Source organism: Petromyzon marinus, chromosome 64 (genome assembly GCF_048934315.1).
Source record: "Petromyzon marinus isolate PM22_M1 ecotype Great Lakes invasive population chromosome 64, UKy_Petmar_22M1.pri1.0, whole genome shotgun sequence".
NCBI lineage: Eukaryota > Metazoa > Chordata > Hyperoartia > Petromyzontiformes > Petromyzontidae > Petromyzon > Petromyzon marinus.
The window spans coordinates 5,393,531-5,518,462 of NC_133730.1; the positions used below are offsets into that span (position 1 = coordinate 5,393,531).

Genomic DNA, 124,932 nt, shown 5'->3' on the forward strand with positions numbered 1-124,932 from the left:
GGGGGGTGGGGGAGAGTGGGGGTGGGGGAGAGTGGGGGGGAGAGTGGGGGGGGAGAGTGGGGGGGGAGTGGGGTGGGGGGAGTGGGGTGGGGGAGAGTGGGGTGGGGGAGAGTGGGGTGGGGGAGAGTGGGGTGGGGGAGAGTGGGGTGGGGGAGAGTGGGGGGGGGAGAGTGGGGGTGGGGGAGAGTGGGGGTGGGGGAGAGTGGGGGTGGGGGAGAGTGGGGGGGGGGAGAGTGGGGGAGGGTGGGGGAGAGTGGGGGAGAGTGGGGGGGTGGGGGAGAGTGGGGGGGTGGGGGAGAGTGGGGGGGGTGGGGAGAGTGGGGGGGGTGGGGGAGAGTGGGGGGGTGGGAGAGAGTGGGGGGGGAGAGTGGGGGGTGGGGGAGAGTGGGGGTGGGGGGAGAGTGGGGGTGGGGGAGAGTGGGGGGGGGGAGAGTGGGGGGGTTAACAGAAACTCCGCGAGAATTCGAATTCGGCGTGACGGGAATCGTAACCAGCCAAGTGGGGGTGGGGGGTGAAGACTTATATATGGGGGGGGAGGTGGCAGAGAAGGGGTATTAACGTGGCTAGGAGATGTTAACTACCTCGCCTGGTATACAGGAGGTCGTGGGGTTGATCCCGACCCTGACGATGCCTGCTGTGTATGTGGCGTGTGTGTGTCCTCTTTCCCCGTGGTCGCGTGGATTTGTCTGCCAGAGGTCCTCCCTCCCTCCCTCCCCTCCCCACCTAAAATCCGACTTCATTCTGCCCCCAGGAGCGCGTTCTGAGGACCCAGCTCCCCATGGACATGGAGGCTCTGCCGCAGCACCCCGTGTCGCCGCCCGGATGGTCGCGGACATGCGCGCCATCACCACCAGCTCCGACCCCTTCCTCAGCAGGCATGAGGCTCATCCCTGCTCTCTCGAGTCGCTGCATCGGTTGAACACGTCGACTTTGAAACCTGCGCGGTCTCTGTGCGTCTCTGTGCGTCTCTGTGCGTCTCTGTGCGTCTCTCTCTCTCTGTGTGTGTGTGTGTGTCTCTTGTGGAGAGAGATGGTGCAGCGGTTAGCGCTACGCTGCGCTACGAACCCGGGTTCGATTCCCACTCACGGCCAACACCCGGTGATGATTATCTGAACCGGTTCTGGGCCTCCCCTAGGTCGACTCGTCCTCAAATGAGTGCCTGGTTGCGGTGTGCAGTAAACATCGCCACTGGGGAGACAAAGGCGGCCGGGTGTGGTGCTGGCCACCCACCCCCCTCGTGTGGCGTTCCGGCCTTCTTTAGTGCTCGCTAACAGCACTTGCCCTGCAGTGCATTGAGGCTATCCGGGGGATCTTTGTCTTTTTGTGTCTCGACGGGTCTCTATGTCTCTGGATCTGTCTCTCTGTGTGTGTCTTAACGGATCTCTCTCGCTGTGTCTCTATGGCTATCTCTATGCGTCTTCCTGTGTCTCGATTGATCTCTATGTATCTCTGTATCTCTATATATCTCCCTGTCTATCTCATTGTCCGTGGATCTCTAACCCAAATGAGACTTCCCCCATCTGTTGAGTTGTGGGTTTACGCCAAAAAAAATCTACGTTCGAAACTCACGTCCGCCCGTCGTGTGTGCGCGTGCGTGTGTGCGTGTTGCGTGTGTGCGTGTGTGCGTGTGCGCGCGTGTACGTGCGTGCGTGTGCGTGCGTGCATTTGTCTATCCGCTGGGCGGACGGGCAGCGGCGGGACGTTCCACTCGCGAGATGAGAGCACGGACAGTGGCCTGGGCCTGAGCAACTACAGCCTGCCCCGCACGCCGGAGGACTTCCTGGGCAACGTCGAGGAGATGGACACGGGTAGCGTTGCCGTACCCTCCCCACACACCACCCCCCCCTATCCGCCACCCCGCGGCAAACCTCCGGTTGGCACGGTAGCTACATGCCGTGCGAAAGCTCAGCATTCGCACGCACAACATACGCTCGCACAATATACGTACGTACGTACGTACGCACGTACAACATACACACACGTACAACATACGCACGCGCATTCACAAACACGCACGTACAACACAGGCACATACGCATATACGCAGGCACAACATGCTCCACGTACAAACATGCACACGTGCAACATACGCGCACATACACACGTACGCACAACACTCGCGCGTACACGCACAACCCGCCGCCGACCCTTAACCCCCCTCTCCGCCCCCCTCCCCCTCCCCCTCCCCGCCCCGTCGGTCGTCCACGCAGGCGAGAGCCTGGGGCCCCAACGGGGCCATCCCCCCGAGCGTCGCGGGGCCCCAGACCACGACGCGCTTCCCCGACTTCCTAGAGGCCGTGCAGGGCACCGCCGGGGAGCTGGGCGCGTTGGAGGGCGCCGATGGCATGGGCGTCGACGGGGAGGACTCCCTCATGCCCTCGCTGCAGGAGGCGCTGAGCTCCGACCTGCTGAGCGACGTCGAGTCGGTGCTGAACCCCTCGAAGCTGGAGCAGGAGAACCTCCTGACGTGGCTCTGAGTCCGGTCGCTTCCCGTCGCTTCTGGCCAAAGGGCGCGCTCTCGTGCTCGCGAGGTCGCGGGTGGGCGGGCGGTGGGTGGGTTTCTTCCAGTTCGGTGTGGTTCAGGTGTGGTTCAGGTGTGGTTCAGGTGTGGTTCAGGTGTGGCGGACGGACGGGGAGGGGGGAGGAGGAGGCTGCAAGGATGTGTCGAAGGTCAGGAAGGGTCGGGGGGGGGGGGTCGCTAAGTCGTTCAGTAAGGAAGGGTGCTTAAAAAAAAATTTGTTAACACTTACATGGGGACTCTCGTTTTTAACGTAAAACGAACGGATACTAATACACTGCGACATGATAACAAATGTGATGTTAATAGCTTCAAAGAGCCCCCCTCCACTTTGTTCGTCATCGTTGCCAACGAGCACTCCTGGAATCTGCTCCAGGTGGCCTCCGGAGGCCCGGTGGAACATTTCTCGTGGTTATTGTTGCACGTGAAAGTGTTTACACACTTTTGTGTTTTTTGAGGCACCCTGCAATTGTTTTCTTTTGGGGCGTCTCTGTTTGGAGGCCGCCCCGACCCGCGTCACCTCGCAGTCACAGCTCGGCGGTGGAGAAACGGAGGTTTGGCCGCAACCATCGGCGTCCGAAGCCATCGACGAGCCCTTTGATCCATATTCTTGGTTCTTTCGGTAAAGTCACGTTGAAGGGAAACAATAAAATAATAAACAATATATAAAACAATAAAATTCTCACGGCGTTTCGACCGTAACACAAACAGTCATCATCAGGTGTGAAGAAAAAAAACCGTGACTTTACCGAAAGAACCAAGAATATGAATCACTGCAGTCACGAAAGCTTTAAATCAAAAATTGAGCCCTTTGGTCCGTGCGCCGATTCAACCTAGATGGAAACGATCGCGCGTCGCCCACGTAGACATTCGCGCTGAACGGCGCCCCAATCCGGCGTGGGAAATTCCGCGATTCCCGTGGCAGGAGCGCACGGCGAAAGCGGCGGCCGCTTAAACGGCAACCGCCGTTGCAACCCCTCGCCGTGGGCCACAGCTGCTTCTAGTCACGTGCTTACCTGCGTTGCATCCTACCAGGTGATGGGGGTAGGGGCCGGGGGGGGGGGGGGGGGGGACGTTCCCGGAGAAAACTTAAGCCCGGAGCTGAACGATCAGCGAAACATCGAGAGGGTGGGGGGGCGGAGCGGGGCTGGGGCCTTCCAAATGCACGTTTATTTTTTTGCTGCCAGTGGCCGGTGTAGCGAGCGAGCCCAGGAGCAATCAGGATATCAGCCCAGTTTTAGAAGCATCGCAATGAAATAAAAGAAAAATATATATTTTAAAATATACATGTTAAAAAAATAACCCAACTGCCGGCTTAAGGAAGACAACCGGAGTGGAGCCACTCAGGCCTCCGAGAGTTGGGAGGGCCGCGAGAGTGACAATGATGGCAACAGGGGTGGGTGGGTGTGGGTGTGTGTGTGTGGGTAGGTGTGTGTGGGTGTGGGTAGGTGTGGGTAGGTGTGTGTAGGTGTGTGTGTGGGTGTGTGTGTAGGTGTGGGTAGATGTGTGTAGGTGTGGGTAGGTGTGTCTGGGTGTGTGTGGGTAGGTGTGTGTGGGTGTGGGTAGGTAGGTGTGTGTGGGTGTGGGTAGGTGTGTGTGGGTGTGTGTGGGTAGGTGTGTGTGGGTGTGTGGGTGGGTGTGTGGGTGTGTGTGTGGGTGTGTATGTGTGTGGGTAGGTGTGTGTGGGTGTATGTAGGTGTGTGTGGGTGGGTGTGTGGGTGTGTGTGGGTGTGTGGGTGAGTGGGTGTGTGTGTGTGGGTGTGTGTGTGGGTAGGGTGTGTGTGTGAGTGGGTGTGTGTGGGTGTGTGTGTGATAGTGTAGCGGTTAGCGCGCTGCGCTATGAACCTGGCGACCCGGGTTCGATTCCCGCTCACGGCCAACACCAGTGACGATTATCTGAACCGGTACCGGGCCTCCCCTAGGTCGACTCAGCCTCAAATGAGTACCTGGTGCGGTGTGTAAACATTGCCACTAGGGAGACAAAGGCGGTCGGGCGTGGTGCTGGCCACCCACCCCCTCGTGTACCGTTCCGGCCTTCATAGGTGCTCGCTAACAGCACTTGCCCCTACAGTCTGTTAAGGCTATATGGGGGATCTTTGTCTTTGTTATCTTTGTGTGAGTGGGTGTGTGTGGGTGTGTGTGGGTGTGTGTAGGTGTGTGTGTGTAGGTGTGTGTGTAGGTGTGTGTGTAGGTGTGTGTAGGTGGGTGTGTGTGGGTGGGTGTGTATGTGTGTGTGTAGGTGTGTGTGTGGGTGTGTGTAGGTGTGTGTGAGTGGGGGTGTGTGTGTAGGTGTGGGCAAGGGACGGGCAAGGGACGTTTGACCGCGCAGGTATGGGATTGTTAAGAGAGGCAGGGCCAGGCCCCGCAGTATTGTGCCGTAGCTATTTTTTGGCATTCGTTAATTTGTATTATTTCTAAACTACTCTTGTCACTCGTCGCCCGATTTCTCTACCTATCTATTCTGATTGTCCCGTCGGAGTCGAGCCCGCGACACGGAGACGCTGCCACGCGGCAGTGAGCGACGCTGCCTCGTGATGGGGAGGGGCCCGCCGAAATATCTTCAGTAGGGTTTTCATGCCTTCGAAGAGCTCGCACGCACGCACGCCCCAGCTGCTTTAAGTCCCGCAAGTAATGTTTCGTCGCATTTGGCGGTCCCCTGGGCCCGAAATAATAACCATAATTTTAATTGACAGAGCACCACTTAAACAATCGTTCTCAGGGCACTGCGAACGATTGTTCAATCGCATTTTGTTTTTTTTGTTGTTGTTCCACTCTTTTGCAATTGTATATCCCGGTCGCGCATGTTGGGCGGCGGTGGCGGCGGCGTCTTCTTCTTAGCGTGCGTTGATGAAAATCCATTCGGAGCTGTCGCGGGGCAGCGCAATCTCTACTCACAGTCCCCGCGGAAGCAGAAGCCGCGGAATTATTTTTTTTCCGGTGAACTGTCGTCCTTACGCAACGGTAGGGGGCACCACTTTACCACCCGATCTCTCCTCCTCTCGCGCCGCGACAAACGAGTATTTTATCGTTCTAAGGGGGTGGAATTTAGGCAATTTTCGAAGGCGGGGTGAGCCGCCACATTCAATGCGACTTTTGCGTTGTTTGGTATTGCAGTCGTTGTGGTGATGGGGGCTGAAGGCCTTCAATTTTGCACAAACGTGAGAACCCCTTTAACATAAAACCCCGTTAAAGTGTCAAGGGGTTTCAATCGGAGGCCTCTGCACGAAAGCGGTTAGCGTCGAGGCTCTGCGAGCCTCCAAACGGCAGCCCTTAGCCAGTGCTGGAAATTCCACATTCCTATGCCGGGCGTTAGGTTTTTTTTTTTAAATACAACAAACCCACTTTTTTGTGGGACTTCCCACAAACTGGTACTCATTTAAGCGACACCGGATCGATGATGGGCTGCGGATTCTACGTATGCTGATGACAACGACGACGACGATGATGATGATGGGTGTGGAATGACAAAGGGCTGTACTTGTAAATTTGCGTGTGCCGTATTTCAACAGCGAACGGGGGCCGGGTCCCCGCGTAGCGGCGTGACCTTACGCACTCTGACCTTTCGCCCCTCTTCCATCGACTTCACGTGAGTTATCGTGGCCCCCCACGTCACGGACGGACGGACACACGTACTCATTGACGGACACACGTCATGATTAACGGACACGCGGATGGACACACACTGATGGACGGACACGCGGATGGACACACGTACTCATTGACGGACACACGTCATGATTAACGGACACGCGGATGGACACACTGATGGACGGACACGCGGATGGACACACGTACTGATTGACGGACGCACGTACTGATTAACGGACACGCGGATGGACACACACTGATGGACGGACACGCGGATGGACACACGTACTGATTGACGGACACACGTACTGATTGACGGACACACGTACTGATTGACGGACACACGTACTGATTGACGGACACGCGGATGGACACACACTGATGGACGGACACGCAGATGGACACACATACTGTAGGACACACGGATGGACACACGTACTGATTGAAGGACACGCGGATGGACATACGAACGGACAGACGCATGGACAGACAGACGGACGGACGGACATGTGGACGGAGGGGGTCGGCAGACACTGTTGTGTGACAACCGTGCGTTCCGCCGGTGCCAATCTAAGAAGGAAGATGATCCAGAACGTTGTTACCACGTGGTACACGTGGGCGGCGTTTTTTGTTTGTTTAATTCTGAGCAGTTTCTCAAGAATGTAAATGTTGACTGGGGGTGGGGGCGAGTTGAAAGATTGGCGGCACCGCAGTTGATAGATGCAGGAAGAGAGAGAGGTCATCTGGAGGTCACCCCTCGAGGCTAAGGGGATGGCGTCAGAAAAATATGTCAGTCTTTGCGCACGTGTGTGTGTGTGTTGAACAAAATTGTGGGGAGCGGTGGTGCAGCGGGTTTAACACGTAGGCTTTCGCGACCAATATCAAAAATACATGTTTTTTGTGGTTAAATCGCGCAAATATGTAAATGTGTCGTTAAACCCGCCACCGCCCGACACAATCTGTACTCGTAACGAATTGGCATGTTCTGTTTACGTGACAAACCTTACTAATTGGCTGTGTCGAGTGGTAGCCGGTTTAACGACACATTTATATATTTATACGATCTAACCCAACAAAACCTCTATTATGGGTAGTGTAGCGGTTAGCGCTACGAACCCGGCCACCCGAGTTCCATTCCCGCTCACATTAACCGGTCCTGGGCCTCCCCCCCTAGGTCGACTCAGCCTAAAATGAGTACCTGGGTACGGTGCCGCCTTTCGTAGGTGACACTCGCTAACAGCACTCGCCCCGACAGTCCGCTAAGGCATCACGGGGGATCTTCGTCTTTGTGTGCTCATCAGGAGGTGCGGGGTTCGGGGGAAGCGACGGCAAACTAACGCGCGGAAACAATCGGGAGACGCTCGCCCTGGGCGGGCGTCGCACACAGCGCGTCGTCTCTCTAACGGGGCGGGCTAACTGACACGACAGCCACGGTGAAGCTTTTCCCCAGGGTTTAGCCGGGTCGCGGTAGTTTACATCTCGCCGCCGCGATTCCCCCGGATTCGAACTCGGCAGCGTCGCCGGCTCGGCATCTCGCCGACCTCTGACCTGTGAGCGACCCCCCCCGACCACCCAAGGCCCGCAAAAAAAACAGATCTTGCGTTGATCTTTGTTCGATGTACCGGCCGCACGCGGTAGTGTGTGTGTGAGCGCTTCCTCCTTGGAGACGCAAATTTTGGCTAAACAGTTCCTTGGCGATCGGGATTTGCTTAACCCCTAGCGACCGGGGATAATGCGTTGGGCGCTAAAACGCGCACACACATCGAGTATTTGCAAAAGCGCGTAAATAGGAATGTGCGGGGGCCAAGAGGCGCAAACACCACAGAGACGCCGACTACAAGGCATCAGGTGTGCAGTAGACTCGCGCAGAAAGCCGTAGACACACACAGAGGCCTGTAGACTCACACAGAGACCTGTAGACACACACAGAGACCTGTAGACTCGCACAGAGACCTGTAGACTCACACAGAGACCCGTAGACTCGCACAGAGGCCTGTAGACTCACACAGAGACATGTAGACTCGCACAGAGACCTGTAGACTCGCACAGAGACCTGTAGACTCACACAGAGACCCGTAGACTCACACAGAGGCCTGTAGACTCACACAGAGACCTGTAGACTCATGCACAGAGACCCATAGACTCACACAGAGACCTGTAGACTCACGCACAGAGACCCGTAGGCTCGCACAGAGACCCGTAGACTTGCACAGAGACCCATAGATTCGCGTACAGAGACCCGTAGACTCACGCACAGAGACCCGTAGACTCGCACAGAGACCCGTAGACTCGCACAGAGACCCATAGACTCACGCTCAGAGACCCGTAGACTCACGCTCAGAGACCCATAGACTCACGCACAGAGACCCGTAGACTCACGCTCAGAGACCCGTAGACTCGCACAGAGAGCCATAGACTCACGCACAGAGACCTGTAGACTCACACAGAGAGCCATAGACTCGCATAGAGACCTGTAGACTCATGCTCAGAGACCCGTAGACTCGCGCTCAGAGACCCGTAGACTCGCACAGAGAGCCATAGACTCACGCACAGAGACCTGTAGACTCACCCAGAGAGCCATAGACTCACGCTCAGAGACCCGTAGACTCACGCTCAGAGACCTGTAGACTCACGCTCAGAGACCCGTAGACTCACGGATCTCACATCTGTCCTGGAGAACAGAACCCTGCGTGTGTAGCCCTGCAGGGTTCTATTTCTCGTTGTCGCTAAAACATTTTTTAATATCCGACGTGGACTTGCACCGTTGGCTTTAAATCTCCCCATCTCAAAAAAAATGTAAGCCGAAGCCGTAGAAGAATATTTTTTTCCATCGCGGTATTTTGAAAACCAAAGGCTTAGGGCTTTCGAATAGGCGAGAAGAAAACCCCCCAAACAAACCTCGTAAACATTCTCCCTGGCGCTGCTTTGTGCGTTGCCGCATGCCTTCACCTGGGGAATCTTGCGGAGGCGGCGTTGTAGTTGTCATCGCCGCCCATCAACCGCCCTCAACCACCGCCCTCATCAATCGCCGCCATCGTTTTGAAATCTGTCAAACGGTTGCACGGAATTCCGGCCGGCGTTCGCTCAACTGGGCGATCGCGAGTGGTCGTTGTGGTGGTGGTGGTGGTGGTTGCGGCGGCGGTGGTGACGGTGACGGTGGCAGTAGCGGTGTTGCCGCTGCGTTAATCTCTTAAGCAGTGACCGCCATTCATGCCAGAGGTTTTAGTGTTGTTTTACTTACACACACACACATGCCTCTCTCGCCGTTGTGTGACAGATCTGCTAGCCACCGCCGCCACCAGGAGTTAATTTTGAAACTTAACCCATCGTCATCGTAATCATCATAATCATCATCATCATCGCTCCCCGGTCTATTATATGCGCAACCACATCGTCGTCGTGAGTCGAGAGTTGGTGTTTTATCCAGGCGCTGCCCCACCACCCTCCCCTCCCCCGTCTCCCGCCAGAGGAATGTGGAATTTCCAATGCTAGCACAGAGTCGCCCCAGTGGAGTTGAGTTTACTCTTGCTGCCCCCCACCTGCTGCCCCCCCCTCTTGAGCCCGCACGCCCCCCCCCCCCTGCTAAGGTGCCGCCACTTTCTGGCAAGTCAACAGCGAAATGTTCTTTGGGCAGGCCGCCCAACGCCACAGGAATGTGGAATTTCCATCGACGAAGGACGCGCGCGTGCGCGTCAACGACAGCCGTTTCGATTCCTGGGTTGTTTTTACATGTACAAACGACACAGTTGACTTGTGCGAGTCTTATGTAGAAGTGATGATGAAGATGATGATCGTGATAATCGTGTACAGCCCTCTTGTCAATCTGCCGCTGGTTTGAGGTCCTTCGCAAACCGCGCCGATCGCCGGAAGGGTCGCTTGGCCATACGCCGGTCAGTGTGGGTTGGTGAACGGATCGGCAGCGGAGGAAAACCGAGGACCGGTTCGAATATCACTCCCCTGCCACCACCCCCCCCCCCACCCCACGCATGATCTATCCACTGCTAGATGAAGGCCTCCCCTCCCGCAGTGCCACACGTGAGTATATATATTTTTTCCTTCCCCCCACGAACTTAGTACCGTATTTTATCTGTCCCTGAGGAATGATGGGCCCGAGGTTGTTTGGCGACAACTTCGTAGCCGCAGCACCCACGACACCTGACCGTGTAAGATGCAATGGGCACAAATAACAAAAAAACTCCTCCTCCTTCCAAAGCCTCCACCCGGCGAAAAATAAACCAAATGCAAACTGACATTTATATCCAGGGAATATGGTTTGTTTGTTATTTTAGTTTTTCAACCGTACCTCCGCGCGGTTACATTTCCCCTTGGCGCCCGCTTGTCTTTTCAATTTGCCGGTGGACCATGGCGACGATACGGTACGGTCCTTCCCAACGCAAAGATAAAATTAAAAGGTTGAAGCGTGAAACATAAATAAAACATGAAAAGTGAAGCATCACCAGCGGGAAAATGAAAGAAAAAACTGAATTTTAACGGTCGGGAGAAGGCGGTAATTGAATTAAATATGGCCGATCCGCGGAATAAACAATTCGAACGGTACTCGAATGAAAATTCCGCTTTCTAAAAATCATTGAATATCGCCTCGTTTACCGCGTACCGTTTTATAGACGTGCTACTTTTGATACCCCCTTGTTTTTTTTTAGATGTAGGAATGACGCTAAATATTCTAGTTATTTCTTCTATAACCGCGCGTGTGTGTATATATAAAGTGTTCGTCTGAAATGCATTCACGACTGTGCCTCAATGTTTAAGCATGACGTAGATTAGCCGTGTATTTTTTTACATTAAATTCTTTTTTTAAAAAGTAAGAAAAACCGTTTTAACAAAAATATGTTAAATATTATTACATTACAAGCTAGTCTTAATTTGTCGGGAGTTTTTTTTTTTTTACGGAAATGTATCCGAACGTTTTCTGTTGTTGCCGCATTTTGTGTCGGCGAATTCCAGGAAACGTAGTTTGTGTATCAGAGAGAGAAATGTTTAGGCGTTTTAAAAGTACATTTTTTTAAACAAACTTTTGCCTCGTTTGTTCTCTTTATAGTTGCGGTTTTTTTAGAGGGTAAAAAGAGTATACACCGAATCTGTATTTATTGTGTCAATCACGAGTCGAGGGTTTAGCTGTAGCCCCCCCCAGTTAAAGGTACCCTCCCACAGACAAAGCTGCTGTACATTTGACATTTTTACCGCGCAAACGAGAGCGTCGTCGTTTTCCCGATTGTACGTGTCCAGCGTAAGCGCATTCGCGTCACGAAGGTGTAACCACGCACGGGTCGTTTGGCGTCGGAGCGAGTGAGCGTTGGTCGTTTTTTTGTTACTATCGCAAGACGTTTTTTGAACCCCCCCCCTTTTCCCGCCAAAAGTGAGCGAGCGAGCAAGCGGTCGTTTGTTAAACCAATCGCAGCCAAGCCTGGGAGCGACGTCACAGTGCTCGCATGAGCGGTCGCATCGATTGGCCGAGGCACGGATCCACTTGTAAGAACTCGCACGCGATTGGATATCCTCTCGCTGTCTCCCCGTCGGATATGTCTGCGACGCCAGACGTGCTCTGAAGGGACAGCGAAAACGTATTTTTACCGTGAATTTTTTGTTTTGTTGTTTAAGTGTTATTTTCTATAAGAGGAATGCACACCCGCGTTCCGGGGATTATGTTTTAGCGACGGAATTAATTCCAGAATTCTCTCGGCGTTGCTCGTTGTTGCGCGTCACGTCCTCTCCTGTTGCGAGAGACTCCGCACGTGGCAACTTTGTGTTGTCAGCGTTCTTTTGGGTTTTTTTTTTTACACTACAGGCCGACACAAAGCAATATCCATTCAAATCAACCAGTTTTGCCTGCCTCTCAAGACTGCCTGCCGACTCGCGTTCGAGGTACAAACGTTTGTCTAATTGCATAACTTGTATTTCAAATGAAGTGAGATTTTTTTTAATTGTTATTGCTGTATTATTATTGTTGTTGTTATTTGGCTGAGACCAAACCCGTTGTTATAAAGTGACTTCAGTTGCGACCTCTTGCCCGAATGTAATGAGGTCACCGTTGTCCGTTTTAGACATCGGCGTGAATTCCAGTAATTTACGGGGACGTTTAGTCCAATTAGGTTCCTCGCTTCATCGGTGGCGAAAGAGATAATTATGGGTGGTACGATCCGGCCCACCTTCACCTCCCCACCCTCACCACCCCACCCTCACCACCCCTTTCCCCCACCGCCCCCCACTCCAACCCACCCCGTTCCCCAGCAAGGACTGGTGGCGTTCTGAGGGTCGTGGTTTCGATTAAAACTAACAGGAAGACACGTGGTGAGAATGACAGCGCCTCCAGTGGCTGCGGGGGCGGGGCGGGCTCGACGATGTACAACATATCCTGAATTGAACAAGCGTCCCGTTTGAATGGTGCGTGTTGCGAGCTTTAAAGGAATCGATGACATTGGTCAGTTTCAAATGGATGGATTGTTCGCCCAATGCGTACAATAGCCCGCACGGTTGCCGTCGACGATGCAGCCCGAATCAATGGCCGTGCGTTGAGACTTTGCTTTTGTATTTTTCACCACAAACCTGCCTCATTGAATGACGCCAATGGGGAGTTTTCATTCATATATTTACACGTTTATACTTAGTTACTTTTTGTTGTTGCTACGTTACACGGCAAGTCGCGCGTTAGGAAGCGCGCAACTTGATGCCAAAACGTCGCGACGGCCGACCGGAAATTCGGTGTACGGCGGCGGTTTTAAAACGGACGCGTTTATAATGTTGAGTTTGAGCCTTTGGGTGGGGGGGGGGGTGGGGGGGGAGTAGAGTCTAAATCAAATGACAGGGACTCCTCTACTTACAAACGAGTTAGGTTCCAGAGGTGTCTGTTGGTAAGTCCAACTTTACTGCTGTCGATTCCCAACATGTTCTACGGCATGTACACTAAACACAGGGAATTACTTTAAAAGTTGTATAATCTGCAGATGTAGATGCCAACCCTTCTTCACGTTCTGCAGATGTAGATGCCGATGGTTATTGATGTTCTGCAGATGTAGATGCCGCTGGTTCTTCACGTTCTGCGGATGTAGATGCCACTCGTTCTTCACGTTCTACAGATGTAGACGCCACTGGTTCTGCAGATGTAGATGCCACTGGTTCTTCACATTCTGCAGATGTAGATGCCACTGGTTCTTCACGTTCTGCAGATGTAGATGCCACTGGTTCTTCACGTTCTGCAGATGTAGATGCCACTGGTTCTTCACGTTCTGCAGATGTAGATGCCACTGGTTCTTCACGTTCTGCAGATGTAGATACCACTGGTTCTTCACGTTCTGTAGATGTAGATGCCACTAGTTCTTCACGTTCTGTAGATGTAGATGCCACTGGTTCTTCACGTTCTATAGATGTAGATGCCACTGGTTCTTCACGTTCTGTAGATGTAGATGCCACTGGTTCTTCACGTTCTATAGATGTAGATGCCACTGGTTCTTCACGTTCTGCAGATGTAGATGCCACTAGTTCTTCACGTTCTGTAGATGTAGATGGCACTGGTTCTTCACGTTCTGCAGATGTAGATGCCACTGGCTCTTCACGTTCTGCAGATGTAGATGCCACTGGCTCTTCACGTTCTGCAGATGTAGATGCCACCACCGCCATCTATTGTGCGGCGGTTGAACTTACAGCTCTCGATCCGAACAGGCAACTGGACGTATGGACAGGTTTGTTCGTATCTCGGAAAGTTCGTAAGTCGCATGTTCGCAAGCAGAGGAGTCCCTATATTTTCCGCTGCTGCTGTTGCTGCTGCCGCGTTGACAGCGGTGAACAAGCAAAATCAACGACAACAATACACCCCAACGCATTGGTCAAATAACCAACCGCTCGTCGCCTTCGAAAGAACGAAGTGCAGGTTCCTCTCGCTCTGTGCGGCGGCGGTGGTAGTAGCAGTTAGTAGTAGCAATTAGTGGTAGTTAGAAGTAGTCAGTAGTAGTTATTAGTAACAGATGCATTCCAAAAAAGAAAGGGGCGCGCAAAAACACTACACCGCACGAGGAGACTGCTGCCTGTTTTGTTTCTTTTCGTCGTCATCGTTGTCCCCACGTGGCCACACCGCATGAAGAAACGTGAGCGGGGGCAGTGGCACGCGCATCGCGACGTAAGCCCCGTCCCCGACCCGCGTCCTTCTCAAAGCCGTCTTTTTTTGGGGGGGGGGGGTCCAGCAGTCTTTTATTTTTTTTGGCGGCTTCGCCTCCGCTGCGTCTCATCGGCAGTGGCGGTGGCCGAGATGGCACCGCCTCCCATAAAAAATAAGCTGCGGGCGTCGAAAGCAAATTTACAATCGGGTCCTCTTGACGATGCCCACCGTTCGTCTCTCGACTCGCTGCTCAATCTCACGGACTTCATTATCGGCGTGCTCGATTTAAAATGAACAACCTTGCCACGCCCAGCCACCCACCAAACAGCGGTACGAATCGGGAATGGGCGGCATTGACATGTCCGAACGCCACGCAGATGCCTATTGCAAGTCTGCGTCGACCGCACGTGCTTGCGGTGAGACACGGGTTGGCTACGTACGGCGCGACGGACGTTCAACGTACGTACGTACGAAACACGCAAAAACGTGCTTCGCATTGTCCTTGAAACTGATTGGCCGACACCAGAGACGGCCTCCTTTTTTTGTGGCTTTGCCTCGCCGGCGCGCTGGTGGAGGACCCAAAGAACGCCAAAAAGGCGAGCGGTACAAGGACCATGCAAACACGCCCCGAAGCATTCAATGGCTCTGTTGTTAAAATCGATTACCACCAAACCACCGTGCGGAAATAGAAAGTTTAATAGTACACGTTTAACCGGACCGTAGAATATGGGTTTTTTTTTTTGGGGGGCCAAAGTTTTCCTCCAAGTAAAAAAAAAATAATTCGCAGAGCTCCCCCCTTTGTTGTTGTTGTTGCAAGCGTGGGTGTGCTTTGACGCGGCCCCAATTTTTAAGCGCTCGGCGCGCGCCTTGCGAACAAAAATTCGATCGCGCGCGACACCGGTCTCGTGGCGGGCGGCTCCCGTCGGCGATTTTAAACGGTGACGTGACGGTGACGACGACGATGACGATGAGGGCGTGCGTCGCCCTGTGTCGTGCGTCGCCCTGTGTCACACGACGAAGAACGCTGAAGTCGCGGACTTTGCCCCGTGTGCGTGCGTCTGCGTCGAGGTGATACGGTCTTCGTGCAACGCGCCTCCCACCGTGTTTGCAAACGGCTCCTGCTCTCCGTGTTTTTAGCCTTGCGTCGCATTCGTCGGCATCGCATTCTCTGTAAATAAAATATATTTTTTGTGTCGCCTGCAGCAGCAGCAGCAGCAACAGCAACGTCGTCGTCTTCGTCATGACGATTATTATTTTTGTATTAACTTTTTATGTACTTGACGATGAAACTATGTAACTTTGAACAATAAAAGGTACTACGTTAGTTAGCATTTCCCGTCTGCGCGTCGTCGATTTGCCGATTTGAAATCGCGATGCCAACGCCACCACGCCAACACCACATGGTGGTGGCGGTGGCTGAGGTGGTGGCGGCTGAGGTGGTGGCTAAGGTGGTGGTGGTGGCTGAGGTGGTGGTGGTGGCTGAGGTGGTGGTGGTGGCTGAGGTGGTGGCTGAGGTGGTGGTGGCTGAGGTGGTGGCGGCTGAGGTGGTGGCGGCTGAGGTGGTGGCGGCTGAGGTGGTGGTGGTGGCTGAGGTGGTGGTGGTGGTGGTTGAGGTGGTGGTGGTGGCTGAGGTGGCGGTGGTGGCTGAGGTGGTGGTGGTGGCTGAGGTGGTGGCGGCTGAGGTGGTGGCGGCTGAGGTGGTGGTGGCGGCTGAGGTGGTGGCGGCTGAGGTGGTGGCGGCTGAGGTGGTGGCGGCGGCTAAGGTGGTGGTGGTGGCTGTGGTGGCTGAGGTGGCGGTGGTGGCTGAGGTGGCGGTGGTGGCTGAGGTGGCGGTGGTGGCTGAGGTGGTGGTGGCTGAGGTGGTGGTGGTGGTGGTGGCTGAGGTGGTGGTGGTCATGCCCCGCTTTCCTTTTCAGGTGACATTTTAAAATGGGAAGAAAATTAACCGAATTGAGACCAACATTGTAATTGATGAATGCTTTTAGATTACACTTGCTAATCTTACACACACAAAATAAACGTCTAAAATTAATTTCAAAGAGACGATTCGTGCAACGTGCGTTTGCGTGTTAATAAGCGAAAGCCGGCTTTGAACGTTTTGTTAAAATAACTTAAATAACCCTTTGCGATTTGAACCTTATGGCGTGATGCAGTCATTTTTAGTCTGTCGATGGTCGGCGATGCGGCAATCGACTCGTCTCGACGAGCTGTACACGATGCACTCTTCAAAGTTGAATGTTTCGATGACGGATTTTGTTATGCCAATGATTGGCGTTTTGACATCGCAGAGTAGCACCGAATTCGGATTGATCGGTACCCAAGTCGCGAAGTTGAAGTAACACCCCTGAAATAAAAAAAGTGGCCCGAAAATAAAATATTGAATTGCCTCGGCCCATTTTGTATTATTTGGTTACCCCGGGGTCCAGCCATAAGGATAACTTATTGAGACGACATTAATGAATAAATAACCCTCCGTGCCCTGACTTTTGGACCCCCCTGTATCCTCAACACAACGAGCTCGTTCGTGAACTGTTGGTTAAAGGGGCAAGCAGCCAGATGATGGTGCGGTGGGGACACTTTGTGCCCAACAGCAAGAAGGGACCTGGGTTCGACTCCCAAGTGGGTCGCCTGTTTGTGTGGAGGTGTGTTGGCTGGCCACTTCGGGCGTGGTGCTGGGCCACCCACCCCCTCGTGTACCGTTCCGGCCTTCATAGGTGCTGCTCGCTAACAGCACTTTGCCCCTACAGTCTGTTACAGGCTACACGGGAGATGTTTGAGCTTTGTGTTTTTCTCTGCCTGCCCTGCGTGGTTATCCTCTTCCCATAGCTAACTCCCACTAACCCCCCCCCCCCCACACAAATGTTTGACCATACTTCACCAACATTCTCAGCGGGGGTTGGCGAAGGAAGGGGAGAAGAGACAGCTGAATTCGTAGCACATTGCGATGGACGCATTTCTGTGGTGCATTCCTCCAAACGCTTAGCGCAACTTGAACCAACTTAACTATTTCACTACGTAAGGCCCACTTAGGGGCCGTTCATGAATGACGTCACGCGATTTTGGGCGATTTTTTACCACGCCCCCCCCTCGTCACACCGCGTCACAAAAAGTCAGACCCCCCCCCCTCAAATATGACGTCACAAAGCACTGCACCCCCCCCCCCCCAAAAAAAAGTAAAACATGCTTCAAATCGATTTAAAGCTTTCGTGACTGCAGTAATTCATATTCTTAGTTCTTTCGGTAAAGTCACGTTGAAGGGAAACAACAAAATAATAAAATATATATAAAACAATAAAAATTCTCACGACGTTTCGACCATAACACAAACGGTCGTCTTCATGTGTGTTGGTTTGCATAAATGTATTTTTAAATGGTGCATTTATTTTTTTATTTATAAAAACGTTAGCGCCACGCGCAGCGATTTGGCAGTTTATTTAGGACTAGTCCATCTATATTCTGAAAAGAGGAGGGGGGAGACGAATTTTTTTTTTATGTATGCTGTCTGAAAGCCACTGTAAGCGTGAACAATCAATTAAGACCTGAAATGGTTTATCAAATCTTTTCCAATGATTGCTAAGATAGAATCCATCTTCTCGGTTGAAATTGTCTCTGTGCTTGTATATGTGGATAGCCTCATGAACGAATCTCTCATGGTAGCCAGATGGCTTACAAAGAACCTCTGTCTTGGAAAAGTCAATGGCATGTGAGCCTACTGAATTATAACAATGATCTGCCACGGCCGAGGTGTTGGTCCTACCGTGTTTTAGGTCTGCTTTGTGTTCACGAATGCGGTCCGAGACATGGCGTTTGGTTTCTCCAATGTAACTACTACCACAGAGGCAACTTAGTTTGTAGACACCAGGGTATTGTATGTCCAGAATCACATCTTTTACAGACGGAACCAGATAACGGATTTTATGTAATGTGTTAAAACGTACCTGGATCTTGTGTTTATTCAAGATTTTGGAGATCTTTTTTGTGATCCCCGCAATGTAGGGTAAAGTGATGGTTTTGAAAGGCTCCTCAAGAGGGTCCTTCTTCATAGTTTGAGTGATAGCTTTGCGGATTGTATAGTCGGAGTAACCATTAGCCTTAAGAGCTTGGTGTACGTGCTTGAGTTCACTGCCTATGTGTTCCTGGTCGGATATGCATTGGGCTCTATGATACAGAGTCTTGATGAGAGAATTCTTTTGTGATGGATGGTGGTGGGAATCCGGTTTCAGATAAGCATCCGTATGGGTAGCTTTCCTGTAGACAGAGTGGATCATTGAACCATCAGGTCTCTTTTTAATTAGGACATCCAAAAAAGGTAGCTTGCCATCTATTTCGACTTCCATGGTAAATCTGATGGCTGGGTGTATGGAATTGATGTGGTCGAAGAATTGGTCTAGAGCAGGCCGGCCATGTGGCCAGATGACAAAAGTGTCATCCACGTACCTCTTCCATAAGGTTGGACGCAGAGTGGCAGTCTGGATGGCGTCAGTCTCAAATTTCTCCATGAAAATGTTAGCTATAACCGGAGAAAGGGGGGAGCCCATTGGGGTGCCCTCAGTTTGTTTGTAGAAAGTTCCATTCCAAGTGAAGTATGTATTGGTTAAACAGTGTCTCACCAGGCGGGGTACCTCAGTGTTTAGTCCTTGATGAACCAAGTCTTCAATGATTGCAATGGTGTCAGGTACAGGAACCTTGGTGAATAAGGAAACTACATCAAAACTGACAAGCAGGTCGTCTGGGGACAGGGAAATACCCTTGATTGTCGATACCAGGTGAGTAGAATTTTGTACCGCAGAGGTGGTTTTTCCAGTGAAAGGACGCAGGATTTCAGACAAAAAACGAGCTAGTTTGTAGGTGGGGGAGTTGATAGTAGAGACGATGGGACGAAGGGGTGTATCTACTTTATGTATTTTTGGTAAGCCGTATAATCTTGGTGGCCTGGCAGCAGAAGGTTTCAACGAAAACTGTTTAGATTGATCAATTAATGTGGTTGAATCAGAAATTATTTTGTTGGTTTGTGTGACGAGGCTGTTGGTGGGATCTCTTTTTATTTTTGTATAACTACCATCGTCGAGTAATTCTTTAATTTTGTTGTTGTATTCTATTTTATCCATGATGACAGTAGCATTGCCTTTGTCAGCTGAGAGGACTACAATATCATCCCTCTTTTTAAATTTATATAATTCAAAACGCTCATCTTTGCTGAGGTTGCTAGCTGGCATCTTAGCGTTTTTGAGGGTTGCAGCGATTTCAGATCTTGCTACGTCTGCAGCAATGTGACCAAGGCCCCTGAGAGCAACGTCTACTTGGGCAATTATATCATTAACTGGTATGTGTTTAGGTGTGACTGCAAAGTTTAGACCTTTAGCTAAAACGGATTTCAGACCATCGGAAATAGAACTGTTACTGCGATTAATTACGACTTTGTTAACGTCTAACTTTTTGGTGTGTGGGTCCGGTCTTTTGTTGAAGAGGAGGTTAAATTTGGAAATCAGGTTTTCCTTACATTTGGTCGACATAGTAGCAGCTGAAGAGGCAGTCATATTGTCTACATGTTCCCAATCCGATGTGGACATTGTTGCCGTCAATGATAAGTGTGGTTTGTAGAGTGTCTTGTCTAACTGATCTAGTTCGGTGCGTATAAGTCTGATTTTTTCTGAGATAAGAGCTAAGCTAGTTTTGAAAAGAATTCGTTTCGCATTAGAAGAAGATGGCAAGCTACCTTTTTTAGATGTCCTAATTAAAAAGAGACCTGATGGTTCAATGAGCCACTCTGTCTACAGGAAAGCTACCCATACGGATGCTTATCTGAAACCGGATTCCCACCACCATCCATCACAGAAGAATTATCTCATCAAGACTCTGTATCATAGAGCCCAATGCATATCCGACCAGGAACACATAGGCAGTGAACTCAAGCACGTACACCAAGCTCTTAAGGCTAATGGTTACTCCGACTATACAATCCGCAAAGCTATCACTCAAACCATGAAGAAGGACCCTCTTGAGGAGCCTTTCAAAACCATCACTTTACCCTACATTGCGGGGATCACAAAAAAGATCTCCAAAATCTTGAATAAACACAAGATCCAGGTACGTTTTAACACATTACATAAAATCCGTTATCTGGTTCCGTCTGTAAAAGATGTGATTCTGGACATACAATACCCTGGTGTCTACAAACTAAGTTGCCTCTGTGGTAGTAGTTACATTGGAGAAACCAAACGCCATGTCTCGGACCGTATTCGTGAACACAAAGCAGACCTTAAACACGGTAGGACCAACACCTCGGCCGTGGCAGATCATTGTTATAATTCAGTAGGCTCACATGCCATTGACTTTTCCAAGACAGAGGTTCTTTGTAAGCCATCTTGGCTACCATGAGAGATTCGTTCATGAGGCTATCCACATATACAAGCACAGAGACAATTTCAACCGAGAAGATGGATTCTATCTTAGCAATCATTGGAAAGATTTGATAAACCATTTCAGGTCTTAATTGATTGTTCACGCTTACAGTGGCTTTCAGACAGCATACATAAAAAAAAAAAATCGTCTCCCCCCTCCTCTTTTCAGAATATAGATGGACTAGTCCTAAATAAACTGCCAAATCGCTGCACGTGGCGCTAACGTTTTTTATAAATAAATAAATGCACCTTTAAAAATAAATGTATGCAAACCAACACACCTGAAGACGACCGTTTGTGTTATGGTCGAAACGTCGTGAGAATTTTTATTGTTTTATATATATATTATTATTTTGTTGTTTCCCTTCAACGTGACTTTACCGAAAGAACTAAGTTTATGCTTCAAATCGCTTTAAACTATTGTCATTGTAGTGCGTATTTAATGTGGCGCTGCACTCTGATGTTGTAGGAGAAAACATTTATTAAAAAGTCTATTTAATTAAGTAGAACGTGTTGTCTATATTTATTTAAAGTTGCGCATTTTGATGTGACGTCACATTTCTCAACTCCCCCCCCCCCACCTCGTCATAGTTCATAGTTAATTTATTTTGGTATAGCCCTGTGAGCCATTCGGCTCTTGAATCGGGTGCAACCGCAACAAACAAAAAACAAAAACATGAACAAGAAAACACATCTTAAAGTGACTGTGACTGTGCAAACAGAAAATCCAGGAAAAAAAACATCAAAATATTCCTGAAATAGCACCGTACACCAACGCTGTGTGCAAAAATCCCAGTGGGATGCAAGTCAAACAACAACAACCACAAGACAACTTTAGATTAAGGCCACATCGTCACAAATGTCTGACCCCCCTCCCCCCGCCCCAGGTGTGTGACGTCATTTATGGACGGCCCAATGAGCTATGTAGCTGTTTACATTATGATACCTCCTTTGCCAGTAACAAGATATAGTAATAGGTTTTTACCCTTTTATCTGGCACAAAAACTGACACCTTTATACAAGGCATCATGTTTGCAATAACCACAACACAAGCAGTCAAAATGCAAACAAAAAAAGACAACTGATAATAATATGCACTGTCCATGAATTTGATTGGTCCACACCTGAGACGGCTTTTCTTAGAGCCTAGTCTCCACTGGTGTTGGACCAGAAGACTCTAAGAAAAGCCGTCTCGGGTGTGGACCAATAAAATTCAAGGACAGTGGCAATATCATTATCAGAGTTGTCTTTTTTTGTTTGCATTTTGACTGCTTGTGTTGTGGTCATTGCAAACATGATCCCTTGTATAAAGGTGTCAGTTTATGTGCCAGATAATAGGGTAAAAACCTATTACTATATGTAGCTGTTTATTGTTTTTCCACAAGCGACCAGGCTATCACAAATCATAGCTCAACGAAGTGGATTACCATCATGTGCAACTTATAGCAGCAGCTACACACTCTAAACTCAGCGATGTTGATTCTAAATGAATGTGGAGGGAAAAACCGGAGGACCCGGAGAAAAATCCACGCGACCACGGGGAAAGAGAGAGACACGCAAACTCCAAATATACATCAGCAGGCATTGTCAGGGTCGGGATCGAACCCACGACCTCCTGCACACCAGGCGAGGTAGTTAACATCTCATAGCCACCGTGATGATGATGAGAGAGAGAGAGACACGCAAACTCAAAATATACAGCAGGCATCGTCAGGGTCGGGATGGAACCCACGAACCTCCTGCATACCAGGAGAGAGAGTTAACATCTAGCCACCGCAGCAGCAGCCGCACAAACCATGATGAGCTTCTGATGAGCGTGGTCATTGATTGTAATGCAGTGCCGGGTTATTTTAGAAGCAACAGTAGCTACAAATGCTACTGGCCCCTCACTTTCACGGGCCCCCCACTAAGGAGCCGTCCATAAAAGACGTCACGCACTTAGGGGGGAGGGGGGGGGGTCAGACATTTGTTACGATGTGTGACGAGGGGGGAGGGGGTTTGAGAAATGTGACGTCACATCAAAATGCGCAACTTTAAATAAATATAGACAACACGTTCTGCTTAATTAAATAGATTTTTTAAATAAATGTTTTCTCCTACATCAGAGTGCAGCGCCACATTAAATACGCACTACAATGACAATAGTTTAAAGCGATTTGAAGCATGTTTTATTTTCAAAATGGAAATATGGTTTCTGGGGGGGGGGGGCAGAGCTTTGTGACGTCATTTGAGGGGGGTCTGACTTTTTGTGACGCCGTGTGACGAGTGGGGGGGGGGAATCAAAAATCGTCCAAAATCGCGTGACGTCATTTATGGACAGCCCCTAAATGCTTTCAAGATATCAATTCCGGTTCAGTGATTCTGCACTTGCTCTATTACTAAAGTACTATACCGCCTTCAACTTTGACGAACGACCGGGTGTTTAAGGTTAGCGATTTGTCGTATTATCTGGGCTGTATAGCAAATGAAAAATACAATTACTTTACTGTGCAAGCTAAAAATTGCGTTTTAATATTTGCGTTTTTTTTAACTTAGGGCCTCTTTTTAATATCATGCCTACAGGCCCCGCACTAGCTTAATCCGGCACTGCTTTCACGTGGTAATTTAAGCCGGTAAGACGTTAACTGGGTTTTAAATCATTGATCGTGACTGCTCTTCAGCACTAAGCCACGTGCCTGTGATGCGAGCAAAACCACGTGTGTGTTGGCCGGGTGACGTCACGCTGCATTCTGGGACACTCAAAAGCCATGCATACACAGCTGATGGGATGTGTAAAAAAAACATACTTAAGATGTTTGGTGGGGGAGGGGGGCAAATGTCTGTTTAGTTATAGAGAAACACACAGAATCGCACTGAGACCCATTGACTCACACAGACCCATGACAGACCCATAGACTCATAAACTCAAAGGCCCGTAGACTCAGACAGAGAGACCCCTAAACTTACACAGACCCCATAGACTCAGAGGCCCATAGACTCAGACAGAGACCCATATACTCACACAGAGACCCATAGACTCGCATAGAGACCTACAGACTCACTCACTCGTACAGAGAGACGCATGGACTCACACAGGCACAGATTCACACAGCGATGAATTCACACAGACCCACAGACTCGCACAGAGAAATCCCACAGAGCCACACGAGCTCACATCGAGACGCAGATTCACACGGAATAACAGAGACCCACAGACTCCAAGTCAAGTTAAATGTGGGCAATTTGCTGCGTTTTGGGAAACACGCAGCACACACAAAATAACCAAACCGGTTACTCGTGTTAATTGCTTGACCAACCTGCCCGCCTCCTTCATTAAACAAAAACAATAATAATTATTTATAATGAAGGGGAGTCGTACAATCACAAATGCGCTTAGCGTTCATATCGCAACTGGAGTTATCTGCCGAGCGCGCCAGGTCAACGCCCATATCCGGCACGGTACTCTCTTCCAGAGTGCCCCCAAGGAATTGGAATTTTATATTAATAGGTTTTGCCCTTTTTAACTGGCAATAACCACAACACAAGCAGTCAAAATGCAAACAAGCAGTCAAAATGCAAACAAAAGAGACAACTCTGATAGTAATATGCACTGTCCTTGAATTTGATTGGTCCACACCCGAGACGGCTTTTCTTAGAGCCTAGTCTCCACTGGTGTTGGACCAGATTATTATCAGAGTTGTCTCTTTTGTTTGCATTTTGATTGCTTGTGTTGTGGTTATTGCAAACATGATGCCTTGAATAAAGGTGTCAGTTTTTGTGCCAATTAAAAGGGTAAAACCTATTACTATATCGTGTTACTGGCAAAGGAGGTCTCAATGTAAATTGGCATTTTGTTGTTGGAATTGGTCTTTGTACACGCTTTTGTTTAACACACTCTGTATGTTGGAATAGGTTTTACACTTTTAACTGGCACAAAAACTGACACCTTTATTCAAGGCATCATGTTTGCAATAACCACAACACAAGCAGTCAAAATGCAAACAAAAAAGACAACTCTGATAATAATATGCACTGTCCTTGAATTTGATTGGTCCACACCCGAGACGGCTTTTCTTAGAGCTGTAACTCAATTTTAACCCACTTCCCAATGTGGTATCGACTGCAAACTTGGTTATACTTATGTCATACTGATGACAATACTATATTCTATCATAAAGAAAATTAAAAAGATATATTTTAAAACAATCTTTTTGAGATGTTATGTTTCGGCTTGGGTCTAATTGTCCACGCTCAACTGACGTTGGCTGTAATTGGCCAAAGTCCCCCTTACGTTGTGGCAACTTCCTGGAGTTCTTCCATTCCTAGTACATTTAATAAAAGCGTGTTTATTTTTTTCAAAATATTACTTATTCTGTTGAAATTGGTATTTTTTTTATTGGAATTGGCATTTTTTTGTTGGAAATGGCATTTTTTGTTGTTGTAATGGGCATTTGTTGCTATGTTGTTCCCTTTTCTCACGCTCTTTAAACTCGTCCAGCTCAATGGAGTCATCCACACCTGTCAACCCGTTATCTGTGCCCTAGCTTATTACAGACCAATTCAGACCTTATTGGTCCGCCCTGTACCCTTACAAATCTCAACGTTCATCCTACAAAGTCCCATCACAAGGGAGAAACAAAAAAACAAATATACAATCACCACGACTACACTCACCACTAGTTTTCTCACCACTGGTTTTATCACCACTACACTCACCACGAGTACACTCACCATGACACTCACCACTTGTACACAATTTGGCTGTTGTTGGGTAGTGGCGGGTTTAACGACACATTTATATAATTTACGCAACCTAACCCAAAGCATCTCTATTCTGGATGATGTTGGTGGCAAAAGGCTCCCACGTGTTAAAATAAAACTACATTTTCTTAGTTTTTTCGGTAAAGTCACGTTGAAGAGAAACAACAAAATAATAAAATATATATCAAACAATAAAAAATTCTCACGACGTTTCGACCATAACTCAAACGGTCATCTTCAGGTGAGTTATGGTCGAAACGTCGTGAGAATTTTTTTATTGTTTTATATATATTTTATTATTTTGTTGTTTCTCTTCAACGTGACTTTACCGAAAAAACTAAGAATATGAATTACTGCAGTCACGAAAGCTTTAAATCAAAATTTAAAACTACATTGTCAGATCGGGGGGGGGGGGGGGGGGGGGGTGGGTGCGGCGATCGGTCAGGTGAGACCCCAATATTTCAGAATCAGAATATTTATACTGGAAGAATCCGATGAGCTATGAGGCTCTCTTTTTTTTTCCTCTTCTCACAACTTGTCCAGTAGGGGCATGGGGGTAAGAACGTTACAACAACAAACAATGCGGTCGCACCTAGAGGCTATTGCATAGCGCGGCTCCTCTCTGCTCTAATCGCATCATCATTACGCTCACGGCCTCGAACATTTAACGCTGCAATGGGGAGTGCTCTGCCTTCGCAAAATGCAGCCACTACAGCTCCCTAGTAAATTTTGATTTAAAGCTTTCGTGACTGCAGTGATTCATATTCTTGGTTCTTTCGGTAAAGTCACGTTGAAGGGAATTTTTTTGTTTTATATATATTTTATTATTTTATTGTTTCCCTTCAACGTGACTTTACCGCAAGAACCAAGAATATAGCTACCTTGTAGTTAACCTCTTTGCGATAAAATTGACGCTTTTCTAATGAAATAACTATCCCGGAAACGGAGTTCTGAGTCCAGTGTTCTTTGAATCAAGTTGCATGGGGGTTGTCAAGGGGGGGCCCAACTTGTAGCTTTGGCCATGAGGGGGGCGGCGGGGGGGGGGGGTTCCTTGACAGCTCGCTACGCTCCCGCAAAGAAAAGTTTCCCGCTCCGACAAATATAACTAATATTTTTTTAACTTATTTTAAAAAACACGCTTTTGTTAAATGTACTAGTAATGGAAGAACTCCACGAACTCCAGGAAGTGGCCCCGAAGCGTGCCACGACGTAAGGGGGAACGTGGCCAATTACAGCCAACGTCAGTTGAGCGTGGACAATTAGAGCCAAGCCGAAACATAACATAAAAAAAGATTGTAAACATTTATTTATTTTATTATTTTTTATGATGGAATATAGTATTGTCATCAGTATGACATAAGTATACCAAGTATCGATTTAAAGCTTTCGTGACTGCAAGGATTCATCTTCTTTGGTTCTTTATGTAAAGTCACGTAGAATGAGAATACAATAAAAATTCTCACGACGTTTTGGCCACAACACAAGTGGCCTTCATCAGGTGAAGGGACGAGACTGTCTGACAGTCTCTGTCTGACAGTCTCTGTCTGACAGTCTCGTCCCTTCACCTGATGAAGGCCACTTGTGTTGTGGCCGAAACGTCGTGAGAATTTTATTGTGTTATTTTATTTTATTAATTTATTATTTTATTCTCATTCTACGTGACTTTACCGAAACAACCAAAGAAGATATACCACGTTTGCAGTCGATACCACATTGGGAAGTGGGTTAAAATTGAGTTACAAGATTTGAGGATACAATAACGACAACGACAACAACAACAACAGACAGAGTGAGTTAAATGAAAGCGTGTAATAAAATAGACAACCGATTCAGGCGTGGTGGCATTTGCCAGGGCCGATTTGTGTCCAGGGTCACCCGGAATGTGCCCGATCGCGTGAGATCTTCGAAACTCGTTCGACGAGTGGACGTTGCTTCTGTTTTCACCAGAGGTGGGGGACACTTGAAGGGACCGAGTGACCCTGGGTTCAGCATCATGACGAAAAGTAAAACTAATACAAATCGGCACACCAACGAAAACTAGTTTCTTTCGGGAGTTTATATATGTAAAAAATAAATATTGCTAAAGATGATTCGGGCTTGATTTGAAGCTTTTGTGACTGCAGGAATCCATACTCTTTGGTTCTTTCGGTAAAGTCACGTAGGTATAAAATAAAATAAATGTTATTTTATACCAACGTGTATAAAATAAATAAAATATTTATTTTTTAAAAAACTTTATTTTATACCTACGTGTATAAAATAAATAAAATATTTATGTATAAAATAAATAAAATATGTATTTTATACATAAATAAAATATTTATTTTATACACGTAGGTACTTTACCGAAAGAACCAACGAGTATAATTCAGCCTGTAGCACAAATCTACTCGGGAAGATCACCTCCAAATTCAGCACAGCACGCATTACAAAATAATGAACCTACGGCAAGGTTAATTATTGATCAGAAAGACGGTGACTGTGGTATAACGTGTAAATAAAACAAGGATGCGGTATCCATAACAGAGGGGTTTATTTTGTTTGGGTTAGATTATATAAATCTAAATGTTGTGTCGTTAAACCCACCACCACCTGACACAGCCAATTAGTAAGGTTTGTCACGTAAACAAACGTGCCATCTCGTTACGAGTTCAGCGCACCGGTGTGTTGGATAGTAAACCCACAACATTTACCCTTTTAATCACCAACCAGCGTCATCAGGCGACAAGCCGATCCCAGCTCATGGCCAACATCGGTGACGAATATCTGAACCGCGACTGGGGAATCCCCTAAGTAGACCCAGCCTCGCGTATGATAGTTACCTCGTGCGGTGTATACACGGAGTTGTGGGAGGAATCCTGCTGCTGTTTTGGTCCTAAATATACGGGGGATCACTGTGATGCCGTCACTTGTGAGCCAATCAGGTGCGGTGTATATCAAATTCTAAGAAGAGAATTCGAATAGGCGGAACATGGACATGGAGTAGGGAGAGAGGGGATAGAGAGAAAGAGGCGGGGTAGAAAGAGGGGGTAGAGAGAGAGAGGGGGGTAGAGAGAGGGGGTATAGAGAGAGAGGGGGGGTAGAGAGAGGGGGTAGAGAGAGGGGGTAGAGAGAGGGGGTAGAGAGCGGGGGTAGAGAGAGGGGGTAGAGAGAGGGGGTAGAGAGAGGGGGTAGAGAGAGGGGGTAGAGAGAGAGGGGGGTAGAGAGAGAGGGGGGGGTAGAGAGAGGAGGGGGTAGAGAGAGGGGTAGAGAGAGAGAGGGGGGGTAGAGAGAGGGGGTAGAGAGAGGGGGTAAAGAGAGAGAGGGGGGGTAGAGAGAGGAGGGGTAGAGAGAGGGGGTAGAGAGAGAGGGGGGGTAGAGAGAGAGGGGGTAGAGAGAGGGGGGGTAGAGAGGGGGTAGAGAGAGAGAGGGGGGGTAGAGCGAGGAGGGGGTAGAGAGAGGGGGTAGAGAGAGGGGCTAGAGAGAGGGGGGGTAGAGAGAGGGGGTAGAGAGAGGGGGTAGAGAGAGAAGGGGGTTATAGAGAGGGGGTAGAGAGAGAGGGGGGGTAGAGAGAGGGGGTAGAGAGAGAGGGGGGTAGAGAGAGGGGGTAGAGAGAGGGGGGTAGAGAGAGGGGGTAGAGAGAGGGGGTAGAGAGAGAGGCGGGGGGTAGAGAGAGCGGGGGGGTAGAGAGAGGGGGGTAGAGAGAGGGGGTAGAGAGAGAGAGGGGGTAGAGAGAGGGGGTAGAGAGAGGGGGTAGAGAGAGAGGGGGGTAGAGAGAGGGGGTAGAGAGAGAGGGGGTAGAGAGAGGGGTAGAGAGAGGAGGGGGTAGAGAGAGGGGGTAGAGAGAGAGGGGTAGAGAGAGAGGGGGGGGGGTAGAGAGAGGGGGTAGAGAGAGAGAGGGGTAGAGAGAGAGAGGGGGGGTAGAGAGAGGAGGGGGTAGAGAGAGAGGGGGTAGAGATAGAGAGGGGAGGTAGAGAGAGGGGGTAGAGAGAGGGGGTAGAGAGAGAGAGGGGGGTAGAGAGAGGGGGTAGAGAGGGGGTAGAGAGGGGGGTAGAGAGAGGGGGTAGAGAGAGAGAGGGGGGGTAGAGCGAGGAGGGGGTAGAGAGAGGGGGTAGAGAGAGGGGGTAGAGAGAGAGAGGGGGTAGAGAGAGGGAGTAGAGAGAAAGAGGGGGGGGGGGTAGAGAGAGGGGGTGGAGAGAGGGGGGTAGAGAGAGGGGGGGGTAGAGAGAGGGGGTAGAGAGAGGGGGTAGAGAGAGAGAGGGGGGGTAGAGAGAGGGGGTAGAGAGAGGGGTAGAGAGAGAGGGGGGTAGAGAGAGGGGGTAGAGAGAGGGGGGTAGAGAGAGGGGGTAGAGAGAGGGGGTAGAGAGAGGGGGTAGAGAGAGAGGCGGGGGGGTAGAGAGAGAGGCGGGGGGTAGAGAGAGGGGGTAGAGAGGGGGTAGAGAGAGAGAGGGGGTAGAGAGAGGGGGTAGAGAGAGGGGGTAAGAGAGAGGGGGGGGTAGAGAGAGGGGGTAGAGAGAGAGGGGGTAGAGAGGGGTAGAGAGAGGAGGGGGTAGAGAGAGGGGGTAGAGAGAGAGGGGTAGAGAGAGAGAGGGGGGGTAGAGAGAGGGGGTAGAGAGAGAGAGGGGTAGAGAGAGAGAGGGGGGGTAGAGAGAGGAGGGGGTAGAGAGAGAGGGGGTAGAGATAGAGAGGGGAGGTAGAGAGAGGGGGTAGAGAGAGGGGGTAGAGAGAGAGAGGGGGGTAGAGAGAGGGGGTAGAGAGGGGGGTAGAGAGGGGGTAGAGAGAGGGGGTAGAGAGAGAGAGGGGGGTAGAGCGAGGAGGGGGTAGAGAGAGGGGGGTAGAGAGAGGGGGTAGAGAGAGAGAGGGGGTAGAGAGAGGGAGTAGAGAGAAAGAGGGGGGGGGGGTAGAGAGAGGGGGTGGGAGAGGGGGTAGAGAGAGGGGGGGGTAGAGAGAGGGGGTAGAGAGAGGGGGTAGAGAGAGAGAGGGGGGTAGAGAGAGGGGGTAGAGAGAGGGGGTAGAGAGAGAGGGGGTAGAGAGAGGGGGGTAGAGAGAGGGGGTTAGAGAGAGGGGGTAGAGAGAGAGAGGGGGTGAGAGAGGGGGTAGAGAGAGGGGGTAGAGAGAGAGGGGGTAGAGAGAGGGGGTAGAGAGAGAGGGGGGTAGAGAGAGAGGGGGGGGGTAGAGAGAGGAGGGGGTAGAGAGAGGGGTTAGAGAGAGAGAGGGGGGGGTAGAGAGAGTGGGGGTAGAGAGAGGGGGTAAAGAGAGAGAGGGGGGGTAGAGAGAGGAGGGGGTAGAGAGAGGGGGTAGAGAGAGAGAGGGGGGTAGAGAGAGAGGGGGTAGAGAGAGGGGGGGTAGAGAGGGGGTAGAGAGAGAGAGGGGGGTAGAGCGAGGAGGGGGTAGAGAGAGGGGGTAGAGAGAGGGGCTAGAGAGAGGGGGGTAGAGAGAGGGGGTAGAGAGAGGGGGGTAGAGAGAGAAGGGGGTTATAGAGAGGGGGTAGAGAGAGAGGGGGGGGTAGAGAGAGGGGGTAGAGAGAGAGGGGGTAGAGAGAGGGGTAGAGAGAGGGGGGTAGAGAGAGGGGGTAGAGAGAGGGGGTTAGAGAGAGAGGCCGGGGGGGTAGAGAGAGAGGCGGGGGGGTAGAGAGAGGGGGTAGAGAGAGGGGGTAGAGAGAGAGAGGGGGTAGAGAGAGGGGGTAGAGAGAGGGGGTAGAGAGAGAGGGGGGGTAGAGAGAGGGGGTAGAGAGAGAGGGGGTAGAGAGAGGGGTAGAGAGAGGAGGGGGTAGAGAGAGGGGGTAGAGAGAGAGGGGTAGAGAGAGAGGGGGGGGGTAGAGAGAGGGGGTAGAGAGAGAGAGGGGTAGAGAGAGAGAGGGGGGGTAGAGAGAGGAGGGGGTAGAGAGAGAGGGGGTAGAGATAGAGAGGGGAGGTAGAGAGAGGGGGTAGAGAGAGGGGGTAGAGAGAGAGAGGGGGGTAGAGAGAGGGGGTAGAGAGGGGGTAGAGAGGGGGTAGAGAGAGGGGGTAGAGGGTAGAGAGGGGGTAGAGAGAGGGGGTTAGAGAGAGAGAGGGGGGGTAGAGCGAGGAGGGGGTAGAGAGAGGGGTAGAGAGAGGGGGTAGAGAGAGAGAGGGGGTAGAGAGAGGGAGTAGAGAGAAAGAGGGGGGGGGGGTAGAGAGAGGGGGTGGAGAGAGGGGGTAGAGAGAGGTGGGGGTAGAGAGAGGGGGTAGAGAGAGGGGGTAGAGAGAGAGAGGGGGTAGAGAGAGGGGGTAGAGAGAGGGGTAGAGAGAGAAGGGGGTAGAGAGAGGGGGTAGAGAGAGGGGGGTAGAGAGAGGGGGTAGAGAGAGGGGGTAGAGAGAGGGGGTAGAGAGAGAGGCGGGGGGGTAGAGAGAGAGGCGGGGGTAGAGAGAGGGGGTAGAGAGAGGGGTAGAGAGAGAGAGGGGGTAGAGAGAGGGGGTAGAGAGAGGGGTAGAGAGAGAGGGGGGGTAGAGAGAGGGGGTAGAGAGAGAGGGGGTAGAGAGAGGGGTAGAGAGGGAGGGGGTAGAGAGAGGGGGTAGAGAGAGAGGGGTAGAGAGAGAGAGGGGGGTAGAGAGAGGGGGTAGAGAGAGAGAGGGGTAGAGAGAGAGAGGGGGGTAGAGAGAGGAGGGGGTAGAGAGAGAGGGGGTAGAGAGAGGAGGGGAGGTAGAGAGAGGGGGTAGAGAGGGGGGTAGAGAGAGAGGGGGGGGGTAGAGAGAGGGGGTAGAGATGGGGTAGAGAGGGGTAGAGAGAGGGGGTAGAGAGAGAGAGGGGGGTAGAGAGAGGGGTAGAGAGAGGGGGTAGAGAGAGGGGGTAGAGAGAGAGAGGGGGTAGAGAGAGGGAGTAGAGAGAAAGAGGGGGGGGGTAGAGAGAGGGGGTGGGAGAGGGGTAGAGAGAGGGGGGGGTAGAGAGAGGGGGTAGAGAGAGGGGGTAGAGAGAGAGAGGGGGGTAGAGAGAGGGGGTAGAGAGAGGGGGGTAGAGAGAGGGGTAGAGAGAGGGGGTAGAGAGAGGGTAGAAGAGGGTAGAGAGGGGGGGTAGAGATAGGGGTAGAGAGAGGGGGTGAGAGAGAGGGGGTAGAGAGGTGGGGTAGAGAGAGAGGGGGGTAAAGAGAGGGTAGAGAGAGAGGGGGGTAAAGAGAGGGGTAGAGAGAGAGGGGGTAAGAGAGGGGGTAGAGAGAGGGGGTAGAGAGAGGGGGTAGAGAGAGAGGGGGGTAGAGAGAGGGGGTAGAGAGAGAGAGGGGGGTAGAGAGAGGGGGTAGAGAGAGAGGGGGGGGGTAGAGAGAGGGGGTAGAGAGAGAGGGGGGTAGAGAGAGGGGGTAGAGAGAGGGGGGGGGTAGAGAGAGGGGGTAGAGAGAGGGGGGGGGGTAGAGAGAGGGGGTAGAGAGAGAGGGGGGTAAAGAGAGGGGGTAGAGAGAGGGGGGGGGGGTAAAGAGAGGGGGTAGAGAGAGGGGGTAGAGAGAGGGGGTAGAGAGAGAGGGGGGTAGAGAGAGGGGGGTAGAGAGAGAGAGGGGGGGGTAGAGAGAGGGGGGTAGAGAGAGAGGGGGGTAGAGAGAGGGGGTAGAGAGAGGGGGGGGGTAGAGAGAGGGGGTAGAGAGAGAGAGGGGGGGGGGGTAGAGAGAGGGGGTAGAGAGAGGGGGGTAGAGAGAGGGGGTAGAGGAGAGGGGGTAGAGAGGGAAGGGGTAAGTTGGGAGGAGAGCAGAGCTTGAAAATCTTTTGTGGAATCTTTCATTTAAAAAAAGGGTGGTTGGGACCACCTAAAGCAAAGCATTGAAAATAAAACCCGGAAGTGATGAACGAAGCAAAGTGCCGACTACACCGAGCATCTTCTTGTTTGCTCTGATCGTAAAACAAGAAGAGGAGCCGAGCGTGTAAAAGGCGCCTAGACACGTGCCTTACGAAAGCACAATCGCGTTGCCACAGGCTGCCTCAGAAGCTGTGCTTCATGTTGGCCAGCAGAGGGCACTGCGGCCGACGCACGCCTCGAACGTGCGGGCGTTGGTTACGATAAAGGGGCCGTCCACAAATGACGTCACGCGATTTTGGACGATTTTTTTAGCCCCTCCCCCGTCCTCGTCACACGGCGTCACAAAAAGTCAGACCCCGCCTCTCAAATATGACGTCACAAAGCTCTGCCCCCCTCCCCCCCCCCAAAAAAAAAATAAAACATGCTTCAAATCGCTTTAAACTATTGTCATTGTATTGCGTATTTAATGTGGCGCTGCACTCTGATGTTGTAGGAGAAAATATTGATTAAAAAGTCTATTTAACTAAGCAGAACGTGTTGTCTATATTTATTTAAAGTTGTGCATTTTTACGTGACGTCACATTTCTCAACTCCCCCCCCTCCCCTCCTCGTCACGCATCGTCACAAATGTCTGACCCCGCCCCCCCCCCTTGGTGTGTGACGTCATTCACGGACGGCCCCTAACGCGTCTTCGCTATAACGCGGTTCCTCTTCTTTGGTTCTTTCGGTAAAGTCACGTAGAATGAGAATAAAATAATAAATTGATAAGGACAGCCTCGTCCCCTTCACCTGATGAAGGCCGCTTGTGTTGTGGCCGAAACGTCGTGAGAATATTATTGTGTTATTTTATTTTATCAATTTATTATTTTATTCTCATTCTACGTGACTTTACCGAAAGAACCAAAGAAGATGAATCCTTGCAGTCACGAAAGCTTTAAATCGAAATATAACGCGGTTCTTACATTCGGGAACGCTTTTCGCGCAGCGTTACAACGCCGCTCGCGACCGTTAGAAAACGCGGTTTCCGAGCAACGAACTACTTTCTTGAGCTCCTCGCCTGAGCGGAGCGACGCAGTAACGCTGCGTCGCTCCGCTCGGTTATTTGTCCCGCCATCTGACTGCGTAGTCGTGCATCGTTCCTTGCGGCGCGATGTTAACTCCCTCGCCTGGTACGCAGGAGTACGTGGGTTCGATCCTGACCCTGGCGCCTGCTGTATAATTGGAGTTTGTGGTGTCTCTCATAATCATCATTATCACCATCACAGTGGTGAGATGTTAACATCCTCGCCTGGCATGTAGGAGGTCGTGGGTTCGATCCTGACCCTGGCGCCTGCTGCTGTATATTTGGAGTTTGCGGTGTCTCTCTCTCTCATCATCATCATTATCACCATCACAGTGGTGAGATGTTAACATCCTCGCCTGGCATGTAGGAGGTCGTGGGTTCGATCCTGACCCTGGCGCCTGCTGCTGTATATTTGGAGTTTGCGCGTCTCTTTCTCTCCCTGCTGTCGCCTGGATTTTTGTTCCGGGTCCTCCGGGTTGTCCCGCCAAATCAAGAATCAACATCACGCGTTAAGAGTATTTGGCTGCTATACATTTCCACATGACGTTAAGCCCACTTTGCTGAGCTACATCAATTGCGATAGCCAGGTAGCTCCTGAAAACGACCTACACAGCTCAGTTGGGGCCTTAACTGGTTAAAAAAAAACAAGTTTATCGTTTTAGTTAGTTTTTGTTTGCTACACCTTGACATGGTGATATCCAGGTTCAACCCACCTTAGCTTTCGGTGTCTGGCGCACACATACATACATACACGTGCACGATATGGACCCTCCCACCAAAGGCTTCCTATGAATGTTGGGGGGTTAATTGCCAGTCAGGTTAGTCAGGGGCTGGTCTCCAGAAATTAGTGTAATCGACTACATGTGGTTTACGATGGAATTATCGTGCAATGTGTCACGTAATGTAATCTTGATGTGTGCTATTTAACATGCGTACCTACGTGTTTACTGCGTGTATGTTATTGGGGAATTAATATATTTTTTTCTGGAGCTCAGGCCCGGACAGCTCCATCTTAGATGACCCCCCCCCCCTGCCTCCGCCCCTTATATGCGCATGAACAACTCTGGTAGAGCGTTCACAAAAATATATTCCTTGTACACAAATCACATTTAACAACAACTTAACACAATCATCAATGACACGGTGTAATCTTAATATGGGGAGAGGGTAGGGGGCACAGGGAAGGCGGGGGGGGGGGGGACATATATAATAGGTGACGTTTCGGTCAATGACCCTTCTTCATAAAACACACGCACCTGATTGGCTCACAAGTGATGACATGACAGCTATCCTGCGTCTATTAAACTCTCCGGCCGTCCACCTGACGATGTTCGTTCTTGTAATTCCTGGCGAGGCGCCACGGTAATCGAATTGTAAATGTTGTTGTGGGTTTACTCTTCAACACACCGGTGTGCTGTACTAGTAACAAATTGCCACTTTTTGTACGTGACAAACCCCTTACTAATTTGCTGTGTCGGTCTTCTTTGGTTCTTTCGGTAAAGTCACCACGTAGAATGAGAATAAAATAATAAAATAACACAATAAAATTCTCACGACGTTTCGGCCACAATTCTCATTCTACGTGGTGACTTTACCGAAAGAACCAAAGAAGATGAATCCTTGCAGTCACGAAAGCTTCAAATCGACATTTTGCTGTGTCGGGTTTAACGACACATGAATATCTACGCGATCTAACCCCAAAACGAAACCTCTATTACGAATTGCCAATGTTGTGGGTTTACCCCCCAACACACAGCCGGTTAGTGCTGAACTAGCAACCAATTTGCCACGTTTTGTTCACGTGGCAAACCCCTTACTAATTGGCCGTGTCAGGTGGTGGCGGCTTTAACGACATGAATATTTACGCGATTGAACCCAAAAAAACTTTGATTATAAATTGCCAATGTTGTGGGTTTACCCCCAAACACACAGCCGGTTAGTGCTGAACTAGCAACGAATTGGCCACGTTTTGTTCACGTGGCAACCCCCTTACTAATTGGCCGTGTCGGGTGGCGGCGGGGTCTAACGACACATGAATATTTACGCGATCGAACCCAGAAAATCCTCGATTAGCGAATTGCCATTGTTGTGGGTCTATTAGTGCTGAACTAGCAACGAATTGGCCACGTTTTGTTCACGTGACAAACCCCCCTTTACTAATTGGCCGTGTCGGGTGGCGGCGGGTCTCACGACACAACATTCGACGCGACACCAACACCGCCCACATTATTTTAAAAAATTTTATAACGACGAATTCGTCCGGTGGAGAGTCATCGGCGGGGCGGGGAGGGGCGGGGATTGTTGCGGCCCTTTTTGAAATCGTCGAGGCAGCAGCTGCGGAGTAGAGGGGCGTGAACCGGACGCCGGCTCTCTGTGTGTGTCACCTCCTCCTCCTCCTCATTCTCCTCCTCCTCCTCTTCATCATCCTCCTCCTCCCCGTCATTCTCTCTCCTTCTCGCCTCACCATCACCAACCAACCAGGCTCGCCCCTCGCCCCTGCCCCATCATCATCATCACCACCACCACCAACAACACCAACACCGCCTTTTTTTTGCTTCCTGCTCCGGGCATCCGAGTCTCGAGCGGTCGTTTTTGTTGCGTTTCCTGCTTCCCGTGCCGCCTTCACGCGTATGTATGTATTGTGCATCATCACCACCACCATCATCACCACCACCATCACCACCACACACACACAAGCAGCACGCACCAACATCATCATCACGTAATCGCTGCTGTCACACACGCACGCACACACAGACGCACGCACGCACACACACGCACAGCGTCGCATCACCGCGGAAACACAAAGGTGGCCCTGGAGTGGCCGCGTCAGACGTTGTAGCGGGAGGCTCGCCACGTCGTCTTCACCTCGGCGTTGATTTTAAAGCGTTCGCTCCAAGCGTTTGCCGTAGCACGGAAACAACGGGGAGCGGTGGCGCAGTGGTTAGCGCAATGCGCTTGCGAATTCAAATCCCGCTCACGAACCAATGACGAGCGGCGGATATATTTGAACCGGTCCCGGTCCCCCGGTCCTCCCCCTAGGTCGACTCGGCCTCAAACGAGAATCTGCTTCGGTGCGTTAAAATCAGCACCGGGGGAGACAAAGGCGGCCGGGGGTGGTTGCTGGCCACCCTGCACCCCCTCGTGTGCCGTGCCGGTCCCTTCATAGGTGCTGCTGCTGCTGCTCGTTAACTAACAGCACTGAGGCTATGTGGGGGACCTTTGTCTTTGGTTTTGTTAAACAGTGGAGGGGAGGTGGGAGGGGGAGGATTCGGAGAGGAGCGGTGGGGCAGTGGTTAGCGCACTGCGCAACGAACCCGGCGACCAGAGTTCCACTTCCGCTCACGACCACCACCACCAACAACAACAATCCCTGTAAACGATTATTCGAACCGTTTCCGGGCCTCCTCTAGGTAGACTCGGCCTCAAACGAGTACCCGCCGCGGTGTGGAAGTAAACCTCGCCACTGGGGAGACAAAGGCGGCCGGGCGTGGTTGCTGAACGGCCCCCCACATCCCCGCTTTGGTGTGCCGTGCAATACCACTCGAGTTGGGGGGGGGGGGAGTGATCCCTATCGCGACTCGGGAGAACGAGCACTTTGTATTTGCGTTAAATAGCAACACTAAAAGTGATTATTGCATAATAACAAACCCGTGTGTGTTGTGTGTGTGTGCACGTACGGGGTGGTTGGAGGTAAACATTGACGGTGAGTTGCGGTGTTCACGTCCGCTGTAAAGTGTGTGCTAGCGAGAGAGATGTGTGTGCGTGCTTGCTCGAGAGAGAGAGCTGTGTGTGTGTGCTAGAGAGAGATGTGTGTGTGTGCTTCCTCGAGAGAGAGAGAGAGATGTGTGCTTGCTAGAGAGAGAGAGCTGTGTGTGTGTGTGCTAGAGAGAGCTGTGTGTGTGTGTGCTAGAGAGAGCTGTGTGTGTGTGTGCTAGAGAGAGATGTGTGTGTGTGCTTCCTCGAGAGAGAGAGATGTGTGTGTGTGTGTGCTAGAGAGAGAGATGTGTGTGTGTGTGCTAGAGAGAGAGATGTGTGTGTGTGTGCTAGAGAGAGATGTGTGTGTGTGTGTGTTTCCTCGAGAGAGAGAGAGGTGTGTGTGTTTCCTCGAGAGAGAGAGCTGTGTGTGTGCTAGAGAGAGAGATGTGTGTGTGCTAGAGAGAGATGTGTGTGTGCTTCCTCGAGAGAGAGATGTGTGTGTGTGTGCTAGAGAGAGAGATGTGTGTGTGTGTGTGTGCTAGAGAGAGAGATGTGTGTGTGTGCTAGAGAGAGATGTGTGTGTGTTTCCTCGAGAGAGAGAGGTGTGTGCTTGCTAGAGAGAGAGATGTGTGTGTGTGCTTCCTCGAGAGAGAGGTGTGTGTGTGTGCTTGCTAGAGAGAGAGAGGTGTGTGCTTGCTAGAGAGAGAGATGTGTGTGTGTGCTTCCTCGAGAGAGATGTGTGTGTGCTTCCTCGAGAGAGAGAGATGTGTGTGTGCTAGCGAGAGAGATGTGTGTGTGCTTCCTCGAGAGAGAGATGTGTGTGTGCTAGCGAGAGAGATGTGTGTGTGTGCTTTCTCGAGAGAGAGAGAGATGTGTGTGTGTGTGCTTGCTCGAGAGAGAGAGAGCTGTGTATGTGTGCTAGAGAGAGATGTGTGTGTGTGTGCTAGAGAGAGAGATGTGTGTGTGCTTCCTCGAGAGAGAGATGTGTGTGTGTGCTTCCTCGAGAGAGAGAGATGTGTGTGTGTGTGTGTGCTTCCTCGAGAGAGAGATGTGTGTGTGCTAGAGAGAGAGCTGTGTGTGTGCTTCCTCGAGAGAGAGGGGTGTGTGCTTCCTCGAGAGAGAGAGGTGTGTGCTTGCTAGAGAGAGAGATGTGTGTGTGTGTGCTAGAGAGAGATGTGTGTGTGTGCTTCCTCGAGAGAGAGATGTGTGCTTGCTAGAGAGAGAGATGTGTGTGTGTGCTAGAGAGAGAGGTGTGTGTGCTTCTTCTTCGAGAGAGGTGTGTGTGTGCTTCCTCGAGAGAGAGAGATGTGTGTGTGTGCTAGCGAGAGATGTGTGTGTGTGCTGCTTCTTCTTCTTCGAGAGAGAGAGGTGTGTGTGCTTCCTCGAGAGAGAGAGATGTGTGTGTGTGCTTCCTCGAGAGAGAGATGTGTGTGTGCTAGAGAGAGAGCTGTGTGTGTGCTTCCTCGAGAGAGAGGGGTGTGTGCTTCCTCGAGAGAGAGAGGTGTGTGCTTGCTAGAGAGAGAGATGTGTGTGTGTGTGCTAGAGAGAGATGTGTGTGTGTGCTTCCTCGAGAGAGAGATGTGTGCTTGCTAGAGAGAGAGATGTGTGTGTGTGCTAGAGAGAGAGGTGTGTGTGCTTCTTCTTCGAGAGAGGTGTGTGTGTGCTTCCTCGAGAGAGAGAGATGTGTGTGTGTGCTAGCGAGAGATGTGTGTGTGTGCTGCTTCTTCTTCTTCGAGAGAGAGAGGTGTGTGTGCTTCTTCTTCGAGAGAGGTGTGTTGGTGCTTCCTCGAGAGAGAGATGTGTGTGTGCTAGCGAGAGAGATGTGTGTGTGTGCTTCCTCGAGAGAGATGTGTGTGTGCTAGAGAGAGATGTGTGTGTGTGCTTCCTCGAGAGAGAGATGTGTGTGTGTGCTTCCTCGAGAGAGATGTGTGTGTGCTTCCTCGAGAGATGTGTGTGTGTGCTTCCTCGAGAGATGTGTGTGTGTGTGCTTCCTCGAGAGATGTGTGTGTGCTTCCTCGAGAGAGATGTTTGTGTGTGCTTCCTCGAGAGAGAGAGAGAGAGCTGTGTGTGGGTGCTAGAGAGAGAGATGTGTGTGTGCTAGAGAGAGAGATGTGTGTGCTTGCTAGAGAGAGAGAGAGAGATGTGTGTGTGCTTCCTCGAGAGAGAGATGTGTGTGTGTGCTTCCTCGAGAGAGAGATGTGTGTGTGTGCTTCCTCGAGAGAGAGGTGTGTGTGCTTCTTCGAGAGAGAGGTGTGTGTGCTTCTTCGAGAGAGAGGTGTGTGTGCTTCCTCGAGAGAGAGGTGTGTGTGTGTGTGTGTGCTTCTTCAAGAGAGAGGTGTGTGTGCTTCCTCGAGAGAGAGATGTGTGTGTGTGCTTCTTCTTCTTCGAGAGAGAGATGTGTGTGTGCGTCCTCGAGAGAGATGTGTGTGTGTGTGCTAGCGAGAGAGGTGTGTGTGTGTGCTAGAGAGATGTGTATGTGCTAGAGAGAGATGTGTGTGTGTGCTTGCTAGAGAGAGAGAGATGTGTGTGTGTGCTAAAGAGAGCTGTATGTGTGTGCTAGAGAGATGTGTGTGTGTGTGTGCTAGAGAGATGTGTGTGTGTGTGCTAGAGAGATGTGTGTGTGTGTGCTAGAGAGATGTGTGTGTGTGCTAGAGAGAGATGTGTGTGCTAGAGAGTTGTGTGTGTGTGCTAGAGAGAGATGTATGTGTGTGTGTGCTAGAGAGAGAGATATGTGTGTGTGTGTTAGAGAGAGAGCTGTGTGTGTGCTAGAGAGAGAGCTGTGTGTGTGCTAGAGAGAGAGCTGTGTGTGTGCTAGAGAGAGAGCTGTGTGTGTGCTAGAGAGAGAGCTGTGTGTGTAAGACTATTTACGCGACTTTCGTGTGTTAATAAGCGAGAGTTAAATTTTGATTTAAAGCTTTCATGACTGCAGTAATTCATATTCTTAGCTCTTTCGGTAAAGTCACGTTGAAGGGAAACAATAAAATAATAATATATATAACAATAAAAATTCTCACGACGTTTCGACCATAACACAAACGGTCGTCATCAGGTGTGTCGGTTTGCATTAATGTATATTTATTTTTAGATGTTTTACAGTTTATTTTTAAACGGGTACACCGTTTAAAAATAAATAAATTAATGCAAACCGACACGCCTGATGACGACTGTTTGTGTTATGGTCGAAACGTCGTGAGAATTTTTATTGTTTTATATATATTTTATTATTTTATTGTTTCCCTTCAACGTGACTTTACCGAAAGAGCTAAGAATAAGCGAGAGTTAATTGCACAGTCATTAGCGTAGCGAATCTCGTGTTGTTGTTTTAATATCGCGTGCGCGCGCGACGTTTGTTGTTGCCTATTGTTGTTTGCCTATTGTTGTTGGCTATTGTTGTTTGGCTATTGTTGTTTGGCTATTGTTGACAAAAAATGGAGGGTCTTTGCCCCCCCCTCCCTTGTTTTGTGTGTTAATTGCACCTTTGTTGTTATTGTTAACGTCGATTTGTATCTGTGTGTGTCTGTGTGTGTGTCTGTATTATGTGGGGGAGCGGTGGTGTAGTGGTTAGCGCTACGCTGCGCTACGAACCTGGCGACCCGGGTTCGATTCTCGCTCACGGCGAACACCGATGACGATTCTTCTGAACCGGTCCTGGGCCATCCCCTAGGTCGACTCGGCCTCAAATTAGTAACCTTGGTGCGGTGCGTAGTAAACATCGCCAGCGGGGGAGACAGAGGCGGCCGGGCGTGGTTGCTGGCCACCCTAACCCTTCATTGGTCTTACTCGCTAACAGCACTTGCCCCTACAGTCTGTGAAGGCTATACGGTGGGGGATCTTTGTCTTTGTTTATTGTGTACGATGTGAGTGGTGGCGCAGCGGTTAGCGCACTGCGATTACGAACATCCTCTGGAACGAGTTCAGTGACAATTCCATCGACGTAGCCGATGTTGTGAAAGCGAGCCCACAGCCTCCTCCCCCCACCACCACTAGATCGACTCGGCCTTAAAACGAGCACGGCACGTATTCTAGATAGAAATTTTAAATAAAAAAATAAATGAAAATTAAAAAAATAAATTTTAATTAAAACCAAGTGGGTTTTTTTTTTGCTTTTAATTTTAATTTATTTTTGAAAATTATATTTAATTTTTTTTATTTTCTACCTACGTGACTTTACCGAAAGAACCAAGAATAATGAACATTCCCGCAGTCACGAAAGTTTCGAGTTAAAATTGTGCCCTGCGATGTTAAACGCCGTCGGGTCACAGGATGCGTGGGGAGCGGTGGCGCGAGTGGTTAGCGCACTGCGCTAACTCACCTCCCCCCACCACCACCCCACACTACACCACCCAACCACCCAACCACCACTCCTCCTCCCCAGTGAAGTTTAATTCCAGGCCACGGCTCTCCACTCTCCTCCGCTGGTGGACTCGCAAAGCCCCCCGAGCACCGGGGAGACAAAGGCGGCCGGGCCGTGCGCTCTGAGTCTCCCACTACCGGCGCCTCTTGGGCCGCTGTTGCTCGATCCGCTGAGGGATTGAAGGCGTTTGTGCCCCCCCCCCAGGCCGTCACGGGGATGGTTTTTAACCATCAGGAATCATCGCTGCCACTGATGTTGGCCGTGAGTCGGGGAATTGAACTTGGGGGGATGGGGGATTAAAGGGGGGAGTGGGTGGGGGGGGGGAGAGTGGAGGGTGAGTGAGGGGAGGGAGTGGAGGGTGAGGGGGAGGGAGGGGAGGGTGAGTGGAGGGTGAGCGAGGGGAGGGAGTGGAGGGAGAAGGGGAGAGGGAGTGGAGGGTGAGTGGAGGGTGAGTGAGGGGAGGGTGAGTGAGGGGAGGGAGAGGTGGAGGGTGAGTGAGGGGTGAGTGAGGGGAGGGAGTGGAGGGTGAGTGGAGTGAGGGGAGAGGGGGAGGAGTGAGTGGAGGGTGAGTGGAGGGTGAGTGAGGGGTGAGTGAGTGAGGGGTGAGTGAGGGGAGGGAGTGGAGGGAGAGGGGGAGGGAGTGGAGGGAGTGGAGGGCGAGTGAGGGGAGGGAGTGGAGGAAGGGAGAGTGGAGGGAGAGGTGGAGGGTGAGTGAGGGGTGAGTGAGGGGTGGGAGTGGGGTGAGTGGAGGGAGAGGTGGAGGTGGAGGTGGTTGCGCTGCGCGTGAACCCCAACTCGCGTTCACCCTCAACAGGCGCTCGCTAACAACAACAACAAACACGCTCTCTTGTTGTTGTTGTTGACGCGTCTCGACTCGCTACGGGTCCCACCTTCACCGTGACTCAACACAAAGTGCAAGGTTTATAAAAAACACAAAGCACATCAACACTAACAAAAGTGAATAGTTTAATAAGCTCGTTACAATAATGCACACACACCCTGACAACACCACACACACCTTGACAACACCCTGACAACACCACACACACACACCTTGACAACACTCTGACAACACCACGCACACCTTGACAATACCCTGACAACACCACACACACCCTGACAACACCCTGATACACACCCTGACAACACACCACACACACCCTGACAACACCACGCACCTTGACAACACCCTGACAACACACACGCACACCTTGACAACACCCTGACAACACCACACACCTTGACAACACCCTGACAACACCACACACACACCATGACAACACACCACACACACACCTTGACAACACCCTGACAACACCACGCACACCTTGACAACACCCTGACAACACCACACACACCCTGACAACACCCTGATACACACCCTGACAACACCCTGACAACACACCACACACACCCTGACAACACCACACACATTGACAACACCCTGACAACGCACCACACACCTTGACAACACCCTGACAACACCACACACACCTTGACAACACCCTGACAACACACCACGCACACCTTGACAACACCCTGAAAACACTCCACGCACACCTTGACAACACCCCGACAACACCACACTCACCCTGACAACACACCACACACGCACACCTTGACAACACCCTGACAACACCACACACACCTTGACAACACCCTGACAACACCACAGACACCTCGACAACACCCCTGACAACACCACACATACCCTGACAACACCCTGACAACAAACCACACACCTTGACAACACCCTGACAACACCACGCACACCTCGACAACACCCTGACAACACCACGCACACCTTGACAACACCCTGACAACACACACGCACACCTTGCCAACACCCTGACAACACACCACGCACCTTGACAACACCCTGACAACACCACACACACACCTTTACAACACCCTGACAACACACACCTCGACAACACCCTGACAACACCAAACATACCCTGACAACACCCTGACAACACACCACACACCTTGACAACACCCTGACAACACCACAAACACCTTGACAACACCCTGACACACCACGCACACCTTGACAACACCCTGAAAACACTCCACGCACACCTTGACAACACCCTGACAACACACCGCACACCTTGACAAACACCCTGACAACACACCACACGCACACCTTGACAATACCCTGACAACACCACACACACTGACAACACCACAGACCTTGACAACACCCTGACAACACCACACACACTCTGACAACACCCTGAGAACACCACGCATCTTGACAACACCCTGACAACACACCGCACACCTTGACACACCCTGACAACACACCACACGCCTACCTTGACAACACCCTGACAACACACCACACACACATTGACAACACCCTGACAACACACACCCTGACAACACCACACACCTTGACAACACCCTGACAACACACCACGCACACCTTGACAACACACCACGCACACCTTGACAACACCCTGATAACACACCGCACACCTTAACACACCCTGACAACACACCACACGCCTACCTTGACAACACCCTGACAACACACCACACACACCCTGATAACACCCTGACAACACACCACACACCCTGATAACACCCTGACAACACCACACACCCTGATAACACCCTGACAACACCACACACACCCTGACAAGACCACTCACCTTGACAACATCTTAACAACACACCACACACACCTTGACAACACCCTGACAACACCACACACACCTTGATAACACCATGACAACACACCACGCACACCTTGACAACACACCACGCACACCTTCACAACACCCTGACAACACACCGCACACCTTGACACACCCTGGCAACACACCACACGCCTACCTTGACAACACCCTGACAACGCCACTCACCTTGACAACACCCTGACAACACACACCCTGACAACACCACACACCTTGACAACACCCTGACAACACACACAGAGCAAGCGGTGAAGCATGGTCGACTAATTTACCGGCTCTCTGTTTGCGTGAAAGGCTTCGGTGTTGGGGGAGGAAGGCTCTCATCCAGCAGTGGATCGAGTATGATACGTATACAGTATAGATGTATCTGGTATACAGTATAGGTGTATACAGTATAGGTGTATACTGTATACAGTATAGATGTATCCGGTATACAGTATAGATATATCCGGTGTACAGTATAGATGTACCTGGTATACAGTACAGATGCGTCCGGTATACAGTATAGATGTATACGGTATACAGTATAGATGTGTCCGGTATACAGTATGGATGTGTCTGGTGTACAGTATACATGTATGCGGTATACAGTATAGATGTGTCTGGTTTACAGTATAGATGTATGCGGTATACAGTATAGATGTATCCGGTGTACAATATAGATGTATCTGGTATACAGTACAGATGCGTCCGGTATACAGTATAGATGTATACGGTATACAGTATAGATGTATGCGGTATACAGTATAGATGTGTCTGGTTTACAGTATAGATGTATGCGGTATACAGTATAGATGTCTGGTATACAGTATAGATGTGTCTGATTTACAGTATAGATGTATGCGGTATACAGTATAGATGTCTGGTATACAGTATAGATGTGTCTGGTATACAGTATAGATGACTATAGACAGTGTGTATAGACTGTTGACTATAGACAGTGTGTATAGACTGTTGACTATAGACAGTCTGTATAGACTGTTGACTATAGACAGTGTGTATAGACTGTTGACTATAGACAGTTTGTATAGACTGTTGACTATAGACAGTGTGTATAGACTGTTGAATAGACTGTATTTAAGTCTAAACAGTTCCATGTCCATACAGTTGAATGCTGCAGACAGCTTTTATTGTACGTGACACCGCCTTATTGGTCGTTTTGTAAACAGTTACAGTATATACTCGTATATTTATAGACAAGGTTCATAGTAATACAGTTTATATAGGTATTGTAGTCTAAGACATTTATAGTCCAAACTGTATAGGTATGTACTGCATCCTGTCGTGTGTAGTGGTGTATATGTATACAGTACTACAGTGGTGTATATGTATACTGTGGTGTATACAGGTATGGTATACTGTTGTGTGTACTGTATAGGTAAGGATTGTATACTGCATTTAGTGTCTGTGTGTGGGGAGCGGTGGTGCAGCGGTTAGCGCGCTGCAGTGTTCCGAACCCGGCAACCCGAGTTCGATTCCCACTCACACCAACAACTAGTGAAGATTATCCTGAACCGGTCCTGGGGCCTCCCCTAGGTCGACTCGGCCTCAAATGACTACCCGGTGCGGTGCGTAAAAAAATATCGTCCACGAGAGAGACAAAGGCGGCCAGGCGTGACATACCGGCCTTCATAGGTGGTGCTACTGCTCGCTAACAGCACTTGCCCCAACAGTCTGTAAAGGCTACACGGGGGATCTTTGCCTTGTTGCGAGGTGGAATGGAACATCCCAGTATCCACAATAAAGGATTGTTTTTAATTTATTTTGGGGGTAAGAACGACGTAAATATAAATGTGTGTCGTTAAACCCGCCACCACCCGATACCACCAATTAGTAAGGTGTTTGTCACGTGAACAGAACGTGCCAATTCGTTACTAATTTGACACTAACCGAATGTGTATTGGAGAGTAAACCCACTGCAACATTTACAATCCGAGTACGGTGACGTCTCGCCAGTAATTAAAACAACCAGCATCATCAGGCAACAGCCAGAGAGTTTGTGGAGAAATCCTCTTCGTTGCTAAATAGACGGGAGGGGGTATAATGGTGATGTCGTTACGTGTGTTTTATGAAGAAGGTTCATCGCCCGAAACATCACCTATTTTTTATGTACCCCCACGCCTTCCCTGCCCCCCCCCAACGACCAATTAGCAACATTTATTACTACAAATCTTGCTAATTGTTACTGCTTCGGCACACCGGTGTGTTGGACAGTAAACCCGCAACATTTAACGATTTGAGCACGACGTTCCGCTGGTGATTAGAACCAGCTTCGTCAGGCGTTGCACCGCCTGTATGTACCAATGTACGTTGAACTTCTTTCGCGCCGTACGTTAGCCAACCGTGCTCATCTGATGTGCGGCGGCGGCGGCGGCGGGGGAATGACAACGAACTAAGCACAAAAAAATCAGTTCAAACGAAATGAGTTTTCACAATCTCCGTGATTTTTTTGAAAGCGCACAGCTCCGGCGGCTTCCTGACATCGGAAGGAAGAGCGTTCCAGACGGCCGCAGGAGCGCGTCTGAAAGCGCGCGTGGGCGATGCCGGTTTGACCCGTCTTTGTTCGATGGCCAGCCCAAAAGCAGCCACCGTCACCGCTCGCGAGGATGACCGGGAGTTGCGTCAAACTGCCCCCCCCCCCCTTCGTGTGCAATTGCTAAGTGCCCCTTCGCCACCCCCCCCCTCTGCTGTTCTCTGCGCAGGTGAAACCATCGGGCCACTGCACCTCCTTCAGCCCAGCCTCGCGTCCCCATGGCAAGCACCAAGGTGCTCCTGTCGGGCCACCCGGGCAAAGCCGGGGCCGAGGCGGCTCCGCCGAGCCCCGGCAAGGGTGGCAAGCCCCTCGCCGGCGAAGCGGGCAAGGCCGGAGATGCGGCACCTGCATCCGGTGCCGGCACCCCGCCGCCCGGTTCCCCGCGCCACGCGCCGCCCGCCAGGAGCTACCGCCTTGAGGACTTCCAAGTCGTGGCCACAGTCGGTGAGGACTCGCCACGGTGTCTGTCTTTGTGTGTGTGTGTCTGCGAGTTGTGTGTTTATTTCGGCGTTTCCACAGTACGGGGGGTGGGGGGTGGTGTACAACCGGTGCATCTGCCAGTCATCTCAGGCGGGCAACCCATGGCACCACCTGAGTTCTGTCCCGTGACCTCCTGTGGGCGAGCCTTCGGCACTACGCGTGGCCTCAAAGTGCACCTGGCCCGGCACAGGCGTCGTGGTGGCGTCCCCCGTCACTTAGTGGCGAATGGCGGTTGTTGTTGTTGTTGTGGTGCCTGTGAGTAGTGATAGCAGGGAGCGGTGGCGCCGCGGTTAGCGCTTTGCGCTCGGAATCCGGCGACCCGAGTTCGATTCCCGCTCACGGCCAACACCAGTGACGGTTGTTTGCATTGGTCCTGGGCCTCCCCTAGGTCGACTCTGCCTCAATTGAGTACCACTGGGGAGACAAAGGTGGCCGGGCGTGGTGCTCCACCCACCCCCTCGTGTGTCGTGTTGGCCTTCACAGGTGCTGCTCGCTAGCAGCACTTGCCCCAACAGTCTGTTAAGGCTACACGGGGGGGGGGGGGTCTTTGTCTCTGGATTGATACGAAGCACAGCAGGTGGTACGTCTTCCAAGTCATCTCAGTCAACCCCTAACACGTGGGTCATTCCTCTGACCTCCGGCCAGAGCAGCGAGCCTCCGTGACTTGGTCTGGCGTCAAAGTGCGCCAAGCCAGGCACAACGGTTGTGGGTGATGTCCCTTGTAGTTTAGAGTATACTGGTGCCTGTTGTTGCTTATTCATAGGTGCTCGCTCAAAGCACTTGCCCCAACAGCCCTGTATTACTGTTGAGGGAATCTCTGGCTTTTTGATTGTGTGGCTGTTGCGCGTCTCACCATGGTGAAGAGATGTTAACTACCTCGCCTGGTATACGGGAGGTCGTGGGTTCGATCCTGACCCTGATGCCTGCTGCTGTACATTTGGAGTTTGCGTGTCTCTTATCATCACGGTGACTAGGAGATGTTAACTACCTCGCCTGGTATACAGGAGGTCGTGGGTTCGATCCTGACCCTGACGCCTGCTGCTGTACATTTGGAGTTTTTGTGTCTCTCTCTCTCATCATCACAGTGACTAGGAGATGTTAACTAACTCGCCAGGTATACAGGAGGTCGTGGGTTCGATCCTGACCCTGACGTCTGCTGTTGTATATTTGGAGTTTGCGTGTCTCTCTCTCTCTCATCATCATTATCAAGGTGGCTAGGAGATGTTAACTACCTCACCTGGTATACAGGAGGTCGTGGGGTCGATCCCGACCCTGACGCCTGCTGCTGTATATTTGGAGTTTGCGTGTCTCTCTCTCATCATCATCACGGTGACTAGGAGATGTTAACTACCTCGCCTGGTATACAGGAGGTCGTGGGTTTGATCCAGACCCTGACCCCTGCTGCTGTATATTTAGAGTTTGCGTGTCTCTCTCATCATCATCATCACGGTGGCTATGAGATGTTAACTACCTCGCCTGGTATACAGGAGGTCGTGGGTTCGATCCTGACCCTGACACCTGCTGCTGTATATTTGGAGTCTGCGTGTCTCTCTCACCTCATCATCATCACGGTGACTAGGAGATGTTAACTACCTCGCCTGTTATACAGGAGGTCGTGGGTTCGATCCCGACCCTGACGCCTGTATATTTGGAGTCTGCGTGTCTCTCTCTCCCCGTGGTCGCGTGGAATTTTCTCCAGGTCTTCCGGTTTTCCCTCCACATTTAGAATCGGCGTCACGCGTTTAGAGTATTTGGCTGCTGAGAAAGAGCTCTGTAGCTCTGTGGGCCCTACCTGGTGAAATAAAATAGTTTATCACGGAACTTATCCCCGACAGCTTGTCCATCTATTAAGGGGAGTCTTCGGTGAGTGGTTTGGTTTGTTTTTGTGCGCGAGGTGGCCGTGTGTGTGTGTGTGTTTGAGTGTCGGCGAGCGAGCGTGTGCTGGGAGTGGTTGCAACGATGCTTGTGCACACCGCAACATAATAAACCCGGCGACCCGAGTTGTTTTCCCGGCGATGGCGAACCTCAACTTGGGAGCGATACCTAAACCAGTGCTGAGCCTTCCCTCCCTCCCTCCCCTAGGTTGGCTCAAACGAGTACTTGGTGTGGTGTGGAAACAAGAGCCCCCCCCCCCATGTGGCCAGGCTTAGGTGCTGGTCACTAACGGTGCTTGCCCCAACATGCTACATGTAGGCAGTGGGAGTGGATCTTTGTTGTTGTTGTTGTTTTTTTCGGTGTGTACGGAACCCCACAGTCTGTACTCACACGGCATCCGAATGCAAGCGCGCCTCAAGATGCCGTTACAGAAACGGTGGGACGTTGGTTGTACGGGCGGACGCTCCTAATCCGTACGCATGTTTTTTTCTTTTCTTATAAAGAGAGAGAGAGAGACACGAGGCAGTCGTGAGATGAGAGAGGAGGTGAGGTAGGACATTCCGTTGGGGGGGAGGAGTGGAGTGAGATGAGAGGCTGGAGGAAGTTCGTGGAAGACTAGGGGTGAGCTTGTCGTTGATCCCGCCCTGGAATTGGGTAAACTGTTTTGTGGGTGAGCAGTAAGGGTTCTGTGGTGCAGCTGTGCTTGTGGCTAGGTGTGCTTGTGGCAGGGTGTGGTTGTGGCTACGTGTGGTTGTGGCTAGGTGTGGTTGTGGCTAGGTGTGGTTGTGGCTAGGTGTGGTTGTGGCTGGGTGTGGTTGTGGCAGGGTGTGGTTGTGGCAGGGTGTGGTTGTGGCTAGGTGTGGTTGTGGCTAGGTGTGGTTGTGGCAGGGTCTGGTTGTGGCTAGGTGTGGTTGTGGCTAGGTGTGCTTGTGGCTAGGTGTGGTTGTGGCTAGGTGTGGTTGTGGCTAGGTGTGGTTGTGGCTGGGTGTGGTTGTGGCTAGGTGTGGTTGTGGCTAGGTGTGGTTGTGGCTAGGTGTGGTTGTGGCTAGGTGTGGTTGTGGCTAGGTGTGTTTGTGGCAGGGTGTGTGTTAGTGCTGCGGTCAGCGCTCGCGCTCCGCTACGAACCCGGCGGCCCGAGTTCGATTCCCGCCGCTCACGGCCACCAACACCCAGTGACGATTATCTGAACGGGTCCTGGGCTTCCTCTAGGTCGACTCGGCCTCAAATGAGTACCTGGCACGGTGTGTAAACATCGCCACTGGGGAGACAAAGGCGGCCGGGCGTGGTGTTTACCACCCACTCCTTCACGTGCTGTGCCGGCCCTTCGTAGGTGCTCGCTAACAGCACTTGCCCCAAAAGTCTGTTTAGGCTATACGGAGTGTCTTTGTTATTTTATTTGTAATGGCAGTACCACTCAATCATTAATTATTACGGCCTTAATTGTTGCTTAATAGTTGCCTTCAACAGCACTACTCCTTACACTTGGCAAGGCCAAATGTCGGATTTCTGTCTTTTGATCTTTGTGGACTTTCTCTCTTGCGCCTTGTCGCTCTGTATCATTAACATGGTCGTGTGATTGTCTAACATTCCGCCTTTCTGCCAGTAAAGCCTCGAGGGCCTTCCGACATTGTTATCTCTCTCTATATTTTTTTGAATGTAGAGTCCTAACATTGGAATGTTTGGCCAAGTCCGTGTCAGGAAGAAATCGGAGAACCCGCAGAAAACCCACGCATACTATGGCGGGGCAGGGGTGGGAGGGGGTGGTGGTGACACTCAAAGACTCTGGACAGATCCTATAAATAATCTCTTGCTGTATTGTTGCCATCGGCCGCCCACTTTAAGACGCAGGGGGAGGCTCTCGCGACCAATATCATCCATAATAGAGAGGGGTTTTTCCTGGGTTAGAGCGCGTGCATATATAAATGTCGTGTCGTTAAACCCGCCACCACCCGACACAGCCAATTGGAAAGGGTTTGCCTCGGAAACAAAACATGGCAATTGAGTCACGAGTACAGCGGCACCGGTGCGCTGGAGAGAAAAACCCACAACATTTACACCGGTGTGCTGTGCTAGCAACGAATCGGCACGTTTTGTTTACGTGACAAACCTTACTAATTGTCTGTCTGTGGTGGTGGCAGCTTTAACGACAGATTAATATTTACGTTGTCTAACCCAAAAAAAAACCTCTCTTATGAGCTGACCCACTTCACAGCCGGTACTTTTAGCCAATTCCCCCGTCTGATTACAGCAAGTCCTCAGTCGTTTAACGCGCGAGTGGACGCGTTCTGGAACAGTGGCGCGTGAAGCGAACGGACGCGTTCGGGCGCAAAAAACAATTTCCCCCCGTAGTATGCGTACCGATGAAGCTTTGGCGGGATACGACGTGACTACCACTGTGCACGCCGCGCAGCGAGATGACGGAACGAACAGCTTGGCGTTTCGCCGCCACCGCGTTGCCGTATCTTAGCCGCGCACCATGTCGCTCTGCCCGGCTACGCAGCTCAAGAAACTAGTTCACCGTCGGCCGGTCAGAAACCGCGTTACAACGGGGCGCGGCGTCGCGCGAAAGATGTCCCCCGATGGAAGAACCGCGTTGCGGCGAAAAAGCGATCATGTCGTGCGAACACCGCCGCGCGTTAGGCGAGGGCTTGCCGTGCCGAAGTGGCTCAGTCGGCCGTGCTTGGCCTTCTGAGAGCCGACGGGGACGGGGGTGCGGTTCAGGGCGATGTTGTCACAGGCGAGCGTGCGCGAGTGCGTCCTGAGAGTTCCGCTTCGGCGCGAGTGTCCGGACGATGCTGTCCGAATATTTGTGAGCATTCAAATAGACGGTGGAGCGTTTAGAGATCTGCGTAACGCGTCTTTCCTACCCTGCTTACCCCGCAGGCTCTCTCTGCTTCATACTCTCCCATCGTCGCTTTCGCAAAGAGCTTGTAATAATGACAACAACGTTAGCCTTTGCTGTACCCAAGAAATGTAATTGACTCGTATTTTGTTACACCTTCGGTAGTTGCCGCTTTATCGCCGGTCGTGTGTTGCCTCTGCTCGCGAAGCCTACGAGGTGAAACAATGATTTCCGATTCGGAGACGATTTTACCAACGCTCGCCGTTGTAACCCTTAAAATAAATGGTACATTTTAAACGGATGTGGGAATCGACTGTGGCTTGAAAAAAATATATATAAATTGTTAAATATGGAACCAAAACATTTGAAAAATTATTACTCCGAATGCACTAGACTTCCATCACACATGGGGCACACCTTTTGCCTCAGTGAGGCGGTGTGAAATGTAATTATAGCACAAAATACGTACATTTTTAGTTGTTGATTCCAGTTGTAGTTCTAAACTAAGCTACAAACTAAGCGAAAGTATTTTGCCAGGTTAGGCCCGCTGAGCCATATAGCTCTTTTTCAGAAGCGTCCTGGCCACAAAGTAACATCTCAACGAAGTGGCTTATCACGTGTAAATGTATCGCAGCTGAATGCTCGAAATGCGTGGCGTCGATTCTAAACGTAGTGGGATAAAACCGGAGGGATCCGGAGAAAAATCCATGAGATCACGGTTGGGAGAGAGAGAGAGAGGGAAAGGGACATGCAAATTCCCAAATATACGGCTGCAGGCGTCATCATGAGCCGGGATCTTGTGCGGCCCCATTCGCTGACTCCACACCGTCCGCTGCGGAGAAGTGTGGTCACCGATTGAAGAAAAAAAGAACCCCCTAAATAAATGCGAGGTTGTGAACGAAAACATCGGAGAATTTCCCCCCGGCGGATCGCGCCCTCTCCGCAAAACGACACGGCGGCTGGTCGCCGAGCGAGGCCTAGCGAACGTTTGATTTTTAACGAGGAAGAGTCGTCGTCGGCGGCGGCTCCGGCGGCGGCTGCTGTGCCCTTGACACGCGCACGAACAAAAAAAAACGCCGGCGTTTGCCGTTTTCTTTTTTTTTTGGGCCGCGCGCCTCGCTGCGGAGTTGACGCGATGGCCTGGCTGTTGCCCCAGCGAAGATGCCCGCGTCAGAAATTGCGCCGTCCACTAGATAGATGTGCATCGACAGATTTATAGATGTTATTTATTGGCCAGCGGGAAGGGGCCCAGTGAGCTGTTCGGCTCTATTTCATGGGCGTCCTGCGACGTTAACAGATGCTATTCGTAGATTGACGCTGGCCATAGGCTCAACACTGCACCATATACTCAACACTGCACCATAGACTCAACACTGACCATAGACTCAATGGTGCCCATAGACTCAACACTGCCCATAGGCTCAACACTGCACCATAGACTCAACACTGCCCATAGACTCAACACTGTCAAGGCGCTTTGTTTCCTCTCACACCGCTTAAAGGTCGTGATCTGAACGTGGCTTTTTCACTCCAGCGCTGTCCTACCAGACAGTCTCGTCCCTTCACCTGATGAAGGCCGCTTGTGTTGTGGCCGAAACGTCGTGAGAATATTATTGTGTTATTTTATTTTATCAATGTATTAGTTTATTCTCATTCTACGTGACTTTACCGAAAGAACCAAAGAAGATGAATCATTGCAGTCACGAAAGCTTTAAATCGAAACTGCCCATAGACTCAACACTGCCCATAGACTCGTCACTGCCCATAGACTCAACACTGCACCATAGACTCACACTGCACCATAGACTCAACACTGCACCATAGACTCAACACTGCCCATAGACTCAACACTGCCCAAAGACTCAACACTGCACCATAGACTCGCACTACCCACAGACTCAACACTACCCACAGACTCAACACTGCCCACAGATTCAACACTGCACCATAGACTCAACACTGCCCACAGACTCAACACTACCCATAGACTCAACACTGCCCATAGACTCGTCACTGCCCATAGACTCAACACTGCCCCATAGACTCAACACTGTCCATAGACTCAACACTGCACCATAGACTCAACACTGCCCATAGACTCAACACTGCCCATAGACCCAACACTGCCCATAGACTCACCACTGCCCATAGACTCAACACTGCCCATGAGACTCAACACTGCCCATAGACTCAACACTGCCCATAGATTCAACACTGCACCATAGACTCACACTACCCACAGACTCAACACTGCACCATAGACTCACACTGCACCATAGACTCAACACTGCCCATAGACTCACACTGCACCATAGACTCAACACTGCCCATAGACTCACACTACCCATAGACTCAACACTACCCATAGACTCGACACTGCCCATAGACTCAACACTACCCACAGACTCACACTATTCTAGATTTAAAGCTTTCGTGACTGCTACGATCCATACTCTTCCACTCCAGCACTGTCCTCCAGACAGTCTCGTCCCTTCACCTGATGAAGGCCGCTTGTGTTGTGGCCGAAACGTCGTGATTTTTTGTTATTTTATTTTCACCTACGTGACTTTACCCAATAGAACCAAAGAGTATAGACTCACACTACCCATATACTCAACACTACCCATAGACTCGACACTGCTCGTAGACTCAACACTTCCCATAAGCTAACACTGTTCATAGACTCAAGGCTGCCCATAGACTCGACACTGCCCATGAGACGCAAGACTGCCCATAGACTAGAGACACAGATTTTATTTATTTCAACGGATAGGGGCCCAATAATCCGTGTGGCTCTATTTCCGCGGGGTCCCGTGATGGTACAGAGGTGTTACACATTACAGATGTGTTACACGGTGCAGATGTCGGTTACAATCGCGAGGTCACATGGGGCGTGCGACACGAGTCTGTTTCGCATGTTACAGGAAAAGGGAACCGGCCAACAACGAGACTACATTATTTTACGATCGAAAAATGAAGGAAGGATTAAAAAAAAAATCACTTAACAGAGCCAACGGAATCGGTAAACTGGGAAATTTTTAAGTGCGACAAACAAGGACGGACGCGGGCTCTCACCTCGCTCGTCAATTATTTACTGCGGCCGCGTCTACGAAGGGAGCTTGAGTTGCAGGAGCGAACGGGGAGGTATCTCATGGTTGGGTGCTGAAGCGTGACCCTAGTAGGGTTGTTATTTGTTTTTTTTAGCGATGCGATGTTATTTTTACTACGACTACCACATTGATATACTAACGCAGAGTCCGTGTGCGGTTCACAACATTTTTTTTATACCCCTTTTGACCGTTTGTTCGAATGGGAAAAATAACAAAAAACTGTACTCTTTGGTCCTTTCGGTAAAGTCACGCAGACAGAAAATTAATAGTGCAATAACGGTGATGTGTTAATTTTCTATCTACGTGACCTGACCGAAATAAGCAAAGAGTATGGATTCCTGCAGTCACGAAAGCTTCAAATCAAGATGGAAAACGACTGCCTGTTTCAATCGAATTCAAATTTCGCCAACAACACAGAAGATCGAGGAGAAGCATTGCTCATGGATTCCCGCCTTGCGCTGACCCCCGATCGCAGCAGCAGAGGCGGGTTTGCCTGCGTATGCTTATTTTGTCGCGATAAAAATTTAATGTCGCGGCAACGCTGGCCCCACCGTGTGCTGTCCACTCCGCGCGGGTGCTGAAATGCCCCAGTGTGTGGGGGCTTATTTGGTTGACACGCGTCCAAGTTGTGGTCGGTGCCATTGGCTTATTGGTGCTTCTTTAGGCCAAAAATAATAATAAAAAACGCATCTGTCAATAACCCTGTGGCCTTGAGAGTAAAACGACTGCTATTGTAATCGGCGATATTTTGGTTAAACGGGGAGCGGTTAGCGGCACGCCGCGCTACGAACCCGGCGGCCCGAGTTTCGATTCCTGTTCACGGCCACCGACACTGCTGACGATTATCTGCACCCATCCTGGGCCTTCCCTCGTCTGTCTCGGCCTCAGATGAGTGCCTGGTGTGGTGTGCAAACATCTCCACTGGGGAGACAAAGGCGGCCCGGACGTGGTGCTGGTCACCCACCCCCTCGTGTGCCGTGCCGGCCTTCATAAGTGCTGCTCACCGACAGCGCTTGCCCCAACAGTCTGTTGAAGGCTATACGGGGGTTCTTTGTCTTTGTATGCCCGTTATATTTTTTTCTCGTGAAGGGCGGGAGTTTTATTGCCGAACGCTTTCGTTGGCCATTCCGTGTTCGTGCGTTGCTCTCAAATGCATCAGCATCAGCAGCAGCCGCAGCACCAAATATCTCCCTGGAGGCAGTAGTAGCCGGAGTAGAAAACCATGAACCCAAGAATCCAGCCTCACGAAGGCTGCCCTGCCAGCAGTGCCGGATTAAGCTAGTGCGGGGCCTGTAGCATGATGTTATAAAGGGGCCCTAAATAAAAATAAAACACGTAAATATGAAAATACACATTTTTTTACTTGCACAGTTAAGTAATTATATTTTTTCATCCCTATGTAACTCTATGCATGTCTATGCAACTCTTTGGACCTCTGTGTAATTATGCATCTCTATATAACGCTTTGGATCTCTGTGTAACTCTATGGACCTCTGTGTAACTCTGTGGATCTCTATGTAACTCTATGATCTTCTGTGTAATTCTGTGGCTTTCTATGTTACTCTGGACCTCTGTAACGCTATGCGTCACGATGTAACTCTATGGATCTCTGTGTAACACTTATGCGTCTCTGTGGATCTCTATGTAACTCTGTGGATGTCTGTAACTCTATGCGTCGCTATATAACTCTATGGACCTCTGCGTAACTCTTATTTCGTCTCTATGGATATCTCTAACTCTGTGGACCTCTGTAACTCTATGCGTTGCTATGTGACTCAATGGATCACTGTGTAACTCTTGAGTCTATGGATCATCTGTCTAACTATCCGTCTCTATGGATCCTCTGTGTAACTCTATGAGTTTCTGTGGATCCTCTGTGCAACTCTATGTAGCTGCAATGGTGCCCGTAGCTGCCACTTTGGGGAGCGGTTGTGTAGCAGTTGACGCCCCGAGATCCACGTCAGAAATTGTTTGCGGTCGATTGCCCGCCCGGTGGATCGCGATGTTCGAAATGCCGCTGCCTCACGTTTTAGCCCGTCCCGCGGTGGGACATTGTAGGATCAAGCCTCCTACGCACTTTTAAATTACCACCACCGCCACTGGCACCGCCGGCACCAAATGTAGACGATGATTTACAAGTGAACAGCTCCCAGTGGCTTCCAAATATCGGAAGGAAGAGCGTTCCGGACGACCGTAGAAACGCGTCTGAAAGTGCCACCCCCCCCACCCCCGCGTGCGATGCGGTGACCGCCGACTTTGTCCGGCGGTTTGCCAAAAGCCGCCGCAGCCGCTCCTGCGAGGACGGCCGGGGTTCGCGCGGCGGCTCGATTCGCTTCCCACGTCATCAGGGTGGCCGCGATCGTTCTCGCACTTTCAACGTCGTCGCTTTGACCGCACTGCAGCGGTGGCGGCGGCGGCAGCGCCCATCCGCGGCGGCCGGCAACGATTCCCGACGCTCCGCCGGAACTTCCGCGATGTTCCCGCGGCTGCTGCTGCTGCTCGTGCGCTTTTGGCGATGGTGCCGCCGCCGCCGCCGCCGCCGCCACCGCCGCCACCACCGCCTCATCGGAGCACGAGCCATTAAGGGGACCGCTCTTTTTTTACTTTGCCGTCGACCGGACCCTGTGGCCCGGTCTACGGTGACGTCCGACTCGGGAAGTGGGGTCGGTAGTTGGTGGGGAGGGGCAAGGGGGAGGGGAGGAGTGTTTGGGGGCAGGCCAATTACGGCGGCGTCGCGTTTGGACCTCCTTCGCCGCCGCACGTTTGGGTAACGCCGCAGGGAACCGTGGGCCAGACCGTGCCGGCCGTGCCGTGCCGGCCGTGCCGGCCGTGTCGTGCACCGCGGTGTCCGTATCCTTTGGCTCCCCTTCCCCCCTTAACCCCCTTCCCCCCCGCGAGTTTTTTTTTTTTCCTGTGCGTTCGTGGCTGCCTCTGTTGGCTTTCTTGGCTGCTGTTGGTGGTGGTGGGTGTCGTGGTGGTGGGTGTGGTGGTGGTGGTGGGTGTCGGGGTGGTGGTGGTGGGTGTCGGGGTGGTGGTAGTGGGTGTCGGGGTGGTGGTGGGTGTGGTGATGGGTGGTAGTTGTCGTGGTGGGGATGGGTGTGGGTGTCGCGGTGGTGGGTTTGATGGTGGTGGTGGGGGTGATGGTGGTGGGTGGTGGCTGTGGTGGTGAGTGGTGGGGGTCGTGGTGGTGGGTTTCGTGGTGGTGGGTTTGGTGGTGGTGGGTTTGATGGTGGTGGTGGTGGTAGGTGTGTGGTGGTGGTGTTCAGTGTGGTGGCAGTGTTTGGTGTGGTGGTTGTAGGTGTGGTGGTTGTAGGTGTGTGGTGGTGGTGTTCAGTGTGGTGGTAGTGTTTGGTGTGGTGGTTGTAGGTGTGGTGGTACTGCTGGTGGTTGCGTTTGGTGTAATGGCGGGGGCTGGTGGTGGTGGGGTGGCGGGGAGAGGTGGTGGGTGGGGGGTGGCAGGGAGAGGTGGGTGGTGGGTGGTGGTGGGGGGGCGGGGAGAGGTGGGTGGTGGTGGGGGGGGGGCGGGGAGAGGTGGGTGGTGGTGGGGGGGCAGGAAGAGGAGGTGGGTGGTGGTGGTGGTGTTGTTGCGACTCGTCCCGTTGCAACGTTTCGTTCGGTGCTAGAGATGGCGACGATTCGGCAGCCGTAGCCGCAGCCTCGGTTTCCCCGGATGTGGCCGCTTGCCGGGAGAGGGGGTGAAGTGGGGGGGGGGGGAGGTGGGGGGGGGAGGTGGGGGGTGGCCACGTCGAGGGGACGTAGCTGCAACGTTGTCCCCCTGCTCGTCTGCCTCCCACTAGCAATCGACACCTGGTACCGGGTTGACGTGTCCCCGGCACACCAATCCCGCCCGTGCCTGCCCGTCTTATCAGCAGCCAAGCTTTGGCTTTGGCTTGGCCAAGCTAAAGCTTTGGCTTTGGCTTGGCTGCTGCAAGGATTTATTCCCACCTACACTTACTCCACGGTGGCTGGGGAGATGTTGACTACCTCGCCCGGTGTACAGGAGGCCGTGGATTCGATCCCGACCCTGACGCATGCTCTGTATTTGGAGTTTGCGTGTCTCTCTCTCATCATCATCACGGTGACTAGGAGATGTTGACTACCTCGACCTGTGTACAGGAGGCCGTGGATTCGATCCCGACCCTGACGCATGCTCTGTATTTGGAGTTTGCGTGTCTCTCTCTCATCATCATCACGGTGACTAGGAGATGTTGACTTCCTCGCCCGGTGTACAGGAGGTCGTGGGTTCGATCCCCAACCCTGACGCCTGCTGTATATTTGGAGTTTGCGTGTCTCTCTCGCTCCTCAACTTCACGGTGGCTAGGAGATGTTTAGAATGAACAACGTGCATTCAGAGTCTTTGGCTCCTGGCTATACATTTCCACGTGATAATAAGCCGTGATAAAGGTTGTGGTAGTTTTCGTCATAGGGGTAGTTACAGTGGTAGTTATAGTGGTGAGGGTAGTTATAGTGGTAGGGGTAGGATAGGGGTAGTGGTTGGGGTAGTGATCGGAGTTGGGCTAGTGATAGGGGTTGGGATAGTGATAAGGGTATTGATAGGGGTAGGGTTAGTGATAGGGTTAGTGATAGGGGTAGTGATAGGGGTAGTGATAGCGGTAGGGTTAGTGATAGGGTTAGTGATAGGGGTAGTGATAGAGGTAGTGATAGAGGTAGTGATAGGGGTAGGGTTAGTGATAGGGTTAGTGATAGGGGTAGTGATAGGGGTAGTGATAGGGGTAGGGTAGTGATAGGGTTAGTGATAGGGGTAGTGATAGAGGGGTAGTGATAGAGGGTTAGTGATAGGGTTAGTGATAGGGTTAGTCATAGGGGTAGTGATAGGGGTAGGGTTAGTGATAAGGTTAGTGATAGGGGTAGTGATAGGAGTAGTGATAGGGGTAGGGTAGTGATAGGGGTAGTGATAGGGGTAGTGATAGAGGGGTAGTGATAGAGGGGTAGTGATAGCGGTAATGACATGGGTTGGGCTAGGCCTGGTTCGAGCTGCCGGGCGGAGGCAGCGAGCATCAGCAGCAGGACGATGACGACGATGCTGGGCTCGGGGAGAAGAGATTGGGGGTTGTTTTAATGAAGGGACAGAAGCAGGTGATAGTGAATCTGAGTGCTTTATGCGCTGCAGTGGTTAATCCAGATTTGCTGCCTTGCAACACGTGATCCTAATGGCGGTAACCCCGGGGTAACCAAATTACACAAAATGGGCCGAGGCAATTGAATATTTTATTTCTGGGACACTTTTTTTGTTCCAGGGGTGTTACTTAACTCCGTGACGGAGGTAGCAATCAATCCGAAATCAGTGCCACACTCCGCGATGTCGAAACGCAGCGAGGACGATTGTGCCGAAACCCTGAACGCTCGCGGTACGCACCGCAGCGGTGCATCGTGGGTACAGCCCGTCGAGATGAGTCGATTGCCGCGTCGCCGACCATCAACAGGCTAAAAATGACTGCATCGCGGACATTATGCGGGAGCCGGGGGGGTACTATGGCACCCCGGGGTACCGCCGTAAGGTCCACGTGCCTATTTGGCGTTTGAACATCCTGACGCATGCAATATTGCCGGAAAACGGTGAAGCCCCCACGATCGTCTTTTCATCATCTCGATACCGGCAACAAAGAAGGGGTCCCATCGACATTAACGTGGATTCGTGAGCTCGCAGACATCGTCACCCTAAGCAATGATCAATCCACTGCCGGTTGAGTTCCAACCGCAAGCTGCCTCCGTTTTTCTCGCCGCCGCCGCCGCCGCCGCCGCCGCAGGTCAGTTCCCCGGGGCTGCGACGCTTTCGACCCCTGTCTCAGTCTCACGAGGGTCAAGGCGAGCGTCGTGCCGGGTGTCGCATTACCCTGCCATCTGTCGGGCGGGCGGGCAGGGGACAGATGGGCACGGCGTTTCCTGTAATCGGTCACCGGGACGGTGACAGTTTGCATGTCGGCCAAAGCGACTTTGAAGCGCTGGCGATTTTTTGTTTGTCTTAACCAGGCAAGGCCCTCTGAGCTACGTCGCTCTTTTTCAGAAGCGACGCTGCCTATCGCAAAGAATAGGTCAACGAGGTGGAGGCTTGTCATCATCATCATCGTCATCGTCGTCATCATCGTCGTATGGAAATATTAATGTGGAGGGAGAAAAAACGGAGGTCCCGGAGAAAAATCCACGCGACCACGGGGAGAGAGAGAGGTGCAAACTCCAAATGTACAGCAGGCGTCAGGGCCGGGTTTGAAACCACGACCTCTCGTATAGCAGGCGAGGTAGTTAACATCTCCACGGGGAGAGAGAGAGAGAGATGCAAACTCCAAAGGTACAGCAGGCATCAGGGCTGGGATCGAACTCACGACCTCTCATATAGCAGGCGGAGGTAGTTGACATCTCCTAGCCGCCGTGATGATGATAAGAGAGAGGGACACGCAGACTCCAAATATACAGCAGCAGCAGCAGGCGTCAGGGTCGGGATTGAACCCACGACCTCCTGTAGACCTGGCGAGGTAGTTCACATCTCATAGCCACCGTGGCGCCTTTTCGATGGCTCTTTGCTTGCAATTCGGAGGTCACGGTACGGTTCAAGAATTAATAACTTCGTTAATTTAACGTTGGACACGTGTCAATACAGTTGATTGGCTATTATTAGTTCACAGATTTTGGCATGCAATTTTTGGAGCAAAAGCATTTCATGTAGCTGCTGCCCTAAAGGGTTTTGGAACTTCCCAGTTACGTCTCTTGGTATCTCCTTTCTGGGTCTCTGTGTCAACTCCCGTCACTACCCCCGTCACTACCTCTGTCACTATCCCTATCACTACCCCAACCCCTATCACTACCCCAACCTCTATCACTACCCCCGTCACTACCCCAGCCCCTATCACTACCCCAACCTCTATCACTACCCCGTCACTACCTCTGTCACTATCCCTATCACTACCCCAACCCCTATCACTACCCCAACCCCTATCACTACCCTTATCACTACCCCAACCCCTATCACTACCCCAACCCCTATCACTACCCCAACCCCTATCACTACCCCAACCCCTATCACTACCCCAAATCCTATCACTACCCTTATCACTACCCCAACCCCTATCACTACCCCAACCCTTATCACTACCCCAACCCCTATCACTACCCCAACCCCTATCACTACCCCAACCTCTATCACTACCCCAACCCCTATCACTACCCCAACCCCTATCACTACCCCAGCCCCTATTACTACCCCAACCCCTATCACTACCCCAATCCCTGTCACTACCCCAACCCCTATCACTACCCCAACCCCTATCACTACCCCAATCTCTATCACTGCCCCAACCACTATCACTACCCCAACCCCTATCACTACCCCAACCCCTACCACCACCCCAACCCCTATCACTACCCCTATCGCTACCCCAAACCCTATAATTACCCCTATCACTACCCCTACCCCTCCTCATCCACTCCCACCCCTCCTCCTGACTACCACCGTAGCTACACCACCACCACCACCACCGCCACTTTTAACGGCAACCCCACTCCCTATCTCGACCCACCGTCATCGCATGATGCACAATTGTGTAATCGTTGTTAAGCGCGCGCCTTGGAGTGCCAGGCGCCGATGTGTAATTCTACACAAGTTACGAGCGCGTCGGAACCACAGGCCGCGTGGGGTGGTGGTGGTGGGGAGTGGTGGTGGGTGGTGGGTTGGTGGGGGGGGGGGGGTTGGTGGGGGGTAAAACGAGGCCATTCCCGCTCCTTCAAATGTTCCTGCTGTAGGCGTTTGCGGACTAAAAAAAAGCTTCGCAGCTCGTCGGATTCTCTGCGGTACGAACGATTCGGGCTCCGGTGCCTGACGCTGTGCGGGTTGAACGCCTTCCGCCGCCGCACGTGGCCGCCCGCGCTATCCGGAGGCGCCAAAGGGCACGTTTGTGGGGCGGCGTGGAAGAGTAGGCCAGAGTCATGTCCTCTCGACGGCGTGGCCCCGCAGAGCCGCGTGAGGGCGCGGTTGTAGCGGTGGGGGGGGGGGGGGGGGCCCGCTAGGCCACAGCTGTTACCGACATGCAGTGGCCAAAGTGCTGATGTCACATTTTAAGAAGCAGCTTCTTATGCTGGCTGATGTAGATGGAGGTGGGGTGGCGTGCTGCAGTTTTACCCTTGTTAATGTTGAATTTATTCGTAATAAAAAATTTTATTCTCTCTCGCCGCACTCAAAGAAACGATCGGTTTCCAAAATGTGTGCGTTGCCCTTGATACGAGAGCACGGGCGTCTCTCCGGAGGGCGGGCGGGCGGGCGAGGAATTGATTGCAGGCGCAGCTGTGGGCTGCTTTCCTGAGAGCCTCTCGAAGAGTGGGGGGGGGGGGGGGGGGCGCGGTTTTGGGGGATCGATGGGTCGGCGCTGTCATCCCGGATGATCCCTCTCGGCCCCTGGGGACCGCACGGCTGCGGTTGCTGCCACCACCGCCACTGCGGCTGTTGCTGTCACTGCCGCCGCCGCCGCTGCCGCTTTTGCCACTGCTGCTGCCACCACCGTCGCCTCCGCTGACCCCGCCGCCGCTGCTGCTGCCACCGCCGCCGCTGCTGCCACCGCCACTGCTGCCACCGCCACTGCTGCCACCGCCGCTGCTGCCACCGCCGCCGCTGCCATCGCTGCTGCTGCCGCCTCCACTACTGCTGCCACCTCTCCCGCTGCTGCTGCTGCTGCTGCCACCGCCACTGCTGCTGCCACCTCTCCCGCTGCTGCTGCTGCTGCTGCCACCGCCACTGCTGCTGCCACCTCTCCCGCTGCCGCTGCTGCTGCCACCGCTGCTGCTGCTGCTGCCGCCACCGCCGCTGCCCTTGAGTTGAGGGATTGCTCCCGCGGGAGAAGCCTCCTCCCTCCTCTCTCTGTCTGCGATAGTCCTCATTGCGCTGGCACAAATCGCCCAGAAACGGCCCGATCTCGATCTGTCCGATTTCAAAAAGCTAAGCAGCCTCGAGCCTGGTTCAGTTCTCTTGTAGAATGTGTGTTATAGGCTGTCGTTCAGCAGAGTAGGGGCAGAGCAGGGCACGAAGAAAAAGTTTTTTTTTTTAATTTTTCCTCTATGCTTGCCACAGCTGTTCTCTCCACTGTCACCAAACCTGCACTGGCCAGAGTGCTGAAGCCACATCTAAGACGCTTCTTCATCTTCTTTACGGCTACTGGTATAGATGCAGAGCTCCAACTTCCGTTTCACATTGGGGTGGTCAAGCCAGACAACCGCGTCAGCAGGAGCAAGCGGAGCAGTGAGTGTATCATCATCATCGTCATCGTAGACGTGATGTCTTCCTTCGTATTTGTTGCGGCCTCTGTTCTGGCTGAGCACAGTCGCACCACTGCATCTGGAGAGTTTTACATTTCGCATTTGTGCATCGTCATCAGCTGTCATCCGCATCTGCTGCTGCCACGGTTTGTGCAGTGGACGATGCGGTTTAGAGGTGGACCGCGAGCGGTTCCGTGGAAAACATAAAAAAAACTCCGGGGTGGGGGGGGGGAATTTTCCGCCGTTGGGTCTTTCACGCTAAGCAGGTTTGAGCCTGGATAGTGCTTGTTGGGGGGGGGGGGGGGGGCTGGGTGTCCTCCATGCATTTAACGGTTGCAATAGGCTGCTGCGGGGCAACGTGGTGTGGGCAGGAAGGGCGATGAAATCCGCCGTTGTGCTGCGGTTTCTATGCTGCCCGCCTTCCCGCTCGACCGGCTTGGCGACGTGCGGCCGAGCAAAACGCGCGCGACCCCGCGCCGCGTGGGGAGGCCCTCGTCCGGCGGTGGATCGACCGACGTCGACCGAGAGGGCGGCCGCCCCGCCGCTCGCCGCCGTGCCGCCCCGCACCCCGTTCAATCGTCCGCCCGCCCGCCCGTCCGCCCGTCCGCCCGCCCGCCCGCCCGTCCGCCCGCCCGCCCGCCTGCCCGCCTGCCCGCTGACTCAAATCCGCTTGCGCGCACGCGGGCAGACGGGCGCTCTCCTGACGTGCTCGTGCGGTGACTCGTACGCGCGCTCTCGCTCGGGCACGCACCGACACGCTCGCTCGCTCGCTCACTGGCAGCTCTTTACTCACTCCCTCGCTCACCCATTCACGCACTCACTCGCTCCCTTGCTCCACCCACCTATGCACTCACTCCTTTGATCACCCACCTATGCACTCACTCACTCCCTTGCTCCACCCACCTATGCACTCAATCGCTCCCTTGCTCCACCCACCTATGCACTCACTCGCTCCCTTGCTCCACCCACCTATGCACTCACTCACTCCCTTGCTCCACCCACCTATGCACTCACTCACTCCCTTGCTCCACCCACCTATGCACTCACTCACTCCCTTGCTCCACCCACCTATGCACTCACTCACTCCCTTGCTCCACCCACCTATGCACTCACTCCCTTGCTCCACCCACCTATGCACTCACTCGCTCCCTTGCTCCACCCACCTATGCACTCACTCACTCCATTGCTCCACCCACCTATGTACTCACTCACTCCCTTGCTCCACCCACCTATGCACTCTCACTCCTTTGATCACTCACCTATGCACTCACTCACTCCCTCGCTCGCTCATTCACCAACTAGGACGGCTTCGGAGAAGTCGTTGCTGGCATTGACCGTGAGCACACAAAGGCAGCCTGTAACAGACCTTTTGCTGTTAGCGAGCAGCTAACCCCCCCAACAGAAGGTAGTCATTTGAGGCTGAGTCGACCTAGGGGCAGGGGTGTTGGCCCATGACCGGTTCAGACAAATCGTCTCGGGTGTTGGCCGTGAGCGCACGCACGCACAAGCACGCACACCCACGCACGCACACACGCATATGCACTCGCATACGCATGCACACCCACGCACGCACTCACACACGCATGCACACACACGCACACACGCACAGTGTCTGTGCGGGTACGCCCCGTGCTCTCCGCTGCGGCGATGATGGTGGTGAGCCGCCATCTCGTTGAGCCCTCAATTGTGAAAGACAGGCTCGCGTCTGAAAAAGATCTACGTCGCTCAGTTGGGGCCTTTCCCCCGCGGATCACAACCCAGGGGCCTCAGCTCGGTGTCTCTGACGCAGCCATCACGAGCCCCACGGGGCAACGGACCAACTCATCCTCCTCGGTTTGCCACGTAGGAGAGGAGGCTTTCGCGAGCAGCATTAACCATAGCAGAGGTGTTCAGGTTTGATCGCGTAAATATAAACGTGTCGTTAAAGCCGCCACCACCCTACACAGCACGCCAATTTGTTACTAGTTCAGCGAAACGTTGCTGGTCGAGCCATTCTTTACCAGTTCAGCGATTCTTTACTAGTTCAGCGAAACGTTACCAGTTCAGCGAAACGTTACCATTTCATTGAAATGTTACCAGTTCAGCGAAACATTTCCAGTTCAGCAATTCTTTACTTGTTCAGGGATTCTTTAATGAGTTCAGCAGATTGTTACTCGTTCAGCAGCCGCGCCATCGGCGCATTATTTTTGGCGGAGAGATAAAGAAACCCATCCGTCCGGAACTCCAGCAGCAAGCGGTGCACCACCTTGCGCCGCAGACAGCCCCGCCGCGGGAAGCCGACATCGCGCGGCTGCTTAAACTAAAACTATTTTTTTATTTTATTTTACCAGGTGTGAGGCCCCACTACGCGCTGCTACGTTTTTTTTTTCAGATGCGACCAGGCCGTCGCAAACGAAGTGGGATTCTCATCGTCGCGTGGAAATTCGCAGCAGCCAAATGCTCCGAACGCGTGACGTCGATTTCTAAACGCGGAGGGAAAATACCGGAGGACCTGGAGAAAAATCCACGCGACCATGGGGGGAGAGAGAGAGAGAGAGATGCTAACTCCAAATACACAGCAGGCGTCAGGGTTGGGATCGAACCCACGGCCACCCGAACACCAGGCGAGGTAGTTAACATCTCCCAGCCACCGCGTCGCTCCCATTCAATAGCGACGTCGACCTCGGCAACGTTGGACTCGATAGTCGTTTGAGGATCGTTGTTTGATCACGGCCGGCCAGGCCACGGCACGGCACGGCAAGGCCCCCGGATTCGACCAAAGCCGAGGCGTCGGGCTGGGCGACGGCTCAGCGTCTCGTCCGACGCGGCCTTACAAGCCTCCCCACGAGCAACTTGGCGACCTCCTCCAGAAGGCAAAAAAAATGACTCGAGGCGGTCGCGGGAAAGTACTCTACTTATCGCGTGGGTTGCCTGTTGTGTCTAGTGGGGGGGGGGGGGAGGGGGGGGTGGTGCACTCGATGCCTCTGCCCCTTAGGAATTGTTGAAAGCCACGTTGAACGCTGTTCTCATCGCGATTTAAATGGTTCTCTCTTCCTCTTTTTTTTTCCCACCCCCCTTCGCCCTCCCTCCCTCTTTTCTCCCCACTTTGTCTTCCTTCATCGGCGTGGCACTTAAGTGCAAACGCACGCCGTGCAACCAAAAAAAAGCTTGAGCGGAGCGGCGGCCGGAAAAGTGCGGGGAGCTTGCCGTGAGAGAGAGTGAGGGTGAGAGAGCGAGTGAGAGAGAGCGAGTGAGAGAGAGCGAGTGAGGGTGAGAGAGCGAGTGAGAGAGCGAGCGAGAGAGAGAGCGCGAGTGAGAGTGAGAGCGAGTGAGAGAGAGAGTGAGAGCGTGAGAGAGCGTGAGAGAGCGAGTGAGAGTGAGGGTGAGAGAGTGAGTGAGAGAGAGAGAGTGAGTGAGAGAGAGAGAGCGAGTGAGAGAGAGAGAGAGCGAGTGAGAGAGAGAGAGAGAGCGAGTGAGAGTGAGAGAGCGAAAGAGAGGGAGAGTGAGAGAAAGAGCGTGAGAGAGAGGGTTAGAGTGAGACAGAGGGTGAGAGTGAGACAGAGGGTGAGAGTGAGACAGAGGGTGAGAGTGAGACAGAGGGTGAGAGTGAGAGAGAGGGTGAGAGTGAGAGAGAGGGTGAGAGTGAGAGAGAGGGTGAGAGTGAGAGAGAGCGAGAGAGAAAGTGAGAGCGAGCGAGAGAAAGGGTGAGAGCGAGAGAGGGTGAGAGTGAGAGAGAGAGGGTGAGAGAGAGCGAGTGAGAGAGAGCGTGAGCGAGTGAGAGAGCGTGAGAGAGTGAGTGAGGGAGATAGCGTGAGAGGGAGTGAGTGAGAGGGAGTGAGTGAGAGAGAGTGAGGGAGAGAGAGTGAGGGAGTAATATAGCGTGAGCGAGTGAGAGAGCGTAAGAGAGTGAGTGAGGGAGATAGCGTGAGAGGGAGTGAGTGAGAGAGAGAGTGAGTTAGAGAGAGTGAGGGAGTAATATAGCGTGAGAGAGTGAGAGGGTTTTAAGCGCCGCGGAAGGAAAACAAGCCCAGACTGTTTTTGCTATGGGCGCCCGCCGATTGTACCCAGGGACGGCTTTGGCCATCGTTTGTGGCGATAATTAAAAGGAGGATGGAGTGAGGTTATTTCTTTATTTTTTTGAGGGTGTGGAGGGGGGTTGGGCCGGGATCCGAAATGTAAACTTCAATCCGCTGGCGTGAAAGTGACTTTAGAAACGGAGCGTTGTTGCAGGTGGCTCAGATGGTGGAGTGCACGCACGACCTTGGAGTTGCTGGGTTCGCAATCAGGCCACCGCACGTGGTTACCTTGCCGGAGGTTCTCACACCATTCAACACGAATAAGAATCAGAATCGGTATTTGTACTGGCGGAATCCGATGAGCTGTAAAGCGCTTTTTTTTTTTGCACAGGTGTCCAGGAGTTCACAGGTGTCCACAGACGGTTGTTGTTTGAGCCATTCAACAAGATTAAGAATCAGAATATTATTTCGTACTGGCGGAATCCGATGAGCTATAAAGCTCTTTTTTTACACAGGTGTCCAATCGGGCCACGGGGTAAGAACGTTACAACAACAAACAATACAAAACACACGGCAGTAGTGCAACGTACAAGAGAGTTCGACGAATCACCCATACACATACGACTACAAATTAAACTAAACCATCCCCATCCTACCATGCGAAGCCCACTGAGGCATTAACTTATTTTTAAAGAAGCCGTGGTTTCTCAAGTCCGGTCGCCGCTAGCTGCGCACAAAAACCAGTCGTGTCTTGCAAAAAGTTTTCTCTCTCTCTCTCTCCAAATTGATTTACAGCCTGCCCATAGACCCTTGTGGCCGAGGTGTTTCTCATCGTTTACAATGAACATGAGAATCAGAATATTGTATTTATACTGCTGGAGGAATCCGATGAGCTATGAAGCTCTTTTTCGCAGATGTCCAGTCGGGGCACGCGGGGTCAGAATGTTACAGGCAGCAAACGTTTACAAAACACACGGCAGTAGTGCAAAGTACAAGAAGGGTAAACAGACGATCCTAACGCACACAAATAAAGCTAAACCACATCCCCATCGCTTTTGAAACTTGTACCGCCAACTCGGAAGCGCACGCTGTTCGTCTAAGGCTGCGTCGACGGTCAGTGGTGGACGAGGGCCTAGGGGCGGCGGTTCAGATGGCCGTCACCGCTGTTGGCCGTGAGTGGGAATCGAACTGGGGGGGGGGGGGGGGGGTGGTCGCCACGTTTGTAGCGCGGTGCGCCGACCCGCCACAGGGCCGTACGCCACGTTCGCACGCACGAAGACAAAGGTCCCCCGTATAGCCTTGAAGTGGCTGTAGGGGCAAGTGCTGTTAGCGAGCACCTGTGGATGGCCAAAACGGTACACGAGCAGGTGGGTGGCCAGCACCACACAACGGCCGCCTTTGTCTCCCCGGTAGCGATGCTTACACACCGCACCAGGTATTGGAGGCTGAGTCGACCTCGGGGAGGCCCACGACTGGTTCGGATAATCATCAGTGGTGTTGGCCGTGAGCGGGAATCGAACTTAGGGGCACCGCGGATGGCGAGATGTTTACTACCTCGCCCGGTACTCCGGTGGTCGTGGGTCCCATCCCAACCCTGGCGCCTGCTGTATATTTGAAGTTTGCGTGTTCTCGGTGTGGTGGTGTCTATTTATCTCCGGGTCTTACGGTTTTTACCTTCCACATTTAGAATCAACGTGCGTTTATAGTTTTTGGCTGCTGTACATTTCCACGTGATGATACGCCGCTTCTGAACGAGCTATATAGTTGAGTAGTGGGCCTTACCTGGTAAAATAAAAAATAGTTGAGTTTTATTTATCGGTCGCCGGGTGCTGTAGTAAAACGCGCTAACCGCTACACTGCGTCTACAAGACAAAGACAAAGATCCCCCTTATAGCCTCAATAGACTGTTGAGGCAAGTGCTGTTTGCGAACACCTATGAAGGCCGGCACGGCACACGAGCGGGTGGGTGGCCAACACCACGCCCGGCCGCATTTTGACTTCCCATTGGCGATGTTTACACACCGCACCACCAGGCACTCGTTTTGAGGCCGAGTCGGCCTAGCCGAGGCCCAGGACCGGTTCAGATAATCGTCACCGGTGGTGGCCGTGAGCGGGAATCGAACCCGGGTCGCCGGGTTCGTAGCGCAGCGCGCTAACGGCTACACTATCGCTCCCCACCAAAATACACACACACACACACGCGCGCGTGCTTTCGCAAGCACGTTTGCACACCCATGCACACTTCGGGGGAAACTCACCCGGGCACATTATGCAAAAGGATGTAAAGACGTAGGTTTGGATTCCTGCATTTCAGGACATTTTGGTTTTATTGGCAGGCATCCAACAAAGTGTAAAAACAACTCCGTGTGTCTACTTGCAGGGATAAGGTGAAAGCAAACGGAACCACCCCAAATATTTACGAGAGAAAATTGTTTCGTGCGTTATATATATTTATATATTCGCATCAGCGTTATCGTTCGCGGCACACTATCAACCCGCTGCTGGTTGAAGGGCCGCGCCACGGGGAAGCTTTGTCGTTTCGTGTGCCGGAGAGCGACTCCGCTCCCTCCCCCCCCCCCCCCCCCCCACCTTAACCGCTCGTCCCCTTATCCACAGCCCCCTCATCCGCACGTGCCAACCGTGTGTTGCGTGGCGGCGCACGTGGCCGACGTCCGTGCCGTCACCGCCGCTCCAGTGCCGCAGCGCCCGCATTCCCGCGTCGCCGTCGCGTTCCCGATTCGGGAGTCTTCCATTGCCCACGGCGATCGTGCGTTGGCGTGCGTTGGCGTGCGTTGGCGTGCGAGCCCGCGTCCGTCCCCCGTCGAGACAGCGGTGTTCCAACCCGCGCCTCTCATCCGGCCCGTGGATCGTTTTCCTTTTCGCCGTTCGTGCCGGCCGGGCCTCGCGCCGGCCGGCTCCGCCGCGGAAGGCCCGCGGTTAATCACGATCGCTCGCGCCGCGCGCGTTTGGCTCGCCGGCGTTGACGCTGCCACCTCTCGCCGGCGTCTGTTTTTCCCGTGCCCTCCGCGATCTGCGGGCCCTTGACGATGTCTGCACCCACCCATGTTGCCCCCTTCCCCCGTCATCCCTCCTTTCTGGCTTTGAGGTCTCCTGGTCGCGATGCAGTTGACAGGCCCTTGGGGCGGCGGCCCCTACGGTCTCATCGTCGGCATCGTCTGTGGTCCCTTAGGTCTTTTCCTTGCTGTTGGGGTTTTCGTGTCCTTAAGGGATTTGCTCTTGCGGCCTTCTTCATCATCGTCATCTTTACTTGAAGCTTTCGTGGCTGCAGGAATTCGTATTCTTTGGGTCTTTCGGTAAAGTCACGTAGATGGGTTCAAAGAAAACAACAAAGAAACTACGACGTTTCGATCACAACACACAACACAAGCGATCGTCATCCTGATGACATCATCATCGTCATGTCCCACCATCTGCTCTGTTAGGTCGTCGCCACGTTGCGGGGTTGACAATTCGCACAAAGACCGCTCTTACAGTCTCATTATCATCGGCATTTGTGTACAGGTCACTGACATCTGAGAGGTGAGATGTTAACCACCTCGCCAGGTATACAGGAGGTCGTGGTTTCGATCCCGACCCTGACAATGCCTGCTGTATTTTTGGAGTGTGCGTGTCTTTCTCTCTCTCTCTCATCATCACGGTGGCTAGGAGATGTTAACTCCCTCGCCTGGTGTACTGGAGGTCGTGGCTTCGATCCCGACCCTGACGACGCCTGCAATATATTTGGAGTTTGCGTGTCTCTCTCACATCATCATCATCATGGTGGCTAGATGTTCTCCCCGTGGTCGCGTGGATTTCTCTCCTGCACCTCCGGTTTCCCACCCCCCCCCCTCCCCCCTCCACATTTAGACTTTAACGTGCATTCAGAGTGTTTGGCTGCCGCTATGAATTTCCACGTGACGATAAGCCACCTTCGTTGAGCTTATCATTTGTGGCCAGGTGGCTTCTAAAAAAAGAGCCACACAGCTCAGGGGGGGCCTTACAGTGAGGGAAAAAAGTATTTGATCCCCTGCTGATTTTGTACGTTTGCCCACTGACAAAGAAATGATCAGTCTATAATTTTAATGGTAGGTTTATTTTGAGTGAGAGACAGAATAACAACAAGAAAATCCAGAAAAACGCATGTCAAAAATGTTATAAATTGATTTGCATTTTAATGAGGGAAATAAGTATTTGACCCCCTCTCAATCAGAAAGATTTCTGGCTCCCAGGTGCCTTTTATACAGGTAATGAGCTGAGATTAGAAGCACACTCAAAGGGAGTGCTCCTAATCTCAGCTTGTTACCTGTATAAAACACACCTGCCCACAGAAACAATCAATCAATCAGATTCCAAACTCTCCACCATGGCCAAGACCAAAGAGCTCTCCAAGGATGTCAGGGACAAGATTGTAGACCTACACAAGGCTGGAATGGGCTACAAGACCATTGCCAAGCAGCTTGGTGAGAAGGTGACAACAGTTGGTGCGATTATTCGCAAATGGAAGAAACACAAAAGAACTGTCAATCTCCCTCGGCCTGGGGCTCCATGCAAGATCTCACCTCGTGGAGTTGCAATGATCATGAGAACGGTGAGGAATCAGCCCAGAACTACGCGGGAGGATTTGGTCAATTATCTCAATGCAGCTGGGACTATAGTCACCAAGAAAACAATTGGTAACACACTACGCTGTGAAGGACTGAAATCCTGCAGCGCCCGCAAGGTCCCCCTGCTCAAGAAAGCACATATACATGCCCGTCTGAAGTTTGCCAATGAACATCTGAATAATTCAGAGGACAACTGGGTGAAAGTGTTGTGGTCAGATGAGACCAAAATGGAGCTCTTTGGCATTAATTCAACTCGCCGTGTTTGGAGGAGGAGGAATGCTGCCTATGACCCCAAGAACACCATCCCCACATGGAGGTGGAAACATTATGCTTTGGGGGTGTTTTTCTGCTAAGGCGACAGGACAACTTCACCGCATCAAAGGGACGATGGACGGGGCCATGTACCGTCAATTCTTGGGTGAGAACCTCCTTCCCTCAGCCAGGGCATTGAAAATGGGTCGTGGACGGGTATTCCACCATGACAATGACCCAAAACACACGGCCAAGGCAAAAAAGGAGTGGCTCAAGAAGAAGCACATTAAGGTCCTGGAGTGGCCTCGCCAGTCTCCAGACCTTAATCCCATAGAAAATCTGTGGAGGGAACTGAAGGTTCGAGTTGCCAAACGTCAGCCTCGAAACCTTAATGACTTAGAGAAGATCTGCAAAGAGGAGTGGGACAAAATCCCTCCTGAGATGTGTGCAAACCTGGTGGCCAACTACAAGAAGCGTCTGATTTCTGTGATTGCCAACAAGGGTTTTGCCACCAAGTACTAAGTCATGTTTTGCAGAGGGGTCAAATACTTATTTCCCTCATTAAAATGCAAATCAATTTATACAATTTTTGACATGCGTTTTTCTGGATTTTTTGTTGTTGTTATTCCGTCTCTCACTGTTCAAATAAACCTACCATTAAAGTTATAGACTGATCATTTCTTTGTCAGTGGGCAAACGTACAAAATCAGCAGGGGATCAAATACTGTTTTCCCTCACTGTACCTTGTAAAGTAAAAATATAGAAGCGGTAGTAATCCATCTCGGTAACGTGCCCTGCTGCTCCGCCCTACACGCCACGTGTCCCACCCATCGCAACCTCCTCCTGTCCCCAACCTCCCAACTCGCTCACCCCAGTCCCGCGCTGTAGTACTATATATATATTCTCAGCCTTGCAGCGGTTAGCGCTACGCTGCGCCACGAACTCGGCGGCCCGAGTTCGATTCCCGCTCACGGCCAACGCCGGTGACGACTGCCTGAACCGGTCTTGGGCCTCCCCCTAGGTCGACTCGGCCTCAAATTAGTACCCGGTGCGGTGCGTAAAAACATCGCCACCGGAGGATACAAAGGCGGCCGGGCGTGGTGCTTTCCACCCCCACCCCATCGTGCGCCGTCCCGGCCTTCATGGGTGCTGCTCGCTGACGGCACTTGCCCCAAAACAGTCTGTTAAGGCTACACGGGGCATCTTTGCCTTTTTTTTACGTGTGTACGCACGTCGAAATCCTTTCGCGCCGTGCGTAGCCAACCTCGCTCGCCAAACGGCCGCGCGGAAGAAGAAGAAGAAGGAGGAGGAGGAGGCGGGATACATTTTCGCCGCTGCGGCCGTCGAATGTCACGCGATGGACACTGCCGCCGTCAATTTCCACGCGGCGATCCCGCGCGGTCGAGCGGACCGCTTGCGGCCCAGGTCGCTCCTGACGAAGAAGCGAACGAGCCCCGCTAGGGCCTCTGTTTGCATTTTCGCCCGGTGATTTGTTTATCTTTCCTATACTCTGCACTCGTGCGCGCGTTTTCCCGCGCGCTGTTCGTTATTGTAACTTGGGGGTCTGGGTGCTGGGGGCAAGGCCGGGGGTGGCGGGGAGCTCTCTCTAAATTTCCCTCTCGGCCAGCGGTGGCAAAATTCGTTCTGACGCCGTGCCCCCTAAACCGTGAACGTCTGTGGGGTAAAATAATAAAAAAAGCAAAGCTTTGTAACACGTGTGATTTTTTTTTTCCGAGTAAGCGGGCGACAGCGGCGGGAGGGAGGGGGGGGGGTGGGAACTGGGGTGGGGGGTGCCGTACCCCCCATGGAATTTTTGTTCACAGCGGCATACCGACTCGGCCAAATTTGCGCTCGGAGATTTCGGAGTGCACGAGAGAAAAAAAATGTGCCCGGGCCTATTAATAAAGCTGGCAGCATGCCCGGTGGAGGTGCCTGAGGACCGGATGTCTGGGTGGTGCATCGTGTGGGCAGAGGTCTCTGAGGACCCCACCGGGTGTGTCGGGGTGGTGCATCGTGTGGGCAGAGGTCTCTGAGGACCCCACCGGGTGTGTCGGGGTGGTGCATCGTGTGGGCAGAGGTCTCTGAGGACCCCACCGGGTGTGTCGGGGTGGTGCATCGTGTGGGCAGAGGTCTCTGAGGACCCCACAGGGTGTGTCGGGGTGGTGCATCGTGTGGGCAGAGGTCTCTGAGGACCCCACAGGGTGTGTCGGGGTGGCGCATCGTGTGGGCAGAGGTCTCTGAGGACCCCACCGGGTGTGTCGGGGTGGCGCATCGTGTGGGCAGAGGTCTCTGAGGACCCCACAGGGTGTGTCGGGGTGGCGCATCACGTGGGCAGAGGTCTCTGAGGACCCCACCGGGTGTGTCGGGGTGGTGCATCACGTGGGCAGAGGTCTCTGAGGACCCCACCGGGTGTGTCGGGGTGGTGCATCGTGTGGGCAGAGGTCTCTGAGGACCCCACCGGGTGTGTCGGGGTGGTGCATCGCGTGGGCAGAGGTCTCTGAGGACCCCACAGGGTGTGTCGGCCGGGCACGCGGTGATGGGCCTAATTAGCGTCGACACCGCCGGCCCGGCCAGCGGCGTCGGGGGTGCCTGGTGGAGGGAGGGGGGGGCGGTGGAGGCCGGGGGTGGAGGCCGACCCCCCCCCGCCCCACCCCGTCCGTTCCGTAATCGGAGGCCTCCTGCGTTCCCACGGGACTTCACGACGCCAGCTGTTTGGCCGCGTCCGCGGACGAGCGCCGCCGCGTTCAACTCCGTCGTCGTCGTCGTTGTTGTCGTTGTTGTTGTTAGTGTTACGCGGTGAGAGGAGAGGGCGCGCGTTTTTGTGCGTGTGTGCGCGCGTGTGTTGTTTTGTCCGTGCGCAAAACAACACTCTCACACGCGCCAGCCGCTCCCTACCGGTCCGTCGAAGGCTACGCGCGGGGGGGGGATCTTTGTCTCTGCGTGTCGGCGAACATTCGAACGGTCGACTCGGCCCCAAACGAGCACGCGGTGCAACGGCGGCACTGCCGTGGTGCCCGGCCGCGCCACGGCCTCTTCGTGGGTGCTCGTGGCTTCACAGCGCTTGCCACAAAAGTCCGTGCGGGCTGTCCGACGTGGGGGGGGGGCGGGGGGTGGTGGGTGGATCTTTTACCCTTTGTCCCGTGGCCACACCGCCCCCCGCCCCCCCCCCCCATCGTCGTGCTCGGCTAATAGCTACTCGCGGTTTTTCTTTCTCTCGCTCTGGCCAATGCAACCACGTGCCCTTCCCCCCCCAATCCTCCCTCCACCACCCCCCCCCCCACCACCAACCAAAAAACGATTTTGCGTTCAGGCGCCTCTGTGCGTCAAAGTAATTTGCGACGCGTTAGCTCTGAGCCCTAACGCCAACTGCGCCCCCCCCCTGCCCCCCGGCTTGATTGAGCGTGGGCTTTATTACCGATTTGGACGAGACGCCGCCGCAGCCGCAGCCGCCGCAGCCGCCACTCTCCGGCGGGGGACGGGCGCTGTGACGGTTCATCGCAGCTGGGCCTCGCGATTCCGGACTCGCCCCCGTTCCGATTCTTTACCCTCATCGCGAGCTTCTCGGAACTGAACGGCATTTTTTAGTTTTCTTTGCGGGTTTTGTTCTCCCGGGTTAAGGCCCCCCCCCGCCCCCCACCGAGCTGATGTAGCTTCTCTTTGGAAGCGACCTGGCTACAAGCGACCTGGGCGGGCGGGCGGGCAGGGGACCGGATTGGCACCGGTGTTTCCTGGAATCTGCCACCAGGACGGTGAGGGTTTGCCACTCGGCCAAAGCGATTTGAAACGCCGGCGATTTCTGTTCGTTTATTTTTTATTTTAACCAGGGCAGGCTCCACCGAGCTACATGGATTCTGAATGTCACGAGGGAGAAACCAACCGACCGCGGGGAGAGAGAGAGAGAGAGACTCAAACCCCAAATATACAGCAGCAGCAGCAGGCGACAGGGTCCAGATTGCACCCACGACCTCCTGTACACCAGGCGAGGTAGTTAACATCTGCTAGCCACCGTGATGATGATGAGAGAGAGAGAGACACGCACACTCCAAATATACAGTGAGCGTCAGGTTCCAGATTGCACCGACGACCTCGTGTATACCAGGCGAGGTAGTTAGCATCTCCTAGCCACCGTGATGATGATGCTGAAAGAGAGAGAGAGACGCAAACCCCAAATATACAGCAGCGGGCGTCAGGGCTGGTATTGAACCCGCGATCTCCTGTACACCAGGCGAGGAAGTTAACATCTCCTAGCCACCGCGGCGTTGGCGAGTGGACGGCCGCGGGGGCAGAGGAACGAACCAAATAAGGCATGCCCCGGCCTGCCCGCTCGCTCGCTCGCTCGCCGCGGCTATTGCACCGTGCGTTCAGCAAACAGGGCCCCGATTGGCCGAGGGTTCCGCTGAGAGCCGCGCGATTGATTGGCGCTAGAATCGAACTCGTGCCTCGGTCGTGCCGATGCCCGGCGGAACTTGTATGCGCAGCGGTCAGCGTTGTGGGTTTTTTTTTCATTTTCTGCTGACTGTGACTTGCGGTGCCTTCAATTGATCTGCGGAGCTCGTAGGCCGATGGGATAATGACGATATTGATTTTTTTTTTTTACGATGGACGGAGGTTTCTTAAAAATGTATTGTCATTCAATATTTTATTATTACCACATTTCGTTTTTTTTTTATTCGACCGGGCCCACTGAGGTGTTAGGGCTCTTTTGTCAGAAGCGACCTGGCCACAAACGATAGCGCGACGAAATTTTACAGCAGCCGAGTACTCTTGAGACGCATGAAAAACTGGAGAACATTTTCTCGCGACCACAGGGAGAACAAACAAACTCCAAATATACAGCAGCAGGCGTCAGGGCCGGGATCGAACCCGCAAACCTCCTGTATACCAGGCGAGGTAGTTGACATCTCCGAGCCGCCGTGATGATGAGAGAGAGAGAGAGAAAGAGACACGCACACTCCAAATATACAGCGGGCGTAATATTCAGGATCGAATCCACGACCTCCTTGTACCAGGCGAGATAGTTAACATCTCGCCACCGTGGCACCCGTCTTTTCCATTTTAAATACCGAATTATTTTAATCGGCCAATTTAATTACCCATGGCGTGCAAAAATGCGGGGTGGAGTGGTGGTGTAGCGGTTCGCGCGTTGCCCTATAAAACCGGAGACCCAAGTTCCATTCCCGGCGATGGACAGCTAGCAACGGTGGTTAGTGACACCTCAATGGCCGCGTGATGACGAGACGCATCACCAGGATCCCGCGAGCGGCTCTCGAACCGGTCGCGCGCAACCCGAGTTGCGCAACCGATTGCTCGGGCGTGAACCCGGGGACCCGAGCGACCGCCCGCGGCGTCCACACTCCATGGATTCGCGTCGCACGCACGATGAGCTTCGTTGGCGTCGTACGTCGCCAGCCTCGCTCATCGGTGGAACGGAACTTGTGGGCCGGGTGCGGAGGGCCCGGCTTGGGAGCTGTGAACGCGAGAGCCGGGGAACGCGAGAGCCGTGAGCCGCAGCCATGTTGGGGGGGGGGGGGGTTGGGGGGGTCAGGTGGTCTGGGGTGGGTGGTGGTTGGTGTGGGGTGGAGTGGCGACGGATCAAGCAGGGGAGGGATTTGGGTTGGTGAGAGAGGCGTTGGGGGTTGGGGGGGCACGGCACGTGGGTTGGCGCGGCGTGGACGAGCGGCGGGGCGACCCCAGCGGGTGGCGGAAGCCCCACTAGGAGTGGGGTGCGGCAACGCCGAGGGCGAGGTTCTCTCCCCCACCCCCCCCCCCCCCCCGTTCCACGTCGCTTCATCGCCTGCCAAAGAATAAAAAAAGCGCAGATTTTTAGCGGCAGCCGAATTTCGCGCCGCCGCCGTCGCCACGCTTGTGTGAAGCCGCTCCCCCGAGGGATTCCGCCCCGTGTGCCCCCCCCCTTCCGGCCCCCCCTTCACCGGGGAATAAATCACGGGGCCACGGTGGATCAGGTGGCCAATGCCGCGTTGCGTAACGATTCTGTCCGAGGCCGGAGCTTGGCAGGCACGGCTGTGGTTTTGCTACCTGCTAAATTAAAACTGAACGAATTTTTTTTTTATTTCACCGAGTCGGGCCCCGCCGAACTGCCGCTACGTAGCGACCAAATTTCTCTGGATGCGTCGGCGTCGATTCTAAATGTGAAAAGTCCACGCGACCACGGGGAGAGAGACACGCAAACTCCAAATATACAGCAGCAGCAGGTGTCAGGGTCGGGATCGAACCGACGACCTCCTGTACACCAGGCGAGGTAGTTAACATCTCCTAGCCACCGTGATGATGATGATGATGATGAGAGACACGCAAACTCCAAATATACGGCGGGTGTCAGGGTCGGGATCGATCCCACGACCTCCTGTATACCTGGCGAGGTAGTTAACATCTAGCCACCCAGAGATCAGTGACCAAATACTAAATGCCGGTGACAATGATACCGTGAGAGCGGTCGTTGAGAGACAAGTCAACCCCATCACGTGGAGATGACCTACGGAGCAGATGGTGGGAGATGATGATGATTATGACGACTCATAGAGCAGTCCTTTAAGGCAGTGGTTCTTAACATTTGCTGCAGCCTTGGCCCCCGATTGGTTCTCAATCGTAAAAAGCAAGTTCAATGTTCATAAATGTGTAGGGTTTGTGCTCGCGTTGCCCCAGCTTTAAGGGCATGGCAACCCCAGGGTGGGCATCGAATCCACGACCTCCCGTATATCTGGCGAGCTACTTAACATCTCACCGAGTAGGCGGACCCCCCCCCAACCCCCCCCCCCCCCCCCCCCCCCGAGACATTAGTGCCGCGGGGCTCCGCAGGGAACATTGCCGCGTCGGTACAGACGAGAGCGAGCGGGCGGGCGGGCGGCCCGGGGCGAGGTGAAACCGTAGCAATTAACGCAAACCGCAAGCCGAGGGGGGCCCCCCCCCCCACTCCACTTAACGGCAGTGGCGGCCACACCACACCCACTCAGCGGCGGGCTTGCCAGCACGGAATTGGTGTTTTCTCAGCGCGCCGAGTAGGGACGGGTGTGGTTTAGAACGCGGACTGTTCGTACGGCGGTTGTTTTTTTAATTCGCCGGCACGCTCCCCCGACTCCCGAACGCGTGAACGCCGCGCTGGGAGTTGTGACCGGGCATTAATTACACCGTGTAACAAAAATATATTTATTTTTTGTCCCTGGGTAGTAAGTGTTATTTTCTAATTGCTTATGCCTCAAAAGTACAGAAAATGGCTTTTATTCCCCACAAACTTTTTTTTTTAATATTTTTGAAGTTTACCTATTTTTCAATGAGAAAACGCGGTGTGCATTTGTGTCATTCCTTCACGTAAAGTCCTGGTCACAAAAGCAAAGTTTGTGGGGAATAATAATAATGATAATAGCAGCCATTTTCTATACTTTTGAGGCATAAGCAATTAGAAAATAACGCTTATGACCCAGGGACAAAAATCGCGTTACATAGTGATATCATCGGCCACTTTCCCCCGTTCCGGTGACGTGCGTGCGCCCGCGCGTGCAACACCGTCGAAATGAAGGCGCAAGATGAGCTCGAAAGGAAATGGCTTTGTCGGCGTCACCGAGGGCTCTTCCGCAAGGCAATCGTGTGCGGCACGATTGTTGTTGTCGCCGGCTACTGTAAAGCGGCGGCGGCGGCGGCGGCGGGCCTCGTTCGGCACGGCTCTCCGCGTTCGCCACGGCTCTCCGCGGCAAGTGACGATGGCTTCATGAAAAGCAACGGCGCCGCCACCGCCGCCCCCTCAAATGAAATGAACGCCGAGCCGCTCGCGTTGCGAACGGGACACCGTCCCGTGCGCGCCCTGCAGGCTTGCAGACGTCTCGGGGAACGGGAAAGGGGTTTTGATTCGCGGATTCGAACCCAGGAGCTCCGGCGCTTGCCGGCCGAGTGTCCCCCGACCTCCTTGCTGCCGGGGCTGTAACTTTTTTCCCCCCGCCCCCCCCCCCTCTCTCTCTTTCTCGACAGCGGCGACGACTTCGTCAGCTGCACTCGGCGACTTTGCCACGAATAAATATTTACGTATATATCTTCTTTCGGCTGCCGGTGGGGGGGGCAGGGGGCAGGGGGGGGTGGGGCAGGGGGGGAAATGTATTTCTGCAGACCTAGGATTCGCGGAATAAAAAAACAATAATATAGCGCTGAGCAGCTGTGGCGGATTTACTTGCGCCTTTTCGTCGTGGTATTTTAAAAATGAAAGAAGTTTTATAACGGAGTGCCGCGTGCCGCGTTCCCACTGCTTGATTTAGCTGGACACGGCTCATTCACGATCTGTCATACGGGGCGGGGGGGGCGGCGGGGGGGGGCGGCAGGGGGGGGGCGTTGGGGGGGAAGTTTGGGGGGCGGCGGGGGGGGGGCGGTGGGGGGGCGGTGGGGGGGAAGTTTTGGGGGGCGGGGGGGCGGTGGTGAGGGATAACCGTTCCATTTCACCGCCCCGTGTGCCCGGCCCAGCTATCGGGATGCCGCTTTCGCCCGCGTATCGTCCCCCCACCCCACCCCCCATCACCCCCCATCACCCCCCACCACGTTGTCGCGGGCCATGCTCTATCCACTGCTGGGCGACGGTGCTTCCTGTGCCGAACGCCACTCGCTCTCGGTTCCGTGACGACGCCAGTCGATTCCACATGCTGTCGTTTCATCTTACCCGCCCCCCCCAGACCCCCCCGCATGTCGTGCTGATCATCGGGGGGGGGGGGATGATTGACCATACTTCACCATGCTCCGATTATATCACGGTTGGCTACGTACGGTGCAAAAGAAGTTCAGTGCCACCATCCACGCGACTCTTCGTCACCGCTCTTTAACGTTGGCGATTCCCGGCACGGGCCACGAACGTGAGCAGAGAAGGCCATGAGACAGCCCCCTAATGGGGGAGGGGGGGGGGGTCAGGGGAGGGGGAGTCTGCCCCCTGTCACCTGACTTACCTGGCCCTCTACCCATGACCCCTCACTTTGATCTTTGGCGCCGCTCCGTCGATTTGCCCGTCCTCGCACCGCGCATTTACCCTTTGGCTGCCGTTCGTATCGTCCGACGGCGGTCGTTTGTCACGTGCGGGTGGGCGGTGTGGGGGGGGGGTGGGGGGCGGCGCTTTTTGCATCGTGGCCACGACGGACGGACGGACGGACGGACACGGGATTTCGGAAAATTGGCAAAAATCCACCGTGGACGGGCATGTCGTTAGCCTGCCCCGCCGCCCCCGGGGGAAAGTGGCGCATTTGTCAAAACATTTCCACGCGAAGGGCTTTAGTGAGAAAAGAGGCCTTGCGACTAACAATAGTCCGCGGGAGGGGGGAGGCGGGGGGGGGGGGCGGGGGGGGGGGCGGTGCGGATTCCGCGACACGTTGTCAGAGCGGAACGATACAAAAACATTCTTCACGATCGTGACTTTCGGTGCCCGCTGCAACCGCAGCCGAATTCCCCGTCGAAGGGCCCCCGCGACCGTGACTGGGCGCGCGAGCGGTTTCACGTCACGCGCCCACCGTGCCCCCTCTCGTCGTCGCCGCCGCCGCCATCGCCGTCGTGTCACGCGAGAATGAACCGGCGGAAGTGGATGTCGCAGAACTACCTTGGAGGGCCCCCGCTCGGGCTACCTGCGGCGCGCGCCCCCAACGGTAGAGGGGTTGGGGTGGGGGGGGGGGCGGCACTTTCACGCCCGCCCCGTGGAACCGAGAGTTAACATTTCCTAGCCACCGTGATGATGATGATGATGAGAGAGAGAGACACGCAAACTCCAAATATACAGCAGGAGGTGTCGTCAGGATCGGGATCGAATCCACGACCTCCTGTATACCAGGCAAGGGAGTTAACATCTCCTAGCCACCGTGATGATGATGATGATGAGAGAGAGAGACACGCAAACTCCAAATATACAGCAGGAGGTGTCGTCAGGGTCGGGATCGAATCCACGACCTCCTGTATACCAGGCGAGGGAGTTAACATCTCCTAGCCACCGTGATGATGATGAGAGATAGAGAGACGCGCAAACTCCAAACATACAGCAGGCATTTTCAAGGTCGGGATCGAATCCACGACCTCCTGTACACTAGGCGAGGTAGTTAACATCTCCTAGCCACCGTGATGATGATGATGATGAGAGAGAGACACGCAAACTCCAAACACACAGCAGGCATTGTCAAGGTCGGGATCGAATCCACGACCTCCTGTATACCAGGCGAGGGAGTTAACATCTCCTAGCCACCGTGATGATGATGAGAGATAGAGAGACGCGCAAACTCCAAACATACAGCAGGCATTTTCAAGGTCGGGATCGAATCCACGACCTCCTGTACACTAGGCGAGGTAGTTAACATCTCCTAGCCACCGTGATGATGATGATGATGAGAGAGAGACACTCAAACTACAAATATACAGCAGGTGTCGTCAGGGTCGCGATCGAATCCACGAGCTCCTGTATACCAGGCGAGGGAGTTAACATCTCCTAGCCACTGGGACGCCCATTGATGATCGCTTGAAACTCCGCCGGGTGCGTCGTGAGCCTTGTTTGTTTGTGGCGGCACGTTTTTGAACGCGGCCCAACTATCTCCTGCGGCCAACCGTGAAAAACAGCAGGAGATAATTTCATATCAACAGGCACCGTGCTATTTCTGTAGCTTTACATATATATAGATATAAAAGTTTTTTGGTTTGGCCATGTTTTTGTATATTGTAGAGTTAGACTGATGGCCTTAATCTAAGTTGTCTTGTGGTTGTTGTTGTTGTTTGACTTGCATCCCACTGGGATGTTTTGCACACAGCGTTGGTGTACGGTGCTATTTCAGGAATATTTTGATGTTTTTTTTCCTGGATTTTCTGTTTGCACAGTCACACAAAGTCACTTTAAGATGTTTTCTTGTTCATGTTTTTGTTTTTTGTTTGTTGCGGTTGCACCCGATTCAAGAGCCGAATGGCTCACAGGGCTATACCAAATAAATGGAACTATGAACTACGACTTTGAAACTTTTCTTTATGAGAACAACAAAAACAACCCTTGGCCGCGGAGGTGCTGGCGGCCTTCATATAATTCAACAAACTGGAGGCAGGGGTTGGTGGATCACAAGAACATACTCCCTTCCCTGACTGCCTTCCTACCAGTGGGTGGGTGTTGAGAAGGAGCCATACCCTATGCTCTGCCAGGAGAAGGCGGTTAAAGCAAAGTGTGTGGTCTAATCTCCATCTGTTCCATGTCACTCCCTTCCAGTGGGTGTTGAGGAAGAGCCGTACCCCTGGCCTCGACAGCAGAAGGCGGCGCGGCAAAGTTGTGCAGACTCCACCTGTGTCTCCCTTCTGTATGGGATAGAGCGTTGCCCCCTCGCATTAGGCGCGGGTTTCCTCCGGGTGCTCCGGGTTTCCTTCCACACCTGTGAAGCGGGTGCGTGAAATGACACGACTGTATAAAAACTACATAACTTTTTTAAGTTTGCCACAATTTCGCTATTTATGGCGTTAACAGCAAATTAGATGAGTTTGTTTGCACCGGTGCTGGGTAGATCGCCGGCATCGCAGGATCGCAAAAGGTTCGCGACGTCTCCGAGGGCAGGGGGGGGGTTTGGCGGGGGGGAGGCGTTAATCTGGCAGTTGATTGACCACGGCTGCGTGATGATGATGGCGGCGTTACGTTCCTCGTGCAGCCGGTCCGCTCATGGGCGAAGGCATCCCCACAACTGTTTGGATCGCGGGGGCGGCGAGGGGGTGGGGATTGTTCGACCATACTTCTCCACGCCGGTCGGTGCGGGTTGGTGAACATTTGCCGGTGACGTCGGCCTGTCGCCCGGAATCGGACCGAACGACCGCTGCGCTTTGCGGCGCGCCAACCAACTCCGCCGCCCCTCCCCCACTCCACTCCGATGTCTCACGTGGTTCCCGATGAAGGTTACCGCATCTCCAGATGATGTCAGAAAGGGGAATGCTGGGGAGGACTTCCTTTGTCGAACAGAAACGGATCATTTTCCCCCACATGCTAAAAGGGTCTCTGTGTGGGTTTCTGTGTGGGTCTGCGTGTGGGTCTCAGTATACAGTGAGGGAAAAAAGTATTTGATCCCCTGCTGATTTTGTACGTTTGCCCACTGACAAAGAAATGATCAGTCTATAATTTTTATAGGTTTATTTGAACAGTGAGATACAGAATAATCCAGAAAAACGCATGTCAAAAATGTTATAAATTGATTTGCATTTTAATGAGGGAAATAAGTATTTGACCGCGTCTCAATCAGAAAGATTTCTGGCTCCCAGGTGTCTTTTATACAGGTAACGAGCTGAGAATAGGAGCACACTCTTAAAGGGAGTGCTCCTAATCTCAGCTTGTTACCTGTATAAAAGACACCTGTCCACAGAAGCAATCAATCAATCAGATTCCAAACTCTCCACCATGGCCAAGACCAGAGAGCTCTCCAAGGATGTCAGGGACAAGATTGTGGACCTACACAAGGCTGGACGGGGCTACAAGACCATTGCCAAGCAGCTTGGTGAGAAGGTGACAACAGTTGGTGCGATTATTCGCAAATGGAAGAAACACAAAAGAACTGTCAATCTCCCTCGGCCTGGTGCTCCATGCAAGATCTCACCTCGTGGAGTTGCAATGATCATGAGAACGGTGAGGAATCAGCCCAGAACTACACGGGAGGATCTTGCAAATGATCTCAAGGCAGCTGGGACCATAGTCACCAAGAAAACAATTGGTAACACACTGCGTCGTGAAGGACTGAAATCCTGCAGCGCCCGCAAGGTCCCCCTGCTCAAGAAAGCACATATACATGCCCGTCTGAAGTTTGCCAATGAACATCTGAATGATTGAGAGGACAACTGGGTGAAAGTGTTGTGGTCAGATGAGACCAAAATGGAGCTCTTTAGCATCAACTCAACTCGCCGTGTTTGGAGGAGGGATGCTGCCTATGACCCCAAGAACACCATCCCCACCGTCACACATTGAGGTGGAAACATTATGCTTGGAGGTTTTTCTGCTAAGGGGACAGGACAACTTCACCGCATCAAAGGGACAATGGACGGGGCCATGTACCGTCAAATCTTGGGTGAGAACCTCCTTCCCTCAGCCAGGGCATTAAAAATGGGTCGTGGATGGGTATTCCAGCATGACAATGACCCAAAACACGGCCAAGGCAACAAAGGAGTGGCTCAGGAAGAAGCACATTAAGGTCCTGGAGTGGCCTAGCCAGTTTCCAGACCTTAATCCCATAGAAAATCTGTGGAGGGAGCTGAAGGTTCGAGTTGCCAAATGTAAGCCTCGAAACCTTAATGACTTGGAGAAGATCTGCAAAGAGGAGTGGGACAAAATTCCACCTGAGATGTGTGCACACCTGGTGGCCAACTACAAGAAACGTCTGACCTCTGTGATTGCCAACAAGGGTTTTGCCACCAAGTACTAAGTCATGTTTTGCAGAGGGGTCAAATACTTATTTCCCTCATTAAAATGCAAATCAATTTATACAATTTTTGACATGCGTTTTTCTGGATTTGTTTTGTTGTAATTCTGTCTCTCACTGTTCAAATAAACCTACCATTAAAATTATAGACTGATTATTTCTTTGTCAGTGGGCAAACGTACAAAATCAGCAGGGGATCAAATACTTTTTTCCCCTCACTGTAGGTCTGTGTGTGTTGGTCTCAGTATAGGTCTGTGGCTCGTTCTCCTGGTCTGTCAGGTTCTATATATGAGTCTACAGGCCTGTGTGGGTCTCTGCGTCTCTTTGTGAGTCGGTGTGTGTGTGTGTGCGGTGGGGAGCGATAGTGTAGCGGTTAGCGCGCTGCGCTATGAACCTGGCGACCCGGGTTCGATTCCCGCTCACGGCCAACACCAGTGACGATTATCTGAATTGGTCCCGGGCCTCCCCTAGGTCGATTCAGCCTCAAATGAGTACCTGGTGCGGTGTGTAAACATCGCCACTAGGGAGACAAAGGCGGTCGGGCGTGGTGCTGGCCACCCACCCCCTCGTGTACCGTTCCGGCCTTTATAGGTGCTCGCTAACAGCACCTGCCCCTACAGTCTGTTAAGGCTACATGGGGGATCTTTTTGTGCGCGTGCGATTAAGTCTTTGCACGTGTCTGTCGGTCTCTGTGCGAGCATAGGTTCCAGCACGATTGCGTCAAGTCTCCATTTGATCCTGCGAGTCCCCCCCGTGCGAGTCTCGGGAGTGGACGGAGGGACGCCCGCTAGGGCGTGGCTCGGAAGCCACGCCCGCTAGGGCGTGGCTTCCGAGCCACGTGTCGAGTGGCGCGGCAGCTGTGCAATGTGGGCGAAGGGTGGTAGACAGCGCCGTTGGCGGGACGCGGTGGCATCCGCATCTCAACCAAATCGATCGCACTTCTCGACACGCGCGTTTCCCCGCCGCCACCCCATCCCCACCACCCCCCCCGCCCCCCCCCCCCATATTAAACCAAAAACTCAGAGCTCGATTTTTTTTGCGCCTGGCACCTTAACCCCTTTGCGGTTCCGCTTGACGCCGTGTGCTGCCCGATCGACGCAGCGCCCTCCGTGCCGCGGCCGGACTTGGAACGCGGAGGTTACCCGGCCACACCCTGCACCTTGTTAAACCGCGCGCGTTTCGCGTTCGGCCGTTGGGAAACGCCGCCCGGGAAGGACCTTCACCCGGCAGTGGATTGACCACGGCCGGCGGTGGTGATGATGATGATGATGACGACGACGGCGGAGGGATGTTCGTCCGGTACGGAACTCGCGGGAACGCACCTGCCTTAAACTATCTCCCGGGATGTGCCAACTTCGGGGCGCGTTGGGAAACCGCTGAGCGTTCTATAATTAGCTTCGCAACGAGTTATGCAACCGCGGTCCGACATGAATTATAGATTTGGCTTCGCTTTTTGAGAGAGAGAGAGAGTGGCCCGCGCGTACGTTCGGGAATTAAAACAGCTCCCACGTCGGCGGACTGGGCGTCAAGGCCAAGTGGAGCGGTCGGGAGGTCAGGGGTGGCTCGCTCCTCGCTCTCTCTCGGACAGTGGACCGACGGACCGGATCTCACGGACGCAAGTCGGACACGTCAATGCGAGCCGCGTGCAGCAGTGGACGGAGCGCGGCGAAGGTGTTTCGGAGAGGTGCGCGATTGGAATACACGCTCTAGACAATTTGTTGTACTTGCAAGACCGTTCTTGCAAGTACGCAATCCATTTTTTACACAATCCATTTTTTACACAATCCATTTACCGCACGGCTGTCTGGGAGTGCATACTTTCGGCGGCATTGTTTGAAGTCAACAAAAAACACGCACTAGTTTCGCCGTACCGTGTCTCATCAGCAGTGAGGCCCGCTTTATTTCGGTGTCAGTGAAGCGCCGATGTTACAGGCGAGGACTCTTCACTGTACGGGGTCCTAGTTCGACACGAAATTATAAAAATAATTTGGCAACTCAAAATATTCATTCACATCGTTGTGGAGAATGTGATTAACAAAACGATGGACAATTGCTTCCCCGGCGACATCGGATGCAATATATGCGTTCATTAGCCCGGCCCCTGGCCCTGCTTGGCCCCGAACCGCATTATAAAGTCTCGCGAGGCCAGCGTCGGCATGGTTTGGTTCCTGCTCGGCACCGCAAAAAAATATATATCTATGCGGCGCGCACAAAACTCTCTGACATCACGTGTCGTGAGGGGGGGACTGCGAGGTCCCACCGTGTCCATCTGCTGCTCGTCGAGCTACGTTGGCTTCCGGTTGACGTTGTTTTGAGCTCGCGCTCGCTACACACACACAGGACGCTTGCCGCAAATGAACCGCGTGACCTCGCTGATCGCGTCAAAGGAGCATAAACCATCGCGCCAACTCCTCGCCGTCGCCGCAGCAGCAGCAGCAGCGGCGGCGGCGGCGGCGGCTGTTGGCCGGCCATCGAACAAAGTCGGTCACCGCATCGCGGGCTTGCGGACGCGCTTCCGCGGCCGTCTGGAATGCTCTTCCTTCTGGTGTTGGGAAGGCACTGGGAAGCTGTGCACTTTCAAATCGCCATCGTCTAGATTGTCAAACTCATTTCTTCAGAACTGCTCTTTGCGCTCAGTTTGTTGTCCTTCCCCCCCCCCGCACCTCCGATTGGCGCGGTTGGCTCCGTTACGGTGCGAAAGAAGCCCAACGGGCACACGAGGAGGAGGGACCCGCATCGGCTAAGCGTTTGGGGCCGGCGTCAAACGATTGCCTGAGCTCTGCAGTCCTCTGTGTATGGGCCACCGACCATCGCGCGAGGTTGGTCGGTGGCCTCTCGCCGTTTCCGTTGGGACGCTGGGAAGGGCCTTGCCGGTGTGTCGGAGGCCCCCTGCGACGTCACCGCCGCTGCGCTTCCGCAAGGGAGAGAAGGTTCGGGGGCGCGCCGCTGCTGGTGGCACGGGGAGAGCGAGCGAGAGATGGGGAGAGAGTGAGGGAGACGGATCGCGAGCCCTGCAAAAGCTCGAGCCGGGCGAGGCCAAAACAAATGTCGTCGCGGCAAACCGCCACGCGACCGCGTCCCAGTGACGTCAGCCACGGCCGCCCCCCCCGCCGCCCCCGCTCTCACGGTCGCTGTCGCTTGCGGAAGAAGATAAATGTCTCGAGATTACCGTAATCGGTCGGGGAGGTGAAAAAAATTGATGAAAACCACCCAGATCGCAGCCTGATCTCATCGCTGTGCCGGGAGGCTAAAGCAGAGGACTGAAGCAGCCTGGTTGGTACAGTAATGGGCAGCTTGCCCCTGGGATTCGTCGTCCGTCGGCAGTCCGTCGGTGTTCGAGGACGACGTCCGTCAGGTTTTAGTGGTGGCTCTTGAGGTGGCCGAGGAGTCCCAATTCTGGATCCGCGAATCTTTTTTCGCGCTTTGAGGCCGCGCGGTGCCAGATGGAAGCGGAATCCGCGGTGCCCCGCGGTGCCCCGCGGTGAGCGCTGTGATGGGCGACCGGCGCCCCGTTGGGGCTTGCCAGGTGTTGTAGGACGTGGGGGGGGGGGGGCGGACGGAGGGTGGGAGGGGCTGCGAGGTGTGGCTCTTGATTAGGGGGGTGGTGGGTGGGGGGCTGCTGCGATGGCTTTAGGGAAGGTGACCTGAGCGGGCTCTCGCTGTTGGCTTCGAGCGGTACATTTCTTCGCTCGAATCGTCCGACAACCCAGAGCCGCGAGAATTGAAAAACAATTTAATCTTTCACCGCCGCGCGCCTGCATGCCCATCCCCTGTCTCTCACTCACCACTCTCGCTCTCACTCCCTCTCTCTTACTCACCCTCACTCTCTCTCGCTCTCTCGCTCCACTCTCTCTCACTCTCGAGATCTATCTCTCACTCTCTCTCTCACTCACACTCTCTCTCGCTCTCTCTCACCCACACTCTCTCTCACTTTCTCACTCTCTCTCACTCTCTCTCACCCTCTCTCACCCTCTCTCAATCTCTCTCACTCTCTCTCACCCACAATCTCTCTCTCACCCACTCTCTCTCTCGCTGTCTCACCCACCACTCTCTCACCCACACTCACTCTTTTGCTCTCTCACCCTCACTCTCTCTTGCTCACTCACCCTCACTCTCTCTCGCTCTCTCACTCTCTCTTACTCTCTCGATCTATCTCTCACTCTCCCTCTCGATTCTTGTCTCTCGCTCTCTCGTATGTCTGGTGGAAGTCTCATTTCCCTGAAGACTCACAACAGCGGACAGATAACCGCCCCCCCCCCGGCCCCCATCAGCTGAGACGGTCGGCTTCACTCCGCCACGGTTAAGTCTGGGGTGGCACAAACGATGGGTCCCCCGGGGCGTATTCTAATTCATCTAGCAAGACAGAATGTTTTTTTACATGTATATATAAATAATATATTTATAGAAATGTAGGGTTGCTGCCCCAGCAGCAGCATCTGCGATATAGCAGGGTGCCCACAGTGGCTATGAGATGTTAACTTCCTCGCCTGGTATACAGGAGCTCATGGGTTCGATCCCGACCTGCTGTATATTTGGAGTTTGTGTCTCTCTCTCTCATCATCATCACGGTGGCTATGAGATGTTAACTTCCTCACCTGGTATACAGGAAGTCGTGGGTTCGATCCCAACCCTGACGCCTGCTGTATATTTGGAGTTGTGTGTCTCTCTCATCATCATCACGGTGGCTATGAGATGTTAACTTCCTCGCCTGGTATACAGGAGGTCGTGGGTTCGATCCCGACCCTGACACCTGCTGTATATTTGGAGTTTGTGTGTCTCTCTCATCATCATCACGGTGGCTATGAGATGTTAACTTCCTCGCCTGGTATACAGGAGGTCGTGGGTTCGATCCCGACCCTGACACCTGCTGTATATTTGGAGTTTGTGTCTCTCTCTCTCATCATCATCACGGTGGCTATGAGATGTTAACTTCCTCGCCTGGTATACAGGAGGTCGTGGGTTCGATCCCGACCCTGACGCCTGCTGTATATTTGGAGTTTGTGTGTCTCTCTCATCATCATCACGGTGGCTATGAGATGTTAACTTCCTCACCTGGTATACAGGAGGTCGTGGGTTTGATCCCGACCCTGACGCCTGCTGCTGTATATTTGGAGTTTGTGTCTCTCTCGTCATCATCATGGTGGCTAGGAGATGTTAACTTCCTTGCCTGGTATACAGGAGGTCGTGGGTTCGATCCTGACCCTGACGCCTGCTGTATATTTGGAGTTTGTGTGTCTCTCTCATCATCATCACGGTAGCTATGAGATGTTAACTTCCTCGCATGGTATACAGGAGGTCGTGGGTTCGATCCCGACCCTGACGCCTGCTGTATATTTGGAGTTTGTGTGTCTCTCTCATCATCATCACAGTGGCTATGAGATGTTTACTTCCCCGCCTGGTATTCAGGAGGTCGTGGGTTCGATCCCGACCCTGACGCCTGCTGCTGTATATTTGGAGTTTGTGTGTCTCTCTCTCTCCCCGTGGCCGCTTGGATTTTTCTCTTGGTCCTCTGGTTTTCCCCGACACATTTAGAATCAACGTCACGCGTTTTACAGTGTTTGGCTGCTGCTATACAAGGGTGGTTACGATCCACGTCCCAAGTCCTGTGCGAGTTGCGAGCATCTGTCTAGGAGGATTTACTGAGTTCACGCATTGGCTGAAACACACGATAGCAATTGGGCAGGGGGAGTGGGCCTTGGGGGAAAAAAAAAATCCATCTGCCATCTTCGCTCCGCATTTAACATTTCACCGATGTATTGATCGGAATGGATTTCCGTGTGAACAATGCGCGTGCTTCAAAACCTGCGCGTGCAAACGGATCGACTCGTGCGTGATTGACGCGGTGCGCTTAAATCGTACTAACGGCGACACAACAAATGAACAGTTACGCGCGCGACAATGATTAGTAGATTTTTATGTTGTTGCCGTGCTGGTGTTTGTGTGTGTGTGCGCGCGATGTGTGCGGGGCGCGTGTCTGCTGTGTGTGTGTGGTGTGTGTGGGGGCAGACTCATAGAGACACATAGAGACACATTGGGGGTTGAGGGGGGTGGGTGATGAGATGGCCTGAGCCGCCCCCCCCCCCCCCACTAACAAATTTATCGTTGACTCCCAGCGGTCGCCAGAGCTTTTGTTCCCTTCAAAGAGCGTCGAATGGCAATCTCGTACAATGTATTTATTTGATATATTCAAAGTTCTGGAGTGTTTGAAATTAACAGGTACACCGTGTTTAATATTACGGGGGAGGGGGGGGGGGGAGATGGTAGGGGGTTTAAATGCAGTCCATTGGTGAGAGAGCTCAGGAAAAATCCGAATCGGAAATTGAGAGATCTTCTCTTCTCACTCACCGCCGCCTATGAACGTTCAATCAATGGCCGGCTTTCAGCTTTCGGCTAGGATGCTCTGACATGGCCATTGGGAGCCCATCCCAATTTACCCCGGACGGTGGATAGTTCTGGCGTCAGATGATTGAACTGTTATTACTGAGTTGATGGGTTCAGATCCTCGGTTCAGATCCTGAGTTCAGATCCAGGGTTCAGATGCTGCGTTTAGATCCATGGGTTCAGATCCTGGGTTTAGATCCTGGGTTCAGACCCAGGGCTCAAATCCTGGGCTCAGATCCTGGGCTCAGATCATGGGTTTAGAGCATGAGTTCAGATCCTTGGTTCAGATCCTGGTTTCAAAGCCATTCAGCTGCCAGTTAATAACCCATTTTCCCCGGCGTCGCGGGTAGCACACATTTTTTTTTGCGAGCTATTTTAAAAGTCACAATAACCTTATGGTAAATTAGCGTTCCAATGGTGCTGAGAAGCACTTAATTACAGTTTTGCTCACGGTGCGTAATGCACTGGAATCAATTAGCAGGGGCAATTACCCGGGATAAACGTGCACGCCGTATCAAAAAGTACACACACACACAGAGAGAGAGAGGGAGAGCTGCGTTCATCCCGTGCGATGACGTAGTTTTGCCGGCGAGGTGATTCGGGGTGGTCGCGCGCCCTGCGTGGCTGTGAAACAGCGGCACCCTCTGGTGCGCGCCGCGGTGAAAGGTGGAGCCGCTCGCTTGCGTCGTGTACGAATTGAGTGTTTTAAAACAATCCATCGGCCTGCATCAGATCCTTGTTGAGGGTGAGCTCAGTCTATCGCCCCCACCCCACCCCCCCCCCCCATCTAAAAACTAAACTATTTTTTAATATACCAGGTAAGGCGACCTGAGCTATATAGTTATTTTTCAGACGCGACCTGGCTATCACAAATGACAGCTCAACGAAGCGGCTTATCGTGTGGGCATGTATAGACGCAGCCAAATACGCTGAACTCGTGACGTTGATTCTAAACGTGGAGGGAGAACAGCGGAGGACCCGGAGAAAAATCCACGCGACCACCCGGATAGAGAGAGAGACACGCAGACTCCAAATATACAGAAGCAGGCGTCAAGGTCAGGATCGAACCCACGACCTCCTGTCTACCAGGCGAGGTAGTTAACATCTCCTAGCCACTGTGATGATGATGAGCGAGACGCAGACTCCTAATATACAGCAGGCATCAAGGTCAGGATCGAACTCACGACTTCCTGTGCACCAGGCGAGGTAGTCAACATCTCCTAGCCCCATCGCGCGGGGTGGGGGTGGGGGGACACTTTCGGCTCTCGACGAGCGAGCGGAGGGGATCGCACGGCCGGCCCTACCCCCCCCCCCTGGCTCGCTGTGACACCAACGGCCAGGGACACAGATTTTGTCTTGCGTGCCCCGACAAAGCACGTGTGTGCACGTGCGTGTCGGGGAGCGGTGGTGTGGCGGTTAGCGCTACGCCGTACTACCACCTCCGGCCAGCCGAGTTCGATTCCCGCTCGCGGCCAGCGCCGGTGACGATTATCTGAACCGGTCCTGAGCCTCCCCCTCGGTCGACTCAGCCTCAAATAAGTATCTGGCGCAGCATGCAAATATTGCCACTAGGGAGACAAAGGTGGCCGGGCGTGGTTGCTGGCCACCCATCCTCACGTGTGCCGGCCTTTGTAGGTGCTACTCGCTAGCAGCGCTTGCCCCAACAGTCTGTTAAGTCTACACGGGGGATCTTTGTCTTTGTGTGCGCGGTTTGCGCGCCGTGCGACATACCCGGCGGCCCGAGTTCGATTCTCGCTCGCGGTCGGCACCAGTTTGACGATTATCTGGACTGGTCCTGAGCCTCTCCAGGGCCAGTGCCTGGTGCGGTGTGTAGTAAACATCGCCGCGAGGGAGACAAAGGCGGCCGGGCGTAGTGGTGGCCGCCCACCCCCCCCCCCCCCCCCCCCACCCTCTTGTGCCCGCTAATAGCACTTGCTCTAAAAGTCTGTTCAGGCTACGGGGGGGATCTTTGTCTTGTCCATGTGGATGTGGGGAGCGGCAGTGCAGCGGTTAGTTAGCAAGATGCTGCGCGTCTTGGGGGGGGTGGGGGGTGGGGGGTGGGGAGGGGAGACAAAGGCGGCCGGGCTGGCGTTGTTCCAAAGCTCGGGAGCCGCAGTGGCAAAAAGCCCGGATCGCCCCGAGGGGGGAAGAGAGCCTTCGAGCGAGCCGGTGGGGCGTGGAAGAGAAATGAATGAAGCGCGCGTGCGGAGAGCGCTGCTGGGGAGGGGATACGCTCCGCGCGCCACATCCGCCTACGTATAATGGACGCAGGCTCGTTCCGGTGGACGTTAATCCACTGCCTTTTACGCTCTCGACGAGGCCCTTCTGCGAGGCGGGAATCAATGTTGGAGGCAGCGCTGCGCATCGCAGCGTTTTTTGTGGTTGCCTCGTCTTTTTTTTGGTCTGGAATGCATTTTTTCCGTTGATTGGAGACTCATTCGACAACGGGAATGACCGCCTCTGCCACGGTGTTGTGTGCACGTTGAGTTTCTTTCGCGCCGTACGTAGCCAACCGTTTTACTTAAATGTTGTTACCAGGTAAGGCCCCACTGAGTCCGGGGTCGAACCCACGAACTCCTGTATACCGGGCGAGGAAGTTAACATCTCCTAGCCACCGTGACGATGATGATGATGATGATAGAGAGAGAGACACGCAAACTCCAAATAGATAGCAGCATGCATCAGGGTCGGGATCCAACCGGCGACCTCCTGTACACCAGGCGAGGTAGTCAACATCTCCTAGCCACCGTGGCGCCCCCCCCCCCTCGGTGTGACGGTCAGCGGCGCGACCTCTGGGCTTGCGACCCAGAGGTCACGCCGGTTTTTTATTCCATCTCCCGCCGCGGAAGATGAAACAATACGTGGGGTGTTTTAAGTATGTTGCGTGTATGTACGTTGTGCTTCCAATCTCGTGAACGGACGCGACCGAGCGGATTCGGAAGCGCAGGGTGCTGAAGCTGACACCGCCGGAGGGACGCGAGTTTGGATTCAGGTTTTTTTGCCCACGCGTGGTGAAAGCTCTTTCCCCAGCGCCGGCGGGGTTTTGAGAAGGTTCTTTGGGGGGGGTGGGGGTGGGTGGTGGTGGTGGTGGTGGTGGAGGAAGGTGGATTGTGTTCTTGTTTGGCTCGCGTCTCTCTCCTCTCGCTCCCTCCTCTCTGTCTGTCTCTCCCGACGACGCCAACCAACTTCTCGAGTGTCCGCCGATCTCGGGCCCTGGCCCAGGTCACCATGACGGCACAATAACACAAAATCACGATCAGTGTGCGCCTTCAACTTACCCCCCTCCCCCCCCCCCCCCCCCGGCGCGCACACCGCTGAGCGTGCCCGTCGGGAGTTGCGTCGTGACGCTAGCACGTGACCATCGTGCCTCACGGACAGACGGGGCCTGGGTTGGACTCCTTCCTGCGGGGAGTTTGATCTGGTGTGAGCGCGGGGAGCGGCGGCGCGGCGGTCGGCGCTACCCGCGACCGCTGGTTCGATTCCTGCTCACGGCCAACACCGGTGACGATTGTCCGAACCGGTTGCTGGGCCTCGGCTAGGTCGGCTCGCCGGCGTATCGGCGCGCAGACATCGCCGCTGGGGAGACACAAGGCCGTGTGGTTCCGGCCACCCACCACCCCCCACTCGTGTGCCGTGCGCCCGGCGTTCACAGGTGCTACTCGCGAACAGCGCTCGCCCCAACAGGCTGTTCGGTCTACACGGGGGATCTTTTGTCTTTGAGTGAGTGAGCGGGTGGAGTTTGTGTTCTCTCCCCCTGCTCTGCATGGGTTTTCTCCCGGGTTCTCTGGCTGCCCGCCCACCCACCCATAGCACACTGTCACCGCAGCACATTGCAAACGGTATTTTTTGCCAAACATCCCAATGCTCAAAGGCCATCTGCGAAATGGCTCGATTTGAGGTGACGCGCAGCAGCAACGTCCATGCTCTCGTCCGATAACTTGGCAGGACCCTTCTTGAGTCCCTGCGATGTTTCAGCGTAAACAGGCATACCAATAATAGTAATGTTATGAACACTTGCGACAGGGCGTCATGGAGTTCCATCCAGTGGTGGTTGAGAGAGGCCAACAGAGAGACCGATGGGGGTGCTGCGATGACAAGATGTTTACTACCTCGCCTGGTGTACAGGAGGTCGTGGGTACCATCCCGACCCTGACGCCTGCTGCTGTATATTTGGAGTTTGCGTGTCTTTCGCTCTCATCATCATCATCATCACGGTGGCTAGGAGATGTTAACGACCTCGCCTGATATACAGGAGGTCGTAGGTACCATCCCGACACGATGCCTGCTGCTGTATATTTGGAGTTTGCGTGTCTCTCTCTCTCATCATCATCACGGTGGCTAGGAGATGTTAACTACCTCGCCTGGTGTACAGGAGGTCGTGGGTTCGATCCCGAACCTGACGCCTGCTGCTGTATATTTGGAGTTTGCGTGTCTCTCTCTCTCATCATCATCATCATCACGGTGGCTAGGAGATGTTAACTACCTCGCTTGGTATACAGGAAGTCGTGGGTTCGATCTCGAACCTGATGCCTGCTGCTGCTGTATATTAGGAGTTTGCGTCTCTCTCCCCGTGGTCACGTGGATTTTTCTCCGGGCCCTCCAGGTTTTTCCCCTCTACATTGAGAATCAACGTCAAGTGATTACACTCTTTGGATGCTGCTATTAATTTCCACCATGCTAAGCCACATTGTGGGGCTGGCATTTGTGGCCAGGTCGCTTCCGAAAAATAGCTATGCAACTCGATGCATTAAAGCATTTTATAATAAAAAAATTCTAACTTTTAATGATGATGAAAAAAATACAATCGGACTTACTCGCCAGTGCATTCGGTCAGAGATTCTGTAAGATCTGTCGTGAACATGCCTCCGGTGAGCACGGTTGGCTATGTACGGTGCGAAAGAAGTTCAACATTAATACTCCACTATACACTGCACTATACACTGCACAATACACTACTCGACTATACATTGCATCACTAGACACTCCACCACTATTATTGAAAACGTATTTATTTAGAAGCACACTTGGCTATGTACGGCGCGAAAGAAGTTCAACATACGTACATTCACTCACCCACCCACTTACCCACTCACTCCCGCACCTCCAATTAGCACAAGTGTTTACATTCCTGCTGATTGGTCAACACCAAATGCAAGCTTGGGGCAAGGCAGCAAAATAACAACAGCAGGCCCAGACCACACCAAGACAACAACGACAACAGTCCCAGACCACACCAAGACAACAACAACAACAGTCCCAGACCACCACCAAGACTACAACAACAACAGTCCCAGACCACCACCAAGACTACAACAACAACAGTCCCAGACCACACCAAGACAACAACAACAGTCCTAGACCACACCAAGACAACAACAACAGTCCTAGACCACACCAAGACAACAACGACAGTCCCAGACCACACCATGAAAACAACAGTCCCAGACCACACCAAGACAACAACAGTCCCAGACCACACCAAGACAACAACAACAGTCCCAGACCACACCAAGACTACAACAACAACAGTCCCAGACCACACCAAGACAACAACAACAGTCCTAGACCACACCAAGACAACAACAACAGTCCCAGACCACCACCAACACAACAACAACAGTCCCAGACCACACCAAGACAACAACAACAACAGTCCCAGACCACACCAAGACAACAACAGTCCCAGACCACACCAAGACAACAACAACAGTCCCAGACCACACCAAGACAACAACAACAGTCCCAGACCACACCAAGACAACAACAACAGTCCCAGACCACACAATAACAACAGTCCCAGACCACACAAACACATTAACAGTCCCAGACCACACCAAGACAACAACAACAGTCCCAGACCACACAATAACAACAGTCCCAGACCACACAAACACATTAACAGTCCCGGACCACACCAAGACAACAACAACAGTCCCGGACCACACCAAGACAACAACAACAACAGTCCCAGACCACACAAACACAACAACAGTCCCCGGTTAATAGGTCAGGGCGGATTTGCGACGGTCCCAGACGCGCTGCCATTGAATGAGCGACGGCCTAACCACGGCCGCTTTGACGTTTGGTCACGCGGCTTTGGCGTCCGCGTGACTTGAACTCCGCCGCCGCCGTCGTCACGTGTTTTACTTCGGTGAGTTTTTTGTTTGTTTGTTTGACGCTTCGTCGAATGTTTATTTTCCCCGAGAATGGGGGAGGAGCGGGGGGGGGAAATCTAAAATAAAAAATCTCGAAGTCGGGTTTCAACGTAACCGGGGACCGCGTCTCCGGTGGGACCGCTGGCGCTTCGTAGCCCCGGCATACGAAGCCGTCGCGCGCTTCGAATCCGTACGCAGCGGAAGGTCACGAACGATGACGACGACGACAATGATCCGCAAGAGGTTTTTTTGTTTGTTTGGGTGAGATCGTGCGAATGTAAATGCTGTGTCGTTGAACTCGCCGCCACCACCACCACCACCCGACACGGCCAATTAGCAAGGGTTTGTCACGTTGAACGGGACGTGGCAGTTCGTCGCCAGCACAGCGCACCCGGTGTGTTGGAGAGAAAATCCGCAACATGGTAAATAAATCCACGACATTGTAAATGTTGCGGATTTACTCTCCCAACATAACGGTGCGCTGTGCTCGTAACGAACTGGCACGTTCTGTTTACGTGACAAACCTTACTAGTTGGTTGTGGTCGGGTGGTGGTGGCGGGTTTAACGACACATTATTTTATTTTCTACCCACGTGACTTTACCGAAAGAAGCAAAGAGTATGGATTCCTGCAGTCACGAAAGCTTCAAATCAAGACACATTCATATATTTACGCGATCTAACCCCAAAAAAAAAACCTCTGCGTAATATTGGTCGCGAAAGCCTACGTGTTTAAGATGATGATGATACTCCTTGGTTGTTTCGGTAAAGTCACGTAGGTATAAAATAACATAATTCAATCACGACGTTTCGATCGCAACACAAGCAATCATCATCAGGTGGAACAGTTACAGCAGGAGAACTGCATGCCGGTCGCTCGTGCTACGATCGAAACGTCGCGATTTAATTTATTTATTTTCTACCTACGTCGTGACTCTACCGAAAGAACCAAAGAGTATGGATCCCCGCAGTCACGAAACACTTCAAATCTAGAATGATGATGATGATGATGGCGATGATGACGATGATGATGGTGGTCGTAATAATCCTCGCGAACCTCAATTTATATTTGACAGCTCTCTCCCGGGTCGGCCCGCCGCGTCACGCGAACATTCCCCGCGACGTTCGTGCCGTCGTTTTGATCTTTGCAAAACATAACGGCAATAGTTTGAAGCGTCGCGATTCTGACTGGCGCGCTTTGGTGGCTCCGAGGCCGCATGCCCTGGCTCGCCACGAGATGGGGGCGCCGCCGCCAATTGTCGACTCCGCCTGTTCTGTCTTGCGCGGGCAGCTTCATCCAGCAGTGGATCGGCCGTGGCTGACGACGACGCAAACGGAAGGTGTGAAATATCACGGCGGTCGTATTTTAACCGCGTGACATCTCCACGCAGGCGCCGAACGCTGTTGTCGCGATCGCGTTCATGTCGGCCTGAAAAAGTACCGACGGATTTGCCACTTTGCTCAGTCAAAAAAGAGATGAACTTGAAAGGGCCTCCCTCCGCTCCGTCGTGATCTCGTGATGGGGTACAGCGGCTGTTTGTGTTTCCCATTGGATGCTTTGTCAGCTTCGCTTTAGCTGGGGTATCATCAGAATTGCAATGTTTACTTGGACTGAAAGAACCCCTTTTTGACACATTCTAAATGTGGAAGGGGAAAATCCGGAGATTGAGGGAGAGAGACACGCAAACTCCAAATATACAGCGGGCGTCAGGGTCGGGATTGGAACCCACTACCTCCTGTATACCAGGCGAGGTAGTTAACATCTCCTAGCCACCGTGATGATGATGATGATGAGAAAGAGAGACACACAAACTCCAAATTTCCAGCAGGCATCAGGGTCAGGATTGAACCCATAACCTCCTGCATACCAGGCGAGGTAGTTAACATCTTCTTTGCCACCGTGAATGATGATGATGATGAGAAAGAGAGACGCGCAAACTCCAAATTTACAGCGGGCATCAGGGTCAGGATTGAACCCATAACCTCCTGCATACCAGGCGAGGTAGTTAACATCTTCTTTGCCACCGTGATGATGATGATGATGATGAGAAAGAGAGACGCGCAAACTCCAAATTTACAGCGGGCATCAGGGTCAGGATTGAACCCACAACCTCCTGCGTACCAGGCGAGGTAGTTAACATCTTCTTTGCCACCGTGATGATGATGATGATGAGAAAGAGAGACGCGCAAACTCCAAATATACAGCAGGCATCAGGCTCAGGATTGAACCCATAACCTCCTGCGTACCAGGGGAGGTAGTTAACATCTTCTTTGCCACCGTGATGATGATGATGAGAAAGAGAGACGTGCAAACTCCAAATATACAGCGGGCATCAGGCTCAGGATTGAACCCACGACTTCCTGCGTACCGGGCGAGGTAGTTAACATCTCCAAGCCACCGTGATGATGATGAGAAAGAGAGACGTGCAAACTCCAAATATACAGCGGGCATCAGGCTCAGGATTGAACCCACGACCTCCTGCGTACCAGGCGAGGGCGGCAACATCTCCGAGCTCCCACGGCACCCCTTCTGTTCCAGCGAGCGACGATATCGTGCGCGGTGGCGGCGACGGCGGCGCTGCCGTTCGGGAAATCCGCGGCCAAGCGACTTTGGGGATTTGCGAACCGGCGTCCGCCCGCCCGCCCGCCCGCCCGCTCGCCCGCTCTGGCTGTCCCGTCGCGACGGTCGTGCAACGGCGTTCGGCCGGGGCCCGCGGGCCTCAAAAAAGTGTGACGGCTCAGCAATTCTCGGTTTTAATAAGGGGGGCCTCGAATGATGCGTGCCCATGTACATTTTGTTTCTGTTGACGATGTCAAACGGGTTATTTATACGGCGTAAACTCGTCCCCACGGGGGGAGGGGAGGGGCGCGGGGGGTGGCGGGGGGAGGGGCGGGGGGGGGGGGGCTGCACCCGTGCCACTCTCGCGCGGCGTGTGCACACGCGCGTCTGGGGGGTGGGGGATCACGCCACAGTAATCCAGCAGTGGATAGACCGCGGCCGATGACGACGGCGACTGTCCGCGATAGCGACACGCAGACGCGCGCGCTCCTGGGCGCGTTAACCGAGGACCCCGCCGTGCCTGCACACTGGACGTGCGTCGTTTGCCGCGAGAAAAAATTGGGGGGGGGTGGTTGCGGGGGCGGGGGGGGGGGCGACGCGGATGGATGGCTCTGGCGCGATCGGGCGGGGGGTGGGGGGGGGGTGATGGGGGGGGTTTCCTCGTCGCGCGGCTTCAGTGCCCGTCCGCCCGCTTCTCCGCCCCCCGGAATCACGTAAAAAGAGATGAATCGTCCAAACCCCAGCTTGTGTGTGCGTGTGTGTGCGTGTGTGTGTGCGTGGCGTGTGTGTGTGCGTGCGGCGTGTGTGTGTGTGTGCGTGGCGTGTGTGCGTGTGTGTGTGCGTGTGTGTGTGTGGCGTGTGTGTGTGCGTGGCGTGTGTGTGCGTGGCGTGCGTGTGTGTGTGGCGTGTGTGCGTGGCGTGTGTGCGTGTGGAAGCGATGCCAAATAAACAGCTGAGATGGTGGGGACGCCGCGCCGCTTGAATGTTCCAGGGTCTCGGTGTGCTGGTTTCAATAAGGGGGGGGACAGCGCTGGCTACGGTGGCATTTGTCGTTTTAATGATTGTCGTTTTAATGATTGTCGTTTTAATGATTGTCGTTTTAATGATTGTCGTTTTAATGATTGTCGTTGCCGCGTCTTTTCTCGTGGCGTTGATGACCGGGTGGGGGGTGTTTGCTTTGTTGTGGCAGCCTTCGGGCGAAAGCTGTTCTCGGCTCGAATTAATTCGAATTAAAACACCTCGTCACATATCACGGGGGACCTTTTTTTTTTCGCCAGCCTCGGAGTATGAAAAATAAGAAATCGGTGTTTACCCTTCCTGGCAATAATGAAACAAGGAGTTGTGTTAAAATGTTCAAATGCCAAATAGATTCAAACTTTTTCAAGGAATCAAGTGACTGCATTAAGCACACACAACTGCGGTACGTTGTTGTTGAACATGCAAACAAACAGGTGATAATCTGTGATGCGTTGTCTCTGAAACCGATTGGCCGACGCCAGAGATAGCGGCCTTTTTTATGGCCTCGTCTCACCACCAGTGTCAGACCCAGAGAACATTTATCGCTCGGGGTCTCTCTCTCTTTCTTTCTCTCATCATCATCACGGTGGCTGGGAGATGTTAACCACCTCGCCTGGTTCGCAGGAGGTCGTGGGTTCCATCCCGACCCTGACGACGCCTGCTGCTGTATAACTGTAGTTTGCGTGTCTCTCTCTCATCATCATCACGGTGGCTAGGAGATGTTAACTCCCTCGCCTGGTGTACAGGAGGTCGTGGGTTCGATCCCGACCCTGACGCCTGCTGCTGCTGTATGTTTGGAGTTTGCGTGTCTCTCTCTCTCTCATCATCATGACGGTGGCTAGGAGATGTTAACCACCTCGCCTGGTTCGCAGGAGGTCGTGGGTTCGATCCCGACCCTGACGCCTGCTGTCGCGGATTTTGGCTGAGGCGGGGAGGGTACGGCTCGGCCCCGCTTAACGAGCGTCTCGGATCGGGCCCGGAATCGGCGCGCCACCGCGCGCTCGCATTGCCGTCCGCCGAAAGGTTTAAAGCTGCGAGGAAGAAAACGACTTCTTCTTTGGTTCTTTCGGTAAAGTCACGTAGAATGAGAATAAAATATTAAATTAATAAAACAACACAATAAAATTCTCACGACGTTTCGGCCACAACACAAGCGGCCTTCTTCAGGTGAAAGGAACAGATCCGTCGGGAGGACAGAGCTTCAATGAGCTTCAACCACAAAAAAAAAAACCGTGAACCGGTGCCACCGTCAACCGCGAGGGGCGACCGTACGTCGATTGCCCCTATGCCGTTCGTGTCGTGTCCTTGGCGGGCCTCGCGTGTCCCTACGACCGGCAGGCAGGAAAGGTCAAAGTTCGTCGTCGTTTTAATCTCACTAGCGCCGGGGTGACTTTATTGATTCAAATTAACGCGCTCCGTGGAAGGGGACCCGGGGTGGAACGGCAGTGGATCATTAATTTACGCGGCTGACCTCCGCATCCAAACTCGCCGTGCGGTGCTGCGTCGTCAGTATCGAAGCTTAACCGTTTTTCTTGTTTACACGCTTTCTATTAACTCCCTATGTTGTTGTTGTTGTATCCTCAAATCTTGTAACTCAATTTTAACCCACTTCCCAATGTGGTATCGGCTGTAAACTTGGTTATGCTTGTGTCATACTGATGACAATACTATATTCTATCATTAAAAATACAGATTTTTAAACAGGGGCGGAGCCAGGGGGGGGTGACAGGGGGGGTGACATTCTGCGTATAAGTGTACGACACTCGGTCTGGCGGACTCCGTGCAACTGCATTGTCAGAGTGTGTCGCCAACCGATGGTTGTCTAGTTCAACAGCCTGACTCTCTCTAAATCATTCTTGAAATTAAAATTTGTTGAATGTCACCCCGGCCTGAAATCCTGGCTCCGCCCCTGTTTTTAAACATTCTTTTTTACACGTTATGTTTCGGCTTGGCTCTAATTGTCCACGCTCAACTGACGTTGGCTGTGATTGGCCCACGGTCCCCCTTACGTCGTGGCAAGCTTTGGGGGCCACTCCCTGGAGTCGTGGAGTTCTGCCATTACTCGTACCGGTACATTTCATGAAAGCGTGTTTTTAAACAAGTGTTTTTAAATATTACTTTATTTATTTCGCAGGTGAGGCCCCGCCGACCTCCTCTGCAGCTCTCTTTGTTGTCAGAAGTGAACCCGGCTCGCTCGATCGTTGTCGTCGTGCGGACGTTCAGGGCAGCAGCCAAATATTCCTGACGCGCGTTTGGTAGGAGGGCAAAGTACAGGAACGGTAAACAAATGGCTTTAATAAAATACGCACGTACAACTTAACAATGCTATATAGATTTTGATTTAAAGCTTTCGTGACTGCAGGGATTCATATTCTTGGTTCTTTCGGTGAAAGTCACGTAGAAGGAAAAAACAATAAGGTGTTATTGTTTTATATTTTTATTATTTTGTTGTTTCCCTTCTACGTGACTTTTACCGAAAGAACCAAGAATATAATGCTATATAGCTATCACAAATGATAGCTCAACGATGTGGTGGCAGTCAAATACTCTAAACGCCGTGACGTTGATTCTATTTGTGGAGGGAAAAACCGGAGGACCCGGAGAAAAATCCACAACGATCATGGGGGGGGGGGGGCGGGAGAGAGAGAGAGACAGAGGAGGACACGCAAACTCAAAATGTACAGCAAGCGTCAGGGTAGGGATTGAACCCACGACCTCCTGCGCACCTGAACGGAGAGCGTTACACTTTCGGGATTTGTCGCGTTCAGGCCGGGCGGTGCGGTGCTACCGCCCAGTGCCCCGGAGCAATATAGGGGCCTGGGTTCGATTCCCGACTCGTTGGCGTAGGTCCGTGCGGAGATTGTGTACGTTCTCCCCCTGTTCTGCAGAGTGTGGAGTTATTGGGTCAGCGTGCTTGATAGCAACACTTGCCCCAACAGTCTGTTGAGGCTATAAGGGAGGTCTTTGTCGTGTTGAGTGTTGAGTGAGCGTTAAGTTCGTGGAGTTTGTATGCTCTGCACCCCGTTCTGCATGGGTCACCTCTGATTTTTCCTACCTGGACGGTGGGTGGGGCTACTTGGGCCGTGGGCGGGGCCACACGGTCAGTGGGCGGGGCCAGTGGTTTATTGGGCGTGGCTATGCAAAAGTGGGAGGGAGGGAGGAGCTGCCGGCTCACTGTGTGCGCTGGTGGAGCCTCCCGGAAATGTGCCACCCTTATTAACCCCATTCCCGCTGCGAGACGTCTGCAAGCCTTGCACGTACGTCGTCGGGACGGGAAAGGGTTGATAAAAGGTCACAACATAAATACAAACAAGGGGTACAGTGAGCTCAGCTCTGAAACGTTATTGCTCACAAGGCACTGCTGGTGGGAAGGGCCTCGACTCGGAGCAGGTCTGGAGAGCCCCTCTCGGAGGGTGTATTCGGCCTGCTGTTACACGCTCGCCAGGAGCTTCGGAAGAGGCGGGAGTTACCCACAATTTATTTCACCACAGGCCGCCCCGCCCGGTCGACTGGCTGTTGCCGCGCCCGATGATACTGCCAGCTGGTTAGAAGGCAGGGCCATTGACTGTAAATGTGTCACTGTCCGGTGCCGGGAGGTGGAATCCGAATCACCACTAACTCGTGCAATTTCTCCCCTCTTTCCCCCTCGCCCTTATCGCCTCTCCGCTTTCTTCTCTCCCCTTACTCCTCTCCCTTCTCGTACCTCTCCTCTCCGCTCTCCCTTGTCCCCCTCTCCCTTCTATCTCCCCTTCTCCCCTCTCTCTCTATCTCTCTCTCTCCTGCTCCTCTCGCCCCCCCGCACGGCGCGCAGGCACGGGCACGTTTGGGCGCGTGCTGCTGGTGCGCGACGCGGCGACGCGCCACCACTACGCGCTCAAGAAGATGAGCATCTGCGACGTGATCCGGCTCAAGCAGGAGCAGCACGTGCACAACGAGAAGGACGTGCTGCTGGAGTGTGACCACCCCTTCATCGTTAAGCTGTACGCGCCGCACACGCACGCACGCACACACACGCACGCACGCACGCACGCACGCGTGCGCAAACAAAAGAAACAAAGGCAAAGATCCCCCGTATATCCTGAACAGACTGTTGGGGCAAGTGCCGTTGGCGAGTAGCACCTCGCGACGATGTTTAATGCACACCGCGCCAGGCGCTCAATTGAGGCGGAGTTGACTTCGGAGAGGCTCAGGACCAGTTCAGATGATCGTCAAACTGGTGCCGATCGCGAGCGGGAATCGAACTCGGGCCGCCGAGTTTGTCGTACGGCGCGCTAATCGCGCACACAGAAAAAGATGTTTGTTACACACTGCCACGAGGTGCTCGTTTGAGGCCGAGTCGACCTAGGGGACGGCCCACGACCGGTTCAGATATTCATCACCGATGTTGGCCGTGATCGGGAATTGAACGCGCACACAGACACACACAACAACAACCGCCATTCGCCACTAAGTGGCGGTGACATCACCACGACGCTTGTGCCAGGCCATGTGCACCTTGAGGCCACTTGAAGCGTCGAACGCCCGCTGGCAGGAGGTCACGGGGCAGACCCACACATATGCACACGCACACACACACATATAGACGGACACACACACATGGACGGATGGACAGCGATCGGTGGCGATCGGCTTGACGTCCTGAGCGTAAATTAAAGTGCACCGTTTTTTCTAACATTGTTTCAAGTAAAGAAATCTATAAAAAAAAATTATTTTACCAGGTAAGGCCCCACTGAGCTTATATCGCTCTATTTCAGAAGCGACCTGCCCACAAATGATAGCTCAACGAAGTGGGCTTATCATCATCACTCGTATGTTTATAATTAACGTACAGCATTGTGGGATTCAATTAGTTTGCATTACGCTAACATTTAAAATATTTCGATTTAAAGCTTTCGTGACTGCAAGGATTCATCTTCTTTGGTTCTTCCGGTAAAGTCACGAATAAAATAATAAAATAACACAATAAAATTCTCACGACGTTTCGGCCACAACGCAAGCGGCCGTTTTCAGGTGAAAGGAACAGACCTGTCGGGACGACAGAGATTTAAAATATTATCGCTAATACATTTTGTTCCTTAAGAGTTTCATTTTTAACCCACAGCATGTGTATATTTTTTAAATGTTTAATTAAACAAACCATTTCACGTTTTTTGCCCTGCTGAGGAAGGGGGGTGGACCTTTGGATGCGCGTGGGGTTGGTGGTTTCGAGGACGGGCGGCTTAAAATCGCAAGCCAAATTTGGGTCTGCGGGGTTGTGTGTGCGGTGGTGGTGGACAGGGTGGCTCGCATTTAATTTGATTCATTTTAGGGGGCTGGGTGGGTGGGGGGGGGGCTGGGTGGGGTGGGGCGCAAAGGGCCGCTGTGGTCAAAATTAGTCCGTGAGAGATTTTCATTTAATTTTTTTTGCCGTTGTTGAGCGCGTGGGGAAATACTTTAACTTCTGGCAAGAAGGTTGCCCCTTAAAATAGAAAACGGTACCCGAGGGTACGTTGGCAAATGTTATAGTTACAGTCACACACGCTTATATATAGAAACATTTGCCACCCATCCATCCCTCCTCACTATGTCCAGTTGCCGAATCGGCAAAGATTCAGCCCGCTACTTTTTTTTAGTTTGTTTACGGTGTGTGGAATTACGGTAGGTGTGTGCAGCTGATGCGCCGCCAGCGTTGAATGATTGAAGGCGACAAGTCTCGGGGGTTGAGGGCTTGGGGCTAGGGATGAAGGAGTCATCGGAGTCGGGTCCATTGCCGGGCGACGGTGGTCGTGGTGGTGGTGGTGACGGTGGTGATGAAAGTGGTGCTGGTCAGTTTTAACACGTAGGCTTTCGTGAACCAATATTGTTCGCAATGTTGCCAATTAGTTCCGAGTTCAGCATTAACCGGTTGTGTGTTGGAGAGTAAACCCAGACCCACAACATTTACAATACGAGTAAGAAATTGAAGGACCATGATGATGATGATGGCGGCAACCGGTGGTGCTTAGCGACGGTGTCGTCGCCGTCGGTGACGTTGCCGGTGACGTCACCGATGACGTCGCCGCCGGTGACGTCACCGATGACGTCGCCGCCTGTGACGTCACCAACGGCGACGCCGATCTCCTCCGACCCCCCACCCCGCGCGCCAGGTTCTGGACCCACCACGACTCGCGCTTCCTCTACGTGCTCATGGAGTACGCGCCGGGCGGGGAGCTCTTCACGTACCTGCGCAACCTGGGGCGCTTCTGCGACGCGTACGGCCTCTTCTACGCGAGCGAGCTGGTGTGCGCCATCGAGTACCTGCACGGTATCTCCGTGGTGTACCGCGACCTCAAGCCCGAGAACGTTCTGCTGGCGCGCGACGGTCACGTCAAGCTCACCGACTTTGGCTTCTCCAAGAAGCTCCACGAGAAGTGAGCGGCCCGCGTGCGCGGGCGGTGGATCGCTGGGTTTCTTCGCGCGTGCGTGCGTGGTTGTGTTTTAGCGTGGTTGTGTTTTTGCGCGTTTGTGTTTTCGTGTGTTTTGTGTTTTGTGTTTTCACGCGTTTGTGTTTTGTCTTTTTGCGTGGTTCTGTTTTTCTGTTTTTTTGTGTGTTTTTGGGTGTTTGTGTTTTTTGCGTGTTTGTGTTTTTGTGTGTTTGTGTTTTTTTTGTGTTTGTGTTTTTGCGTGTTTGTGTTTTAGTGTGTTTGTGTTTTCACGTGTTTGTGTTTTTACGTGTTTGTGTTTTAGCGTGTTTGTGTTTTTGTGTGTTTGTGTTTTTTTTGTGTTTGTGTTTTAGCGTGTTTGTGTTTTAGTGTGTTTTGTGTTTTCACGCGTTTGTGTTTTGTCTTTTTGCGTGGTTCTGTTTTTCTGTTTTTTGTGTGTTTTTGGGTGTTTGTGTTTTAGCGTGTTTGTGTTTTTGTGTGTTTGTGTTTTTTTTGTGTTTGTGTTTTAGCGTGTTTGTGTTTTAGTGTGTTTTGTGTTTTCACGCGTTTGTGTTTTGTCTTTTTGCGTGGCTGTGTTTTTCTGTTTTTTGTGTGTTTTTTGCGTGTTTGTGTTTTAGCGTGTTTGTGTTTTATGTGTTTGTGTGTTTGTGTTTTTGAATGTTTATTCTTTTGTGTTTGTGTATTTTTGTGTTCGTGCTTTGCTTGTTGTTTGTGTTTTACATGTTTGTGTTTACCGTGCGTGTTTGTGTTTTGTGCGTTTGTGTTTACTGTGTTTGCGTGTTTGTGTTTTTTGCATGTGGCAAGCCCAGTCACAATGTGCTGTCCACCCATTTTCTCTTGTGTCGTGGTTGTGGGGGTAACAGTGGCATTCTAAAACTAAATTAGGTAGCTAGCTACCTAGCTCTTTTTTTCAGAAGCCACCTGGCCATCACAATTGATAGCTCAACGAAGTGGCGGGTTATCATCATCATCGTGTCAAAATTTACAGCAGCCAAATACTCTAAACGCCGTGACGCCGATTCTAAATGCGGTGGGGAAAAACCGGACGACCCGGAGAAAAATCCACGCGACCGCGGGGGAGAGAGAGATTGAAAGAGAGACGGAAACTCCAAATATATACAACAGGGTTGGTATCGAACCCACGGCCTCCTGAATACCAGGCGAGGTAGTTAACATCTCCGAGCCACCGTGATGATGATGAGAGAGAGAGACGCGCAAACTCAATATACAGCAGGCTTCAGGGTCGGGATCGAACCCACGACCTCCCGCATGCCGGGTCGAGGGAGTTAACGTCTCGCCACCGCGGTGCCACACCTACTTGCCGTACCGCCCGGTGGAGACGACAGGGGGTGCCGGTGAGGGTGGGTGTGGGCGGGGGGGGCGGTTGGTGGGGTTTCGCGATGGCCGTTCCGGCGTTGGGTGGCAAGACGAGAAGGCTTGCTCCGCCCTACATCCACGACCTCCGTCAGCCGCGTCTGTTGCGTCGAGTTCGTTAAGATCCTCAGAAACGTGCATTGCTCACTGTCTCTGCGGTCTCTCGGCTTCACACTGCGGGGGACGGGGGGGGGGGTGGTGCCTCCTAGCCCGTTCGAGGTCAGGGGACTTCCGGGACACTTGCAGATCTTCAGATGGGGCGCCATGGTGGCGAGATGTTAACTACCTCGCCTGGTATACAGGAGGTCATGGGTTCGATCCCGACCCTGACGCCTGCTGCTGTATATTTGGAGTTTGCGTGTCTCTCTCTCTCATCATCACGGTGACTAGGAGATGTTAACTACCTCGCCTGGTGTACAGGAAGTCGTGGATTCGATCCCGACCCTGACGCCTGCTGCTGTATATTTGGAGTCTGCGTGTCTCTCTCTCTCATCATCATCACGGTGGCTACGAGATGTTAACTACCTCGCCTGGTGTACAGGAGGTCATGGGTTCGATCCGGACCCTGACGCCTGCTGCTACTGTATATTTGGAGTTTACATGTTTCTCCCCGTGGTCCCGTGGATTTTTCTCCGGGTCCTCCGGTTTTTCCCGCCACATTTAGAATCCACATTCGGCTGCTATAGATTTCAACACGATGAGCCACATTGTTGAGCTATCATTTGTGACCTTCTGAAAAAGAGCCATGCAGCTCATCGGGCCTTACCTAGTAAATGAAATAAAAAGATCTCGACAAAAAACGCATCCGTTTGAAAAGCAAAAAAACGGCTTGCTCACTCTTCAGTTGTTTCCAAATGTCTTCCTCGCTTCTTCCTCTTTCCCCGGTCGATGCGTTAACTATTTTTGCCCGCCTTTTCAATGCACGGCGGCCTGAGAACCACCGTTTAAGGGGAGCTCTGTAGGTCGAAATGGCGATTATTATTATTACCGCGTCCCCTCCCGCTGGCGCCTGCGCTCGTAACGTCAGTCGGCGCGCGTTGGCGTTCGCCGCCCTTCCCTGGAGAGAGACCGGCCCTTCCCCTCGTCCGTCCGTATCTCGCCCGTATCGAAAAATACACACACACACAGCCGCGTTGAGCCCCGACGCGGTTTGCTTCTGCCAGGTTGGAGCTGTTCACCTCGCGCGGTGGTTCAAGGTCGCGCCCCGCCGTCTTTCTAAGTACGGTTAAACCTTGTGGATTGCGAGTAACTTGGTCTGCGCGAGTGTTTTGCAAGACGAGCAAATTTTTTTTTAAAATAAATAATAATTTCATCTCCTTCGGTTCTTTCGGTAAAGTCACGTAGAATGAGAATAAAATTATGAATTAATAAAATAAAATAACACAATAAAATTCTCACGACGTTTCGGCCACAACACAAGCGGCCTCGTGTGAACCAAAGAAGATGAATCCTTGCAGTCACGAAAGCTTTAAATCGAAAAATAATAATTTGATAAACGAGCGAGGGTCTTAGCGATACGAGTAGTAGTACGTGTACACGCTTTGTACTGCCGAGCGTCACGTGATCACACAACTGATATACGAGCGAGGTCTTTCAATACTAGCAGTGTACGTCTATACGCTTTGTACTGCCGAGCGTCACCACAACTGATATCCGAGTGCTTTGATACACTGGTGCTTTGGATTACAAACACGTTTCCGGAACGAATTATGCTGCGCAACCCACGGTTTTACTATGCTCTTGTTCTTTCTATTCTATTTATTATTCTTTCTATTCTTGTTCTTTCTATTCTATTTATTATTCTTTCTATTCTATTTATTATTCTTGTTCTTTCTCTTCGATTGCGCGGCTGTGAACGGTGGCGCCGGCGAGTGGCTGCGGCGGGGTGACGCGTGAGAACGCGCTTGCGTGCATCACCTACGAACCGAGCGTCGAAAAGTCCATCGGCTTGCGTAGGACGGCCCGTCTAAGGCTAAACTATAAAACGAAACGATGTTTTGTTATTTTGCCACGTAAGGGCCCACTGAGCGACGTAGCTCTTCTTCAGAAGCGTCCGGGGAATCACAAATGGTCGCTTGGCGAACTGGCGGCTTATCAGCAGACGTAGAGGGGGGGGGGGGGGGAAACAACAACAGGACCCGGTGGGACACGGAAACTCCAAATATTCGGCAGACGTCAGGGTCGGGATCGAACCTACGACGTCCTGCATACCAAGCGAGGTAGTTAACATCTCCTAGACACCGTGATGATGATGAGAGAGAGAGAGAGAGACACCGCAATGACCTCCCCCCCTCCCAAACACCCCACCGCCGCCTGCCTGACTGTGGGCCCCTTTCCGCCAGACTCTGCCGTTCCCGACGGCGCTGCCATCTGCCACGGTAGCAGCAATCATTATCTTAATTGGCTTTTATTTGTTCTGTTTTTTTCCGCGTCAACCTCATTAGCGGGGGGCAAAGCCATTCCTAAGCCTCGCTGTGTGTCACAGACGACTGTTTGGGTTTTGTGATTAGGCCGGGGGGCGCGGGGGGGAGGGGGGGGGGCGCGGGGGGGAGGGGGGGGCGCGGGGGGGAGGGGGGGGGCGCGGGGCGTTTAAGGCGGAGAGGGGGGGGGCCGGGGTACATTTTTGCCACGTTCGGTTTTTTTGCCAATTGGGGCCCAACATTTAGCCACGTTACGCGTTTGCGGGCTCGCGAAAAACCCGCCGGTGTTAACCAGGGTGGCCGCGCGGCCTCCTGACCGCCAAATCTGCAAGACGGTGCGTGAATGCGTGCGTGCGTGCGTGCGTCTGTGTGTGTGTGTCTGTGTGTGTGTGTCTGTGTGTGTGTGTGCGTGCATGCGTGTGGGGGGGGGGGGGGGAGCGGTGGCGCAGCAGTTAGCGCTGCCTCTACAAACCCGGCTGTGACGACTATCTGAACCGGTTCTGGGCCTCCCACTGGGGAGACAAAGGTGGCCGGGCGTGGTGCTGGACACCCGACCCCTTCGTCTGTCGAACCGGTCTCCGTAGTTTCTCTCCAATAACCCCAACAGTCTGTTCAGGCTATATGGGGGGGGGGGGTGGGGGGTGGGGGATCTTTGTCAGCAGCACAGTGGTTTCGCGAACTTCACTGTAAACCCCGCCACCTGAGTTCAATTCCTGGCCCGTGGCTATCGCCATTGTCGACCGCTATCCCAGCTCCTGGCGCGTAGGCGTAAACATCGCCACCGGGGGAGACAAAGGTGGCCGGTCGAGTGGCGCTGGACGGAACCACCCCTTGGTTGCGCGGTGCTCGCCTTAATAGCTGCTCGCTAACACGTGGTCGGCAGCGGTGCTTCGGGGCCTACAATCCCGCCAACCTGGGTCATGGACGTCATCCACGGAAGCGGCGTCCGAATCCCGTCCTGGGTCTCGACCTTGGCCGACTCGGCCGTAAAAAGTAAAAAAAACACAACAACCGGTGGCCCGGGTGTTGTGGCAACTGGGGAGACAAAGGCGGCCGGGCTTGCGACTGGCTACGCCACACCCTCGCGCGCCCTTAATAGGTGCTCGCCGACAGCACTTGCAGCGGTGGTCTCGCACAGCCCCAGCGAGGCCGGGGGGGGAGGGGGCGGTAGGGGTTGTCTCGTGTCTGCGTGCGAGTGCGCTGTGCCCTTCACGTGGACGCGCTTTGGATGTTTAACAGCGTGCGGTGTGGGCTGCATGCGGCCCGTCTCAACAGGCGCTCGCTAACATCATGATCCCTCTCTGGTCCCTCTCACGTCCACACCCACCCCTCCACCCCGTACGTTTCATAAGAGACGGACGGACGGACGGACGGGCGGTACCGATGATCTCTGCCGCTCTCGCCTTTGCGACTCTGCCCGGGGGCGGGCGGGCGGTCGTGCGTGCGTTCATGTTCCTTGGCGTTTGCTCTTTGCGTGGAAGAAGGGCCCCCCCCCCCCCCCCCCCCGGGACCGTTTGTCCCGATGATAAATTTAGCCCACGATGTTACCGCTCGCTCGCTCGCTCGCCCTCCCGCGTACGTAATGTGCGTGCCCGTGTTGTGCTGTGCCGTGCCGTGTGAACACACACACACAGGAACAAAACTGTTTTTCTTTTACCAGGTAAGGCCCGCTGAGATACGGTAGCTCCTTTTCCAGAAGCAGGCCTGGCCATCACAAATAATAGCTCAACGAAGTGGCCTTATCATCACCATCACGTGGGCATTGTAGCAGCACCCAAATACTCTAAAAACGCGTGACGTTGATTATAAATGTACAGGGAAGAACCGGAGGACCCGTGGAAAAATCCACACGACCAGGGGAAGGAATGCGCAAATATGCAGCAGCAGGCGTCAGGGTCGGGATCGAACCCACGACCTCCTGTACACCAGGCGAGGTAGTTAACATCTCCTAGCCACCGTGATGATGATGATGATGCTGAGTGAGAGAGACACGCAAACTCCAAATATCCAGCAGCAGGCAGCAGGCGTCAGGATCAGGATGGAACCCACGACCTCCTGTATATCGGGCGAGGTAGTCGACATCTCCTGGCCACGTGGCGTGACGAGCATTCGCGGCGGGAGAGTGCCGCTCGTTGGCCAGGAAATGAACCCGTCCGTAATTTACGTCTTCGCTCCTGCCGTTCCTCTCAACAACCCCACACGGCCATAACTCTCTCTGGCACTCACTCCTCTCTCTAGGTCCCTCTCGCTCACTCACTCACTCCTCGCTCTCTGCCAATGCGTCACGTGTTCATGACAGCGACAGCAGCGGGGGGGGGGGGGGCGATCCGTTGACACAGGCCCTCTTGCGTCCCGGGCCAAGTGAAGTGGAGGGACGGAGTGGAGGTAGAGAGTGGAGGGAGTGGAGGTAGAGAGTGGAGGGAGTGGAGGTAGTGAGTGGAGAGAGTGGAGGGAGGGAGTGGAGGGAGTGGAGGGAGGGAGTGGAGGGAGTGGAGGGAGTGGAGGGAGTGAGTGGAGTGAGTGGAGGGAGTGGAGGGAGTGGAGAGAGTGGAGAGAGTTGAGGTAGTGAGTGGAGTGAGTGGAGAGAGTGGAGAGAGTGGAGGGAGGGAGTGGAGAGAGTGGAGGGAGGGAGTGGAGAGAGTGGAGGGAGGGAGTGGAGGGAGTGGAGGGAGGGAGTGGAGGGAGTGGAGGGAGTGGAGGGAGTGGAGGGAGTGGGTGGAGGGAGTGGAGGGAGGGAGTGGAGGGAGTGGAGGGGGGGAGTGGAGTGAGTGGAGGGAGGGAGTGGAGGGAGTGGAGGGAGGGAGTGGAGGGAGTGGGTGGAGGGAGTGGAGGGAGTGGGTGGAGGGAGTGGAGGGAGGGAGTGGAGGGAGTGGAGTGAGTGGAGGGGGGGAGTGGAGGGAGTGGAGGGAGGGAGTGGAGAGAGTGGAGAGAGTGGAGGGAGTGGAGGGAGAGAGTGGAGTGAGTGGAGGGAGGGAGTGGAGGGAGTGGAGTTAGTGGAGGGGGGGAGTGGAGGGAGTGGGTGGAGGGAGTGGAGAGAGTGAAGGGAGGGAGTGGAGGGAGTGGAGGGAGTGGGTGGAGGGAGTGGAGGGAGGGAGTGGAGGGAGTGGAGGGAGGGAGTGGAGGGAGGGAGTGGAGAGAGTGGAGAGAGGTGAGTGGAGGGAGGGAGTGGGTGGAGGGAGTGGAGGGAGTGGAGAGAGTGGAGGGAGGGAGTGAGGGAGTGGAGGGAGGAGTGGAGAGAGTGAAGGGAGGGAGTGGAGGGAGTGGAGGGAGTGGGGAGGGAGGGAGTGGAGGGAGTGGGTGGAGGGAGTGGAGGGAGGGAGTGGAGGGAGGGAGTGGAGGGAGGGAATGGAGGAGGGAGAGAGTGGAGGGAGTGGAGGGAGGAGAGAGGGAGGGAGTGGAGGGAGTGGAGAGAGTGGAGGGAGGGAGGGAGTGGAGGGAGTGGAGGGAGTGGAGAGAGGGAGTGGAGGGAGTGGAGGGAGGGAATGGAGGGAGGGAGAGAGTGGAGGGAGGGAGTGGAGGTAGTGGAGGGAGGGAGTGGAGAGAGTGGAGGGAGGGAGTGGAGGGAGGGAGTGGAGTGAGTGGAGGGAGTGGAGGGAGTGGAGGAAGGGAGTGGAGGGAGTGGAGAGAGTGGAGTGGAGGGAGTGGAGGGAGTGGTTCTTAGTGGAGGGGGAGGGAGTGGAGTGAGTGGAGGGAGGGAGGGAGGGAGTGGAGGGAGGGAGTGGAGGGAGTGGAGAGAGTGGAGGGAGGGAGTGGAGAGAGTGGAGGGGAGGGAGTGGAGAGAGTGGAGGGAGGGAGTGGAGGGAGGGAGTGGAGGGAGTGGAGGGAGGAGAGAGTGGAGGGAGGGAGTGGAGGGAGTGGAGGGAGGGAGTGGAGGGAGTGGAGAGAGTGGAGGGAGGGAGTGGAGGGAGGGAGGGAGTGGAGGGAGGGAGTGGAGGGCGGGAGAGAGTGGAGGGAGTGGAGGGAGGGAGAGAGTGGAGGGAGTGGAGGGAGGGAGTGGAGGGAGGGAGTGGAGGGAGTGGAGGGAGGGAGTGGAGAGAGTGGAGGGAGTGGAGGGAGTGGAGGGGTGGAGGGAGGGAGTGGAGGGAGTGGAGGGAGTGGAGAGAGTGGAGGGAGTGGAGGGGAGGGAGTGGAGTGAGTGGAGAGAGTGGAGGGAGTGGAGGGGTGGAGGGAGGGAGTGGAGGGAGTGGAGGGAGTGGAGAGAGTGGAGGGAGGGAGTGGAGGGAGTGGAGGGAGGGAGTGGAGGGAGGGAGTGGAGAGAGTGGAAGGGAGTGGAGGGAGTGGGTGGAGGGGAGTGGAGGGAGTGGGTGGAGGGAGTGGAGGGAGGGAGTGGAGGAGTGGAGGGAGGGAGAGAGTGGAGGGAGTGGAGGGAGGGAGTGGAGGGAAGGGAGTGGAGAGAGTGGAGAGAGTGGAGGGAGTGGAGGAGGTGGAGGGAGAGAGTGGAGTGAGTGGAGGGAGGGAGTGGAGGGAGTGGGTGGAGGGAGTGGAGAGAGTGGAGGGGGGGAGTGCAGTGAGTGGAGGAGGGAGTGGAGGGAGTGGGTGGAGGGAGTGGAGTGAGTGGAGGGGGGGAGTGGAGGGAGTGGAGGGGGAGGGAGTGGAGGGAGTGGAGCGAGGGAGTGGAGGGAGGGAGTGGAGGGGTGGAGGGAGGAGTGGAGAGAGTGGAGGGAGTGGAGGGAGGGGGAGTGGAGGGAGTGGAGGGAGGGAGTGGAGTGAGTGGAGGGGGGGAGTGGAGGGAGTGGAGGGAGGGAGTGGAGAGAGTGGAGGGAGTGGAGGGAGTGGAGAGAGTGGAGGGGGGGAGTGGAGTGAGTGGAGGGAGGGAGTGGAGGGAGTGGGTGGAGGGAGGGAATGGAGGGAGGGAGAGAGTGGAGGGAGTGGAAGGAGGAGAGAGTGGAGGGAGTGGAGGGAGTGGAGAGAGTGGAGGGAGGGAGTGGAGGGAGTGGAGTGAGTGGAGGGAGTGTAGGGAGTGGAGGGAGGGAGTGGAGGGAGGGAGTGGAGTGAGTGGAGGGAGTGGAGGGAGGGAGTGGAGGGAGGGAGTGGAGAGAGTGGAGGGGAGGGAGTGGAGGGAGGTGGGAGGGAGTGGAGGGAGGGAGTGGAGGGAGTGGAGGGAGGGAATGGAGGGAGGGAGAGAGTGGAGGGAGGGAGTGGAGAGAGTGGAGGGAGGGAGTGGAGGGAGGGAGTGGAGTGAGTGGAGGGAGGGAGTGGAGGGAGTGGAGAGAGGAGGGAGGGAGTGGAGGGAGGGAGTGGAGGGAGGGAGAGAGTGGAGGGAGGGAGAGAGTGGAGGGAGTGGAGGGAGGGAGTGGAGGGAGTGGAGGGAGGGAGAGAGTGGAGGGAGTGGAGGGAGGGAGAGAGTGGAGGGAGGGAGTGGAGAGAGTGGGGGGAGGGAGGGAGTGGAGAGAGTGGAGGGAGTGGAGGGAGGGAGTGGAGGGAGTGGAGGGAGGGAGTGGAGGGAGTGGAGAGAGTGGAGGGAGAGAGTGGAGGGAGGGAGTGAGTGGAGGGAGTGGAGGGAGGGAGTGGAGAGAGTGGAGGGAGGGAGTGGAGGGAGTGGAGGGAGTGGAGGGAGTGGAGAGGGAGAGGGAGTGGAGGGAGGGAGGGAGGGAGTGGAGGGAGGAGAGTGGAGGGAGTGGAGGGAGGGAGGGAGTGGAGAGAGTGGAGGGAGTATAGGGAGGGAGGGGAGGGGAGGAAGTGGAGTGGAGGGAGGGAGTGGAGGGGAGGGGGACTGTCTCGTGAGTCGGAGGGGTCGCGACTTCCGGGTCATCGCCAATCAGTGGCAATGCGCACGGCAGAATGCCTCCCTCCATTGACAGCGATGAAGAGAATACAAATTGTAACGCGCGCATTTTTCGCGAAGGACCAAAGTTCAGTTGTGACCCAGCTCAGAGTTGGAACCTGCTCCATCCCAGCTCAGAGATGGAACCCTCTCACCACGTCGTGATTTGCCGAGTGGATTTATTTTTCCTCTTGAGCCGCGAAGTTGCAGCGCCTCCTAGCGGTGTCGCCGCAGCTTCGCGGCGCTGCTCCAGCGGGTGGCCCGCTGACAGCAACCTCTGCCCCCCTGTCCACCGCGTGTTGTCAAATTGGAATCTCTCCGCGTGGGTCTCTCTGCGCGTGTGTTTGGCGTTGGCGACGGTTAGCGGCGCCCCCCCGCGCTACCCAAGTTGGGTTCCCGCTCACGGCCATCGCCGGTGACGATTCTCTGAATCGGTCCCGGGCCTCCTCCTCCCCCCCCACCCCACCCCCCCTAGGTCGACTCGGCCTCAAATGAGTACCCGGCACGGTTGTTTAAGCAACATCAGCAGGGGGGAGACAAAGGCGGCCGGGCCTGGTGCCTGCCGCCCACACTCTCGTGCAACGTGCCGACCGTGATAGGTGTGCTACTCGATAACAGCGAGATGTTGACTACCTCGCCTGGTACACAGGAGGGGCGTGGGTTCGATCCCGACCCTGATGCCTGCTGTATTTTTGGAGTTTGCGTGTCTCTCTCTCATCATCATCATCACGGTGGCTAGGAGATGTTAACTACCTCGCCTGGTGCACAGGAGGGCGTGGGTTCGATCCCGACCCTGACGCCTGCTGTATTTTTGGAGTTTGCGTGTCTCTCTCATCATCATCATCATCACGGTGGCTATGAGATGTTAACTACCTCGCCTGGTGCACAGGAGGTCGTGGGTTCGATCCCGACCCTGGAATTTGCGGTGTCTCTGCGTGGATTTTTCTCCGGGTCCCCCTGGTTTTCCCCCTCCACATTTAGAATCAACGTCGCGCGTTTAGAGTGTTTGCCTACTGCTGTAAATTCCCACGCGTTGATGATGATGATGATTACCAAGCCAATTCGTTGAGCTGTCACTTGTGATGGTCAGGCCGCTTCTGAAAAAAAGAGCTACGTAGCTCCGTGGGCCCTTACCTGGAAAGATAAAAAAATAATGTATTCTTGGTATTTTCGGTAAAGTCACGTAGAAGGGAAATAATAAAATCATAAAAATCAAACAATAAAATTCTCCCGACGTTTCGATTGCAACACAAGCAATCGTCATCAGGTGTGAAAACCACAGCAAGAACATTTTCTTGCCGTGGTTTATTATTTTATTATTTCCCTTCTACGTGACTTCACCGAAAGAACTTAAAACTTCCGCTCAGTTATAGTCTTGGTTCTTTCGGTAAAGTCACGTAGAAGGGAAACAATAAAATAAAATTAAAATATATATTGTTTCCCTTCTACGTGGTGACTTTACCGAAAGAACCAAGAATATTAATCCCTGCAGTCATGAAAGCTTTAAATCGGAGTTAAAAAATAATGTTGTTTTGTTCGCATATCTTTATTTTACTTGTTCACCGTTCCTGTACTTTGCACTCCTATCGTGTCTTCGTGCCGTTCGTTGTTGCAACGTTCGGAACCCGCCCCTACTGGGCATCTTTGAAAAAAGAGCTTCGCAGCTCATCGGATTCCTCCGGTGTAAAGAAATATTCCGATTCTGTAGCGTGGTGGGGGGGTGTACGGACACGCATTTTGGTGACGTGATTACGACCCCCGCAAAAAATATCTATCAATTGTGAATCGTGATCTTGGTTCGCGAAAGCTCAGTGGGGCCTTAACCCGGTCAAAATCAAAATAGTTTAGTGTTTAGTTCATCGATGTGCTAGTCGCAAGCAGGACTTGCCCTCACGGTCTTTTGAACGCCACACGGTGGGGGTGCATCTTTGTGTTTGTGCGCGCGTGGTCAGGACGTACACGCTGTGTGGCACACCGGAGTACCTCGCCCCGGAGGTGATTCAGAGCAAGGGCCACGGCTTGGCCATCGACTGGTGGGCGCTCGGAATCCTCATCTTCGAGATGCTCTCCGGGTGAGTGACGACGCGGTGACGATGCGGTGACGATGCGGTGACGATGCAGTGACGATGCGGTGAGGATGCGGTGAGGATGCGGTGATGATGCGGTGACGACGGCGACGACAGGGCGACGGCGCGGTGACGACGCGGTAATGTGGTGATGATGTGGTGATGATGCGGTAACGACGCGGTGACGACGGGGTTATGACACGGTGATACGGTGATGATGTGGTGATGATGCGATGGTGATGCGGTGATGATGCGGTGATGATGCGTGGCGACGGGGCGACGACGCGGTGATGAGGTGGTGCGAGCGGCTCGGCGTTAATGTCATTGAAAGAGGTGCAGCAGCAGCAGCAGCAGCAGCACAGCGCTGTTTTTACAGAGACGTCGTCACTCGCCGCAGGGAACCGTAGCGACGCGACCGTCGCCACTCCACGATGCCGATCGGTGGTGCGGGGGAAGAACAGCGAACACTAAAATCAGTTTCTAAAGAAATGAGCTTTCCCGACGATGACGATTTAAAAGTGGCGTGCAGCTCCCAGTGGCCTCCGAACGTCGGAAGTGAAGAGAGCGTTCCAGACGGCCGCAGAAGCGCGTCTGAAAGCGCGGGGGCGAAGGCGGCGGGCGCCGCCGCCGCCGCTGCGAGGAACGATGACCGGAGTTCGCGCGACCAACTCCGGTCGAGATCGGCGAGGTGTCGCGCTCCGTGCGTAACGAGTGCCGACCTTGCAACAACGGGGTTTGAAAGCTCGGCAAACCTGGGGGGGGGGAATAGAAAAAAAGAGGTCTGCGGCTCGATGAACCCGGGCACCCCCGTGAGGTTACCTATTTTGTTTTTTAGACAGCAGGTGGCGCCCCCGACCTTGCGTTGTCAAAATGACTTTGCAGGGAAAGAAATCGGCGCGCGAGTTCACGCGCCGGACGCGGCCGTCCGCCGGCTTCGGAGGCGCGTGGTCAGGCAGGCAGGACGGGCGCTATCGACCTTTACACCAAACTCTGCGATCCTGTATTGCGTGCGACGTTCGGCCTCGCCCCGTTGTCGAGCGTGCGAATAATGAACGCGGGGAGGAAACCGCAGCGCCCGGGGGAAACCCTCGCATCCGAGGTGGTGGTGGGGGGGTGGGGGAGAAGGGGAGGCGAGGTTGGTTTCCCCCGTACAGATGGAGTACGGACGGGGAATTAGCCCGCTCGCAGATGGCTGCTTGGCAACCCCGGCGGGTTTTGGGTGTCTCTTCGACGTCTCTGCGCGTGATTCGCTGACCCTCGCCGCCGCCGTCGCCTCTGCAGCGCCGGGGCTACGCGCAGCCACGCTGATTTTGTAGCGCGATTCGGCGCTGCGTTGCTTTTCTGCTCCGTCGTGTGGCGCTCCGGCACGCCCGCTGAGCACGGCCGGCTGCGTACGGCGCGAGGGAAGTCCCAGCGCGCGCCCCGGTACGTGTCCGGCAAGCGGCCTTCGCGAGGCTCCCGGCGAGGCCGCCGTTTCTCCCGTCGCCGCGCCTGGTGGGGTTAGGTGTCGGGAATTTTTTTTTTTTAAAACGCGCGGACGGCAGGGGGCCTTCTCTGTTTGCCGCGCGGCGTTCGTGCGAACACACGGAGGGTGGGAGAGAGGGGGAGAGAGAGGAGGAGAGAGAGCGTCGTAATTTAATTTGCGGCTAGCGTGGCGGAAACACGACGACGAAGATAAAAACGAGGGTCGGATAAAAGGCGGAGTGGGGAAGAGAGAAAAACTAAAAGAGGAACGATTCCCGGGGGCCCGCGTTGCTACGGTTGCACGTGCAAGCAATTTGCAGCGGCACCGCCATCGGAGATGGGAGACCAAGTTGCGGATGGCCGTACTCCCCTCCGCAGGGGGTCCTTGATGCGAAAACACGGGGCCCAGTGGTGGAGAGTGAGCGGAAGGATGCTGGGACGCGGGTTGGGGGGTCGGCATCTCCCCCTAGTGCCTTCCGCTGGGAGGGGGGCGATGGGAGGGGGGAGATGGGAGGGGGGCGATGGGATGGGGGAGATGGGAGGGGGGAGATGGGAGGGGGGAGATGGGAGGGGGGAGACGGGAGGGGGAGATGGGAGGGGGGGGACGGGAGGGGGGAGACGGGAGGGGGGAGACGGGAGGGGGGAGATGGGAGGGGGGAGACGGGAGGGGGTCGATGGGAGGGGGGGGACGGGAGGGGGGGAACGGGAGGGGGGGGGACGGGAGGGGGGCGATGGGAGGGGGGAGACGGGAGGGGGAGACGGGAGGGGGGCGACGAGAGGGGGGCGACGAGAGGGGGGAGACGGGAGGGGGAGACGGGAGGGGGGGGGACGGGAGGGGGGGGGACGGGAGGGGGGGGACGGGAGGGGGGAGACGGGAGGGGGAGACGGGAGGGGGGGGGACGGGAGGGGGGCGACGAGAGGGGGGCGACGAGAGGGGGGCGACGAGAGGGGGGCGACGAGAGGGCTAGCTGGGAGGGCAGCGTGCTGTAGAATGTGTGTTTGTTGTCTCTCTCTCTTTCTCTCGTCATGCCGCCGCTGGGTTTTGTGGTTTCTGTTCATCAAGCCGACCCTCTCGGTGGCGACAAATTGCTTGAGCGTTTGAGACGGGATCTTTAGGGGCGTCGGAGTGTTCTTTGCCGTGTTTTCACGTTTCCGGCCCCGTTCAGCAGACTTAATTTTTGGCCGTGTCGAATGCGGAATCAAAAATAATTTTGTTTAAATACATTTTTCGTCCCGGTTGAATGCCACGCAAAAATGCATTCTGTCCAAACGGACGCTTTAATTAGGGAAACGTTTGCGTAGGTTGTCTGTAAAAATTAAAACGATTGCTCATTAAATTAATCCTGATTTGTGTATTTGGAACATTTATTTTTTCATGATAATTGGAAAAAACTTTTTCTCAGTTTAATTTTTCTCTCCAGCTGTTTCAATCGAGCATTTTTTTTTGCGGCCTACTCGTTTAAGGTTTCCTCTTTTGATCTTTAATTTCCTCAAATTATCCTGACCGTCAACATTCTTTCCCACCAAATGCCAAGCAGCCCGTCCGCTCGTTCCCCTCCCTCTAGCTAGCCACTGATCGAAACTTTTATTCCGACGGAGTGTGACAAGGACAGTGACTGGAAAAGTTGCGCTTGCCAAAGCAGATGGTGCAGTTGTAACAACGCGAAAAAAAACCATGCAAAATCAAGTTGTGTGCTAACTTGGCAGAGTTGCAAGTACAAAAATAACAACAACGACAACGCATAATTGAAAAATTATTTGGCCATTTGGGGATGTCGTATTAATTTGGAGAAAAAAAAACACGTTTTGGGAGGGTATTTCTGGGTAAGTTTTTCTCCAAGTTTTCTTGTTAGCTCACCCATATTTTAATTGGCCATCGAGCAAAACTCAATTTTTGCCTCTTAAACAGACCTCGCAACTAAATTGTGTGTCGCACGCCCTCAACCACCCTACGCAGCCAATCGAGTGGAGGATTCGCTGTGTATGTTGTTGGAGTTTGCGTGTCTCTCTCCCTCCCTCCCTCCCTGTGGTGGCGTGGATTTTTGTTCTCCGGGTCCTCTGATTTTTTTCCCCTCCACGTTTAGAACCAGCGTCTCGAGAA

At 53.5% G+C, this 124,932-nt stretch overlaps 2 protein-coding genes across 4 annotated transcripts in view; both read left to right on the top strand.

Moving 5' to 3' along the window:
* The window catches only part of LOC116956333 (transcriptional coactivator YAP1-A-like), a 160,993-nt gene extending 157,426 nt beyond the window's left edge, over positions 1–3,567 (top strand). For both annotated transcript variants that reach the window (XM_032977887.2, XM_076054107.1), the window contains 3 exons: positions 752–875; positions 1,693–1,808; positions 2,211–3,567. The gene's annotated coding sequence lies outside the window, so the exon portion shown is untranslated. The remainder of the gene's footprint in view (positions 1–751; positions 876–1,692; positions 1,809–2,210) is intronic.
* A 32,898-nt stretch (positions 3,568–36,465) lies between these two features.
* On the top strand, positions 36,466–121,622 carry LOC142905297 (putative serine/threonine-protein kinase PRKY). Of its 2 annotated transcripts, none has more exons than XM_076054110.1 (5): positions 36,466–36,764; positions 47,597–47,871; positions 107,154–107,322; positions 109,468–109,731; positions 121,254–121,622. In XM_076054110.1, the coding sequence occupies exons 2-5, from the start codon at positions 47,646–47,648 to the stop codon at positions 121,375–121,377; spliced, it is 783 nt and encodes a 260-aa protein (XP_075910225.1). In that variant the 5' UTR covers positions 36,466–36,764; positions 47,597–47,645; the 3' UTR covers positions 121,378–121,622. The 2 variants fall into 2 exon arrangements, with proteins under 2 accessions (XP_075910225.1, XP_075910224.1); XM_076054109.1 differs by having other exon boundaries at positions 36,467–36,768; positions 121,254–121,621.
* Positions 121,623–124,932: the final 3,310 nt, after the last annotated feature.

Coding starts and splice junctions, on each gene's coding strand:
- LOC142905297 (XM_076054110.1), top strand. CDS start 47,646: ATGGCAAGCACCAAGGTGCTCCTGTCGGGCCACCCGGGCAAAGCCGGG. Junction 47,872..107,153: donor CCAAGTCGTGGCCACAGTCG/GTGAGGACTCGC, acceptor CACGGCGCGCAG/GCACGGGCACGTTTGGGCGC. Junction 109,732..121,253: donor TCCAAGAAGCTCCACGAGAA/GTGAGCGGCCCG, acceptor GCGCGTGGTCAG/GACGTACACGCTGTGTGGCA.